Genomic DNA, 141,488 nt, shown 5'->3' on the forward strand with positions numbered 1-141,488 from the left:
GAAGAGGTCTGAGTGTTGACTGCAGAAACGAGACTGTTCCAATAGATGAACGTGGCTGGGGAGCAGGGCGGTGCAGCCAAAATGTCATTAAGAGCCCTGCCACCCAGTGGGACATGGGCTTTCGACAGGACACAGCTGGGTGAGGGGTGGGGGGGATTGGTTGTTAGAAGATAATTTCATGTTTATACTCCAACAGATCGAGACTCTGCAATGAATGTGCTACACTTGAAAACCCCTTTCTTAAAAGCAAAAGGGAAAAACAGCTTTGGAACATTTTGGGGGTAGGGAATGTATAGAGGTGGGGCATGGGAGCTTCTGTGAGTGCAGATGAAGAGGGAAGGCCATTGGCAGGGGACTGAGGGGGTCAAGGAGCAGGTCTTTGTCCTTTTGCTTTCAGGGGACAGAAAGTCCAACTCATGCTCGCTTCTGCAGAAGTGGGGCTTTATAGGGGGGATCCTGGAGCATCTCATGGAGTCCAATAGTTGAGCTGGGGGAGGGGAGGTGACATAGGTGGGCATGAGTGACAGCCAAAATCAGCCCTCTCCCAGTTCTCATTTTTTGCTTCCTGCTGTAGGTCAGCCCCATTCTTTCCTCTTGCTGTACATAGGTTTGGTCCAAAAGACAGAAAATGTGGCCACTCACAGCTTCCAAACATTGTCACATGGAGACTCTGCCTGGAGAACTGACTCTCAGTGGCCCCAAATCTAAAATCCCAGAGGATGACCTCACTGGCCAGGTCAGGACAGTGGACAGTCAGTCTGGCTGGGAGGGCAGCTCCACAGAGGAGCAGGGAAGGGCCCTCCTGGGAGAAAGAGGATTGGTGCCATCAGGCAGTCACAACTGGTGTTCCTGGTGGAAATCAGACTGACAGCATGTCCTCTGTAAGGAGGGGGTTCTGACGACCCCACCATCCCTCCACCTGCCAGGGTGCCAGGCAAGCTGCAGAGGTTCTGATGGTAGTGTGGCCTTCAGCCCTCATGAAACCCTTGGCAAGGGAAGCAACCTCAGAAATCATAATGCTGCTGCTGCTGCTAAGTCGCTTCAGTTGTGTCTGACTCTGTGTGACCCCATAGAAGGCAGCCCACCAAGCTCCGCCGTCCCTGGGATTCTCCAGGCAAGAACACTGGAGTGGGTTGCCACTTCCTTCTCCAATGTGTGAAAGTGAAAAGTGAAAGTGAAATCTCTCGGTCGTGTCCGACTCTTTGAGACCCCATGGACTGCAGCCTACCAGGCTCCTCTGTCCATGGGATTTTCCAGGCAAGAGTACTGGAGCGGGGTGCCATTGCCTTTTCTGCAGAAATCATAGTAGCTAGCATCTATTGCCTACTTACTATGTGCCAGGCCCTGGACTGTTCTCTGTATGGATTTTCAATGAATCCTTAGAGCAGCTGTATTATTTCCATCCATTGAGGTCGAGGAGGCAGAGGTTAAGTTGGAAAGGTTAGGAACCCAAGGCCCTGTGGCTAGTCGAGGCCAATCCTGGTCCTCTGCCCAGGTCTGTCTGGCTTCCAAGTCCACAAGTTTTTACCATTCAGCTCTCCTGCCTCTAAGACGTAAGGTCTGGGATGTGGCATTTCCAGAGAAAGTAGAAAAGTCTTCCAGGCCTGGGATATCGTTCTGTCGTGTAGGCCTTCAGGTATCACAACCAGGGCGTGAGAAGCTTCCTGGGCACCGGCTGTGTCACCACGAGGCCTCCAGGAGGTCGTGATGAGCATCTGAAGAGGGGACGGCTGTGAGCAGCTGCTGTGGTTGGTGGAGGGGCTGCAGAGCTGGATCCTCCATCCTGATGGTTTTAAGGACAGAATGGAGCCAGGCTCCATTCCTCCCTTCTTATTTCGTCCCTCATCTCCTTTCTCTTCCTTTCCATTTTCCCCTGCTCCTAGACTAGAGGGAGGGGAGTTTCCCCAGGCACCCAGGGCTTATTACTCAGGCTCTAGTCACTGACGCACTGGAAAAGACCCTCTTGCTGGGAAAGATTGAAGGCGGGAGGAGAAAAGGGGTGACAGAGGATGAGACGGTTGGATGGCACCACCGACTCGATGGGCATGAATTTCATTAAGCTTCTGGAATTGGTGATGGACAGGGAAGCCTGGCGTGCTCCAGTCCATGGGGTTGCAAAGAGTCTGACACGACTGATCGACTGATCGACTGAACTGAACTGAGCTAGATGTAGGCTGCAGGCATCGCTGTTGTCAGCAGAGGGCGCCAAAGCCCCTTCACACATCCAAGGCCCAGGCCTGGCCCAGGAGGGGAGAGCAGAGAGGCAGCTTGGTTCCTCTTGCCTCAGCCAGCCTGTCGTCTGTGTGCCTCTACGCAGAGTTGATAAATGTGCACATGCCTTCCTGTGCGTGTGTGTGTGCGTGTGCATGTGCACATCTGGTTCTCCCTGTGTCCAAGAGGAAGTCCAACGTCAGGGCATAGGGACAGATACTCTGTCCATAGCAAGCCACTGATTTTACAGACTTCAGTAACATCATTTTCTGGGCAGTCATTATAATTCTTGTTTCTGTTCTATCATGGGACAGGCCAAGAATGACTGCATGAAGGGAGGGGAAAGAACAGGTATCCAGCTGTCTGTTTGTACCAGGTCTTGGCTAGAAGCTTTGCACCTATTATCCTGGTTGGCCAGTCCCAACAGTCATGGCGATAAGTCAGGCGATATTAGTCTCATGATACAGATGAGGATGAGGCAGCTCAGGGAGGTTAAGTAACTTGCCTGAGGTCACACAGCTAGGAAGTGGTGAAGGTAAGATTTGAACCCGTGTCTTTCTGATTCCAAAGTCCATGTCAGTTTTGCGCCTAAAGCTGCCCTCTCAAACTTGTGGTTTCCTTACATGCAGACGTCCCCCTGGCCTCTACCGCCCCACTACCCCAGCAAAAAAAACAAAAAAAATGGGCTTGAGAGCAGTCAGTGAAATTCCAGGAGCAGCAGCTGGCTTGCGGCTGGAATGATTGAGAAATGAATGTTGATAGATAGAGTGGTGGCTTCTGGGATTCAAGGAATAAGGCGCTTTATTTAGCTGTTAGCTGATGGGGAGTGAGGAACAAGGTTGGCTTAGAGGAGAGAGAGAGAGAGAGAATGGATGGGAATGAGGTGAAGCTGCCTGGCCTGGCTCCTCGCCCTCAGAGTTGGGTCTCTGTGGCCAGCTTTGTATGGAACCATAGCTGGTGGGGGTCTCTTCATGAAGGGAAGCCGCAACTTTATCAGGGCCGGTGGGACAGAAACAGGGCTGGCCAAGGAGGATCTGCCAGGCCTTTCGAATTGTCTCCTCCACGTACGTGATATTGGTCCCTGAGCCATTCCAGCTAGGGGGTGTGGGGGTCTGTAGACTAACATCAGCGCAGCTCAGCTCCAAAGCACTGAAACACCCCCTGGATGGGTTGTGGTTAGGTCTGTCCCTTAGAGTCGTGTGACCTCAGGTGCCCCCCCGTGGGCCAGGACATCCCTCTCCTCTCTCACAAGGGGGCATCAAGGCTCTTGCTCTGGTGTGCCTTGGGTTTGGTTTCCCCAAACAGTCTGCTTCCCAGAGGAGGAGAGAGAGAAGTTCCTGCCTTCTCCTCACCTGTCTGTGGTTCTGTCCCCCTCTGCCCTCCTCCTCAACCCACTTTGTCCCCTCCTTGTGTAACCGATGGGGCTGGTCCCCACCCTTCTCCTCAAACTGCTCTGCCCCCAACTCCTTCCTCAGATTTCACTCATTCAGAGAGCAAGGACGATTTGAGTGGTAGACCTCGAAGAGGGTCTCATACCCCCACTTGAGATGCATTTCTTTCCACCCTTCTCCCCGCTTAGGTCCCCATTTGCCCACCCAGATCCTTCAAGGTGGGCAGCACAGAGGCCCACCAGGCACCAGGGCGCAGCTTCCTGAGGAGGCCATGGAGAGTTATAAATAACAATGACACCTTTCTATGTAGAAGTAGCACCATGGGGTGGGGAGGGGAGGGTGGGGCAAACTGGGAAAGGAGACGTGACATATACACTACCCCGTGTAAATTAGATAGTAGTGGGAGCTGCTACATAGCACAGGGAGCTCAGATCTGTGCTCTGCGGTGACCTAGAGGGCTGGGGGAGGGGCATGGCTGGGAGGGAGGCTCAAGAGGCAGAGGACATATGAGTGCTTACAGCTGATTCCCAGTGGCGCTAGTGGTAAGGAACTCACCTGCCAATGCAGGAGACATAAGAGACACGGGTTCGATCCCTGGGTTGGGAAGATCCCCTGGAGGAGGAAGTGGCAACCCACTCCAGTATTCTCGCCTAGAGAAGCCCGTGAACAGAGAAGCCTGGCAGGCTACGGCCCTTTGGGCTCGCAGAGTTGGACACGACGGAAGCAGCTTAGCACGCATGCATGCATAGCTGGTTCACGCTTCTGTAAAACAGAAACTATCACAACACTGTGAAGCAATTATACTCCAATAATAAAAAAAAGAAGTAGCGCCATAAAAAAGAAGTAGTCCCTTCTGGGACTCTGAGTCTGAGCAGCTGAACAAGAGAGGCCCCAAAGCCGGAGCACAGGCCACCTGCCTGTGCCTGACCCCCACCCCGGCCACACTGCAGGTGACTCCTGGCCAGTTACTTCCCTTGCTGGGCCTGGATTCGCTTGCCTGAGTTCTCTTCCCTTCAGACCACGCTGCCTTGAGGGGAGGCGCAGACCCCTGGGCCAGGCCCCAGCAAGTCCATGCAGACCCCGTGCTGCCTGCCTGACCACCCCCATGGATTTTACTCTGAGTTTCCCCTGGGGTGCTCACAGCTAGGACCTGGAGTGCGTGCTATAAATCCACCGAGTGCTCCGATTTCAGCTCACCTGGGAGCCGTAGCTTGCTGGGGACAGAGCCAGTAAGTGAAGGCACTGGTGGCTTTCTGAGGAAGAAAAGAAGCTCTGGTCTGTAGCAGTTGTCAACTTCCATGTAATAGATACTGCCCCTGCCTCCCCGCCGCCACGACCAATTTCAGGCTCCCAACATGAAACACAGAGGGCAGAATTGGGAAGAGATATGGAAATGTGTTTTTTCAAGCCAGCACCAGCCCATTTCTGCACTCCATCCAGCCAGGGGAAGGGCATGAATCCAGGGACCCTAACCTCAAGGATGTGGCTAGCTTTTGCTGGGGAGGAGCCAGCGAGCAGACCCCTAAATCTTTGTGTTCCTCCCATAGGTCGACTTAACAAGGGGGAATAAAAGCTCAAGAGTGCATTTGTGAGTGAATCTCTTTCCAAAACAATCAGACCACTTAGCAATTTAATCACCTAATAGCTGTGAAAAGAAAAGCGAAAAGCAAAGGAGAAAAGGAAAGATATAAACATCTGAATGCAGAGTTCCAAAGAATGGCAAGGAGAGATAAGAAAGTCTTCCTCAGCGATCAATGCAAGGAAATGGAGGAAAAGAACAGAATGGGAAAGACTAGAGATCTCTTCAAGAAAATTAGAGATACCAAGGCAACATTTCATGTAAAGATGGGCTCGATAAAGGACAGAAATGGTATGGATCTAACAGGAGCAGAAGATATTAAGAAAAGGTGGCAAGAATACACGGAAGAACTGTACAAAGAAGATCTTCATGACCCAGATAATCACAATGGTGTGATCACTCATCTAGAGCCAGACATCCTGGAATGTGAAGTCAAGTGGGCCTTAGAAAGCATCACTATGAACAAAGCTAGTGGAGATGATGGAATTCCAGTGGAGCTATTTCAAATCCTGAAAGATGATGCTGCGAAAGTGCTGCATTCAATATGCCAGCAAATTTGGAAAACTCAGCAGTGGCCACCGGACTGGAAAAGGTCAGTTTTCATTCCAATCCCAAAGAAAGGCAATGCAAAAGAATGCTCAAACTACCGCACAATTGCACTCATCTCACATGCTAGTAAAGTAATGCTCAAAAGTCTCCAAGCCAGGCTTCAGCAGTACATGAACTGTGAACTTCCTGATGTTCAAGCTGGTTTTAGAAAAGGCAGAGGAACCAGAGATCAAATTGCCAACATCTGCTGGATCATGGAAAAAGCAAGAGAGTTCCAGAAAACCATCTATTTCTGCTTTATTGACTATGCCAAAGCCTTTGACTATGTGGATCACAAAAAACTATGGAAAATTCTGAGAGAGATGGGAATACCAGACCACCTGACCTGCCTCTTGAGAAACCTATATGCAGGTCAGGAACCAACAGTTAGAATTGGACATGGAACAACAGACTGGTTCCAAATAGGAAAAAGGAGTACGTCAAGGCTGTATATTGTCACCCTGCTTATTTAACTTATATGCAGAGTACATCATGAGAAACGCTGGGTTGGAAGAAGCACAAGCGGGAATCAAGATTATATCAATAACCTCAGATATGCAGATGACACCACCCTTACGGCAGAAAGTGAAGAGGAATTAAAAAGCCTCTTGATGAAAGTGAAAGAGAAGAGTGAAAAAGTTGGCTTAAAGCTCAACATTCAGAAAATGAAGATCATGGCATCCAGTCCCATCACTTCATGGGAAATAGATGGGGAAACAGTGGAAACAATGTCAGACTTTATTTTTGGGGGCTCCAAAATCACTGCAGATGGTGATTGCAGCCATGAAATTAAAAGATGCTTACTCCTTGGAAGGAAAGTTATGACCAACCTAGATAGCATATTCAAAAGCAGAGACATTACTTTGCCAACAAAGGTCCGTCTAGTCAAGGCTATGGTTTTTCCAGTGGTCATGTATGGGGATGTGAGAGTTGGACTGTGAAGAAAGCCGAGCACCAAAGAATTGATGCTTTTGAACTGTGGTGTTGGAGAAGGCTCTTGAGAGTCCCTTGGACTGCAAGGAGATCCAACCAGTCCATCCTAAAGGAGATCAGTCCTGGGTGTTCATTGGAAGGACTGATGTTGAAGCTGAAACTCCAATATTTTGGCCACCTCATGCGAAGAATTGACTCATTGGAAAAGACCCTGATGCTAGGAGGGATTGAGGGCAGGAGGAAAAGGGGATGATAGAGGATGAGATGGCTGGATGGCATCACCAACTCAATGGACGTGAGTTTGGGTAAACTCCGGGAGTTGGTGATGGACACGGAGGCCTGGCGTGCTGCAATTCCTGGGGTCGCATGGAGTTGGACATGGCTGAGCGACTAAACTGAACTGAACTGAAATATTTTTTACCTAACTTAAAAATTGCTCATCCTATAAGTAATTAGACCACATGTTATTGAATTAGAGGGATTTAGTACCTAAATTGGGGGCTTCCCTGGTGGCTCAGTGGTAAAGAATCTGCCTGCAGTGCAGGAGAACTGGGTTTGATTCCTGGGTCAGGAAGATCCCCTGGAGAAGGGCATAGTAACCCACTCTAGTATTCTTGCCGAGAATTCCAGGGACAGAGGAATTCTCGGGCAAGACTGAGTGAATGAGTAAGCAGCCGCAGCAGCAGTGCCTAAACTGAAGAAGCAATCAAACATTTGCATCTTTGAATTGAGTAGTGGATTCACACTTGTCTGGGTTGGGGCAGGGGGACCTGGTTCTCTAGCAAGCTGCCCTCACTCCCCTGGAGCCCAGTATCGTGGGAGCAGGTTGCATGGTCAGCTAGGGCTGAGCCTGTGCACCCTCCTCAGCCCTCTGGTGCTACTGTCTGTGCTCATCCCTCCCCAGTTTTCACCTCTGTCCCTAGATTCTTCCATTTCTGCCCTTGACTTTCTCCATTTTGGTCTGTCCTCTCATTTCCGCCTCTGCCTCCGTTTACCTTACCCCACTCTGTCTTCATCACTTCTTTTGTGCTTTTTGTTTGTCTGTGTTTGCTTTATGCCTCAATGTCTCTTTCCTTCTCGTCTCTGCTGTCTGTTTTTCTTGGCCTCTCTCTCTTACACACACACACCTGGCCCTGACTTCTAGCCCCAGTTCCTCCTTGGTTTGGCTCCCCAGCTGCATGCTGGTCCTGTCCACATCCACCCTGGCACTCTGTGGCCTGACTGACCTCTCTCCCCCGGCTGATCTGCCTGACTCTTGAGGGAAGATCAGAGCCAGAACCTGTGCTACGAACCCCCCACCCCCACCCCCGTGCACACACACACACTCAGGATTTCATTACACCTGGTAGCCACAGATGGTTGGGGTGGGGATGGGGCCCAAGCAGTGTAGGCTTTGTGAAGAAGATTAAATCCTTGCTTGGTAGCATTTCCGATTTCCATGGTGTAGATATTCTCATCATGGCTGGTTCCAAGCTACCAATGCGATGATGATGTGTTGGGAAGAGATGCGCAAGTTGTTGGCTCTGAGCCAGTGCGAGCTGATTTCAGCATACCAGCAGGCAATGGGCCGGAAGGAGATTCCACAGGACCTGAAGGGGGGCTGCTAAGAGGGCTGACCACAGATCAGCCCACCGCAGCCTTCCCAGGGTGAGGTCTCACTGGGCTTGATGGGGCTCAGCTCTGGGCTGACACCCAACTCCATCCTGGGCACGACTTCCTTGAAGCTGGCTTCACAGTACGCTCACTTTAGGGTGGGGCAGGGAGCCCAAGGATTGACCCTCATAGTCACCAAGGAAGGCTTCCAAGATGAAATGCCTGCATTGAGCTTAAGGCAGAGGTACAAGAGTATACGGAAGGGCATTACCGGCAGAGGGCATGAGCCAGATTCTGTGTGTGTGTGTCTGTGTGTGCAAGGGGCAGGGACATAGCTGTTGTGGGCGGTATTGGTGATCACGAGCAGTTTGGTGTTGCCAGAGCATGAAGTTTGAGGCTGGAGGTGAGAAGTGGTGCAGGAGAGGCAGGCGTGGGTGGTGCGGGTCACAGAGAGCTCTGAAAGTACCCGGTCTTTCCTGGAAGGCAGTGAGGAGAGGAAGGCGAGCTCTTGTCTTAGTTTCGTTTCCAGACCTTTAGACAAGGATTTGGGTGATGTCATTTGTTTTTCAGGTGATTCCAGGAAGCAGGTGAGGGAGGGAAGTAGACAGGATAGAGATAAGTGGAGAAAGCTTGTGTTAATGAGCAGGCTACTGCTGTGGGCAATCGGGACCCCAGCCGAGTGGGGTCCCTGTGAACGTGCCCCAGAATTGTCTAACTGAGGGAGTAAAGCAGGGGTATTAATCCACCGTGACTTGTCCCTTGTTGGTGGAAGCTTTCTCTTGGGGTGTCAACGCCCTGGCATTCCAGTCTGACCCATGTGGGGGCCAAGTTCAGTCCTGGATCAGACAATGCCCTTATGAAGAGAGACAAGAGGGCCTGGGTCCCCAGGCCAGGAAGCAGCAGAGAAGCCTGTTCTGGCCAGAGCCTTTGGACGGCTGCCTCTGTATCAGGCGGCACTGGGGTTGTTAGTGACTCTGGGGTGGGCATTTCAGAGGGATAAAGGGGCAGCAGCCAGAGAGGACTGACATGTGGGGAGAATGAGAGTTGGTACAGAGAACACAGACTACTCCAAAAATCACAGATCATAGGGGAACTGTCACAAGGCCTGTGGGGCTGGGGGAAAGATGAGCTACACGTGGACAGGGGAGTTGCTCAGAGCCCAGGGGAGCAAGCACATGGCCCAGCGGGAGCAGCCACATCCACTCTACCTGCTGCCAGACCTGGGCGATGGAAGTGTGCGTGGAGCCTCCCCAGAGTCCTCCAGACTCAGACTGAGTCCTCCAAACTCAGCCTGGGCACTAGCTGACAGCTTTCACTTCCATATTTCTCCCTGGGTGTCACGGATTGGCTCAGCATGACCGGTTCTGCATTTATTGGATTGATGGGAAGGAGACTGGCCTCTCCTCTCCAGGGGGAGCAGACCCCATGTTAGGCATCAAGGGGGTGAGAAAAGGAGAAGGGCCTTCCTGTCCGCTAGTCTGGGAAAGTTATGCCTGTGCAATGACAGATACAGGCAGGGCACTGGGGCAGGTACCAATGGAAGTGTCAGGGAGCATGTAAGTCAGAGAGGAGATGGCTGTTCTGCCTGGGTTGGGGCAGCCAAGCCTTGAATGATGAAGGATATTTAGAGGTAGAGAAAAGAGGGGTCAAGCATTCCTGGACCTCAAAGACTTCCTGGCCTGTTTACCCCTTCCTGGTAACTGAGTATCACAAACCTTCAAGATTAGGGACCTGCTGCCTACAGAAGCCATCCTTTCATAGCCAGACCCCAGTCACCACCCTTTGATGGATCAGACTGCCTTTGCTGGGGATTGACACGGAGGATGTTTGGAAGGAGTTGAGGCAGGTCGCACTGGGCCTCCAGTTTAAAGGAAGAAGGCTGCTCTCTTCAGTTTCTTGGTGTTGTTGGCTGAATAGGCAGCTCCCATCCAAAGATGTGTGTGCTGTGTGGTCAGTCGCACAGTTATATCCAACTCTTTGCAACCCTATGGACTGTAGCCCACGAGGCTCCTCTGTTCATGGGTTCTCCGGGCAAGAATACTGGAGTGGGTTGCCATGCTCTCCTCCAGGGGATCTTTCCAACCCAGGGATTGAACCTGCATCTCCTGTATTGCAGGCAGATTCTTTACCCACCGAGCCACTTCGGAAGCCCCCGCCCAAAGATATCAAAATCCCAATCCCCAGAACCTGGATGTTACCTTACATGGTAGAAGGGACTTTGCAGATGTGATTAAATTAGGGTTCTTGAGATGGAGAGATTATGCTGGATTATCAAATGGACTTCAGTTGTCATCCCAAGGGTCTTTATGAAAGGGAGGTAAGAAAGTCCAAAGAGGAAGTAGGAAGTAGAGATTGGAGTGATATGAGAAAGGGGCCACCAGCCAAGGAATTCAGGCAGCCTCCAGAAGCAAGAGAAGACAAGGAATCAAATTCTTCCTTGGAGCCTCCAGGAGAAACCAGCCCTGTCTATACCTTGACTTTAGCTCAGACAGACTGAATTTGGACTTCTGGCTTTCTGAGCTGTAAAAGAATAAATGGGTGTTGTTTGAAGCCAAGTTTGTGGTGATCTGTTTCAGCAGCTAGAGGAAATGAATATGCCTGGGAGGCAGACTTAGGGATAAAGATTTGCATGTAGGGGTTTGAGTGAGGAGTGCCCCTCACCTGTAGGGGGTGAAGGAAGCAGATGTGGGCAGAGCAGGCTGCCAAAATGCTATGGAGTCACAGACAGTCACTGGCTTCAGAGCGTCCTTAAAATTCTCCCACAGGTGGTCCTCCCAACACAGCCTGTGAACAACCCTGAGGATGTCTGCCCTCCCCATCTTCTTTACTGGGTATCCTGGTACCGTGTCCTGCGGTTCCTCTGCTCTATGGGGACTGTGCTGCGTATAGGAATAACAGGGATAAGATCACATGCTGAGCATTTAAGCAGTTTCAGAAAGTACTTTTGTTTCTCTGCATTTTTCATTATTTTGGGTCATTTGCAAAGCTGTAGAAATCATTTTAAAGAGAACAGGTATGTCTTTTGTTTAATTACAATTCTAACGATTCTCTCCATTTCAGAAGAATTCTGTCTAGTTTTCTCCCCAAATGTATAGTATTCCACAACTAGTTGCAATCACAGTGAATGTACATTTTTGAATATCCTGCTTTCTTCGAGTCACATTATATTGCGTTTTTGACTAGATTTGAAGTTAGGACTCTGAAGCTCTGAAGCAGAAGGAGCAGGAGTTGTTGGGAGTCCCTCAGTGGCTGCGGAGGCAGGAGAGTTACTTCAGATGGGGGAGCCAGGCAGGAAGGCCTGTCTGCCTTGCCTCCTATAAAGTCTGTTTGATGAACTGTAGCCCCGTGTTCCCCTTTGGCACTTGTCAGCTTTCCTGGTCCTGGTTCCAGCGATAGGCAGTGATGAGCATCAAGTATGTGACAAAGAACTTCAACAAAAGCATTTGTTGGGAGGCCTGGCTTAATTTCAAAAATTCTGGCTAGGATTCTATAGAAACCTGGGGTCACTGATGTTAGTGAGGTTGGGTTTCAGGTGCACTCAGAGGTGGCTCTAGGGCCAGGTTTGGCTGAGGCCCAAGGGTCCCTTTCCTGGGCTGGAGAGGCCCTGACCTATGCTGGCCTCTCATTCAGTGGCCTGAGACCTTTCATTTAGTGTGGATGACTTAATTAGACCTGAGACTCCAGAGAGCTGCAGGCTCATGAGGCTTCCCACTTTGTCCTAAGACCTTAGGCACAGGAGAGTTCAGTGATTTTTTGGATTTTGCTGTTGGTCAGAAGGTGGAAGGGATAGAGACTGCCAGGAGCCATGGGACTGGAGAATCACCTTTAGGGACACCTCTGATGAACTGATACTGGTTTATCTGTGATATGGCCTCCTTTGGGTAGGTGTGGGGATGGTGGAAGTGGTGGAAAGAAGGTGGATGAAAAGCTAGAATAGGAGGAGAAAAGGAGAGGGCATTCTCTTCCATGAAGTGTGGCTCTGTTAGTTGCTGCAGCTTTCACTGGGGTTAAATGGAATGAGGAAAGTTCAAAGCCATGTTGCTGTGGGTCCAAATTTTTGGGAGGAAAATGCTTTCACCAAGGGAGATGGTAAAGGCTCTAGGAACTGGAAGTTGTGACTATCTCCTAGCCCTTTTGGGCTCCTCCTATCAGTGCATCAACAGGCAAAGAAAAGAGGTACTATGCTGGCTTGAGTAACTGACTGTGATCCCATGCGAGGCTAGGATTCCTGCTGTACAAAGAGGGAAGAGAAGAGTATGACTTGAGCCCAGGAGATTCGCTGGGGGCATCCCTTATACTTTTGTGATAATTATAAATGGGCAACGGCAACCATTTAAACCCAACAAACAGAAGGCAACTGAAGGCTCAGCTCCCCTCAGGGTTAGAGGTCTGGGTCACCCCAGCAGACATACAACCCAGACTAACACAAACGCTGGCCAAAGGGGAGGGCAATCTAGAATGGGCAGTAAAGGGCTCAGATGAGAAATATCAGTTAAGCCCTGGGGACAGCTGCAGCAGAGGAGCCCGTGGCTTGATTCGCCAGCCCTCCATAAGTCTTTATAGGAGACTGTGCTTGGGTACTGCATTGAAGATTTGAACTTGTACCTTCCCTCTCAGGGAAGAAGGATGGGCACCCTGTTCTCAGGTAAGATCCAGATACTGTAAGAAGGTGCAAATGGGACTTCCCTGGTGATCCAGTCGCTAAGACTCTGAGCAGCCAGTTCAAGGGGCCTGGGTTCGATCCCTGGTCAGGAAACTAGATCTCACAGGCTGCAACTAAAGATCCCACGTGCCTCAACTAAAGAGTCTGCACGCGGCAACTAAGATCCCACGTGCTGCAACTAAGACCTGACACAGCCAAAATAAATATTCAGGAAAAGAAAGTGAAGGTGGATTTGGTTGGCGCAAGAAAGGCTTCGTCAGGACCATTTTGTCTACTACCTCTGACCAGCTCAATCAGTTATACTTTCCAGCTCACACCATTCCCATGGGTATAAATCCCAGGCCACCATTACTTTTGCTAAAGACAAAAGAACGTCCATGCAAGGCACTAATTGACAAGGAGATCACTATGTCTGTGCCCAAGGAATCCCATGAAGGCTTAGATTCTTTAGCAGCATCCTGAATGGGCTGAGTGATGCGATCTGGAAATGCAAGGGTATTTAATCCCCACAGAGCAAACCTTGACCAATGGAAGAATGAACAGGTATATGTGCTTATGTATGGGTAGGTCCATATATGGTATTGAATCAGCAACAGTTAGAATACCTGGGGTTTAGAGCCAGCATATAAAAGAAATAAAGATAGTTGTTAATCCTAGCCTCTAAAATTATATTATTACCATAATTATTTGATGTTATTTCCAGTTTTCTTCTTATGCATATATCAAATACTTAACCATAATTACAAAAATTCAGATTCTACTATAGAGAGATATTTATATATATATATATATTTTAAAGAATATTTGTTTATTTCATTTCTTTGGCTGCATTAGGTGAAGGTAAAGGTGAAGTCGCTCAGTCGTATCCGACTCTTTGTGACCCCATGGACTGCAGCCCACCAGGCTCCTCTGTCCATGGGATTCTCCAGGCAAGAATACTGGAGTGGGTTGCCATTTCCTTCTCCATATTTATATTGTTTTAAAAAGTGTTCTTGCATTGCATTTTCCTACATGATTCAATCTTTTGAAATAGATTTTTAATAAATTTAAAATATTCAGTCACATAAATTTACTATTTAAACTTTGTTTCGTGGCTGGGAAGCCAGCTTTCTACTATTGAAAATGCTGAGATAAAAATCTTTATTCATAAACAATGGTGTATATCTCTGATTATTTATTAAAGATGACTTTCTGCAAAGGTTTCACTTAATTGGAGGGATTCAGCATCCCCTCAGAAGCGGGGAGTGGTATTAGCCACAGGCTTCCATGGTGTGTGTCCCTGTCTTGCCCGTTTCTCTCCTTCAGCCAGTCCCTCACCTGGTAAGAACTGGAGGCCAAGCAGGCTCTAGGCCTTCAACTTCCTGCTGGTTGGGGCAGCCGTTTGTGGCTGTGGTTCATGCAGGACTTGTGATGCTGTCCCTCCTCTTATCAGCTCCACGTATTCCTTTTGCAGAAGTCAGTGACACAAAATCATCTCTGCATCTCACATCAAAGCTGCACAGATGGTAGATCCTCTCTTATCGAGGTGGACAGTGAGGAGGGCCCAGTGTGAACCAAATGCATCTAAACCCAAGGTTCTCAACTGAGGCTGATTCCTGCGCAGCTCCTTCACAGCTGCCCTCCTCCCCACCCCGCCCCGCAGCTGCCACCATGGCGTCTCCCTTGCGGGACATTTAGCAAAGCCCAGCGACATCTTTGGTTCAGAACTTGGAGAAGAGGGAGATGTTGATGCTGGCACCTAATGGGGAGAGGCCAGCGATGCTCTAAAGACCCTGCAACTCAGCATGTTCCTAGTGACTCTGAAGAGCCCTAAAGATGGCTCAGAGTTGATGATGACAGCAGGGGAGGATCTGCTCTACTTTCTTCTTTAAGGTGGACATAGGGGTCCTGCCACTCCAGGGAACCCCTTTCTCTTCTCTCTCTCCCTATTGTTCTTCACTGTATCCTCTCTGTCTCACACGCACACACACCACACACTACCCCCCTTTCAAGACTTCTGGAATTCCTGATGCTGGGAGAAAAGAGAGGAGACACACACTCAGGTCTGGAAGACGGGTGTTCACTGAGATTTACTGGGAATTCTATGACCTGAAGGGGCCTTCCTGAGGATTAGGGACATGATGGGGTTTAAGAGGAAAACCAGAGGCAGATCCAGGGTGAATGGCACCGAGAACCTGCTGGAGTCCTGCTCTGGTTTCCCCTCAGGCTGGCCCAGGTTCCAGGTTAATTCTCTTTCAGGACCTCATCGATCCAGGGCCCGTAAGGGGAGATCCGGGTGAAGACGGCGGGGGGCTTTGCATTGGACAGTCCATAGGAGACAAATGCCCTGGGCTGCCCCAGCACACAGAAGAGGGCCCCCCGAGTCTCCCTATGGGACAGAGAAGGAAAGAGAGAGAAGGTGAGCCAGGAAACCACCCCCTCCTCCCCATGGTCCCAACTCTGAGTTGCTCAGACCCACCATCAGGCTCAGGAACACAGGCTTCTCATGAGGTGATATGTCTCTGTCTGATGGGGTATCTTCCTTTCCTTCCTTACAACCCCTGACCCTGAGCAGACCCTGGTCAGAGACGCCATGGGGCCGAGGGAGGAGGATCTGAAGAGGGACAGTCCCAGCTCCTCAGACCTGAGGTCTCACACTTTGCCACTGGCTGACACTCCTTACTCTGTCTCCTTCTAAAGGTGTCTGCACCCTGGACAGTGATTTGTGGGGAAGACTGTAGTCTGAGAATCACCTTAAAGGCAGATTTTGTGTCTGGGGATTGCCCACACACAGCTGGAGATTGTGGTCAAAAGCAGGGAAGTGGCTGCAGGCCCGGGGCTCCATGAGTCTCAGCTTCACCTCTTGCAGAGTGCTGGAGGCTGGTTCCTTCACACCTGTTCTTCCCCAGCCAGCCACCTGGCACATTCTCCCGGGATGGATGAAGGTGACAGGGGTGGAAGGGGGAGTATCCCCACGGCCAGGGTCAGATTGGCTTTCTCCTTCAACTGTGAAGGAAATGAGGGCTGTCAGTGATGGAAATGGGCTTGCGGAGGGTTGGAGGCAACCAGGGAGGGACAGGGCAGCTGCTCCACATGAGAGCCCCTTCCAGAGGCTGAGCTGAGGGGTGCTGGTGAGAGGCAGGTTGGGAAAGTGTGAGGATAATGGGACCTGAAGGAGAAGCCCTGGAGAACAGAGAGCGGGGAAGGAAGCATGGAGAACAGGGAGTGGGGAAGGAAGCCTGGAGAACAGGGAGTGGAGAAGAGGAAGAAGAATTTGCACCTTCAGTAACATGATGTTGTGGAGACCAACAGGGTCATATTTTGGGTAAGGAAACTGTTTTATGACCTCAAGCCTCTGCCATGTGTCTTCTTTCTTTTGTATGTTATGGGCTCTGAGAGTGACTGTTACAGACCTATGTGAGGGAGAAGGCCAAGGTGAAACGCTGATGGTGGGGCATCTGCTGAGATATGCCCACTCTGAGAAAGGGTGTGCAATCTCTCCCAGGGTCAGTGATCTCTTCCCACATCCCTCTTTTGAGCCAATTGTGGTATGGGAGGGGCTCAGGCTTTATTCAAGGAAGAGCTTTCTCAGGGACAGAGATAACTTCCAGGGTTTCGGGATGCCAGGGAGTGAGCAGGCCATGGCGGACCCAGGGGACGGGGTAGGTACTTCCTAATCAAGGTGCCCTAATGAGGGCCACCTCTCTGAGGCAGAGGTGTCCGAGGAAAGGGGGGAGTGGTGGGGTCTCAGGTGGACCCTGTTCTCTGTCTCCCATGGAAAGGGTGGGTTCAGGTCCCCAGGAACTAAAGGCCAGTTCTTGAAAAGGGCATGGAGGAAGTGGTCGAGAACTGGGTGGGCCCCTGAAGGGTGTCTGCACATCCTTTGTGTTGGGGTTGGGGAGGGGGAGCTGCTTTTAGAAGAGGGGCACTGGGATGAGGTCCCCTTTCCTCTGAGGGGAGCTGAGCTCACAGTGACTGAGGGTCAGGACAGTCGTTCCACTCTGAGAATGATTTCCTTAAGGCCAAGTATGGTCTCTCCCTAAAGAGACCGAGGCCTAGGAGCTCCCCCTCAGACTCCAGGAGCTGTTCCTGGTTTGTCCCCTGGCTGCTTCTCCCACTTGGAGATAAACAGGACCCACTGTCTCACCTTCCTGCACAGTGTGCAGCCGTCAGCACAAAGTCCCTTCTTATCAGGAAACCACCACAAGCCACCTGCTTCTCCCGCGAGGTGACAATTTCCAGGTAGGCCATGTAGGGGCGGGAGTGTGGCTTGCTCTCTGTGCCCCCGATGATCTCCCCTGGAACACAGAACCCCAGGGCCTGAACACAGTGGGTGCAGCGGCTGGCTGCAAGTCGGAACAGGCGTCTCTGGAATCCGCACTCGCCCGGAGTTCTGCCCTCTTCCTCTCAGGTGGCTCTGGTGTCTCCTGCCTCTGCTCCAGCCACAGCAGCCAAGCTGGCCTCGGACGCCTCGCAGTCACGCTCACCTAAGGGTTCCCCCCACTCCCATTCTGCCCTCACTCAGCCCTCCTCTGTCCCCGTGCGTGACCAGCTCTCCAGGTTCCTGTCTCCACCATCTCCATATCCCAGGTTGCTCAGAGATCGGCCAAGTTGCAAGGCCAGAAGGTGAAGGGAACACAGGACTTTCAGCTCAGTGTCACCCAATCCACACAGAAAAGACGACCCCTGGGACCCCCTGCTCTGGGCTTTCCCTCAATCAACATGGGCTCCTTGTTCCTGGGAGCGACCATGGGCTGCAGAGAGAGGGTGTGCACAGCCCAAGGGGAAACTTCACTCTGGGGTGTTGGGGAGAAAGCCTGGGGTTCTGTTTAAGGGTCAGCAATCTTCCGAGTAAATCTTGTTTTAGGGGTTGATCCTGCAGTTTCCAGAAGGAGTGGCCGGGCAACTCAGCAGGCTGGGCTCTGCAGCAGAGGAGGAGGAGCACCAGCGGGAGAGGAGGACGATGCATCTTCTCAGAGAGGCTGCCCAGGGCACGTGCTGCCTCTGTTTTCTAGTCTTGGGTTTTTCACTCCCAACATGCCGGAAGCCAGTGTGAGGAATCCTGCCCGTGACAAGGTCATGAAGAAGGAAGCTGACATATGCTAGGCGTGCTCAGACTTCAGGGGCCCCTCTGGAAATTCCTAAGCATGTACCCCAACAATTTGTGCTCTGGTTTTCCACTCTTCTGACATTCTCTGGAAAAAGTCAATTCAGGGCTTTAGTTTTCTGCATTTGAAAGAGTGTTTCAATCCAAAAACCCCTCTAATGGCTTTCTAGCCTGCCTGCAGGACTCGTACAGCTGCGTGTGTGATTGTTTGAGGCCTCCTGACCGCAGGAGGCACAGAAGCTTAAAACATCCTAGGAATGTAGGGGCTTCCGAAGAGTCAAAATCTTTAGAATAGGACTGATTAAAAGTTTCATTTGTTGAGTCAATGCTTGCTGCTAAATTTTCATATCCTTTATTTTTAGATATAGTTGGTATATAGAAAAACAAGTAGTAGACCTGGTATTAGCAACATTAGATCTTTGAGTTAAGTACCTTCTTTGTTATAACCCACTGCGCCTTTGTTCTATAGAGATGTAACTTTAGCTCTTTAAGGAGATGTAGATTAAAGAAAAACACTTCAGGGGAAACAAAATTAACATTCATTAAGGAAGAGAGCCAAAAAGTGTTAACAAGCCTGTTGGCCAGAAGATAATGTAAATCACCTGAGACCTTTTGTATACAAAAAGATATACAGAAAGAGTCTGGGTTGCGAATGCTACATAATTTTGTGTTACCCATTGATCTCCATGTTTTATCAAAAGTATAAAAGGCCTTCTGAATAATAAAGGATTGGACCAGTTTCTCGGGCTAGTCTCTTGGCCTGGTTTCTTGGGAATCTGGCTTCCCCCGTGTCTCTCTCTTCTTCTCTCTCTTTCCCTCCCTCTGCTCTTTACTTTAATTTCAGGCTGAATTTCCATGTGGGGCGTGGAGGCTCACCAGGTCTACTTACTTGCCCTGGCTGTTAAGACCCGCGCGAAAGGGAGCCTAAGGCGAGGCACCCTTAGATATTCAAGCAAGCGCCGGTGGCCCAACGTAGATGGTGCAAATTCCCTGTCTGGAATTTTATTGGTCTTCCACGTAATCCAAGCTATTCAGCCCTCTTCCTCCACTTAATCTTCCTACTACACTATTTCTTCCTAATCCAATCTTATATTAATAAACAAATAAGTTTTTCTCACGCCAACGCCGTCCACCCTTCGAATTCCCTGGATCCACTGGGGCTGGACCCCGGCACCAACAAGTGAGGACAGGGCCAGACTGGTAACCGCAGGAACTGACTGGTCACGTTCTCTTCTCTCATACTGTGCCTGCTGTCTTCCTAATCAGAATTTCCCCTAGAGATGCCCTCCGTTTGTTTGGATGAAGCTGAGGCCTGAACTTCCAAGTCTTGGCTTCAGGGATGAGGTGGTTCCTCATTGATGCGGAGGTGGAGGGCTCATGTCCTTCCCAGGCAGGGCAGCTGGTTAAGGCCCATCAGAGACAGGGGTGGGGGAGTCTTTACACTGAGAATTCAGAAGCACATGCACTTTGAAGGCCATGATGCACATTCTGCAAAAAGCCCCTGTGTACGCACTGCATGGATGTGAGTGCTGAGCACAAACTTGTACCCGTGCAGATAATCAAAAGTTTCAGGAAATAGGGCTTATCCTTATGGTGTGCAGTGCTCACCATCAGTTTCTACTTCTTGTCATTCCTTTTTATACCAATCCACAGCAGAATGCAAGCTGCGTGTCACTTAAAGATGATTACCTGAAACCTGGAAAGCATGGTATGGATCTCTCTCTTCCTGCAAACCGATCGTTCACTGGCTTAGAAGAAGGGTCCAGAAGGTGAAGCTGCAGTCAGTGTCTGTCAGCCCCTTGGGGTCCGATTCATCCTGTGGGCTACGCCCAGTTCCCCGCAGTGTCCACTGACCCCACCACTTCCTGAGGGCCAGGCTGTCAGGGTAGGCTGACTGCTCTCCCCAGGTCTCCAGTGTCCAGCTCCTTGGAAAGGCGGTCTGCCCTGTGGAGGTGTGGATGTACTATCCTTGGGATCTGGGCGTCAACAGTGGATGGGGCCTGAGCTTCAACTCAGCGTGTGTGCTGGTCTCCCAAGCAAACATCACACATAGAGCCTCTGCTCTTTATATTTCATATTTTAAAACTCTTACTCAATTATACAAATATAAAAGGAGAGTTAGGGCAAAAATCATAAACATGGTTTATTATCATTCCATGTAAGTTCTTTTATTTTTGAGAACCTGTCACATTTCTTCGTTTTTTTAAAAATTTGAAAAGTGCTTCCCTGGTGGCTCAGTGGTAAAGAATCTGCCTGCGGGAGACACGGGACTGATCTTTGATTCAAGAAGATCTCGCGTGCTGCAGAGCAAGTAAGTCCATGCGCCGCAACTATTGAGCCAGTGCTCTAGCCCAGGAGCCACGGCAGCTGAGCCCATGTACCCCAACTCCTGAAGCCCGCGCATCTAGAAACCATGCTCTGCAGCAAGAGAAGCTATCGCAATGAGAAGCTGTGCATCATGACTAGTCAGTAGGCCCCTCTTGTTGCAACTAGAAAAAACCCCCTGCAGCGACAAAGACCCAGAACAGCCCAAAACAAACAAATTAGGTGTGTACATGTGTCTGTTTTTCATATAGAGTTAGAGTTTATAATCAGATATGTTTTTCAGGGTTTCTTATGTCTACATTGATCAGTGGCAGAACTGGAAGCCCAGACCTGGATTTTCCAGGCAAGAGTACTGGAGTGGGTTGCCATTGCCTTCTTCTGTGGGCTGACCAACAATGGGAAAAATGGAGTCCCTGGGTCCCTGGTCTGGGGCCAGCAATAGCAGCTCTTTCTTGCACGGGGCTGGGCCTGTCTTCTAGGCCTCTTAGGGAACATGGTGAAACCTGCATGAGGGCCCTTCAATGGCAGGCTCCTGAGAGCTAGCTAGAGGTCTTGCTCCGTTTCCCTTGTTCAGATGTGTATGGCTGTGAGTGCAGGCATCCAACTCAGATGCTGGTGGGTATGGGATTCAGAGCACTGAGGGTCACTTGGAGGAGGAAATTTTGGAGAACTTGACCTAACTCAGATTTCTCTTTTGGAAGACCTGGAGACACCGTGCCATTTCTGAAGGAAGATGACAATTGAATTGGGTGACTCTGATGTAGTTCAGGGGCCAGACTCACCCTGACATTCTAGGGGAACTTTCTTTTGGACTCTCACAGCCCTGCTTTGTTGTGACAGTTGTGGTTGACAGAGCCATCCTGAGGACTTCCAGGGCTCAGCCCTCCCCAGCATCCTGAGTTCTCGTACTTGGGAAATTTTCCTCCTTCTCACTTGGCAGATACTTCTCTGGCCCCAGACCCATTATTGAGGGGGATGGTGAGGATGGGGCAGAAGTAGGTGTAAGGATGCAAGGTAGCAACAGCCCAAGCCTGGGACCATCTCCAGAAAGAGCCACAGGGAGTTGGCTATGGTGCATCTATGCCCTGAATTGTAGTGGCTGAGGCACAAGGTTTGTGGGAAGAGGAGAAGTGAGCGGAGGGGGAGGGAGGAGCAGGAGAGGGAGAAGGAGGAAGAGGTAGGCTGAATAATGGCACCCAGAAATACCCAGGTCCTAATCCTTTGAACCTATGAATGTTACCTTATATGGTAACAGGAACTTTGCAGATGTGATTAAGAAGAATCTTGAGATGGGGAGATTACCCATGTTATTCAGGTGGGCCCTAAATGTAATTACATGCATCCTTACAAGAGACAGGCAGAGGGAAATTCTGCTATGAGAGAAGGCCATGTGACAACCTCAGCAGAGAGAGAGAGAAAGGCAGAGAGATGCAAAGTCACTACTCTGTGGGCTTTGAAGACAGAGGAAAGGACCGTGAGCCAAGGAATGTGAGCTGTGCAACTATAGAAGTTGAAAAGTTATCAGCCTCCGGAAGGAGTGCAGCCTTGCCAACACCTCGGTTTCGGGCTAGTGAAAGTAATTTCAGACTTCTGACCTCCAGAAAGGTAAGAGGAAAAATGAGTACTGTTTTAACCCACTGTGCATGCATGCTGAGACACTTCAGGCGTGTTCAACTCTTTGCGACCCCAGAGGAGCCTACCAGACTCCTCTGTCTTTGGGATTCTCCAGGCAAGAATACTGGAGTGGGTTGCCATGCCCTCCTCCAGGGGATCTTTCCGACCCAGGGATTGAACCCACATCTCTTATGTCTCCTGCATCGGCAGGTGAGTTCTTTACCATTAGCGCCACCTGGGAAGCCTCTTTAACCCAGTAAGTTGGCAATATTTTATTACATTTTTACATTTTATTACATTAAAATAAAAAATATTTTATTACAATATTTACTATATTAAAATAATACAGTGATCAAAGGATTTCATGAGTCTGACCTGACACAGTCTGAACAACACTATAAACATTTGGAATAAGTCGGTGCCATACTTGACACCCCCCTGTAACTGGTGGGCGCCATCACATCTTCCAGAAGCAGGAAGAGAGTTCCTTTTTGCTTTATTTCAGAAATGCAGCTTAATTTCCATTCTTAGAGGAATAAACCGTAAGTTAACAAAAATAAAAACAGAAAAGGCAGAGAAGAGTTAGAGACAGGCTAGAAACAAAGAACAAGGGCCACAAATAGAAAATGGTAACAAGTATGGTAGATATTATATCAATACTTGTTTTGAATACTACTGGTTTAAATATACCAATTAAAATGCAGAGGTGCACAAACTGCTGGGCGGGGTACTCAATCTTGGGGGCTAATGATGCTAATACAGTAATCCGTATCTGTAATGCTTACTATACCTGATACTGTAACTCCTCATCTCTTATTTAATCCTCATTATTCTTATGCCCATTTTACAGATGACTGGGAAGGGCGAGCCTAAGAAAGATGAAGAAAATTGCCCAAAATACAAAGTTGGTAAGGGATCCTACCAGGATCCCAATGCAGTCTGATTCCAAGCTCTTAATTCAATCCATCTTGTTCCCAAATGCATGCTATAAATAAGGGTTCTGTAAGAAAAAGGTAATTCTTTCCCAAGCCTTGACAATGTCATTTTGCATTTAACTCAGAGATACTTGTCTTGGGCTTCCCTGGTAGCTCAGATGGTAAAGAATCTGCCTGCAATGCAAGAGACTTGGGTTCGATTGCTGGGTTGGGAAGATCCCCTGGAGGAGGTCATTGCAACCCACTCCAGCATTCTTGCCTGGAGAATTCCACAGGCAGAGGAGCCTAGTGGGCTACAGTCCATGGGGTTGCAAAGAGTTGGACATGAATGAGTGACTAAGCACACATACTTGTCTTAGGAGATCCACTTCTCTCATCCTTTTATAACATTCTTCTTATAAGCACTGAAAAAATCAACCCTTCCCAAGAGCTCTTGGTGCTTACATCCCTCCATCATGGCAGTATCAACAGACCAGCCAAATGTTCAAAATTACATCAGACATATGTGGCATGTAGGGGAAAGAGAAGGTTCTTTCTGCTTGGTTGTAAGAGATAAGGAAATGCAGGAATAAGGAGCAACTAAAAGGAAGAATCATTATCTGAGAAAACATTGATTCACATCCTGGAGGTCTACGGGAAGAGTCCTGAGTAGTGTCCCCTTAATTAATTGAAACAACAGCTTGGAGAGCATAAAAGAAACCAATGAAGGCAGGCCCTCAGACTCTGGCCATGCTGTCTCAGAGCAACGTCCTGACTCCATTTCTGGCAGCAACCATTATCCAACAAGCTTCATGGGAGCATGTTGAAAAACAAACAAACAAACAACAGTTGATGCCATAGAGCCTTCCTCCAACAAGTAAGAGAAGATCCCCATGGACAGATTTGATTCTAAGGTACGCAGTTCAGTTCAGTTCAGTCGCTCAGTCGTGTCCGATTCTTTGTGACCCTATAATCGCAGCACGCCAGGCCTCCCTGTCCATCACCATCTCCCAGAGTTCACTCAGACTCACGTCCATCGAGTCCGTGGTGCCATCCAGCCATCTCATCCTCTGTCGTCCCCTTCTCCTCCTGCTCCCAATCCCTCCCAGCATCAGAGTCTTTTTTTTTTTTTCAGAGTCTTTTCCAATGAGTCAACCCTTCGCATGAAGTGGCCAAAGTACTGGAGTTTCAGCTTTAGCATCATTCCTTCCAAAGAAATCCCAGGGTTGATCTCTTTCAGAATGGACTGGTTGGATCTCCTTGCAGTCCAAGGGACTCTCAAGAGTCTTCTCCAACACCACAGTTCAAAAGCATCAATTCTTCGGCACTCAGCCTTCTTCACAGTCCAACTCTCACATCCATACATGACCACAGGAAAAACCATAGCCTTGACTAGACGGACCTTAGTCGGCAAAGTAATGTCTCTGCTTTTGAATATACTGTTTAGGTTGGTCATAACTTTTCTTCCAAAGAGTAAGTGTCTTTTAATTTCATGGCTGCAATCACCATCTGCAGTGATTCTGGAGCCCAAAAAAATAAAGTCTGACACTGTTTCCACTGTTTCCCCATCTATTTCCCATGAAGTGATGGGACCAGATTCCATGATCTTTGTTTTCTGAATGTAGAGCTTTAAGCCAACTTTTTCGCTCTCCTCTTTCACTTTCATCAAGAGGCTTTTTAATTCCTTTTCACTTTCTGCCATAAGGGTGGTGTCATCTGCATATCTGAGGTTATTGATATTTCTCCCCGCAATCTTGATTCCAGCTTGTGTTTCTTCCAGTCCAGTGTTTCTCATGATGTACTCTGCATATAAGTTAAATAAGCAGGGTGACAATATACAGCCTTGACGTACTCCTTTTCCTATTTGGAACCAGTCTGTTGTTCCATGTCCAGTTTTAACTGTTGCTTCCTGACCTGCATACAGATTTCTCAAGAGGCAGGTTAGGTGGTCTGGTATTCCCATCTCTCTCAGAATTTTCCACAGTTTATTGTGATCCACACAGTCAAAGACTTTGGCATAGTCAATAAAGCAAAAATAGATGTTTCTCTGGAACTCTCTTGCTTTTTCCATGATCCAGCAGATGTTGGCAATTTGATCTCTGTTCCTTTGCCTTTTCTAAAACCAGCTTGAACATCAGGGAGTTCACAGTTCACATATTGCTGAAGCTTGGCTTGGAGAATTTTGAACATTACTTTACTGGCATGTGGGATGAGTACAATTGTGTGGTAGTTTGAGCATTCTTTTGCATTGCCTTTCTTTGGGATTGGAATGAAAACGGACCTTTTCCAGTCCTGTGGGCACTGCTGAGTTTTCCAAATTTGCTGGCATATTGAGTGCAGCACTTTCGCAGCATCATCTTTCAGGATTTGAAACAGCTCAACTGGAATTCCATCAACTCCACTAGCTTTGTTCGTAGTGAACAGTATGAACAGTATGAAAAAGGTACACAGAATTTTCTTTTGTTGCCCTGGCTGATGCTGATTGCTGATAGACTGATAGCATTGCAAGGTTTACTAGAGAAGCATGCCAGACTTAAAGGACTTAACCCAAACCCATGGGAAAGGGATGGTTTGAGACAGTTTCACATGACTGCTGTGGATACACAGAGAGGCTGATGAGAGGAGATGAGACAGGGTGGGGACTGACACAAAGCCAGCTCTGCTCAGGTGTGCAGTGAGCCTACCAGTGAAGTGAGAAAGTGAAACAAGAAATTCTTCTGCCATCATTCACCCCAGAGGGAGTTCTCCCATGGAGACACTGGGTTCCACCTCCTCTCAACCTTTTGCTTTGCTAGCTACTTAGTTCACCAATGCCTTCAAGCACCAGCACAGTAATACATACATACATATGTACATAACTACAGAAAGCGAGGAGAGAAAGAAAGAAAGAAAACATCCTTAGGCATAAGGGAGAGAGCCTAGGAGTCCTGTAACTAAGGACTATAGCACAACGGGGTTTCCCAGGTGGAGCTAGTGGTAAAGAACCCACCTGCCAATGCAGGTTAGATGTAAGAGACGTGGGTTCAATCCCTGGGTCAGGAAGATCATGGCAACCCACTGGAGGACGGCTTGGCAACCCACTCCAGTATTGTTGCCTGGAGAATCCCATGGACAGAGGAGCCTGGCAGGCTGCAGTCCATAAGGTTGCAAAGGAAAGGCCATGACTGGAGCAACTTAGCATGCATGCATAGCACAATGAAGGTCACAAGCAAAGGGAAACTTTCAAGTTAAGCTAAACATCAGAAAACCACAAATGGGTTCCAGCTAAAGTACAGAAGGAACAAATTATCTATGCCTTAGTCTCTTCTGTCTCATTGGACATGAAGCAGGCATAGGTGTCTGGTATTCATCTAACTGGCAAAATGAATTATATAGACAAAACCAGTGATTTCAGGAAAGGGAATATTCATTGCGTCCTGTAACTGCTAAGAAAGATTCACCATCATGGAAAACTCCAACATGAATGGAACCTTCAAGATCAAGCCTCATTGACCTTTTCCATATTTCCACTCATTAGTCCCCACTAAAGAACCCAGAGTTCATTCAAACTCTTCTCAAACATGATCACTATTGACTAATTTATTATTCTCTTAAGCAACCTATCAACAACCTGCAGAATAACTACCTCAGGGAATCCATTACAGATCCTTCAGGCAAGAAAACACTAACCTCTGAGACTGGAGAGGATGGACTGCTGTTACTGCAAAGGAGCATTAGAAGGATTCTCAAGTTCTAGATTCCAGCTTCATCAGATTCTGCCCAGATGCACTCTTCTCCTGATTTTCAGAATCCCAAACAATGCCTTACTTTACATAAGAGACCTACCAGGCTGGGAATTCAAAATGTATTGGAAGCCATCACAGGAATAGACATAGGTTTGGTTTTTAGAACTCTGAAGTCTGGGGAACATAGCAGATGTGCTTGAAAACTCAGTTATATTCTATAATAGTTATGAGTTTTGTTATTTGAATCACATTAATGCGTCTGAGTCTAAATTCAATGTTAGTCATGGGAAATAGATGGGGAAACAGTAGAAACAGTGTCAGACTTTATTTTTTGGGGCTCCAAAATCACTGCAGATGTTGACTGCAGCCATGAAATTAAAAGACGCTTACTCCTTGGAAGAAAGGTTATGACCAACCTAGATAGCATATTCAAAAGCAGAGACATTACTTTGCCAACTAAGGTCCGTCTAGTCAAGACTATGGTTTTTCCTGTGGTCATGTATGGATGTGAGAGTTGGACTGTGAAGGAGGCTGAGCGCCGAAGAATTGATGCTTTTGAACTGTGGTGCTGGAGTAGACTCTTGAGAGTCCCTTGGGCTGCAAGGAGATCCAACCAGTCCATTCTGAAGGAGATCAACCCTGGGATTTCTTTGAAAGGAATGATGCTAAAGCTGAAACTCCAGTACTTTGGCCACCTCATGCGAAGAGTTGACTCATTGGAAAAGACTCTGATGGTGGGAGGGATTGGGGGCAGGAGGAGAAGGGGACGACCAAGGATGAGATGTCTGGATGGCATCACGGACTCGATGGAAGTGAGTCTGAGTGAACTTCGGGAGATTGTGATGGACAGGGAGTCCTGGCGTGCTGTGATTCATGGGGTCGCAAAGAGTTTGACACGACTGAGCGACTGAACTGAACTGAACTGAACTGAAAGCAATGCTTAAGGTAATTCCCAAGGTTGTGATGGGAAAACAGAGGCAAACCTCAGATCCTGACATCTGTATATATTCTATTTCAATCAAATGAGCTTAATTCCTCATGTAAGATTAGGAACCCCAGCACCCCTGGAACAACCATTCTTCTACGTCTACATTCCCATTAGCAGGACTAGATTTCCCTGCCTTTGATGGTACAGCAGAAGGGCCCTTTGTATGAAATGAGGGAAGTCTAATTCTGAGGCATAAACTTTGATAGCAAGATTCATAAAATAGAAATAACTCTACCTACTTAACAGGATTGTTATAAAAGTAACAATACTTCTAAGAGAGTGACAATAATTGATATTCATGAGCTCTTTAAAGTCCTAATTCCAATCCCATTTGCTCTTATGATAATGTATGTAAAGCCCAACCGTAGAGTATGTTCTCTTCCCCTACCTAATATTCTTTGATCACTGTCTTCTGCCTATGAACCCTTGGTTAGGAGGGAGAGAGAGATGCAGATTAATGTTTTTCAAATTGCAGGGAACCATGCTTGAAGTGGGGTGTAGCTTGCAGTTTAATCTGGGGTGGAATAAGATGGGATGCAAAGGAGTGGCAGCTTAGACTGCATTGCACGTGATTAAGGATGAGTATTGTTTCCTGCAACTTTGGATTCATTTGTATGTTTGTAGGTTTGTGCCTTTGTACTCACACATACCTATGGTATATGTGTTGGGTCTTTTTGCAAATGTGTTTCCTACTGTGGTCACTGTCTTAAATGTGCATATGCTTCTGAATTCTCAGTGTAAAGGCTCTCCCCCACCCATGTCTCTGATGGGCCTTAATCAGCTGCCATGCCTGGGAAGGACATGAGCCCTCCACCTCCACACCAATGAGGGACCACACTGGAGAGCTCATCCCTGAGGCCAAAACTTGGAGGTTCAGGCCTCAGCTTCACCTCACACAAAAAAGAGGGCATCTCTAGGGGAAATTCTGATTAGAAAGATGCAGGCACAGTATGAGAGAAGAGAACATGACCAGTCACTTCCTGTGGTTACCAGCCTGGCCCCGCCCTCACTTGTTGGGAGTGAAAAACCCAAGACTAGAAAACAGAAGCAGCACGTGCCCTGGGCAGCCTCTCTGAGAAGATGCATCGTCCTCCTCTCCCGCTGGTGCTCCTCCTCCTCTGCTGCAGAGCCCAGGCTGCTGAGTTGCCCGGCCACTCCTTCTGGAAACTGCAGGATCAACCCCTAAAACAAGATTTACTTGGAAGATTGCTGACCCTTAAACAGAATCCCACGATTTCTCCCCAAAACCCCAGAGTGAAGTTTCCCCTTGGGCTGTGTACACCCTCTCTCTGCAGCCCATGGCGCTCCCAGAAACAAGGAGCCCACGTTGTTTGAGGGAAAGCCCAGAGCAGGGGCCCCAGGGGTGGTCTCCTCTGCATGGAACGTGTGACACTGAGCTGAGTCCTGTGTTCCCTTCACCTTCTGGCCTTGCAACTTGGCTGATCTCTGAGCAACCTGGGGTATGGAGATGGTGGAGACAGGAACCTGGAGAGTTGGTCATGCACGGGGACAAGGAAGGTTGAATGAGGGTGTTGGGACCTGACCTGAGCCATGAGAGGCTCAACAGGCCACACTAGGCCTAAGCCTCAGGTTCTTGTAAGCATGAATCATAATTTGGGAAGCCCCACCAAGGTCCCTGATGACACTAAGGTCCCGATAACACCAGGGTCCCCGATGACACCAAGGTCCCCCCCCCCCCCCCCCGATGATGCCAAGGTTAAGTCAATCACCACGATGACCCAAGGTTGAGTCAATCACCACACGCCAACTACACTATTGCTGAGACAAAAGACCGCCTGTATATAAGCAGCTGTGATTCAGAGCTCAGGGCTCTCGTCAAGATTCCACTGTGCTAGAGGAGACTTGGGCCCTAGCTTGAGCTAGCAATAAACCCCTATATGCTTTTGCATTGCTGTGGACGTCTTATTCTCTCAGTTTTGGGGACTCGGACACTGGGCATAACAAGGGCAGAATGGGAGTGGGGGGAAACCTTAGGTGAGCATGACTGCGAGGCGTCCGAGGCCAGCTTGGCCACTGTGCTTGGAGCAGAGACATCAGACACCAGAGCCACTTGAGAGGAAGAGGGCAGAATATGGGGCGAGTGTGGATTCCAGAGACGCCTGTTCCAACTTGAAGCCAGCCGGTGCACCCTCTGTGTTCAGGCCCTGGGGTTCTGTGTTCCAGGGGTGATCATCAGGGGCACAGAGAGCAAGCCACACTCCCGCCCCTACATGGCCTACCTGGAAATTGTCACCTCGCAGGGGAAGCAGAAGGCTTGTAGTGGTTTCCTGATAAGAAGGGACTTTGTGCTGACAGCTGCGCACTGTGCAGGAAGGTGAGACAGTGGGCCCTGTTTATCTCCAAGTGGGAGGTGAGCATCCAGAGGAGCAACCAGGAACAGCTCCTGGGGCCTGAGGGGAGCTCCTAGGGCTGGGTCTCTTTAGGGAGAGACAATATTTAGTCTTAAGGAAATCACTCTCAGAGTGGAACAGCTGTCCTGACCCTCAGTCACTGTGAGCTCAGCTCCCCTCAGAGGAGAGGGGACCTCATCCCAGTGCCCCTCTTCCAAAAGCAGCTCCCCCTCCCCAATCCCGACACAAAGGATGTGGACTCACTCTTCAGGGGCCCACCCAGTTCTCTACCACTTCCTCCATGCCCTTTTCAAGAACTGGCCTTTAGTTCCTGGGGACCTGAACCCATCCTTTCCATGGGAGACAGAGAACAGGGTCCACCTGAGATCCCACCACTCCCCCCTTCCTCGAACACCTCTGCCCTCAGAGAGGTGGCCCTCATTAGGGCACCTTGATTAGGAAGTACCTACACTGTCCCCTGGGTCCTTCAGAGCCAACTCACTCCCTGGCGTCTGGAAGACCCTGGAAATTATCTCTGTCCCTGAGAAAGCTCTTCCTTGAATAAAGCCTGAGCCCCTCCCATACCACAATTGGCTCAAAAGAGGGAGGTAGGAAGAGATCGCTGACCCTGGGAGAGACAACACGCCCTTTCTCAGAGTGGGCATATCTCAGTAGACACCCCACCATCAGCGTTTCACCTTGGCCTTCTCCCTCACATAGGTCTGTAACAGTCACCCTCGGAGCCCATAACATAAAAAAGAAAGAAGACACATGGCAGAGGCTTGAGGTCATAAAACAGTTTCCTTACCCAAAATATGACCCTGTTGGTCTCCACGACATTATGTTACTGAAGGTGCAAATTCTTCTTCCTCTTCTCCACTCCCTGTTCTCCAGGCTTCCTTACCCGTTCCCTGTTCTCCAGGCTTCCTTTCCTGCTCTCTGTTCTCCAGGCTTCCTTCCCATCTCCCTGTTCTCCAGGACTTCTCCTACAGGTCCCATTACCCTCACACTTTCCCAACCTGCCTCTCACCAGCACCCCTCAGCTCAGCCTCTGGAAGAGGCTCTCATTTGGAGCAGCTGCCCTGGCCCTCTCTGGTTGCCTCCACCTGTCCCCAAGCCCATTTTCATCGCTGACAGCCCTCATTTCCTTCACAGTTGAAGGAGAAAGCCAACCTGACCCTGGCCGTGGGGACACTCCCCCTTCCACCCCATGTCACCTTCATCCATCCCGGGAGAATGTGCCAGGTGGCTGGCTGGCTGGGGAAGAACAGGTGTGAAGGAACCAGCCTCCAGCACTCTGCAAGAGGTGAAGCTGAGACTCATGGAGCCCCGGGCCTGTAGCCACTTCCCTGCTTTTGACCACAATCTCCAGCTGTGTGTGGGCAATCCCCAGACACAAAATCTGCATTTAAGGTGATTCTCAGACTACAGTCTTCCCCACTAATCACTGTCCAGGGTGCAGACACATTTGGAAGGAGACGGAGTTAGGAGTGTCAGCCAGAGACAAAGTGTGAGACCTCAGGTCTGAGGAGCTGGGACTGTCCCTCTTCAGATCATCCTCCCTTGGCCCCGTGGGGTCTCTGACCAGGGTCTGCTCAGTGTCAAGGGGTGCCTCCCAGGGTCAGGGGGTGCCAAGAAGGAAAGAGAACAGCATCAGAGATGTATCACCTCATGAGGAGCCCGTGTTTCTGAGCCTGATGACAGGTCCGACCAACTCAGATTGGGACCACAGGGAGGAGGGGGTGGTTTCCCGGCTCACCGTTTCTCTCCCTTTCCTTCTCTTTCCACAGGGAGACTCAGGGGGCCCTCTTCTGTGTGCTGGGGTGGCCCAGGGCATTGTCTCCTATGGACTGTCCAGTGCAAAGCCCCCCGCCGTCTTCACCCGGATCTCCCCTTACCGGCCCTGGATCGATGAGGTCCTGAAAGAGAATTAACCTGGAACCTGGGCCAGCCTGAGGGGAAACCAGAGCAGGACTCCGGCAGGTTCCCTGTGCCACTCACCTTGGATCTGCCTCTGGTTTTCCTCTTAAAGTCCTGTCACGTCCCTAATCCTTAGGAAGGCTGCTTCAGTTCATAGAATTCCCAATAAATCTCAGTGAACACCCGTCTTCCAGACCTGAGTGTGTGTCTCCTCTCTCTTCTCCCAGCATCAGGCATTCCAGAAGCCTTGAAAGGGGGGAGTGTGGTGTGTGTGTATGAGAGACAGAGAGGATACAGTGAAGAACAATAGGAAGAGAGAGAAGAGAAAGGGGTTCCCTGGAGTGGCAGGAACCCTATGTCCACCTTAAAGAAGAAAGTAGAGCAGATCCTCCCCTGCCGTCATCATTAACTCTGAGCCATCTTTAGGGCTCTTCAGAATCACTAGGAACATGCTGAGTTGCAGGGTGTTTACAGCATCCCTGGCCTCTCCCGATTAGATACCAGTATCAACATTCCCTTCTCCTCCAAGTTCTGAATCAAAGATGTCTCTGAGCTTTTCTAAATGTCCCCCAAGGCATATGCCATGTTGGCGGAGGTGGGGGTGGGGTGGGGAGGGGTTAGGCAGGGCTTTGTGAAGGAGCTGGGCAGGAATCACCTTCAGCATTTGGTTCACCCTGGGCCCTCCTCACTGTCCACCTTGATAAGAGAAGATCTACCATCTGTGCATCTTTGATGTGCGATGCAGAGATCTTGTGTCACTGACTTCTGCAAATCGAGTACGTGGAGCTGATAAGAGGAGGGACAGCATCACAAGTCCTGCACGAACCACAGCCACAAACGACTGCTCCCAACTACTCTAGCCTGTATGACCTCCACAACGGCAGCACTGTGAGCAACACAGAGGGAGAGGGTCAGTCCCGTGAGGACAGGGGGGTACTAACTCTATAATCTCGCCCAGGAGTGGAAGAGCCTTGATGTGCAGGATGGAGCCTGCCCCCTGGGTTCTGTGTAATGACCTGCATTGTGGAGCACACCTGAACTGGGTAATAGGCTTGTCCTTCATGCTGAGTGTCAGCCTGAACCCCTGCTTCTGTGTCCTTGGAGACCAGCCCGGAGTCAACAGTCCTGCAATGTCTCCCTGTGAAGCAGATCAGGGACCTGGGAGAGGAGATGGAGCTGCCACCTGGGTGCAGTGAAGCACTGACAATGTCCTGCCCTGTGCTCCGATGGAGGCCCTGGAAGGCTACCATCACCCAGAGGGGTCTTACGATGGAGGGGGGGCAGGACCAGGAGTCGAGCTGGCTCAGTCTTTCCCCTTTCGTGTCCCCAGGGGGACTCTGGGGTGTGACAACGTAGCCCCCGGGAATTGTCTTCAATGGACAAAATAATGTGTCACCTCCAGGGTCCTGCACCAAAGTCTCAAGTCTCCTGCCCTGGATGAAGAAAACCATGAAAAGCTCTGACTGCAGGAACCAGACCATCTTCCCTGGGGCTGATCCAGAATCGCACTGCAGGACTGGTGTGCCCGCAGCTCAATAACTGTGTCTCAGCTGGGCTCGAAGGGCTGGTTGCTTATTTATTCACTGACTCCTATTCACAAATGCTCACTGTGTGTTTAGAAAGGCAATGATAGGATTCTGCTGTTTTCTGTTCCTCCTCTCCCCCCTCCCACCATCTCTTCCCCTGAACCCCATGCAAAGCTGTCACCCAGGTCTGCTTCCCCACACCTGTCTTCCAGGGCTGGCCCTCCTGCCAGGGCTGAAGCTGAGCACCATCAGGGGAAAACATGAACCTCTCTGGTCCTGGGGCTCAGGGTGAACTCCTTAGCTCCTTGCTCTGGGTACATGGCAGGGAGGAGTGGGTCACACCATGGGTCCCTGACACCAAGAGCACAGCCTGGGGCTGCAGCTCCAGGACAGAGACCCTCCTACTGGGGAGGGGGGCTACCTGATCTGACCTTTAACCCCCACAGCCAGGGGAGCTGGCCCAGAGCAGGGCTGGGTCTCCCGAGAATCCCCTCGTTCTCATCCAGCCCCTCATTCTCATCCAGCCTGAGTAGGAGTGTTATTACATGCAACTCTAGAACATCAGTCATTTTGGTTCTAGCCATGAAGCAAATCTCTGGTCTGCTCACTGGAGCATACTCGGCCCCTGGGGGAGGGGGCAGCAGGGAGGGAAGAGAAGGAACAGGGCAGCCTTATTTTTTCACCCTTAATGTGCTGTGCTGTGCTTAGTCACTCAGTCGCTCAGTCGTGTCCAACTCTTTGCGGACCCATAAACTGTAGCCTGCCAGGCTCCTCCGTCCACGGAATTCTCCAGGCAAGAATATTGGAGTGGGTAGCTTTCCCTTCTCCAGGGGATCTTCCCAACCCAGGGATCGAACCCAAGTCTCACCACGTTGCAGGTGGATTGTATACCAGCTGAGCTACCAGGGAAGCCCACTCTTAATACAGTAGGTAGAAATGTCACTGCACAGGCTCAAATGGTAGAAAGGCAATTAGAATCTGATTCTAAACACTCATCCACTGGATGGGCCAGAAGCAGGCTCCCTGTCATGGCTGCAAGCTCCTGCCTATGCAAACCAAACTGCAGTCAGGGAGGCCCACGAGGTCTGGACAACTGGAGAAGTGTCTTTGCTCTCAGGCCGTCACGGTGGCTGATGCTCCATAGGGTCTGAGACAACCTAGCCTTTCATCCTGGGGAAGGTCTTGGTTTGGAGAGCATGTGATTTTTGCTGGGCAATATCTCCCTGTCCTGGTCTCCCCTCGCCAGACGCTTCCATCCCTCCAGGCTCTTGACTGTGGTGCTGAGCTGCCTGGGAGCTGAGCCTGAGTTCCAGCCCTTGGCTGGTGCCGCCCTACCCCTACACACAGCACTGTGCTTCTCTGGGGGATGTGTCAACACTCTGGGATATAGTTACCCTAAACGCAGGCCCTTTCTCCTCTGGCTGTGCACAAATCACCCAGCAACACAATCTCCTAGTGACCTGGGGCACCTTTACAAAGGAAGAGCGGTGATGACACAGCTTCTGATTTGGAGCTGAAAAAATCCCAAGATTCACTAGGGACCCAGCTCCTTGATTGAAAATACACAAAAGGAAAACAAAGAAACAAAAACGTACTGTTTAAAAAATGAGTGTAGCCACATATATATTCAGCTCAAGTATAACATTTACTTTGAGGAAATGGTTCTGTGGTTTGGAAAAGTTTAAGAATATTAGTTGCAGACTTGTCCTCCTTCTAGAGATGAGGGAGACAGTCCCAGGAGGGACAGTGAGCGCCTGGAGGCCCCGCAGAGTTAGGACGGAGCCTGGGCTCAGCCAGGTCCCCTAAGAGCCAGGCCAGCAAGAGGACTTCCATGTTTTCTAACCCTGACCACTGATGACTTCCTGCCATCCCTGGACCAGACAGGAGCCTCTGCTCAGATGCCTCCCTCCACACAGAGCAAGTCCCCGGGCTCCCATGGCAGCCGTTCTCTGACAAGTACTCAGACAGCTTCCTGGTGAGCTGTTCTGTCTGCTCATGGGCACAATCAGATGAAGGTGCGTGAGCACCTAAAACATGCTGATTTCTTCAAATCTTCTGGTCTGTGGAAATGTCCTCCATCCCCCACTTTTGAGGAAACAGTCCTTAACTTCTTTAAACATCTTTGCAATGGAAATAAGAAACAAAACAAAATATAAACATCCCTGGACTTCCCTGGTGGCTCAGTGGATAAGAATCTGTCTGCTAATGCAGGGTCATGAGTTTGATCCTTGATCTGGGAAGATTCCACGTGATTCAGAACAAGTAACCTATGCAGGAAACCTACTGAGCCCGCGTGCGGTAACTACTGAAGCCTGTGTGCCTGAAGCCTATGCTCTGCAGCAAGCATAGCCACCACAGTGAGAGGCCTGCACACCTGAGTGAAGAATAGCCACTCTAGAGAACGCCCACATGGAGCAATGGAGACCCTGCACAGCCAGAAATAAATACATAAATGAATACTATTGTTAGAATATCTGTAATGACCTCCAATGAAACGCCTCTACTGACCAAGGCCTCTCCCACCACTTGTTCCCCCCAGACCCACAAGAAGATTCAGTTCTCAATATACCTGGGGAGAGAACCGCCAGGCCAGCTCTGGGGATGATGGACCTGAAAGAAAAGTCAAGCCCTTGCTAGTCTGTTTCGGGAATGTGCTTTGGAACAGGAATGGCTCTACCTTCCCTGCCCATGACCGTGCTGCTGTTGGTACCACAGTGGTCTTGCAGGGTTTATTTCCTGTCTCTGTATCCCACACAACACAACTTTTGGCCAACAAATGCTTTACTGTGAAAGAACGTTGAAGCCATGAGTTCATGTCCCATATCACCCAGAAACAGCTGGCCCGAGAATTGTGTAAGATTTAGTAATGTAGATGGTGGAAAGGCAACCACCTTTACGACTGGGATGCTGTCTTCCAGGATGTGGTATGTGCTTTAAGCCAGCAGTGAGTATAGGGTGTTGTTTCTCTCCTAGCCAGAATACATGGTTCTAGAGACAATGAAGTGACCACATGGGGTGGCTCTCATTCCTACTATTAGACCTATTAACTCCATCTCAGAAGGTTTCCTTCTGTCTCTATGACCTTGGACTCTTCTGATTTTTAGAGGCCTTAATTTGTAGGAAAGCAATCGATAGACAGATAAACTTACTATGCAAGTTAGGTGGGTGATCCTAATTGCCGAGGGAAGATGAGATTCCCTGTGTTACATCTTGGTAACTTGGTATTTCCATTCCTATTAGTGATGGTCAGTGAAAGGCTACTTTAGCCCAATAAACATAAGACCAGTAAAATCCTTGAAGAATAAAGAATCCCACTAGCTGAGATACTTGAGATAAGATTCCTCTGTATGCTTCTCAGATGATAAAATTCCTGTCCTTGTAATGACCTCCCAGTCTCCTGGTCAAGGACCCTTTCAAATTTCCTGGAGAAAGAGATGTGTGTGTGTGTGTCTGTCTGTGTGTGTGTGTGCATCCATCTGGTCTAATGTGCTATTTAAGACCATTGTTTTCTTTTTTCTTCTTTATCTGAATGATCTGTCCATTGAAGTAATTGGGGTGTTAAAGTCCCATATTTTTACTGCATTACCATCAATTTCTCCCTTTATGCTTGTTAATATTTATGTTTTTAGGTGCTCCTATGTTGGTTGTGTGTATATCTAAAATTGATATATCTTCTACTTGGATCGATCCCTTGATCGTTATGTAATGTTCTTATTTGTCTCTTGTCACAGTCTTTGTTTTACAACATTTTGTCTGATACAAGTATTGCTACCCTGGCTTTAATTTTGTTTCCATTTGCTTGGAGTACGTTTTCTATCCCCTTATTTTCAGTCTGTGAGTATCTGTAGATCTGAAGTGAGTCTCTTGTAGGCAGCATATGTATAAATCTTGTTTCTGCACCCGTTTAGGTATTGCGTGCCTTTTAATTGGCTCATTTAGTCCATTTGTATTTAAAGTAGTTGTTGACAGGTATGTACTTTTTGCCATTTTGTTCATTGTTTTTCAATTGTTTTCGTGCTTCTTTTTTTGTTTCTTCTTTTGCTCTCCTCCCTTGTGATTTGATGATTATCCTTAGTGTTACATTTGGATTCTTTTCTCTTTTTTCTTTGTGTGTATCTAGTACAGATTTTTGGTGTGTGATTACCATCAGGCTTATATATATGTATCAATATATATACATCAGCATTCTATAACTGTAATTATTTTCAATTGTTGGGCTCTTAAGTTTAACACATCCTTACGACTTTGCATTTTTATCCCTCTCATTGTTCATTTTTTTGACATTGTACTTTATGGCATTTTATTTCAAGGCTTCATTAAGTACCTATTGTGGATATAGATGATTTTACTACTTTCATCTTTTAACTTTCTTACTAGCTTTATAAGTGGTTGATAGCTACCCTGAAGGTTGTTGCTGTTCAGTCGCTCAGTCATGTCCAGCTCTGTGGCCTCATGGACTGCAGCATGCCAGGCTTCCCTGTCCTTCACTCTCTCCCGGACAAGTATACCTTCATTTTCCCTTACCAATGAGACTTTTTCTTTGATAATTTTCATACTTCTAGTGTGGTCTTTTCTTTTTTGTTTAGGGAAGACCATATAACATTTCTTATAAGGCTGTGTTTGTGTTGCTGAACTCCTAGCTTTTGCTTGTTGGAAAACTTTAGCTTTTTCCTTCAAATACAGCCTGCCCAGTGGAGTACTCTTGGTTATAAGACATTTTTTCTTTTCATCACTGAAAATATATCATGCCGCTACCTTCTGGCTTGCAAATTTTTTGTTGAAAAGTCTGCTGGTAGCTGATAGTTCCCCTATACATAACTTTTTGCTTTTCCTTTACTGATTTTAATGTTCATATTAATTTAAAATTAATATTTAATTTTTACCTTTTCAGTTACAGTGTCTCAATGTGGTCATCTTTGTGTTTATCCTGTTTGGGACTGTCTGTGTTTCCTGGACCTGGATATTTCTTTCTTTTCCTATGCTAGGGAAGTTTTCAGCTATTATGTCTTCAAATATGGTGTCTAACCCTTTTCTTCTCTCTTCTCCTTCTGGGACTCCTATACTGTGACTATCAGTATCCTTGATATTATCTCAGAGTTCTCTTAAACTGTCCTCATTAAAAACATTCTTTCTCTCTCACTCTCTGTCTCTCTTTTTTTTTCTGTTCATGTTGAGTGATTTCTGCTGCTCTCTCTTCTATTTTGCTGATCCATCCACTGTATCATCTAATCTACTATTGATCCCTTCTTGTGTATTTGAAATTTCAGTTATTGTATAACTGAACTGACTGATTCTTCAGTTCTGCTTGGTTCTTCTTCTTTTCTTTTTTTATTTTTAAAATTTTAAAATCTTTAATTCTTACATGCGTTCCCAAACATGAACCCCCCTCCCACCTCCCTCCCTATAACATCTCTCTGTGTCATCCCTATGCACCAGCCCCAAGCATGCTGTATCCTGCGTCAGACATAGACTGGCGATTCAATTCTTACATGATAGTATACATGTTAGAATGCCATTCTCCCAAATCATCCCACCCTCTCCCTCTCCCTCTGAGTCCAAAAGTCCGTTATACACATCTGTGTCTTTTTTCCTGTCTTGCATACAGGGTCGTCATTGCCATCTTCCTAAATTCCATATATATGTGTTAGTATACTGTATTGGTGTTTTTCTTTCTGGCTTACTTCACTCTGTATAATCGGCTCCAGTTTCATCCATCTCATCAGAACTGACTCAAATGAATTCTTTTCAACGGCTGAGTAATACTCCATTGTGTATATGTACCACAGCTTTCTTATCCATTCATCTGCTAATGGACATCTAGGTTGTTTCCATATCCTGGCTATTATAAACAGTGCTGCGATGAACATTGGGGTACATGTGTCTCTTTCAATTCTGGTTTCCTCGGTGTGTATGCCCAGCAGTGGGATTGCTGGGTCATAAGGTAGTTCTATTTGCAATTTTTTAAGGAATCTCCACACTGTTCTCCATAGTGGCTGTACTAGTTTGCATTCCCACCAACAGTGTAGGAGGGTTCCCTTTTCTCCACACCCTCTCCAGCATTTATTGCTTGCAGATTTTTGGATCGCAGCCATTCTGACTGGTGTGAAGTGGTACCTCATTGTGGTTTTGATTTGCATTTCTCTAATAATGAGTGATGTTGAGCATCTTTTCATGTGTTTGTTAGCCATCTGTATGTCTTCTTTGGAGAAATGTCTATTTAGTTCTTTGGCCCATTTTTTGATTGGGTCGTTTATTTTTCTGGAATTGAGCTGCATAAGTTGCTTGTATATTTTTGAGATTAGTTGTTTGTCAGTTGCTTCATTTGCTATTATTTTCTCCCATTCAGAAGGCTGTCTTTTCACCTTGCTTATATTTTCCTTAGTTGTGCAGAAGCTTTTAATTTTAATTACATCCCATTTGTTAATTTTTGCTTTTATTTCCAGAATTCTGGGAGGTGGATCATAGAGGATCCTGCTGTGATTTATGTCTGAGAGTGTTTTGCCTATGTTCTCCTCTAGGAATTTTATAGTTTCTGATCTTACATTTAGATCTTTAATCCATTTTGAGTTTATTTTTGTGTGCAGTGTTAGAAAGTGATCTTGTTTCATTCTTTTACAAGTGGTTGACCAGTTTTCCCAGCACCACTTGTTAAAGAGATTGTCTTTACTCCATTGTATATTCTTGCCTCCTTTGTCAAAGATAAAGTGTCCATAAGTATGTGGATTTATCTCTGGGCTTTCTATTTTGTTCCATTGATCTATATGTCTGTCTTTGTCCAGTACCATACTGTCTTGATGACTGTGGCTTTGTAGTAGAGCCTGAAGTCAGTCAAGTTGATTCCTCCAGTTCCATTCTTCTTTCTCAAGATTGCTTTGGCTATTCAAGGTTTTTTGTATTTCCATACAAATCTTGAAATTATTTGTTCTAGTTCTGTGAAAAATGTGGCTGGTAGCTTGATAGGGATTGCATTGAATTTGTAAATTGCTTTGGGTAGTATACTCATTTTCACTATATTGATTCTTCCGATCCATGAACATGGTATATTTCTCCATCTATTAGTGTCCTCTTTGATTTCTTTCATCAGTGTTTTATAGTTTTCTATATATAGGTCTTAGTTTCTTTAGGTAGATACATTCCTAAGTATTTTATTCTTTTCATTGCAATGGTGAATGGAATTGTTTCCTTAATTTCTTTTTCTACTTTCTCATTATTCGTGTATAGGAATGCAAGGGATTTCTGTGTATTGATTTTATATCCTGCAACTTTACTATATTCATTGATTAGCTCTAGTAATTTTCTGGTGGAGTCTTTAGGGTTTTCCATGTAGAGGATCATGTCATCTGCAAACAGTGAGAGTTTTACTTCTTCTTTTCCAATTTGGATTCCTTTTATTTCTTTTTCTGCTCTGATTGTGCTTGGTTCTTCTTTAGATTTTCTAACTCTTTGTTTTTATATAGATCAACTCTTTGTGATATATGTTGCAATAATTTTTTTCTGAGTTATTGTCTGTATTTTGGTTCTGGTTATGCTTGATTTTTGAGATACAAACTTTAAAAAACTGTATTTTACGTATCACAATTTATTTATCAATCTCTTCTTTTAATGTTTCTGTAATTAGAGTCATTGCTAGAAGACCTCTAATTTCATTAAGGGGTTCATCCACATTTTTTTATTAGTATGGTTTTATTTCATACATTTGTATCTTGTATTTTGCACTTACTCAGGTGGTTAATGTGATGTATGACTAACTTATTGCCCTAATATCATTTATTAAAAAGTACTACTTTCACTCAGTGATTTTTTGTTTTAATGTCACCTCAGTGTAAACTACATTTTCATATGTGCTTGGGAATGTTTCTGGATTTTCTATTCTTTTTCTTTAGTCTGTCTGTCTGATCATGAGTGGGCAACACACTGTTTTCAGAAAATACATCTTACGGGATGTTTTTTAATATCTAACTAGTTATTCCTTCATGCTATTTTCCAAATAAAATTTAGACATTAGCTAGAACTTCCTAACAATAGGAGAAAGAAAATTTTTTTTAATTGGAATCACATTTTTATATTAACTTTGGGAGAATCAGTGCCTTTTTGGTGTGGTTCTACCCTATCAGAGAACTGACTATCTTTCTGTTTCTAAAGTCTGTTTTTATATTTTTCAGGAATCCTTTAACATATTGCTCAAATAGTGTTTCACAATTATGGTTATGTTTTTCCCAAGCTCTTTGTGTTTTTTTGTTGCTGCTGTGACAGATTATCTTTTCAAATGTGTCTTCAAACTGGTTGTTGTTCATATATGTGAAGGCTATGGATCTCCTTTTACTTTTGAAATAATCTCAGGCTTATGGAAAAGTAGCAATTATAATACAAAACTTTAATTTTCCTGAACCATTTGAGAGTAAATTTACTGACACGGTGTTCCATCAGTCCTCAAAAACTGTAGAGGGCAATTTCTACAAACAAGGAAACGCTTATGTGACCACAATTCAACCATCAATCTGGGAAATTAACATTGATGCCACCAATACCATCTAATCTTCAGACAGTAAGAAACTGGGTCACTTGCCTTAATATGTTTAATTATTTGATTAGTCCCCACAGAGACTTATAAAACAGATCTCTTCCTCATCTTCTCCAAGTGTATCCCCTGCTCTCCCCGCCCAGGCTCTGGTGATCCACGTCAGGCAGCTGCTTCAAAGCAACGCCCGCCTCGCCCTATTTGTCCTGCTCTGACACATCCCACCAGACTGCCCTTTCTCTTGGAGTCCCTGAATCCTCCTTGAGCTCCTTTACCACCGACTGGTCAACCGTTGTGTAAGCACCCTCCTCACAGCCCTTGGATGTTCACTCCCTTCATAGTAGTAGTACTAAACATCGCTCAGTCGTGTCTGACTCTGTGACCCCGTGGACTGTAGTCTGCCAGGCTCCCCTGTCCATGGGATTCTCCAGGCAAGAATACTGGAGTGGGTTGCCATGCCCTCCTGCATTCCCTACGGAAGGCAATGTTCCTCACTTCACTTGCGTTCTGATATCTCATCCAGGTCATCCAGTGCAGGGTGTCCAAGCCCATGCAGGATGAGGACACCGCTTGCTTCACTGTGACTCTCTTGCCAGAATCAGTGTTGACCATGGGCTTTGTTTCTTTAACAAGGATGTTGTTGCTCTTTAAGAGGCTGGGATCAAGATGTTTAGAAACAACAGTTGTTTTGATTCCATGGCTTCCCCCATTTTCATGATGGGGACATGACTGCCGCTGCATATCTCCATCCCACAGGCTCTTCTTATGTGACTGCAACAAAGGAGGTCTAGGGCCCTCCTTTTATAATCTGGGTGAGGGGAGCTCTTGATTGCTTTAAGCAGTGGAATATGGTAGAATAGGTGCCATATGACACCAAAATCTAGGTAATGAAAAAACACAGCTTCTAGATGGCTCACTTTTTAGGAGATGGTCACTCTGGGGAAACCAACCACTGTGTCATGAGGGAGCCAAAGAATCCCATAAAGTGAGACAACCTGAGGGGCTCTTGTGGAGAAAAACCAATGTGCCAAGTGGATAGCCAGCACCAACCACTGGGCATGTGTGAGCATCCTTCAAGTGACTCAGCCTCTAGGCTTCGAGCAGCCCTGATACCAAGGTGAGTAGAGGGATGCCATCCCCAGTGTACCTGGACCAAAATGCAGATGGGTAAAGCTATGTTGCTGTTGTTTTAAACCACTGAGTCCTTTAGTAAGTGGAATAAGCCCTCTTCAGCATCACTTCCACACCATTATGTCTATTCCACACTGTGGATCTTGCCTTTATAGTCTGATCATGATGGTTTATCTCCTCTACATGAAGCAAGGAATCTCAAGTCCAATATTTCTCACATTCTTGATGAAGGAGGGGTCTCAATACACAACCACCCGGGTGATCTAAAATGAAGCACGCAAAGACTTTCTTTGATCTATCATCATGAGGCCCAGGTTTCTGGGATTCAGGCACCTGAGGGCTTAAGGACTGGCTGATGCAACCACCCCCCCGACCCCCACCCCACCCAATGGATGAAAACTTACCAGAGGCTTTAATTAAATTCAAATAAACAGTCCACTCTGACTACAAAAAGTGGTTTGAGGCTTTCAGATAAGGCTCACGTGACAAAGGCCAGAACATGGAAGGGGACGACTCAGGCTTAAAAGACCAGAAGGAAGCAGCAGCCGCTCAGATCTGGGCAGTCTTCCTGGAGAGATGGTCCCGTTCTTGCTCCTGGTGGCCCTTCTGTCCCCTACTGTGGAGGCAGGTGAGTGACGGTCCCACCCTCAGAGGCCCAGTCCCACCCTACATGGACAGACCTGCCCAGATGCTACACTCTTGCACGGCCTGGGCCTGGTCCATCTAAGAAAATTTCTGAACTCAGGGAAACCCTGATCCCATCTCCCCTGTTCAAACTTTGGCTCCATGAGCACAGTGGGCAGGCTGGAATCTTTCTTTCAGGGAAAATCATCGGGGGCCATGAGGCCAAGCCTCACTCTCGTCCCTACATGGCGTTTCTTCGGTTCAAGATTTCAGGCAAATCTTACATATGTGGGGGCTTCCTTGTGCGTGAGGACTTCGTGCTGACAGCAGCTCACTGCCTGGGAAGGTGAGGAGCAGTGCCCGGGCCCCCATTCCTCTGCTGAGCCCTCCCAGGGAACCCTCTTAGGAGCTGCAGACCTGTGCCACCAGGTAACACAGGAAGCTAGTCAGACATTGGGGAGAGAGGGACAGGTCAATGCCGGTCACACATGGAGAGAAGGGACTGATCAAACCTGGAACATAAGGAAGCCAAGGTTGTGGCCTGGAGCCCACAGTGCTAATGTGAGAAATTCATGTTATCCTTAGAGATACTCAAGCTCAAGCAGGACTGAACACCCTGTGTGGACTTTAGAAACTGCCACCCTGCCCAGGCTGCCAGGGAGCAGACAGTTTAGAGATGCTCAGCCCCAGAGCCCACTGCCTAGAATTTTGCCACACCCTTCCCCTGCCCTGTCCCAAGTTTTGCCCTGTCCCAAGCTGTGCTCTTTCCTCCTGGCTCCTGGACCATTTCTCCTGTGACACCCCCTCCCTTTCTGCTCTCTGTGAAGCTCAATTAATATCACTGTGGGGGCCCACAACATCATGGACCGAGAGAGGACCCAGCAGGTCATCCAAGTGAGAAGAGCCATCCCGCACCCACACTATAATGATGAAACTTTGGCCAACGACATCATGTTACTGCAGGTGGGACACGTGGCTGCACTGAGTCCGGGACACTTCCATCCAGGGTTCTGCATCCCCCGTGAACTCATTCCTGACCCTCCTCCTGTACAACACCTCCGTGGTCCCAATGCTGAGAAGAAGGCAACCCTATTACTGTCCTGTAGCCTCTGTGGGCCAACAGTATGTGAGAATGCTTTTCCTCTACATTCAGCTGACTAGGAAGGCTGAGATGACGGATGCAGTGAGCCTCATCAATCTGCCCAGGAGCTTGGAGAAGGTGAAGCCAGGGATGATGTGCAGTGTGGCTGGCTGGGGGCAACTGGGGGTAAATATGCACTCTGCAGACAAACTACAGGAGGTGGATCTTGAAGTCCAAAGTGAGGAGAAATGTATTGCTCGCTTCAAAGACTACATCCCCATCACGCAGATATGTGCTGGAGATTCAACCAAGAGGAAGAATTCTTTCTTGGTGAGATCCCCAGTGTTATCCGAGCAAAACCCTGGGCCCAGCTGAGCTGGGATGATGGGTGGCCATGGGAACAAAGCTTGCCCCTTTGTCCCCAGCCTGTCCTGTGTCCCTGGGGGGTGATCACTGCCTCACAGTCACAAATGGGTGAGGCTTCTTGCAGGAGGAGCAGCAGGATTGTCAATGCAAGGGTGGAACATCAAGACCAACAAGGCCCTGATATCAGCCAGGACCCCTAACTGAGCCCACCCACCCCAGGGTGGCAAGGAGACCAGACCTGAAGAAGGTGAGTTTGGACCTGAAGAAGGTGAGCTCAACCCTTGCTCTCTCTGCCCACAGGGTGACTCTGGGGGCCCACTTGTGTGTAATGGTGTTGCCCAGGGCATTGTGTCCTATGGAAGTGATGATGGGACAACTCCAAATGTCTACACCAGAATCTCCACCTTTCTGTCCTGGACCCAGAGAACAATGAGATGGTACAAAAACCAGGGATCAGCATGACGTGTTTTGAGATGGACCCCTCCATCTTCCCTGGGATTGGAAGCATTGGTCAACGTGTGTGAAGGAAGGTTGCCTGGAACTTAATAAACATTCATCTCTTGAAAGTAATCACTGATTGCTCCATTATTCACAAATTCATTAGGTACCTTCTCTGTCAGGGAAACATCTGTTCACATTTCTGATCTGTTAGTGGCTTCCCCCTCCAGCACATACACTGCTCCTCCCACCCCCACCTTCCATTCTCTGGAATAAAATCTTCTGCTGTACCTACAGCCAGTTCCCTCCAGTCACATGTCCCCAGTGCCAGCTCCCCCTCAGGCTGCCCGTGAGCTCCATCAGAGAAGGGAGACCCCTCCTCAGGAACACAGGACCCTCTTGTCCACGACCCTTGTGTCTCATCCATATGCCCTCCTCCTCGTCAACACCTACTTCCCTCCCCCACATCCCAGGGTCCAGGGGGCAACAGAAGAGAATCCAGATTCAGGAAGGGGACCACCTGAGAAACTCTGGGGTCGAGGGGGGCACTTGTCCACCCTAACAGAAATGGGGGAGGTTTACAAAGGTGTGGCTCACCCCATGAGTGTTCCTCCCTGCATCGGAGACAGAGGTCAGAAGCCTGAGAAAGTTTCAGAAGGCCTTCAGTATGCCTAGGGCCAGCTTGAGTTCCTGTCACAGCCCTGTCTTGGAGTCCTGGGCCCAGGGCTCTGTGCAGTCTCTGGTGTCCTGAGGGCACATCCTCCTTCAGCCCCAAGTGATCTTCAAGGAGCTCCTCCACCTTGGGCTGAGCCAGCCTCTCCCATCTCCATCATTCCCACATGTATGTATGTTTCTATAAAGGAAAGCAATAGTAACAAATATTTTTAGATGCAAGGTATCCTAATATTTCAAAGGTGTCCCATACCCAATAGCTTATTGAATAATTTTTTCTGTTCTATCTTTCAATAATCTCTGAATTTTCATGTAAGAATCTATAGAGGAAACGAATCTCATTTTTAAAACATGCAGCTTAGAGAAGGCGGGGCTAAACAGAAGTGATTTGCTGGACGTTTGCATGGTGAGTGAACTTCCACCATGGCAAAATGTATTTTGCGTGTAAAAGCAACACATATAATCATATAAAGATAGCTAAATACATAACATATAAGTAAGAAATTTAAAATTGCCTACAATTTCACCACCCGCAGATCATCATCATCAATGTTTAAACTTGTGTCCTTCTGCTCTGTTTATTCATAAGAGGCTCTTGCTACAACTCACTCGCACTTGGCTTGTTTAGAACTCCTGTGATCTTTTCCATTCCTCTTTCTTCTGTCTCATACTGGTGACAGTGTTGGAATCATCTGCACATGTTCAGGATGGCCTGGCCCAGAGACATCAGAGATGTGGTTCTCTCGTCTCTGGACAGGGAATATTAGTGGAGAGTAATTATTAGGGTGATCACCATCACTTATCTCATCACCTCACACCAGTAACCGGCATTTTTGGAGAGGAAGTCTCTTCCCCTCACAGGAGCCCTGATTTGGATGGGACAGCCCCCAACTCAGCTCAAGGAATGCTGGATACCTCAGCACAAGCCAAGCCAGTCAGGTCACTGAATGCTGAAGGACCCAGTGATGGTTGGTTGTGGTCCAATGAGTATCAAGTCCAAGACTTTTGTTCAACACTGTGGGATAGGAACATTTCTGTCACAGAATATTTACATTTGAAGAGCTGATTGTAAGCCCAACAGAAATGTGAGGCTGGAACCCTGGCAAGATAGGAAAGGAGGTTGCTGTTTGGTTCACTTTGGTGAGTTCAGGTCTATCTGCTCCCAAACCAAGTTCAGCCACTTCCTCACACTAGGCAATGAGCAGACCCCTCATCATAGTACTCACCAGCTTGTCCTCTACCCACCTATTCTAGGTCTGCCTCTGTGCCCTGTCAGCTTCACAGGGTTAGGAGCTGAATCTCTCATATCCCTGAACCTCCCCTATTGAGTAATTATTCATGATATTATCAGAATCATAAAAGTACCAAGAGTGGAGAAATGGAGATTCAATTACTGAGAGGCTCCTGAGGATCCAGCTCCTCTTGGTGTGATAGGGAAAAAATTTGGTATTCTGTTATACATGATGACACATCTCTGGGAACGCTGGCTCCCAAGTAATGAGCTTTAAGCTAAAATACCTTTGTTTAGCTCACAGGAAACAAGCCCACTGATGAAAGACTGCAAGACACAAGAAATTAACACAACCATCCTGAGGCTAGTGGAACCAGGAAATGTTTGACTTTATTCCGTTCCCTTCTAGTATAAAAGTAGCCTGAATTCTAACTCAGGTTAGGTGGTTCTTTGAAACACGAGTCCACCATCTTCTTGGTCTGCTAGCTTTCTGAATAAAGTTGCTATTCCTTGTTTCAACAACTTGTCTCATGATTTTTTGGCCTGTTGCTTAGCAACTAGTACAAGCTTGAACTAGGTAACACTGGGTGCACCACAGCCTTCACTACTTATTCCTTCTGGTGAGTCTTTGTGTGTGAGTGTGGTGACAGTGTCATTCTCTCCCAATCCAGGGCAGAGAAGGTGGTCATCTGTAGAATGCTGACACCTGGCTAGTGGGGAGTACAGCTCTGGGAGGTCGGTAGGGACACTGAGGCTCCCCTCCTTTCTTCCCCTGTGCTTTGTGTCTGGAAGGAAGAAACCCCAGCAGCTGTGAGCTGGACAGACCTTTGGGAAGATGCAGCCACTCCTGCCAGAGAAGGCAATGGCACCCCACTCCAGTACTCTTTCCTGGAAAATCCCATGGACAGAGGAGCCTGGTAGGCTGCAGTCTATGGGGTTGCTAAGAGTCGGACACGACTGAGTGACTTCACTTTGACTTTTCACTTTTATACATTGGAGAAGGAAATGGCAACCCACTCCAGTGTTCTTGCCTGGAGAATCCCAGGGACGTGGGAGCCTGGTGGACTGCTGTCTATGGGTCGCACAGAGTCGGACACGACTGAAGCAACTTAGCAGCAGCAGCAGCAGCATAGCCACTCCTGCTCCTGATGGCCTTTTTTCTGCCTCCCGGGCTGCGACCAGTGAGTGACCGCCCATTCCTGAGGGTGTAGCCCATCTCACCAAGCCTCCTGCAGTCCTGACCCTTCTGCACCCCTCTAGTTTCTGAACCAGGTCCCATCCCAACCAAGAACATGTTTGATGCCACATAGACACTCAGCAAGGAGAGGTGGCAGGCAAGCAGGGAGATTTTCACTAAGATCTTCCATGGGTCTCAGCCTGTCTCACCACCAGAGAAATGGGTTGTGCATTTGGTAGAGGATGTGAAGCTACAGAACACAAGTAAAATCCCTCACTCCAGCCACGAAAAGACAACCCAGACAAACCAACCACTGTACGGGAGTTGTCAGTGGACCCAGCTTATGAACCAGTGCCTTCCACCCCTCACTCCTGTCCAGGATAGGAGCCAGGTGTGCGATTGATCGGAAGTGGCTAGATGACAGCACCCAAAGCTCTCCAGGTGTCTTGGCTCTTTCCCAGGCCCCAAGCAGCTCATTTTTGCCCCTCCTCGCCTCTCTCTCAGGTCCTTAGCTACTCCACTGTCTGTGGCAGTGCCCTCCACCCACCCCTGTGACCTGAAGCCCCAACGACCTCAGCCAAAAGCTAATTGGAGGCCACTTGTGCAGCCAAAGAACATTTTCTGAGATCCTGCATGTGTTATGCCCTAGGACATGAGGATTTTGTAACTGTATAATTTCCTTGTGCAAACTCACATTAATTTCACAATATTCCTGGGAAAGCTTCCAGAAGCCCTGCACTCATGTCATTGAAAAGCACAAGACACAGTGTCGCTTACCCAGGGCTGTCTGTCATCTCAATTTCCCCTCAGTTGTAGCCCTGCCCTTAAGTTGCCGGCCCGTCACAGCTCCTGGGCTGTATCTCCTGTGACTCCATGCTCCTCATACCTCTACTCTGTTCTCTGTGCAGCTCAATCAGCATCACCCTGGGGGCCCACAGCATCAAGAAGCAGGAGAGTGTGCAGCAGGATCAAGTGCTTTTTCTTTCCATGTAGAAAGATGTGTCCTTAAAGACACCACAGAGACATTTATTTTCCTGAGCACCACTTATTTAGGAGGGGAAAAAACAGTTTCTCACCACTCTCTGCCATAAAACTCCATCATACACCAAGGGTTCTATATTTGTGTAGAATGTCTCAATGTGTGCAGGGTCTCTATCTTGTCATCTATGTCTCTATGGCGCTATCAGTACTTCACTATCTTCACTGCTATGACTTCATTTGCTAAGCAAGAGCTCCTATCTTATTCTCATTCTTTAAGCCTGTCTTCTCCAATGTTGGCTACTGGTTTTCCACATCTATTTAGAACCAATAAAGTTCTGGAGTGCAATGAATCTGTAGGTCACTTTTAGGAGAATGAACACCTTAAAAGTATTTTCTCTTCCAAACCTGAATGTGGAATATCTTTATGATTTATACTTAGTTATTTGACCATTTCCATGATTTTAATTTTTTTTCCAAATTTCATTTTCTAAGTATTATTGTATAGATAGAGAGATGATTAATGTTTGAGTTGATTTTGTGCCCAGAAAATTTGACAATTACTAATTATCATAATTGATCTGCAGGTTCCTGGCTTTTTTGTTGTATATTGTATCTTGAATATCCACAGTTTTATTTCCTCTTTCTGTGTCTTATACCTTTTTCTTCTATTGCCTGCTTAACTGTAGTGACTAAAATCTCTAGTATATTATTGAAGAGAAATGATGATTATGGCCTATCTGTGTGACCTTGTATTGTTTTGCTCTTGAATGAAAAACGTAGAACATTTCATCAGTAAGTATGTTGATTGGTGTGGGATTTTTGCAGGGATCATTTATCAGAATGAAGACCCTCGTTTCTGCTCCTATTTTTTAATGAAAATTTTTAAAAGAAGGATAGTGAGTTTTAGTAGATGCTTTCTCCCCATTCAGTTGAATTATCATATGGTGTTTCTTCTTTCATCTGTCAATGTGTTGTGTTACAGCAATTGTGTTTTGAATGAAAGCCACTCATCCTCAGAAAAACCCAAATTAGAAATGATCTATGTCAAGATTGCATTTGGCTATTTGAGGTTTTTTGTATTTCCAAAATACTGCTGGTAGCTTGATAGGGATTGCATGTGAATCTGTAGATTGCTTTGGGTAGTATACTCATTTTCACTATATTGATTCTTCCGATCCATGAACATGGTATATTTCTCCATCTATTAGTGTCCTCTTAGATTTCTTTCATCAGTGTTTTATAACTTTTCTATATATAAGTCTTTAGTTTCTTTAGGTAGGTATACTCCTAAGTATTTTATTCTTTTCAGTTGCAAGTGGTGAATGGAATTGTTTCCTTAATTTCTTTTTCTACTTGTCTCATTATTAGTATATAGGAATGCAAGAGATTTCTCTGTGTATTGATTTTATATCCTGCAACTTTACTATATTCATTGATTAGCTCCTAGTAATTTTCTGGTGGAGTCTTTACGCAGTTTTCTATGTAGAGGATCATGTCGTCTGTTCATCTGCAACACTGTTTATGATAGCCAGGACATGGAAACAACCATAGATGTCCATCAGCAGATGAGTGGATAAGAAAGCTGTGGTACATATACACTATGGAGATTTACTCAGGCCATTAAAAAGAATACATTTGAATCAGTTCTAATGAGGTGGATGAAACTGGAGCCTATTATACAGAGTGAAGTAAGCCAGAAAGAAAAACACCACATACAGTATACTAACACATATATATGGAATTTAGAAAGATGGTAATGATAACCCTCTATGCGAGACAGCAAAAGAGACACAGATGTATAGAATGGACTTTTAGACTCTGTGGGAAAGGTAGAGGGTGGGATGATTTGGGAGAATGGAATTCAAACATGTATACTATCAGTAAGAAATGAATCGCCGGTCTATGTTTCGATACAGGATACAGGATGCTTGGGGCTGGTGCATGGGGATGATACAGAGAGATGATATGGGGTGGGAGATGAGAGAGGGGTTCAGGATTGGGAACTCATGTACACCCGTGGCTGATTCATGTCAATGTATGGCAAAACCAATACAGTATTGTAAAGCAAAATAAAGTAAAAATAAAAATTAAAAATAAAAGAAATGATCTAATACTTTTGCTTATGGACTGATTGGATTACATCAGTACTGGAATAACATTATCCCATAAATTTCTCCTCCCATATTGTCATCACTGGGTTTGTCATCTAGGTTTTGCTAGTCTCATAAGGGAGATGTGTAGCATCTATTTGCCAGCAGAAAATGTATATCAATATTTAAATTGTTTTCAAAGACTTCCAGGGAATTCTTGTGAGCTTGCGGCTGTCCTTGATGGACTATTTTTGAAAACGGAATCAATTCATGTAATGTTTATAGGAAAATTCAAACTTCCTGCATATGATTCTTCAATTTATATTTTCTGGGGATTTGTAATTCCATGTAGAGTTTGAAAACTATTCACTTCCCTGTGACCTAGAGGTTAGATAAGATTTATGTATGTATATATACATACATATATCTCCCAGATAAAACTCTTTCTTAGTTCACCCACCCTGTGGCTATAATTTTCACTATCTCAACAGTGTCTTTAGTAATCAGAATTATCTTGATTCGTACATAACCAAGTGCTGGAGTCCAGCTCCAGCAGCCGGGGAATCAGCCTGAAGGGATGAGTGGTGTTGGCGGGGAATGATGTAGCCTCTGACTCGAGATATGGAACTACATGTTTATTTCAAGCATCACGTCTTCTTTTATACTTTTTCAAAAGCATTAATTAGGTCAGAGGCTTTACATTTTCAGCTCCCCCTCACCCAGATTTATTATCTCCTTGTTGCCCTTCAAACAGAGTTCCTGTTTCAGCAATTCTCTCAGAATTGTGTTTACTTGTGATTACACTGTAACTCATGCTTCTGTCTGAGCTGCATATCACATTCCTCAGTTTATCTCTTATCTTTCTATCCTGCTTGCCCCTGGTATCCTAAGCTCACTATCTCCTAAAAAGGCTTCTAGCTATTCTTAATTATTCCTAAACCCTAAACTCAGCAATCTTCCTTTCATAAACATCTCCCTCACAAACAGGTCTCAGATAACAATCCTTCCCATGGCCTCAAGCTGAGGCCTATGTGCTCATCCTGGGACATTCTTTGTAAAAATCCTTGAACAAATGTCAACGGTTGCTTTATGGATTATTTTCTGGGCGCAACTGCAGAAGGCTTTGTGCTTTCTCATGCTTCTCTCAAGAACAATAAGCACCTTAACATTCTTTCCAGCCAACTCAACCGAAGAGAGGAAGAAACAAGTCAGAATCACAAGAGCTAACTCCTTCATCTTTGGTCCGTGCCTGTGGAATGAGGAGAGGGGCCTGGGGTGGTGCCTACATTTTGTCAGTAATGCCTAATGTGGCTCCCGACACCCAACAAATTTTTAATGTAGATCAACTTATCCATCATTATCGACAGTCCTTTTTACATCTTGTATTAATTTGCTTTTACAAGGTAAATGTATAAAGAAATTCTCCTATATTCAAAGTTTTCATGTTTTACCTTTCAATGAGTTAGAGAAACAGTGTTAAGTGGTCAAGTTTATTTTTATTCACACATAGCCAACAGATTTTACTATATTTTCATCATTACTTACCATTTTGAATTCCTTTTCTTTTGATTTTCATTATGATTTTGCTTATGATTTAGAGTGGATCCTCGAACATGCCTCACATCACATGTAATCTGATATCCAGGCCATGGAGTGCATGGTTCTGAGCACTAGTGGTGTGGGACACCCCTTGGCTCACTGTGACTCTCCAGCCCGAATCACTATTGACCATGGGCTTTGTTTGTTTAACTAAGATGTTGTTACTTTTCAAGAGGCTTGGAATCAAGATGTTTAGAAACAACAGTTTTTTTGATCATGCCTTTCCGCATTTGCATGGTGCAGATATGACCGCCGTTGTGTATCTCCATCCCACAGGCTCTTCTTACATGACTGCAATATCTCACCTCCTGCTGGGAGGTGGGGTCTAGCGCCCTTCCTTTTTAATCTGGTGAAAACTCTTGCTCTTGATTGACCCAAGCAGTAGACATGGCAGAATGGATGTCGTATGACATCAATGCCTAGGTAATGAAAAGAACACAGCTTCTAGATGGTTCACTCTTCAGGAGATGCTCACTCTGGGGGAGCATCTGTGCACTGTGTTTGGAGCCAAAGAATCCCATGAAGTGAGACAACATAAGGGGCCCTCAGGAAAAGAAACCAATGTACCCAAAGGACACCCAGCAGCAACCACTGGGCATGTGTGAGGGAGCCTTCAAGTGATTCAGCTTCTGGGCTTCAAGCTTCCCTGACACCAGTGGGAGCAGATGGGTGCTGTTCAATTGTACCATGAGCAAATTACAGATTCATGGGTCAAGCAATTTTGGTGTTATTTTAAACCACTCAGTCCTTTGGTAACTGGAATAAGCCCTCTTCAGCATCACTTTCACACCATTCTGGCCAGCCCACACCCTTAATCTCACTCTTCCTATCTGATCATGATGGTAAGCGCTCCTCCACCAGAAGCAATAGAGTTTATCTTCAGTGTTTCCCACAGTCTCACACAAAGAGGTCCAAGACACAATCTCTGTGATGATCTAAAGAGAACCACAGAAATGAAGACATTCTTTGATCTATCATCCTGAGGCCCAGATCAAACAGTGATGTGACACTTTCTGAGAAGCCTGCTGTAATAACGGCCACAACAGAGGAGACACTCAGGGTTAAAAGATCAGACGGAAGCAACAGCTGTTCAGATCTTATCAGCCTTCCTGGAGAGATGGTCCTGTTTTTGCTCCTGGCAGCCCTTTCTCTGTTCCCCACTGGGGAGGCAGGTGAGTGATGGTCTCATCCTCAGAGGCCCAGACCCACCCCACATGGCACAGACCTGCTTAGATGTTACACTCATGCACACTCTGGCCCTGGTTCATGTAAGGAAATTTCTGAACTCAGGTCGAATTTTCTCAAAGACCACCAACCTTGGTCCCATCTCCCGTCTCCAGCCTTTGCCTCCGTGAGCACAGCAGGCAGTCTGTTATCTTTCTTTCAGGGAAAAAACATCTGGGGCATGAGGCCAAGCCACACTCCCATTCCCTATATGGCATTTGTTGAATATCAGGTTTCAGAGGACATTTTCAGCTGTGTGGGTTTCCTCGTGTGTGAGGACATTTTGCTGACAGCAGCTCATTACTCGGGAAAGTGAGGAGCAGTGCCCGGGCCCCCACCCTCTGTTGACCACTTGCAGGGGACATAGGAAGCTCTTCAAAGTGCAGGTGAGCTTTGGGGAGAGAGGGAGAAGTGAATGCCAGTAGCACATTAAAAGAAGCAACTGATCATACCTGGAATGGGAAGAAGCCAATTTGTGCCCTGGACCCTAGGGTACAAATGTGAGAAATTCACGTTTCCTTCTGTGACTGTCAAGATGCTGCATGACTGAACACCCTCGTGGACTCCAGGAAGTCCTCCCTGACTGTGCTGCTAGAAACAGACAGCTCAGAGATGCTCAGCTCCAGGGCCCATTGCCTAGAATTCTCTCCCCTCCAGTCCCACCCTGTCCCAAGCTGTGTTCTTTCCTACCAGCCTCTGGACTGTATCTCCTGAGACATCTGCTCCCCCTCTGCTCTCTGTGCAGCTTAATCAATGTCACCTGGGGGCACACAACATCACAGAACAGAGAGGAACCCTCAGGTCAGCCCCATGAGAAGAGCCATCTGCCACCCAGACTGTAATGGTAAGACTTGGGTCAACGATATCATGTTACTACAGAGGGGATGCATGGCTGCACTGGTTCTGGGACACTTTCCTTCCAGGGTTCTGCATCCCCCATGACCTCATTCCTGCCCTTCCTCCTGTATGACCCCTTCCGTGGTTCGAGCACTGAGAAGAGGGCAACCCCATGACTGTCCTGCAGTCTCTGTGGGCCATCAGTAGATGAGAGTGCCTTTCCTCTTCTTCAGCTGATTAAGGCTGATTTCACAGATGCAGTGAGCCCCATCAATCTGCCCAGAAGCTGGCAGAAGGTGAAGCCAAGTATAATATGCAATGTGCCTGGCTGGGGGCAACTCAGGGTAGACATGCCCTGTGCAGACACACTATAGGAGGTAGATCTTAAAGTCCAAAGGGAGGAGAAATGCATCACTTGCTATGCTGGAGATCTAAACAAGAGGAAGAATTCTTTCTTGGTGAGATCCTCAGTGTTGTCCATGCAAAAGCTTGGGTTGTCAGGAGCCGTGTTAAGCATTACTGACAAAATGGAGGCACGGCTCCCAACCCCCTCTCCTTTTCCCGCAGGCACAGACCTTGGATGAAGGAGTTAGCTCTTGTGATTCTGACTTGTTTCTTCCTCTCTTCGGTTGAGTTGGCTGGAAAGAATGTTAAGGTGCTTATTGTTCTTGAGAGAAGCAAGAGAAAGCACAAAGCCTTCTGCAATGGTGCCCAGAAAATAATCTATAAAGCAACCATTGACATTTGTTCAAGGATTTTTACAAAGAATGTCCCAGGATGAGCACGTAGGCCTCAGCTTGAGGCCATGGGAAGGATTGTTGTCTGAGACCTGTTTGTGAGGGAGATGTTTATGACAAAGGAAGATTGCTGAGTTTAGGGTTTAGGAATAATTAAGAATAGCTAGAAGCCTTTTTAGGAGATAGTGAGCTTAGGATACTAGCAGCAAGCAGGATAGAAAGATAAGAGATAAACTGAGGAATTTGATATGCAGTTCAGACAGAAGCATGAGTTACAGTGTAATCACAAGTAAACACAATTCTGAGAGAATCACTGAAACAGGAACTCTGTTTGAAGGGCAACAAGGAGATAATAAATCTGGGTGAAGGGGAGCGGAAAATGAAAAGCCTCTGAACTTATGTTTTTCTTTTCTTTTCTTTTCTTTTATTATTAAACTGTTTATTCTCCTGCAAGGCTGTTACTTCACTGTATAAAAATAGCACCAGCAAACACAGTATATTGCAAAATTAAGATAGTAATATTCTTCATTGGACACTATACAACTAACAAACTTTTCTCCACTGGCAGTTATTTCTAGTGGGAAGATAATTTTGACCCAAATCCAAGGATAGCTGTAAGCAAGTTACAGTGTCATATAAGGTTTAAGATAACCATGTTATCCTTGAATTACATAATTTTTGTAATTAGTTTTACCAGAGATAATTTCAGGAATTCTGAATATTATAACTGGAGCCTAGCCTAAAAATCACAGGATGCTGTGGAAAAGATGCACAGTGTTTATCTGAAGTCATTAGAAAGTTAAGTGGTATTTTCTTCAGGAAACATTGTTACAAGTAGTTTCTTTTGCAAAAAGTTGCTTTTTAAATATCTATCCACCACTAATTTAAGACAACTATGCTAGATTAAGTTGTTTCAAAGTAGTTTATTTAGGGGTTCCATTTTCACTCCTCAATAGATTTTATGTATTTCTCACATGCTTCTTCACTCATTAGTTCATCTAGTTCTGAAGGGTTACTGAATGTCATCTTGATCAGCCAACCATCTTCATAACAAGACTTGTTGACAAGTCCTGGATTTTCTGCTAGAGTTTTATTAATTTCAGTTACTTCTCCTGATAGAGGAGAATAGAGTTCACTAGCAGCTTTCACACTTTCCAAAGCACCAAACTCCTCTTGTTTGTTCAACTTTGTCCCAACCTCGGGCAGACTACAGTAAACAACATCTCCCAAAGCTTCCTGTGCAAAATTGCTGATTCCCACTGTTCCAACACCATTTTCTGTTGTTACCCATTCGTGTTTTTCTGTGAATTTCCGCACCGACAGCAGAGCAGGGCCGGTGCGCAGCGCCCGGACGGCACCCGCTCGCAGTCCCCAGGGCCGCAGCGAGCAGGGCGCGCTGGGTGCTGAGATGGTGCGCAGGCTGCCAACCGCGGCCCGCACGTTCCGCACAGCGCGCAGCGCCATGTTCGCACGGGTCTGAACTTATGTTTTTCAAAACGTATGAAGAAGACATGATGCTTGAAATAAACATGTAGTTCCATACCTTGAGTCAGAGGCTACATCATTCCCCGCCAACACCGCTCACCCCTTCAGGCTGATTCCCTGGTTGCTGGGGCTGGACTTTGGCATTGGGTCAGCTGAGCTGGGAGGATGGGGGGCAGTGGGAATGAACCCCGTGCGTGTGTCCCTGGCCTTTCCTCCTCTCTGGTCTCTGTCCTGTGTTCCTGGAGGTGAACACTGCCCCAAAGTCATATATGGGCAGAGGCTTTGTGTGGGAGGAGCAGCAGGATTGTCAATGCCTGGATGAAACCTTAAGACCAACAAAGGCCCTGATGTCAGCCCAGCCCGTAACAGAGACCAGCCTGGGCATCAGCGGGGAGAATAACTGAAAAAGGTGAGCCCAGCCCTTGCTCTCTCTGCCCACAGGGTAACTCCAGGGGCCCGCTCATGTGTAATGGTGTGGCCCAGGGCATTGTGTTCTGTGGAGAAGAGCATGGGAGGACTCCATACATCTACAGAAGAATCTCCAGCTTTCTGTCCTGGGTCCAAACAACAATAAGCCAGTACAAATGGCAGGGATCAGCCTGAGGTGCCCCTGGGATGGACCCCTCCATCTTCCCTGGAATGGGTGCACTGGGCAAAGTGGGTGAAGGAAAGCTTCCTGGAATTTAATAAACTTTCATCTCTTGAGCCGAAATCACTGATTCCTCTTTTGTTTACCTAAACACATTTGTTAGGCACCTATTCTGCCAGGCAACCATCTATTCACATCTGATCTTCCTCCTTCAGCACATACACTGCACCCCACCCCCCACCTTCCAACTCTGAAATAAAAACTCCTGCTGCACTGACAGCCAGCTCCCTCCAGTCACATGTTGTCAGTGCCAGCTCCACCTGCAGGCTACCCTTGAGCTCCATCAGAGAAGGGAGACCCCTCCTCAGGAACACACGACCCTCTTGTCAACGATCCTTGTGTCTCATCCATATGCCTCCTCCTCATCCACACCTACTCTCCTATCCCCCATCCCATTGCTCAGAGGGCAACAGAAGAGAATCCAGATTTGGAAGGAGGGTCTCCCTAGAAGCTCTGGGGTTGAGGTGGGCCCTTGTCCATCCTAACAGAAATGGAGGAGGTTTACAAAGGTGTGGCTCATTGAATGCAGTCCCTCCCTGAATCAGAACAGACAGAGGTGAGAAGTCTGAGAAAGTTTCAGGAGGGCTTCAGTATTCCCAGGCCCAGCTCAAGTTCCTGTCACAGCCCTGAGCACTAGAGCCCTGTGAAGCCTCTGGTGTCTTGACAGCACATCTTCCTTCAGCCCCAAGTGAGCTTGAGGGAGCTCTTCCATCTTGGGCTGAGCCAGCCTCTCCCCACCTCCGTTATTGCCACATAGGTGTTTATATAAATATATTTATCTCTAAAGGAAAGTCATAGCAATAAAAAGTTTTGGATTCAGGGGTATCCTAATGTTTCAAAGGTTTCTTATAACCTATAGGTTATTGACTCAATTTTTCCTCCTATTTATCAATAATCTCTGAATTTTATATCTACGGATGTATTTGGGAAAGTTGCTAATTTTTAAAACATGCAGTTTAGGGAAGACTAGGCTGAAGGGGAGTGGTTTGCTGAACATTTGCATGGTGAGCGAGTTTTGACTGTGGCAAAATCCATTTTGGATGGAAAAGCAACAGACATCATAGTTAAATACAGAGCATATAAATAAGAACATTAACAGAAGTGCAGAATTCCATCATCCTCAGATCATCCTTAATGCTTAAGCATATTTCCTTTTCCTCTTTTTCTATTGGTTCATAAGATGTTGTTCCTTCAGTTCACTTGGGATTGGGTTGTATAGAACTCCTCATGCCGTCCTTTCCATTCCTCTTTCTTCTGTCCTCATACTGGTGAGAGGGTTGGGGTGATCTGCACATGTTTGGGACGGCCTGGCCCAGGCTTATCTGAGGCATGGTTCTCTGGACACCGGACAGAGAATACTTTGTGGGGAGTAATTATTAGGATGAGCAGCATCCGTATCTCTTTCACTGCTCACCAGTCACCAGCATGTTTGGAGAGGAAGCCCCCCTTCCCACTCATGAGCACTCTGATTTGGGTGGAAGAGCCCCCATCTCAGCTTGAGGGACACTCAGTGCCAATGGTCCCAAGGACGGTTTGTTTTGGCCCAGTGAGTATCAAGTCCAGGACTTTTGTTCAGAACTGTGGGATAAGAAAAGCTCCCTATGTTGTGAAATATTTGCATTTACAGAGGCGATTCTAAACACTCCAAAAATGTGAGTCTAGAATGGTAACAAGATAGGCAATGGGATTGCTGCTTGGGGCACGTGGGTGTGTCCAGGGTACCTGCTTATAAGCCAAGTCCAGTCTCTGCCTTCCCACGTGGCACCAAGCAGACCCCCTTGTCTTGGTCCTCACCATCTTTCTCTCTACCCGCAGATTCTAAGTCTACCTCTGCCTACTGTCAGCTTCTCAAGGGCAGGAACTATGTCTCTCATATCCCTGGACCTTGCTATTGAGTAATTATTCATGATCTCATCAGAATCATTAAAGAACCAACAGTGGGGAAATGGAGATGTTCTTGATTCAGTCACTGAGGTGCTCCTGGAGTCCAGCCCCTCCACTGCTATATTATGGAATAATCCTTGTAGTCTGTTAGATTAGTTACTAACGGGGTGTTGACTAGAAATTTAAATTATACATGATGGCACATCTGTGGAATCCTGCCTCCCAAGTAATGAGTATTCAGCTAAAATGCCTTTGTTTATGATACAGGAAACATCCTGGCCAGGCCCACCAATGAAAGACTGCAGGATAGAAGAAACTGACACAGCCTCTCAGGAGGCTGACTGGAACCAAGGAATGTTTGATGCCACTCCCTCCTCTTTTATCGTAGTAAAAAAGAAGCCTGGGAGGGGGGTTCATGTTTGGGAACGCATGTAAGAATTAAAGATTTTAAAATTAAAAAAAAAAAAAAAAAGAAGAAGCCTGAATTCTAACTTAAGCAAGATGGTTCCTTGGGACACAAGTCCACCACCTTCTTGGTCTGCTGGCTTTCCAGATAAAGTCACTATTCCTTCCCCAAACAACTCATCTCTGTGTTTATTGACTTACTGTACAGCAATGAGCTTGGACTTGATAACACTGACTGTGCCACAGCCTTCACTTTGTTGTTGTTCTTGCTCTGTGTCTCTGCAGTGGGAGTGCAAGTGTGGTGACTGTTGTTCTCACCTATCCCACAGCAGAGAACATGGACACACGTGGCATGCTGACACCTGGCGGGGGGGTGCGCAGCTCTGGGAGGTCTGTGGGGGCACTGATCCTCCCCTCCTTCCTTCCTCTATGCTTTGTGTCTGGAAGGAAGAAACCCAGCGGCTGTGACGTGGACAGAACTTCTGGAAGATGCAGCCACTCCTACTCCTGATGGCCTTTCTTTTGCTTCCTGGGCTGGAACATGTGAGAGACTGTCCCCATTCCTGAGGGCAGAACACATCTCACTAAACCTCCTGCAGTCCTGACCCTCTGCTCAGCTCCAATTTCTGAACCAGCTCCTACCCCTAGCAAGACTACAAGTTTGGTGCCACGTAGACACTCAGCAAGGAGGGATGGTGGACTGGAAGAAAGATTTTCACTAAGATCTTTCATGGGTCTCAGACTCTCTCTCACCACCAGGAAAGTGGGTTGTGCATTTGGTGGAGGATGTGAAGCTACAAAACACAAGTTAGCAAAATCCCTCAGTCCAGCCAGGATAGGACAACTCAGACAAACCATCCACAGTACGGGAGTTTTGGTGACCCAGCTTAAGAACCAGAGAAAACTTCTCAGTGCTTCTCACCCTTCACTCCTGCTAGGAGAGAAGTCCAGGGTGTGATTGATCAGAAGCGGCTAGGTGAGATTACCCAAAGCTCTCTAGGTGCCTTGACTCTTCCCCAGACCCCAAGAAGTCCATTTTCTGCCCCACCTCCCCGCCTCTCAGGCGGTCAGCTGCCCCAGGGTCTTTAGCAGTGCCCAGCCCCATTCCTGTAGTCTTGAATCCCATCAATACTATCCCTATCAATCTTGGCCAAAAGCTAGCCATTCACTCGTACAGCCAAAAAAAAAGAAAAATCAGATCCTGGGATGCATTAGGCTCAAGGACATGAGGATTTTACAAAATCCACCTCTATAAGCTCCTAGTGCAAGCTCACATTAATTTCACAATATTCCTGAGAAAGCTCCCAGAAGCCCTGCACTCATGTCATTGAGAAGCCCAAGACACAGTGTCACTCCCCCAGGGCTGTCTGTCACCTCAATTTCCCCTCAGCTGTAGCCCTGCCCTGAAGTCGCCAGCCTGTCACAGCTCCTGGGCTGTATCTCCTGTGACTCCACGCTCCTCATACCTCTACTCTGTTCTCTGTGCAGCTCAATCAGCATCACCCTGGGGGCCCAGAGCATCAAGAAGCAGGAGAGGGTGCAGCAGGGTCAAGTGCTTTTTCTTTCCAAGTAGAATGACGTGCCTTATAAGACACCAGAGTGCCATTTATTGTCCTAGCACCACTTATTGAGGAGGGGAAAAAAGTAGTCTTTTCCTCATTCTCTGACATGGAACCTCCGTCATAAACCATGTTTGATATATGTATCGTTCCTTAATCACTAAGTCATGTCTGACTTTTGAGACCCCATGGGCTGTAGCCCACTGGGCTCCTCTATGGGATTTCCCAGGCAAGAATACTGTAGTGGGTGCCATTTCCTTCTCCATGGGATCTTCCCAACCCAGGGACTGAACCTGGGTCTTCTGCATTATTTGGTGGATTCCTTACTGTTGAGGCACCTGGGTAGCCCTTGATGTGTGTGTATCATTGTCCCAACATGTGTGGGGTCTCTTTTCCTTGTCCATTAGTCCATATCCCTGTGCTCCATCAGTGCCTCACCATCCTCAATACTATGACCTCATTTGCTAAAGCAAGACCTGCCATCTTGTTCTCATTCTTTAGGACGACTTGGCTATTTTTGGTCATGGGTTTTTCCACATTTATTTTCCATGTCTATTTAGAACCAAGTAAGTTCTATGAAATACCTCTTGGGTGCAGTGAATCTATAGACCACTTTTTGGAGAAATGACATTTAAAAAATATTTTCTCTTCCAAACATGAACATGGAATATCTTTCTGTTTAAATCTTCTAAGTGTCTCTTAATAAAGTTTTATAATTTTCACCATATCTTTTCTTTAGGTTTATATTTACTTATCTGACAATTTTCATGCTTTAAAACTTTTTCTCAAATTTCAGTTTCTGACAGTACTATTGTGTATATAGAATATGACTAAGATTTAAATTAATTCTGTGCCTGGAAAATTTGTCAAACTCTCTTATTAATCATAGTAATTGATCGGCAGATTCTTGGGTTTTCTCAATGTATACTATATCTCAAATATTCAGTTTTATTTCCTCTTTTCCTGTCCATATTTCTATAAATAGAAGCTTTCCTTCTATTTCCTGCTTAACTGTACTGGCTAAAATCTCTAGTATAATGTTGGAGAGAAATGATGTTTATGGCTATCTGTGTGAACTTGTTTTGCCCTCAAATGGAAGAACATTCAACACTTCATCATTAAGTATAATGATTGGTATGGGATTTTTGCAGAGAACTTTTATTAGAATAAAGAGTCTCTTTATTGTTCTTATTTTGCTAAGAATCTTTTAAAATAATTAATGATGAATTTTAGCACATGCCTTTTCCCCCTTCAGTTGAATTATCATATGGTGTTTCTTCTTTCATCAATCAACATGTTGTTATAGCAATTGTGTGTGTGTGTGTGTGTGTTTGAAGACTTCATCTACAATTTTATTAATCATACACACACCAGAATGATAATCAAGAAACAGCAACAGGTGTGGGAAGGGAGGAAACATATACAGTAATTGTGTATTGAATGAAAAGCAACTCATCCTCAGTTCAGTCAGTCAGTTCAGTCGCTCAGTTGTGTCCGACTCTTTGCAACCCCTGGATCACGGCACCCGAGGCCTCCCTGTTCATCACCAGTTCCCGGAGTTCAATTAAACTCATGTCCATCGATTTGGTGATGCCATCCAGCCATCTCATCCTCTGCCGTCCCCTTTTCCTCCTGCCCCCAATCCCTCCCAGCATCAGTCTTTTCCAATGAGTTAGCTCTTCGCATGAGGTGGCCTAAGTATTGGAGTTTCAGCTTTAGCATCAGTCCTTCCAATGAACACCCAGGACTCATCTCCTTTAGGATGGACTGGTTGGATCTCCTTGCAGTCCAAGGGGCTCTCAAGAGTCTTCTCCAACACCACAGTTCAAAAGCATCAGTTCTTTGGCTCTCAGCTTTCTTTACAGTCCAACTCTCGCATCCATATATGACCACTGGAAAAACCATAGCCTGGACTAGGCCAACCTTTGTTGGCAAAGTAATGTCTCTGCTTTTGAATATAGTATCTAGGTTGGTCATAATTTTTCTTCCAAGGAGTAAGCGTCTTTTAATTGCATGGCTGCAATCACTCATCCTCAGAAAAACCCAAATTTGAAATGATCTAATATTTTTGCTTATTGATCAATTTGACTTACATCAATACTGGAATAACATTAGCCCATAATGTTCCTCTCCTATATTGTCATCACTGGGTTTGGCATCTAGGTTTTGCTAGTCTCATAAAGGAGATGTTTAGCATCTCCTTGCCAGCAGAAATTGCTTATCATCCTTGGAACTTTTTTTCACAGATTTCCAGTGAATCCCTGTGAGCCTGGGGCTGTCCTTGATGGACTATTTTTGAAAACTGAAACAAATTATTTAACATTTATGGGAAAATTCAAACTTCTTGAGTATGTTTCATTAAGTTACTAAGGATTTGTCAGTTTCATGTGTTGCTGTTCAGTCGATCAGCCGTGTCTGACTCGTAATCCTATGGAATGCCACCCACCAGACTCCTCTGTCTATGGAATTTTCCATACAAGAACACTGGAGTGGTTTGTCATTTCTTTCTCCAGGGGATCTTCTTTACCCAGGGATTGAACCCATGTCTCTCTCTTTTTTATTCGAACCTATGTCTTTTGTGTCTCCTGCATTGGAAAGCAGATACTTTACCATTTATTTACAAAATTACTGGCTTCCCAGTGACCTAGAAGTTAATATATATATATATATATCTCCCAGATAAAAATTCTTTCTTAGTTCTCCCACCATGTGGCTGTACTTTTCACTATCTCAATAGTGTCTTTGGTAATCAGAATTTTTGATTCTGATGTGCACCCCCAAAATTTTTAATGTAGATCAACTCATCCATTATTTTTGATGGTTCAGTTCAGTTCAGTTCAGTCGCTCAGTTGTGTCCGACTCTTTGTGAGTTAGTGCTTCTTATATCTGTATAAAATTGCTTTTACAGTGATGCGTGTATAAAGAAATTCTCCTATATTCAAAGGTTTAATTTTTTACCTTGCAATTAATTAACTTGAGGCATAGTCTTGAATGGTCAAGTTTCATCTTTATTCTGTATACCTAAAAAATTTTACTATAAATTAATTTCATCATTATTAATCATTTTGATATTCTTTGTTTTCATTATGATTTTGCTCACGGTTTCCAGTTGACCCTTGAACAGCATAGGAGATAAGGGGCACTGATGCTTCACCTGGTAGAAAATCCAGGTATAACTAACCTATAGTTGGCCCTCATGTTCTGTGGTTTTGGAACCAATCATGGATAGCTCAGTAGTCTATTATGTACTATTGAAAAAAATCAGTGTATAAGTAGACCTGTTCAGTTCAAACCCCTGTTGTTCAAGGAACCACTGTATTTAGCAGTCTATTCCCTTACTTTTTAAGATATAAGGATTTCCTGCTCATATTCCTGTTATGAAATTCTAGTTTAAACTCATTGTGGCATATTAAATATGATATATCATTTAAATCCTTTAAACACTTTTGAGACCTAATCTATGGCTTAATCTATGGTCAACATCTGTATGTACTTTTCAAGTGTGTAATCTGCTTTTGTTGGGTAAGATGTTCACTATGTATTTATTTTTTCATTAGCTATTCATAACTTCTATATCATTGAAGTGAAATGAAAGTGACAGTTGCTCAGTCATGTCTGACTCTTTGTGACACCATGGACTATACAGTCCATGGAATTCTCCAGGCCAGAATACTGAAGTGGATAGCCTTTCCCTCCTCAAGGGGCTCCCAACCCAGAGATTCAACCCAGCTCTCCCTCATTGCAAGCAGATCTTTTCCAGCTGAACTGCAAGGGAAGCCCATTACTAATCTATATCATTACTAATCAAATTATAGGATAAGTTTTAAAATCTTCGCAAATGATATGAAGATGTTTCTTCCTGGGGAGCATCCACTCACTGCTGCTGTTGAAAATTCAGCCTTTGACCTGCCATTCATTTGAAAGTGTTTAATCTGTTTATCTTAATCTGCTGCTGCTGCTGCTAAGTCACTTCAGCTGTGTCCAACTCTGTGCGACCCCATAGATGGCAGCCCACCAGGCTCCCCTATCTCTGGGATTCTCTAGGCAAGAATAATGGAGTGGGTTGCCATTTCCTTCTCCAATGCATGAAAGTGAAAAGTGAAAGTGAAGTTGCTCGGTCATGTCCGACTCTTTGCGACCCCATGGACTGCAGCCTACCAGGCTCCTCTGTCCATGGGATTTTCCAGGCAAGAGTACTGGAGAGGGGTGCCATTGCCTTCTCCCTATCTTAATCTGCTGCTGCTGCGGTGTCACTTCCGTCATGCCCGACTCTGTGCGACCCCATAGATGGCAGCCCACCAGGCTCCTCCGTCCCTGGAATTCTCCAGCAAGAACACTGGAATGGCCATTTCCTTCTCCAATGCATGAAAGCGAAAAGTGAAAGTGAAGTCGTTCAGTCCTGTCGGACTCTTCACGACCCCATGGACTGCAGCCTACCAGGCTCCTCCGTCCATGGCATTTTCCAGGCAAGAGTACTGGAGTGGGGTGCCATTTTCTTCTCCGTATCTTAATCTACTTGCCCTTAAATTTTTTGCCAATTCTTTATAATATTGATTTCTAAGTATCAATTTCTTTTTTTGTATTCTGGTTAAGATTTATTTATCTTTTTCTAACCTCTAACTGCATTTTTGTCAGCTTAAAAAATAATCTCAGCTAATATGTCATTATATATTACTTTTTTCCCTTTGCTTTCTTGATTTTCTCCTAATTCAACATATGTTCAACCTCCTAATTCTATTTTCTATATTTTAATCTTTATGCCTGTCTGTGCTCCATTCTGGACAATTCTTTCTGAGCTCTTTCAGGTTAGTTATTCTCTTCCCCATCTTTGTCTAATATGTCATTAACTTTATTCACTGTGACTTTGACTTTGTCTTTTTCATATTTTTTGCTTTTAGAAGTTGTATTTAGCTCTTTTTCAGATGTTGTGTAATTTTTTAAGATTGATATTCATTGGAGTGTGTTTAAAGCTAGCTTTTATTTCAGCCAATTGTTTTGCAATCTGTATTTTATTTTGCTAATAACATTATCCCAATAATTAAAGTTTTTTTCTCTATTATTCTCTATTGTTTCTTAGTCATGGTATCCTGTATTTGTTTGCTTGTTCATCTTTTCATATTTGACTATATACTTATTACATTTGAAAAACAATATATAGGTGTAATTCAAACACTGAAATTAAGTGAATTTCCTCTACATTTGTATTTGATTTTGCCAGGTACTTTGGGAAACAGTCTGTAACCACATTAATGGAAGGAAGCTCAAGGTAGTAGAGGCTGTGAAAATCTAGATAATGCCATCTTTCATGCTATTACATGCAAGGAATAGCCCATTAACTCTTTTTTTGTTACTTTGAGTGTGTAGACTTTTAATTCCCAGCTTATCATGGTGGGGGTCCTGATTAGACTGCTTGTGAGGGTCTCGGTCTTTAATTCTACACCCCTCACATTATATGCTCATTAACACAGAAGTTTGAAAAACAAAAACAGAAGTTCAAATTTTGTGGGTTCAGAAAATTTACACAGAATGATAATAATTATCTAACTGGACGCTTGTTATTCCTTCAGTTGTGGCCTGAGTCACATCTGCATTGGCAGTTCTTCAAGGCTTTTCAGGTTTTTAGACATTTTAAACAGGTTTGTTTTAGTAGTTTTTGAAGGAAAGATTGGCATAAAACGCTAGTCACTGTGAATGAAATCCCCTATGTACATCTTCATTCAGATGCTTATATATATTTGACTCCCATTTGTCTTTCCTTTTTTAAAAAAATTACGTTAAAGTTTCTAAAATAAAATGAGGTGCTGAAAAAATGTAAGTAACAATGATTTTCAATTACCCAAATGCTAAGGCACTAATAAAGCTGTTATTCTAATTTTTACTTTTTCCCTCCTGTTTTCTGCATATTACTTTTTAGATGCATAAAGAAATTTCAAGAGGTTGCAAGCATAAACCAAGCATTAGAGAAAGGATTAAGTTCTTTGCAGCTTTGAGAATAAGTGATAACCTACAGGTATTTATATATGCAGAGAAGAACTTTAACTTTCATAAGATTTTCAAGTGGTCTTAAAACAACCCACAAAAGGTTGAGAATTGTATTAGAATTCAATTCTGACATTTTTGCAAAACTTAACCATTCTGTAGTGCTTTCTGAGGCAACACAGTCTCCCAAGTATTTTAAGGGTGTCTGGCAGCCCCTGTTACTCTACAGAACTCTCCCATCCTTTTCTCTCAGTGATGAATGTCCATGTCTTCGTGTGTCGCAGGGAGCATAGCAGTGAGCTGCCTCCTTCTTAGGCACCAGCACCTGTGGAGCAGAGATGGGTTTAGGTTGGTGGGTCTATCATGGATGAATAGGATCTGAGGTGTTTCTCCACAGGGTCTGATGGCTGTCAACAAAATCAAGTCACTGGGCTTTTTCTGCAGGCAGAGAAGCTTCTGGGACACTAAAACATTCACCTCAGTAGGAAGCAGAAAAACAGAAGCCGTCCCCAGTGTCGTGATGCACTGAGAGTTTGTTGGGGGCTCAAGTGACCTGAGAGGGAAATGGTCAGTGCAGGCCTCATTCTTCCCTTTCCTTTCCCTGGCAGCGCCCTCCACCCGCCCAGAAACAGAGCTACTCAGAGTGCCTGACAACTTCTAGAAAGATGTGGGAGCAGCCAGGGCCTGGGTGGGGCTCAGGACCAGGGGGCGAAGACATGCAGGTTCCATTCCCTGAGGGAGAAGGAGGAAGCAGACAGGTCCCAGCCTTGATGCTTGTGAGGACATTATTGAATTTGGTGGGTTTGGGGTTCTGGCACACCCAGCCCCCACCTGGTGCCCTGGGTTCCCATTTCTGTGGCCGGCACTGACTCAGCAGCTGTGTGGGCTATTGCACTGAAGGCTTCGGTTACTGCCTTCCCCCAGGTCCCTGGCAGTTGGTGGGCAAGCCTCTTGGGAAGCTCTGGGTGATGAAACTTATCACGGCAGCAGGAGAATGGGACTGTGAATTCTCGAGCCCCCACCTCCCACCTTCACCTTTCCTTCCTCTCCCAGGGGCTCAAAATCTGGCAGGAGGAAGTAGGGGCAGCAACTGACTGGGCATCCTCGCCTGGAAGATGCGGCCGCTCCTGCTCCTCATGGCCTTTCTCCTGTCCCGAAAGGCTCAGGCAGGTAAGTGACCATTCCCACCCTCAGGGGCCCAACTCTACCCAATAGACTCTGAAGGAAGACTGCCCAGATACTTGCTAGCCCTGTATCACTGGGCAGCTTGCATGAGTCCACAGTTTCCAGCTTCAGATTCTGAGGGCAGGAATTATATCATGCCTACCTGGAGAGTCATCATGAGAGTTAAGTGATGTAGTGTACATAAAGCTGTCAGAACCACCCTGGTTATATCACCTGCTATATAAATGTGCTCTCTGAACTCAGTTGCAGCCCCTGTGTCAGAGCCTAGGGGATCAAGATACAGCAACAGTGGGCCTATCAGCCCATCTCTAGATCCTTAAATTCATGAGCCAGACTTCTTAGGGATCTGGAAAGTTCCCCGAGGAATAAAGTGCCACTGAACTTCAGGGAGAGGCGGCACCAAAGGGCTCTGGGTGCGCCATCCCCACAGTAGAGAAACCCTCCTGTGAGGGAGGCCACAGCTGGCTCCACCTTCCGGGCAGGTGGGAGGGTGCTGAGGCTGGATGGAGAGCCAGCGGCACTTTCTGCAGGATCCTGGCACCTCCCCCAGTTCTGTGCCCTGCAGACCCCATTCTCACCAACCTCCAGCTCACCCTGCCCCTGCTCATCTCTCCTGCTCCCCAACTTCCAGTCTTTCTGGAGCCACCAAGCTGATGTCCACACACCTGCCAGTACAGAGATAATCCTAGTGCCTCCTTCCAGGGCAGATCATCGGGGGCCGAGAGGCCAGGCCCCATTCCCGCCCCTACATGGCATTTCTTCAGATCCAAACTCCAGTAGGTCGGAAAGCTTGTGGGGGGTTCCTGGTGCGTGAAGACTTCGTGATGACAGCAGCTCACTGCTTGGGAAGGTGAGGACTTAAGGGACTTCTGGGCACCAGCAAAGCAGGTCCAGAAGAGTTCATGAGAGAAGTCACTGAAAGCAGGGTTCTAGATTGAATGGGTGAAAAAAAAAAAAAGACCATGTAGAGCCTGGGGGACAAGTAGCAGGCCAGCGTGAATGGGGGAGGACCTGATCAAAAAGAATAAGACGAGGTGATGAAATGTATGCACTGGGGCTCAAATTATGACTTCAAGGTATCTTTGCAACCTCTTGTTGTGGAGGCAAAATTCAAAATCACTATGTCCTCCACCACCTCCAGCTCAAGGCTGGGGTGACCTAGGGCACAAAGTTCGGTCCCAGAGCCCTCCTGTCTCTCAGTTCCCTTGGTTGAGGTCTGGCAACCCTGGGTAGTCACTTGACTTGTATTGTGGACCACAGTTCCTATGGTTCAAACCTTACCTCTAGGCTCTTTCCTTTGCAGCCAAATAAATGTCATCCTGGGGGCTCATAACATCAGGACTTTGGAAAGCACCCAGCAGCACATCCCTGTGCTCAGATCCATCCCCCACCCCGGACACACTCAGCAGAACAAGAGGAATGACATCATGTTACTGCAGGTACCCACCCTCTGGTTCTTCAGCTGGGCAGCTTGTTCCCAGCCTGGGGGGCTTCCTGTGTCCTGGAATCAGGGAGGCGGGGAAGCTGGGCATACTCCCAGGGCAGTGGGGGGCACGGGGTGAGCATAGAATAGACAGTCCCTGAGTGCCTGCACACTTCTTGTCAGCTGGCGAACAGAGTCCAGCGTAATCGATTTGTGAGGCCGGTGCCTCTGCCTCAGACTCGAAACAGGCTGAGACCTGGGACCCAGTGCACCGTGGCCGGCTGGGGCCTGACTGGCCTGAACACGAGAACAGACACGCTCCAGTGTGTGCAGCTGAGGGTGCAGAGGGATAGGGTGTGCAGCAGACGCTTCATGTTATACAATGGCCGGACACAGATTTGTGTGGGGGACCCGAGACAGAGGAAGTCTGCCTTTCAGGTAAGATCACGGCATCTGCCAACACTGACGGGGGACCCTGGGCAGACTGGGCAGTGGGACGGACCACGTTCCCATGGCTACAGTCCGGGGCCTAGATCAGAGGGATGTGAGGGGGCGCTTTTCCCCATCCATCCAGTCTCTGGGGCACTAGGAGAAGTACCAGACACACAGAATGTTTACGTGCAGTGTTTTCCTGGGGCCGGTGAGGTACCGTGACCTGGGCTGGGCTGGAGAAGTAACCACAGTCAGGGCTGAAGCCCAGCGATGGGAAAATTCAGAAGCTTTTCTTCTGCACCCCACCACCCTCCCATCTCACACACAGCCAGCCCTGGAAAGAGCTCCCCTCAACCCCCGTCTTCTCTGAGGGTTGGGAGAGGGCAACAGGGGTGGGGAGGCCTGGAAAATAGTGTCCCTTCCCTCCTCTGCCTGTAGGGGGACTCCGGTGGCCCCCTCGTGTGTAGCAACGTGGCCCAGGGCATTGTCTCCTATGGAGACAGGGTGGGGACCCCTCCAGCAGTCTTCACCAGAATTTCCAGCTTCCTGCCCTGGATAAGGAGAACAATGAGACGCTTCCAAGAGTGGACACCAGAGTGACATCCCACGAGACTGACTCTCCTTCTCTGGGGCAGAGCCCAGCTCCAGGGCAGTTCCCAGAGCCTTAATAAACATCCTCGTCTAGAGTGGCAATAACTGATTTCTAATGTGTTCATTAAACATTATTTGTGCACAACAAAGTGTGCCAGGAGTGAGGGTGAGCTTTGTCGAGGAAGATGGGGTCTCTTTCCCAGGACAAGTGAATCCCTATTCCCACTGTCCTGGGGTCAGCAGGAGCTTCTTCCCTCCTCCAAGCCATCCATTTCTCTGTGTTCCCTCTACCCACAGCTGGGAGAGGGATGGAGGGACCTACCTCTTCCCAGCATAAGTTTCCTTGCTCTCCACCCTACCAGAGATGCCCCCTTAGGTACCTGAGAACCACATGCCATTGGCCTGGGTAGGACATAAAAAACAAAGGAACAATTGAAATTCCATACGAGGCTCAATTTAAGAATAAATGTGGCAGTGTAAATCACTGGAAAATAATGAATTTTTAATAGATTGCAATGAAACAAATATCTATTCCCCAAATATCATTTGGGGAAAAAAGGTAAAATCAGGTCTGCATCTCATCATAAACCTAAATAACACTCAAATGGGATCAAAGATCTAAATGAAAATATCAACCATAGGAAAAATAGAAGAAAAAAAAATTGCTTTCTTAAAAATATCTAACAAGCACCCATATCAAAGCTGTGCTATTCACAATGGCCAAGAGATGGGAGCAACCCAAGTGTCAACGGACAGTCTTTCTCTGAAACCCTTTTCCACACCAACCCACTGTGCTATGGACCAATGTTCTCATTTTCCATGTGATGAGGGTCTCCTTCTGGGTTTTTACTCCACAATTATACAAAACTCTACATAATATGTTGGCTGGGGAAACAGTGGAAACAGTGTCAGACTTTATTTTTTTGGGCTCCAAAATCTCTGCAGATGGTGACTGCAGCCATGAAATTAAAAGATGCTTACTCCTTGGAAGAAAAGTTATGACCAACCTAGATAGCATATTCAAAAGCAGAGACATTACTTTGCCGGCTAAGGTCCGTCTAGTCAAGGCTATGGTTTTTCCAGTAGTCGGGTATGGATGTGAGAGTTGGACTGTGAAGAAGGCTGAGCACCAAAGAATTGATGCTTTTGAACTGTGGTGTTGGAGAAGACTCTTGAGAGTCCCTTGGACTGCAAGGAGATCCAACCAGTCCATCCTAAAGGAGATCAGCCCTGGGATTTCTTTGGAAGGAATGATGCTAAAGCTGAAACTCCAGTACTTTGGCCACCTGATGCGGAGAGTTGACTCATTGGAAAAGACTCTGATGCTGGGAGGGATTGGGGGCAGGAGGAGAAGGGGATGACAGAGGATGAAATGGCTGGATGGCATCACTGACTCGATGGACGTGAGTCTGAGTGAATTCTGAGAGTTGGTGATGGACAGGGAGGCCTGGCGTGCTGTGATTAATGGGGTTGCAAAGAGTTGGACATGACTGAGCGACTGAACTGAACTGAATACATCAATATTATATTCAAATAATAGATTTCTGAAGTCACATAGTTTAAAATCATGTTTTAACACTTTAGGGTAACTATAAAGAATCCGCTGGAGGTTATTCTATATTCATCAAAATGTTAACTGGGTTTCCCTGATGCTCTAGTGGTTAAGAGTCTGCCTGCCAATGCAGGGAACAATGGTTCGATCCTTGGTCTGGGAAGATCCCACATGGCGTAGAGCAACTAAGTCTGTGCACCTCAGCTGCTGAAGCCGACATACTTAGAATCCATGCTCTACAAGAGAAGCCACCACAATGAGATGCCTGTGCACTGCAACAAAGAGTAGCCCCCACTCGCCACAACTAGAGAAAGCCCGCTCATGACAACAGAGAGCCAGTGCAGCCAAAAATAAACAAATAAATCTTTAAAAAATGTTAATTACTCCTTACCATGTGACATTTCCCACCTTATTTTTGCACTTTCCATAATCTTGAGTAATCACTGAACACACATCAAATCCAGCTGATATATACAAAAATGCTTCGGTAAATTCGATCATCTTTTTATAGATATATCTTGCCAGAAGGTCATTTGCCTAATATTCAGTGTGAGTCATTCATCAACAAAGTTTTAATCAGTGATACATCTTTGAAAGTAATCAGTCATTTTTTCCCTTTATTTGCTACCACCCACCCATAGGAATTATGTCTTGCTTGTATGTTCTAGAGGAAAACAATCTCATTATTAAATATTTGCATTGCCAGGTGGAAAGAATACTTGACGGCGGAAGTGGGAGGAAAGAGCGGTGGAAGAACCCCTATACGCCCTTCCTAAACTCTGTGACATTTATTTTGAGCCCCAGAGCACCACCCAAGTCAAGATTCAGTTCCCAGGAAACTTCTAGTGCAGACTCATCTCCCTACCTAAGGATCTTCCAGCTATTGAGCCCTTTCAAGGCAGCTGCCTGCCTTTAGCAGCCCTGCAGGAAAGGTTTCTACAGACCTCACCATGCTCACCTCCAGAGGACAGTTCTCTTCTTGACCATCCCAAAAGTCAAGTCCACTACCTCTCACAGCTTAGCACCCTCCTCCATTAAGTAAATCTCAGCAGCAGAGGTTTGGCAGGGGTCCAAAGTTTACTTAAGGAAAATATTCCTTGTTGTGTTCTCCACAGGCACTGGACTCTGATCTCCCAAGTACTAGCCAGCCCTCTCTCAATCAGAAGGTATTGTTCTTCTATTTTCTCCTGGTCCCGCTGGCCACAGGACCATTCAGCCTGCTGCTCTCAGATCTATCTGGATCCCGTGGCTTGGTCTAGGTCATCCCATCTTTTTCTCTGAAATGAAGTCTGTCTCCCTGGGGCTTTCTAGTCATCCATACGTCTCAGTGATATATGTCAGTGTTTGATATAAGTCAGTGTTTGACTAACTTGAGTTTAGTTGGAATCTCTGTGTTACTGTGACTTATCAAGTTATTTAAACCCTGTGAGAGTTCCTTTTTCATCTCTGGATTAAGGGATCCCCAAAGAATTCTGAGGATAAAATGACACAGTATGTTACAAATTCCTTCCAAAGTACCTGGTGTGTAAAAAGATTTCAATAAATATTAAGCATCACTTCTCTCTTTTTTTTTTTTTATTTCTTATGTCCCAGCTCTGGAGCCACAGGAAGAACTTCACCTCAGGCAGCCTGGCAGTCCTTAATCTAGGGGAGCTGTCCTGTCTAGCGCCCTGTCAGTGTAACTCTCTTCTCCTGAAAAAAATAACACCTCCAGCTCGTCATCTATTCTCCTAAAGATATTCTGGAGTCCATTAACCTCTGAGGATCCTCTCTTGTGGAAATTCTTCTCCAACTCCAAGACTGGTACCTCCTAGACCAAGTCAAAAATTGAGTTTTCTCAGACCTCAGGATCAGGACTAGGGATGTGGTTTCTGGAAGCAATTCCACAAATATTTCCACTGCGTCCCCCATTCTTCTCAATACGTGCTGCTGCTGCTAAGTCACTTCAGTCGTGTCTGACTCTGTGCAATCCCATAGATGGCAGCCCACCAGGCTCCTCCATCTCTGGGATTCTCCAGGCAAGAATACTGGAGTGGGTTGCCATTTCCTTCTCCAATGCATGAAAGTGAAAAGTGAAAGTGAAGTCGCTCAGTAGTGTCCAACTCCTAGTGACCCCATGGACTGCAGCCTACCAGGCTCTTCTGTCCATGGGATTTGCCAGGCAGGAGTGCTGGAGTGGGCTGCCATTGCCTTCTCCATCTCAATACGTGAGGTTTGTAGAAAGACAAGAGAAGGGATGCCCAGGTGGGAGCAGTCACTTTGAACTGGGGCTATTTGCTTGAAAACAAGAACAGATGCCCTCATCAGGCTTCGGATATCTTTTAGCTGTCCCAGATGAGCGAGGATATTTGCTTCTCACCTCTTTCTTTAGCTTACAAAATGGCCCAGAGTTTGGAGAGCGAGGCCTCTCTAGCCTACCTGTACACACGCAGGGAAAGACAGGAGGAACCTTGGCTTCAACCTGGCTGTCAGGGGCAGGATGGCGTCAGGCAGGCTTGTTTGTGATGGCTTGTTCCCTCCCCAGCTCGCTTTTCCTCCCTTTTCTCTTACAGTCTGTTGGCCCAGGTTTTGCCTGCTACCTATTAAGGTGTAAGTGATAAACGAGGTACAAGCCTGACAACGTGATCATGCTCAAGGCTCTTGCATTTATCTAAGAATCTCTTGCAAATTCATGAGATACAAAGTAGAATGGTGATCCCCAGGGGCTGGGGGGAAGGGGTAATGGCGGATTACTACTTAATGGGTTAAGAGTTTCAGTTTGGGAAGGTGAGAATTCTTTTAAGATGGATAATAGTGGAGGTTGCACGATGATGTTCATGTACTTAATGCCACTGAACTGCACACTTGAAACTGGTTAATAGGTGAACTTTCTATTATGTATATTTTACTACAATTTAAAAAGTAATTTAAAGAAATAATTTCTTGCAACTCTTCTTAAAAAGTTCTAATAGTAGAAGACGTTATTTGGAGAAAGTGGGCAGCTACCACTTCTGCACACAGATAGCATTGTTGGAGTTTTCCCTTAAGAGAACTCTGGTTTCTAGATCAAGGAGAAGAGGCCGCGTGTCTGAATAATGTCATAGACCCAGAAGTAGCTCCACCCCAGCATTTTTCATGTGTGAGCATAACACAGAAGGAGAAACTGTAGGAGAGAATGAGCCAGAGGTGCTATCTGAAGAGAGGGCTGGGCTGGAAATAGAATGATGAGATCTAGGATAGAAAGAAAGGAGGAGTGGGGGAAATCTCGCCCATTCTTCTATGATGTTGATACTCTCTCCTACTTGTAGTTCACTGAGTTTCTCGGTTTTGAACGTTGATACTTCACAGTTTTTCATCAATATTGTGAAATTTCCAACCATTATTCAAAAATTTTTAACTTTTTCTTTTCTACTGGAGTATGCATGCATGGGCACACTTAGTTGTGTCTCTTTTGCAACCCCATGGACCCAGCTTGCCAGGCTCCTCTGTCCATTTTTAAGGCAAGAATACTGGAATGGGTTGCATTTCCTCCTCCAGGGGATATTCCTAACCCAGGGATCGAACCTGCATCTCCTTCATTGGCAGGCAAGGACTCTTTACCACTGAGCCACCAGGGAAACCCTATATTGAGGTATAGCCAATTAATAATGTGATTTTTTCAGGTGCACAGCTGAGTGACTCAGCCATACCTATACATGTATCCATTCTCTCTCAAACTCCCTCTTTAATTTTTTTTTTTTTTTCTGCTCCTTTCTCTGTCTCTTCTCCTTCTGGGACTCCCTACTTGTAAGTTGCATGAGGTGTTCTACACATCTGATAGCCTATTCATTTTCTTTCTTTCTTTTTTTTTTTTTTTACTTCTGTTCACTGAAAAGTCCTAAAGCAATTCCAGATTTGTTAGTGAGAGACTTCACAGGGGAAGCCAGCTACTCTCCTGGAATAATAGCCAAGCTCGACACAGGTGCCTTCTGCCCTTGGTCCAAGCAGCAGAGCTAGATGTGGGTCAGGTGAGACAGGAGGAGGCGGGGAGAAGGAGAACAGAGAGACAATTGCTGATCAACATTATGTGGATCCACGGGGAGCCCTGGAGAAGGGAGGCTTGAGCCACATGCAGGGTACAAGTGTAGTCCAAGGTGGAGTCCAAATAGCTCAGAGGAAAGCTGTCTGTCAGAAAAATGTGATAGCGCTGCCAAATGCACAGGAAACCAGCTACAGAAATTGTGAAAACGCTCATGGTTCTATGTGACAAGATGCATTAAAATGATAAACACCTGCTTTGGCCTAAAATTATAGTTTATCCTCTTTGATTTTCTATACTTCCCCAAACACCATAAATAATATTTTATAGGTACATTAAAGCCCAATGTGTTTAATAAATTACTACAACATTGCTGAGCATACTTGTGGTTTGCAAACTGGTGGTGGGGAGGAGCGGTAAACCATCAGAGCTAAGAAGCTATGTATCCCCTTTAACAGCCATGTCTGGGGCAGAGAGTGAAAATGAGAAGATATATGTTCCTCCTTGCGGGTAAGGCCTGAGCCAATACATGCAAAGTATCTTAAACATTATGTCCAGTTTGAGATAAGAGTCCAGAAGTCTTCTCATATCTATATTAAATTATAAAAGAACAAATAAAAGTAATTTAAACTGTTTGACTGCATGTATTCTAAGTAGAATCATAGCTTGGAACTTGCCCTTAAGGCTGACAACGCTTAAATACCCATGTGCAGAGAATGGCATGAGCAAATATGCCTGGTTCCTCACCAGGAGCAAGGAGCCTCGGTGGGCAGAATCTTTGCCCACATCATGGTCTTTCCTGGAACCCACATTACCTGGGCCAGGAGGGACAGGAGTGACCCAGAAAAGTTAGAATGAATGACAAAACTTTGTTTATCCTCTTGCTGTTACTACCTGCATGCTTCCCAACTACTTTAATATTGGGATCTTTGAAATCTTTGAAATATCAACAAGTTGAGAACAATACTGGCTTTAGAAGGGCTACCTGGGACTGGACCATAAAATAAATTCAGGTGCATTTGTCTGTCAAACCCATCTTCTCAGACTCTTCTATCCTCTCACTACCTTATCTTCCTGGCACTCTCACTGACACCCCACCTCCACTTCATCTGCAGTCACTGGTCCTCACCCCCATCCCCAGCAGTTTGCAGTTACCTAAAACTACCAAGAAGCTGATGGACAGCTAGGCTCTTTCCTAATGTGTTCTAGGAAAGACTTTTGCTTGGTAATTTTGCATTTATAAAGATAACAACAATAAACATCTTCAGCTATCCAAAAAAAGTGAAGTTCTACAGAGTATAATTGGATAGTTGTATGCTTTTTGATACCTAATGACAAATTCAAGGCATGGTGGGGTCAGATTTATGGTCTTGGAGGATCAAAATTAGAGGAAGGGGACACCATTTCTGATTAATGCCACCAGCACCCCCCCTCCTTTCTCTCTTCAGAAAGTCCATCCAGGACTTTCTCTAGATGAATTTGGTTGTGCTGTCAAGGGCCTAAGAATGCAGCTCCTTCAACACCCTTACCACACAGACTTTTCTGATGAAAGCTCATGTCTTGAGAATCAATAGAACCAGGAGTAAATTGGTGGTGCCTGAGCCTGCCCTTTCAAACTCAGGATTGAAAACACCTGGAAGGAGAACTTGCACGCTGCTTCAGACCTGCTTAGCTTTTCAGAGAAGATGCCGTTGCTCTTGTTCTTACTGGCTGAATCCCTGGGGCTAAAGGAGGTTAATGACTGTGCCTGTCTTCAGTGAAAGTCATGCAGTCATGTCCAACTCTTTGCAACCCCATGGATTATACAGCCCATGGAATTCTCCAAGCCAGAATACTGGAGTAGGTAGCTTTTCCCTTCTAAAGGGGACCTTCCCAACCCAGGGATCGAACCCAGGTCTCCTGAATTGTAGGCAGATTCTTTACCAGCCTAGCCACAAGGGAAGGCCCTCTGTCCTCAGAGGCCTGGCTTATTCCAGCAGCACCACTTCCCCAGTGCCGGCAACACTATCACTATGATGTTCCTCAACTTAGTCCATTCCCAGAAATTTGCTAGATTCCAGATCTGCCGCTGGACATGCAGATTACAGAAAACTACTCCCATGGAGACCTGGTTGGTCTTCTCCCTTTCATAGGTCACACCCTGGCATGTGGAAAGTTATTTACAATTAGGGTGGCACAGGATCCTGGTGGGGAGGGAAAGCTGAGAATGCGTGTTGTAACTTCCCATTCTCCAAAGCTAAGGGTGAGTTGCTTTGTCCCAGGAGCTATCGTCTAGAATAAGAATGAAGGAGCCATCTCACAGTTTCCTAGATGTCACCCTCTCGTTGACCCCGCTCCCCTGAGCCACTCTGCTCCACCAGAGCAGGTATCTAGAACCCAGGCGAGCCTCACAGTGTCAACTCACCACTGATTCCATGGCCCTCATGGGGGCTGGCTTCCACCCAGGCCCCCTCCTCCCATTTCCCCGCCTCACTCTGGTTTCTAATCCTTGCACATGTTCCTCTTTGGCTTGAAAGTTAAATTGCTTAAAAAGATAAATATGTGCTGAAATTCAGATCACATTAGGACCCAAAGCAGTTTTGGAGACTGTTCATTCACATATCCAACAACATTTGTGGGACATTTATAATGTGCCTGGCTCATGATGGGGGAGAAAGAAGCCAAGGTATTCTACTCCACGAGCTCAAAAGTTTTGAGTTTTTGAAACCAGCCTCATCTGGAAGTAAGCAGGACACAGGGAGTCTGAGAAGCTCAGGGACAAAGAAAGAGCCAGAGTAGGTCAGAGAGAGTAGCCTCCAGGTGGTTTATCTTGAAGACAGATCCCCACCCCCTCACATGTATTTGAAGTGCTCCAGAACAAGGGCTGAACCTCTCCTCTCTATGGGGAGATAAGAACTAACCAGGGAAACAGGTCACATTGTAAGCCTGCTGTGCTGCGCAGGGGAGCCTGGGCCCCCCATCTCATTGAGCTGGGTCCCTAAAGACCATTGAGGACTATCATCCTCTGAACATCTCATGGTTTTAGGCCACCTGGCAGTTCCTGTCCTGTTTCCTATGGAGATGGAACTCCAGGAAAATTTTCTCTTTCAGGGGAGATCAAATGGGGCAGAAAGGTCAGATGGTGCTCCCCACCGTACATGGTACCTGTAGATTTTTATGACAGCAAACAAGGCTGGAGCAGATGTTGGGGGTTCCTGGCATGAGAAAACTTCACGTTAACTGTGGCTCGCTGGGACAGAAGGTAAGGAGCACAAAAGAGTCTTGTCTTTCTGGGAACCCCTAGTACCATCCTAGGCCTTGTAACTCAGGAAAGCCCCAGAGCATGCAGAGCTGATGCTAATGAATGCAACCACCTGATTCTCTTGGGCCAGGGCAAACCAAGTGTGGGGTACTGGGGGGAAGTGTTTGGAGAGAGGCTTCTTAAATTTCTGGATGTGAAAATGCTTTCGTAATTTTTTGCACAACAAAACAGTGAATCATAATGTAGCCTGTGAAAATTATACTTCTGGAAATTCAGTGGAAACTTGAAAAAGCAACCTTGTCTTAAAATTGAAGTATAGTTGATTTACAATGTTGTGTTAATTCCTTTCATACAGCAAAATGACTCAGTGACACATACATATATAATTCTTTTTTAGAACATTCTTTTCCATTATGATTAACTATGAATATAGTTATCTGCACTACACAGCAGGACCTTATTGTTTATCCATTCTATACATAAGAGCTTACATCTGCAAACTCCAAGCTTCCCCCCACCCCCTCCCCAGGGGCAACCATAAGTCTCTTCTCTATGTCCATGAGTCTGTTTCTATTTTGAATATAGGTTCATTTGTGCCGTATTTTCGATTTCACGTTAAGTGATTTCATGTGGTATTTGTCTTTTACTTTCTGACTTCACTTAGTATGATCATCTCCAGTTGCATGTATGTTGTTGCAATGGCGCTATTTCATTATTTTTTATGGCTGAATGGTACTCCACTGTATATGTGCACCACGTCTTCTCTATGTATTCATCTGTTAATGGACATTTAGGTTGCTTCCATGTCTTAGCTGTTGTGAATAGCGCTGCTATGAACATAGTTTGCATATATTTTTTTGGATTAGAGTTTTGTCTGTATATGTGTCCAGGAGTGGATTGCTGGTGATAAAGCAGTTTCGATAGGTATCAGTCTAGTGAAGTTTGTAGTTGTTCTGGGGGTCATGCCACCTAAAATCTTGAAATGATTCATGATGTATTGGGCAGATTTTGTATACTGAGAGTTTTTCTTTTTTCTTTTTCTTGTTAACATTTCCACAAGAAATGAGCTATTGGGACTGGTCCTGGGCTGCCGTCTTATCTCCAACTCGAGGTTGGTGGATGAGTTGGAGAAAGGTGGCTTGCTCCTGGGGTCCCCACTTTTCCTAGACAAACTCAGACAACCATGATCAAGGTCACCAGCCCTCACTTCTGTGATGCTGCTAATTCTGATGTATCACCAGTGTCTGGCTTCTCCTGACTCTGATGCTCTGCCCCAGGGCACAGGCACCAGGTTTCTATGGACCGGAAGTCTGCCTGAGCTATCAGGTCAGGAGTGAAGTTCCTGGTGGGGTTTCCATCCTAGAGCTTGTCATGGTTTTGTGACTTTCCAGACAAGTCAGTAGGTCTTCCAAAGCACAGAGGTTGAAAGCAGAGAAAGAGAGCGAGAGGAACAGTGTTCTTTTGCACTAGTTTTTGGTGTGCCAAATGTTTTCTTGCCGAAGCTCTGCTGCTGAGGTTTGCTTAAGAAGGAAGTGTGCTGAGCTGTGAGGAGTGGTGGAACTGGCTTCTGAAATGGTCATGAAGGGAATTGTCCTATGGACATGGGCATGGTGAGGGCTGTAGAAATCGTTCCAGCAGGGCGGCTGGAGGCAGACAGCTGCTCTGAAGAGCTGACTGGCAGGGAGAGGCTTGGAGGAGAGATGGGTCTGTCCTGGGAGTTTCCTGGGCATTCCTGACCTGGGTGGTGCTCTGGTTGTTGTTGTTTACTTGCTCAGTTGTGTCCAGCTCTTTGTGACCCCATGGACTGTAGCACGCCACGCTTCCCTGTCCTTCACCACCTCCTGGAGCTTGCTCAAACTCATGTCCATTGAGTTGGTGATGCCATCCAACCTTCTCATCCTCTTTTGTTCCCTTCTCCCCAAGCCTTCTATCTTTCCCAGCATCAGGGTGTTTTCCAATGAGTCAACTCTTGCATCAGATGGCCAAAGTATTAGAGCTTCAGCTCTGGGGCTCAAAGTAAATGTCACAGAGAGGAAGGGCTTCACGAGGGCTCTTCTACTGCTCTCTCCTCTCCTCCTGCCCCTCACCATCAAGTATTCTTTCCATCTGGCAATGCAGACATTTAATAATGAGACTGTTATCCCTGAGAACATATAAGTAGGAGATAATTCCTCTGGGTAGGTGATATCAAATTTAGAGGAATTGACTGAATGTTGTCAAAGATGTATTGTTAACATTTTGTGGAAAATGGCATACACTGAACTTTAGGCAAATGAATTTTTGACAAGAAGTACCCATAAACATGGGTATCAAGATTGCCGGGGGGAAATATCAATAACCTCAGATATGCAGATGACACACCCTTATGGCAGAAAGTGAAGAGGAACTAAAGAGCCTCTTGATGAAAGTGAAAGAGGAGAGTGAAAAAGTTGGCTTAAAGATCAACATTCAGAAAATGAAGATCATGGCATCTGGTCCCATCACTTCATGGAAAATAGATGGGGAAACAGTGTCAGACTTTTTTTTTTTTTTGCTCCAAAATCACTGCAGATGGTGATTGCAGCCATGAAATTAAAAGACGGTTACTCCTTGGAAGGAGAGTTATGACCAACCTAGATAGCATATTCAAAAGCAGAGACATTACTTTGCCAACAAAGGTCGGCCTAGTCAAGGCTATGGTTTTTCCTGTGGTCATGTATGGATGTGAGGGTTGGACTGTGAAGAAAGCTGAGTGCCAAAGAAATGATGCTTTTGAACTGTGGTGTTGGAGAAGACTCTTGAGAGTCCCTTGGACTGCAAGGAGATCCAACCAGTCCATCCTAAAGGAGAGCAGTCCTGGGTGTTCATTGGAAGGACTGATGCTAAAGCTAAAACTCCAATACTTTGGCCACCTCATGCGAAGTGTTGACTCATTGGAAAGGACTCTGATGCTGGGAGGGATTGGGGGCAGGAGGAAAAGGGGACGACAGAGGATGAGATGGCTGGATGGCATCACCGACTTGATGGAGAGGAGTTTGAGTAAACTCCGGGAGTTGGTGATGGACAGGGAGGCCTGGCGTGCTGTGATTCATGTGGTTGCAAAGAGTCGGACACAACTGGGTGACTGAACTGACCTGAACCCATAAACATAATGGACAAGTTTGCCAGGCATATCTGTGTAGAGCCAGCTGGATTTGATATGTGCCTATGGATCATTCCATTTCAGGTTATGGAAACTGCAAGAATTCAGGTGGGAAATGTAACACTGCAAGGAGTAGTTAACATTTTGATGGATGCAGAGCCTCCGAGCTGATTCTCTACAGTTACCTTAAGGTGCTAACAGCTTGGGTTTAAATTATGTCACTTCAGAAATCCTTTATTTCAATATAATATTGATGTATTAGTCATGGGCTAATCTTCAGGGTGAAAGGCATTTTATTTTAGTCAACATATTGTGTGGAGGTTTGTTTAATTTTAGAGTAACAAACCCAGAAGGAGATTCTCATCACAGTGAAAATGAGAATACCGGTCTAGAGCACAGTGAGGGTAGGTGTGGGAAAGGGTTTAGGAGAAAGACTCTGGCTGTCCATAGACACGGGGGTTGCTCCCATCTCTTGGCCATCGTGTAAAGCGCAACTTTGATATGGGTGTTTGTTAGATATTTTAAAGAGAGTAAATCTTCTTTTTCCTTTCTTCTAGTACTTGCATGGCTTGATTTCTAAACATTTGGATCTTTGATCCCATTTGAGTCTTATCTTGGATTATGATAGGAAGTATGGACCCAACTGTATCTTTTTTTATCCAGTGATTCTGTTTTGTTTCAATGACACCTATTAAAAGTTTGTTTCCCAGTGGTTTGAGAATTTTTCACCATATATCAAATTGGGCCTCATTTAGAATTTCAGTTGTCCCTTTGGTTTGCCTGTCCAACTCATCCTTCTCACACCAATGGTACGTGGTTTTGGGGTACACTTTAATACCTAGTGTGGAGTCCTTTTTAATACTCTAGTGGGTAGAGAATAGAAAGCTGTACTCTGGGGAGAGGTAGGCCCCTCCATGCCTCCCCAGGCTGTGGGTAGAGGGGACACGGAAGAATGGGCGGCTTGGAGGAGGGAAGAAGCTCCTGCTGACGCCAGGATGGTAGGAATAGGGATTCACTTTTCCTTGGAAAGAGACCCCATCTTCCTCGACAAAGCTCACCCTCACTCCTGGCACACTTTGTTGTGCACAAATAATGTTTAATGAACACATTAGAAATCAGTTATTGCCACTCTAGACGAGGATGTTTATTAAGGCTCTGGGAACTGCCCTGGAGCTGGGCTCTGCCCCAGAGCTGGGCTCTGCCCCAGAGAAGGAGAGTCAGTCTCGTGGGATGTCACTCTGGTGTCCACTCTTGGAAGCGTCTCATTGTTCTCCTTATCCAGGGCAGGAAGCTGGAAATTCTGGTGAAGACTGCTGGAGGGGTCCCCACCCTGTCTCCGTAGGAGACAATGCCCTGGGCCACGTTGCTACACACGAGGGGGCCACCGGAGTCCCCCTACAGGCAGAGGAGAGAAAGGACACTGTTTTCCAGGACTCCCCACCCCTGTTGCCCTCTCCCAACCCTCAGAGAAGACGGGGCTTGAGGGGAGTTTTTTCCAGGGCTGGCTGTGTGTGAGATGGGAGGGTGGTGGGGTGCAGAAGAAAAGCTTCTGAATTTTCCCATGCTGGGCTTCAGCCGTGACTGTGGTTACTTCTCCAGCCCAACCCAGCTCAAGATATCTCACCGGCCCCAGGAAAATACTGCACATGAACATCCTGCGTGTCTGGTACTTCTCCTATTCCCTCAGACACCAGATGGATGGGGAAAAGCCCCCCACCCCCCCCGCCATGTCACTTTGGTGTGGACCCCAGGCTGCAGCCACGGAGATGGAATCTGTCCCCTCTGCCCATTGTGCCCAGGGCCTCCTGTCTTGGGCACTGTCAGCAGACCCTACATTGTCTTACCAGGAAAGTGGACTTCCTCTCTCTTGGGTCCCCTACACAGATCTGCTTTTGGCCAGTGTAGAAATCGAAGCGACTGTGACACTCTCCATCCCTCTGAATTGTCAGCTGCACCTCCTGGAGTGTGATTGCTCTCCTGTTCTGTCCGGTGAGGCCCCAGCCGGCCACGGTGCACTGGGTCCCAGGGCTCAGCATTTCCTCTGTCTGAGGCAGAGCTACCAGCCTCACGGCTTCATTCTGTCTGACTCTGTATGCCAGCTGGCAGGAAGTGTGCAGGCACTCAGGGACTGTATGCTTACCCCATGCCCACCACCACCCTGGGAGTCAGCCCTGATTCCCCCTCCATGGTCCCAGGACACATGAAGCCCCCCAAGCTGGGGGAGAGCCACCCAGTTGAAGAACCAGAGGGCCAGTACCTGCAGTAACATGATGTCATTCCGGTTGTTCCGCTGATCGTATCTGGGGTGGGGGATGGGTCTGAGAACAGGGATGCGCTGCTGCGTCCACTCAGAAGCGGTGACGCTGTGGATCCCTAAGATGACATTTATTTGGCTGCAAAGGAAAGGGAGCCTAGAGGTAGTTTTGAGCTGTAGGAACTGCGGTCCCCAATACAGGTCAAGTGACTGCCCAGGGTTAGCGAGACCTCAGCCAAGGGAACCAAGAGACAGGAGGACTCTGGGGCTGAACTCTGTGCCTTAGGCCTCCCCTTGAGATGGGGGAGACCACTCAGCCTTGAGATGGGGGGTGGGGGGAAATTCAATGACCTTAAATTTTGCCTCCCCTACAAGAAGTTGAAAAAGAGTTTGAGTTCACAATTTGAGCCCCATGGTGAGCCTTCCATCTCCCCCTCTTATTCTTTCTGACCAGACCCTCCTTTCTATCCATTCACACAGGCCTTCTCCTGGTCTCTTGGTCACCTATTCATTGCTAGAATTTTGCCTTCGATGGCTCCTCTCATGAACTCTTCTGGACCTGCTTTGCAGGTGCCTAGAGGCTCTTTAATTTCTCACCTTCCCAAGCAGCGAGCTGCTGTCATCACGAAGTCTTCTCGCACCAGGAACCCCCCACATATGGTCAGACCCGCTGGTGTCAGGGTCTGAATATATGCCATGTAGGGGCGGGAATGGGGCCTGGCCTCTCGGCCCCCGATGATCTGCCCTGGAAGGAGGCACTAGGATTATCTCTGTACTGGCAGGTGTGTGGACATCAGCTTGGTGGCTCCAGAAAGACTGGAAGTTGGGGAGCAGGAGAGATGAGCAGGGGCAGGGTGAGCTGGTGGTTGGTGAGAATGGGGTCTGCAGGGCACAGAACTGGGGGAGGTGCCAGGATCCTGCAGAAAGTGCCGCTGGCTCTCCATCCAGCCTCAGCACCCTCCCACCTGCCCGGAAGGTGGGGCCGCTGTGGCCTCCCTCACAGGAGGGTTTCTCTACTGTGGGGATGGTGTACCCAGAGCCCTTTGGTGTCACCTCTCCCTGAAGTTCTGTGGCACTTTCTTCCTCAGGGAACTTTCCAGATCCCTGTGAGTCCAGCTTATGAATTTAAAGATCTAGAGATGGGCTGATAGGCCCACTATCGCTGTATCTTGATACCCTAGGCTAACAGAGGGGCTGCAACTGAGTTCAGAGAGCACATTTATATAGCAGGTGATATAATCAGGGTGGTTCTGAGAGCTTTATGTACACTACATCACTTAACTCTCATGGCGACTCTCCGGGTAGGCCTGATATAACTCTTGCCCTCAGAATCTGAAGCTGGAAACTGGACTCATGCAAGCTGCCCAGTGATACAGGGCTAGCAAGTATCTGGGCGGTCTTCCTTCAGAGTCTATTGGGTAGAGTTGGGCCCCTGAGGGTGGGAATGGTCACTTACCTGCCCGAGCCCTTGGGGACAGGAGAAAGGCCATGAGGAGCAGGAGCGGCCGCATCTTCCAGGCGAGGATGCCCAGTCAGTTGTTGCCCCTACTTCCTCCTGCCAGATTTTGAGCCCCTGGGAGAGGAAGGAAAGGTGAAGGTGGGAGGTGGGGGCTCGAGAATTCACAGTCCCATTCTCCTGTTGCCGTGATAAGTTTCATCACCCAGAGCTTCCCAAGAGGCTTGCCCACCAACTGCCAGGGACCTGGGGGAAGGCAGTAACCGAAGCCTTCAGTGCAATAGCCCACACAGCTGCTGAGTCAGTGCCGGCCACAGAAATGGGAACCCAGGGCACCAGGTGGGGGCTGGGTGTGCCAGAACCCCAAACCCACCAAATTCAATAATGTCCTCACAAGCATCAAGGCTGGGACCTGTCTGCTTCCTCCTTCTCCCTCAGGGAATGGAACCTGCATGTCTTCGCCCCCTGGTCCTGAGCCCCACCCAGGCCCTGGCTGCTCCCACACCTTTCTAGAAGTTGTCAGGCACACTGAGTGGCTCTGTTTCTGGGCGGGTGGAGGGCGCTGCCAGGGAAAGGAAAGGGAAGAATGAGGCCTGCACTGACCGTTTCCCTCTCAGGTCACTTGAGCCCCCAACAAACTCTCAGTGCATCACGACACTGGGGACGGCTTCTGTTTTTCTGCTTCCTACTGAGGTGAATGCTTTTGTGTCCCAGCAGCTTCTCTGCCTGCAGAAAAAGCCCAGTGACTTGATTTTGTTGACAGCCATCAGATCCTATTTATCCGTGATAGACCCATCAACCTAAACCCATCTCTGCTCTGTGTCTGCTAGCTCCTAAGAAGGAGGCAGCTCACTGCTGTGCTACCTGTGACACATGAAGAAGTAAGCATTCATCACTGAGAGCAAAGGATGGGAGAGTTCTGTAGAGTAACACAGGGGGCTGCTGCTGCTAAGTTGCTTCAGTCGTGTCCAACTCTGTGCGACCCCATAGACAGCAGCCCACCAGGCTCTGCCGTCCTTGGGATTATCCAGGCAAGAACACTGGAGTGGGTTGCCATTTCCTTCTCCACAGGAGGCTGCTAGACACTCTTAAAAATACTTGGGAGACTCTGTGTTGGCACAGAAAGCCCTACAATACAGTAAATGTTTGCAAAAATGTCAGAATTGAAAACCAATACAGTTCTCAACCTGTTATGGATTGTGATAAGCCCACTTGAAAAATCTTATGAAAGTTAAGGATCCTCTCCCCATATACAAATATACACAGCTTGGCGCTTTTTCTCAAAGGTGCGAAGAACGTAATTCCTTCCCTATTACAATGTAAGTGATTGCAACCTCATGAAATTTCCTTATGCATCTCAAAAAGATATAGGCAGAAAACAGGAAAAAAAGCAAAATAGTATAACCACTTTACTTAGTGCCTTTGGGTAATTTTAATTTATTGTTATGTAAGCTTTTAAACTTCATTTTGTCTTTAAAATGTTACTCTAATTTAAACTAAGGGGATTCCCACCAACAGTGCAGGAGGGTTCCCTTTTCTCCACACCCTCTCCAGCATTTATTGCTTGCAGATTTTTGGATCACAGACATTCTGACTGGTGTGAAGTGGTACCTCATTGTGGTTTTGATTTGCATTTCTCTAATAATGAGTGATGTTGAGCATCTTTTCATGTGTTTGTTAGCCATTCGTATGTCTTCTTTGGAGAAATGTCTATTTAGTTCTTTGGCCCATTTTTTGATTGGGTCATTTATTTTTCTGGAATTGAGCTGCATAAGTTGCTTGTATATTTTTGAGATAAGTTGTTTGTCAGTTGCTTCATTTGCTATTATTTTCTCCCATTCAGAAGGCTGTCTTTTCACCTTGCTTATATTTTCCTTTGTTGTGCAGAAGCTTTTAATTCTAATTAGATCCCATTTGTTTATTTTTGCTTTTATTTCCAGAATTCTGGGAGGTGGATCATAGAGGATCCTGCTGTGATTTATGTCGGAGAGTGTTTTGCCTATGTTCTCCTCTAGGAGTTTTATAGTTTCTGGTCTTACATTTAGATCTTTAATCCATTTTGATTTTATTTTTGTGTGTGGTGTTAGAAAGTGATCTAAGTTTCATTCTTTTACAAGTGGTTGACCGACGGAGAGGGAGAGGGTGGGATGATTTGGGAGAATGGCATTCTAACATGTATACTATCATGTAAGAATTGAATCGCCAGTCTATGTCTGACGCAGGATACAGCATGCTTGGGGCTGGTGCATGGGGATGACCCAGAGAGATGTTATGGGGAGAGTGGTGGGAGGGGGGTTCATGTTTGGGAACGCATGTAAGAATTAAAGATTTTAAAATTTAAAAAATAAAAAACTAAAAAAAAAAAATAAAAAAAAATTTAAAAAAAAGTAGCTTGAGAAGCACTAACTTAGGAAAAAAAAATAAACTAAGGGGAAAGCATAAAGAACAGAGAGTCCATGTGCAAAAAGGGAAGTAAAATATATGCTCCTAATGATCTGGGTAGAGAGATGTTTAGGGTATTTCATTAGCAGTGACTAGGATTTCATGCCAATCTTCCCACCAAAACCAACCCCAGACACGCTTGTTTAAAATGTATGGAAACCTTAAAAGCCTTGAAGAACTCCCAATGCAAGAGTTATTATTAGGTTAAAACAGAAGGAATAATGGGAATCAAGACAGGTAGCTCTATTTCTCTGAGAGAATTTGCTAAATCCACAGAATTTGAGCTTCTGTTTGAAGAGCACCTAAAATGATGGTGTAGAAATCAAAGATCATGAGGTCTAGTCTAGACAGACAAGTCTAGTCAAACCCTCCCCACAATAAGCTGTGAACTTAAAAGTCTACATGCTCAAATTAACAAAAAAGAGGTATTGAGTTAGTAACTGCAAATAATTTCTTGAAAGTTTATAATTACCTGGACTATTTAATGGACTTTCAAGCCTTGAATTTCTGTTATTGTACTTATGGATTGTGTTCCAAAGTACCTGGCAGAATCCATGGCAAATCTAGAAGAAATTAACTTATCTTCAAAATTCGAATTACACCTAAAAAGTTATTTTTCAAGTATAGTGACAAGCATATAGCCAAATACAAACAGCTCAGCAAACACATAAGGATACAAGACATCATGACTAAGAAATAGTAAATAACAAAAGAGGAAAAAACCCTTTAGTTTTTAAGATAATACTATCAGTATCATAAAATATAGATGTCTCCTTTTACAGCTATTAGCATTTCCCTCATATATTGAGGTCCTCCTATGTTGGGTGGATATATATTTACAATTGTTATATTTTCTTCTTAGATTGATCTCTTGATCATTATGCAGTGTCCTTCTTTGTCTCTTGTAACAGTCTTTATTTTAAAGTTATTTTGTTTGATATGAGTATTGCTACTCCACCTTTCTTTTGATCTCCATTTGCATGAAACACCTTTTTCTATCCCCTCACTTTCAGTCTTTATGTGTGCCTATATCTGATGTGGGTCTTCTGCAGCCAGCGTATATATGGGCGTTATTTTCATATCCATTCAGCAAGTCTGCGTCTTTGTTGGAGCATTTAAAGCTTTTATAGTTAAGGTAATTATTGATATGTATGTTATTGCCATCTTGTTAATTGTTTTGGATTTGTTTTGGTAGATCTTTTTCCTTCCCTCCCTCTTTGGCTCTCTCTTCCTGTGATTTGATGATTGTGTTTAGTATCATGTTTGGATTTGTGTGTGGATTTGTGTGTGTGTGTGGGTATCTACTGTAGGTTTGGTTCCCATGAGGTTTTGATGTACAATATTGTTTTAAGTTGCTGATCTCTTAAATTTCAAATGCATTTCCAATTTCCTGCATTTGTGTACTCTCCTCTTTTCATTATTGCTGGTTTGGATATCATATTTGTGTGTGGATGATTTCCTGTCTTTGCTGTATGTTTGTCTTAACCGGTGAGCTTTCCCATTCATAATTCTCTTGTTTCTAGTTGTGGCCTTTTATTCCACCGAGAGAAGTTCCTTTAGCATTTGTTGTAAAGAGGGTTTGGTGGCATTGGATTCTCGAAGCTTTTCCTTGTCTGTAAAGCATTTGATTTCTCCATCAAATCTGAATGAGAGCCTTGCTGAGTAGAGTATCCTTGGTTACAGGTTTCCCCCTTTCATCACTTTAAATATACTGCGCCACTCCCTTCTGGCCTGCAGAGTTTCTACTGAAAAGTCAGCTGATCATGGTATGGGGTTTCTTTGTGTGTTATTTGTTGCTTTTCATATTTTCTCTTTGTCTTTAATTGTTGTCAATTTGATCAATAGGTGTCTCTCTGTTCCTCCTTTGGCTTATCTTGCATGGAACTCTGTGCTTCCTGTAGTTGAGTGAGTGTTTCCCTTCCCATATTAGGGAATTTTTCAGCTCTTACCTCTTCAAATATTTTCTTAGGTCCTTCTCTCTCTCTCTCCTCTTCATAATGTGAAGTTTGGTCTCTTAGGCTGTCCTCATTTCTTTTCATCCTTCTTTCTTTCTTCTGTTCTGCAACAGTGATTTCCACCAATCTGTCTTTCAGTTCATGTATTCACTCTCCTGCCTCGTTTATTCTATTGATTTCTTCTAGTGTGTTTTCCATTTCAGTCACTGTATTGTATTGTTCAATAATTATATTGCACTGTATTGTTCATCTCTGTTCTTTAAATCTTCTAGATCTTTATTAAACGTTTCTTGTATCCTCTCAGTCTGTGCCTCCATTCATTTTCTGAGATTGTGGATCATCTTTACCATCGTTGCCTTGAATTCTCTTCAAGGTTGATTGCCTATATTTACTTTGCTTAGTTGTTCTTCTGGGGTTTTATCTTGCTCCTTCATCTGGAGCATATTTTCCTGCCATCTCATTTTGTCTAACTTTCTATGTCCATGGTCTCTGTTCCTCAGGTTGCAGAATTGTAATTTTTCTTGTTTCTGGTGTCTGTCCCCTGGTGGTTGAACTTGGTTCAGGGGCTTGTGTAGGCTTCCTGGTGGGAAGGACTAGTACTTGCTACTGGTGGGTGGGGCTGTGTTTTGCCCTGCTGGTTGGCAGGGCCATGTCAAGGGATGTGTTTATAGGCAGTTGTTGGCTCAGGATGACTTTAGGCAACATGTTTGCTGATGAGTGGGACTTTTTCCGATTATTTTCCAGTTTGTTTGTTGCCCACCTTGTGGGTATGGGGTTATTTGATTTTATTGTGAAACAGACATTCTAGCACTGGAGCCTGCAGGCTGTTGAGTAAGGCCAGGTCTTCGTGCCCACATGGCAACCTCCAGAAGATCTCACACTGATGAGTATTCCCTGGGGTGTCTGCCACCAGTGTGCTTGCCCTCACAGTGAGCCACACCTTCCTAGGATAGGATATCCCACCTTCCTAGTAGACCCCCCAGGCCCCCCAGGTAGGTCTGGCCCGGGCTCTTATGGAGTCATTGCTTTGCTCTGTGTCCCAGTGCACATGAAGCTTTGAATATGCACCCTGAGAGTGGAGTCTCCATTTTCCCCAGTCCTGTGGAGCTCCTGCATTCAAGTCCTGCTGGCCTTCAAAAGAAAATGCTCTCAGGGCTCTTTCCCCCAGTGCCAGATCTCCAGGCTGGGAAGCCTGATGTGGGGCTAGGGAGTCTCACTCTTGTGAGAGAATTTCTGAGAAATAATTATTTTCCAGGCTGTTGGTTGCTCACATGGTGGTATGGGGTTTGATTTTATTGCGAAAGAGCCCCTCTTGACATCTCATTGTAGCTTCTTTGTCTTTGTGTGCAGAATATCTTTTCTAGTATGTCAAAGTCTTTTTTCATAAATGGTTGTTCAGCAGTTAGTTGTGATTTTAGTGTTTTCATTAGCAGAGGTATGCTCAAGTCCTTCTACTCCACCATCTCATTTTTCATTCTGTACAAGTTTTTTTTTCAGTTGTAAATGCTACCATACTACATTATCCATGGTTGATTATATAAGTGAATGTGAAACCGCATAATGGGAGGGCCAACTATAAGTTTTACTTAGATATTCCACTGGGTGGAGGGTCAATGCCCTTAACCCCTGCACTGTTCAAAGAGCCACTGTAAATAAACAGTCAAAATTTTAGAAGAATAGAGACAAAAACTGAGTTTAAAATAATTAATAATGGCAAAAATAATTTATAGTAAAATTTATTGAGTATGAATAAATATAAAACTTGGTTATTTAAAATAAAGGAAACACTTTTAAAAGAATTTCTTTATAAACTTAACAAACGAAAATTTTTTAAGATATAAAAAGTCCTAACCAATAATAATTACAAAGTAAAAATGGATAAATGATCTACATAAAAATTTATTGGGTACATATGAATAGAGGTGGGGCTCCCCTGATAGCTCAGCTGGTTAACAATCTACCTGTATTCCTGGGTCAGGAAGATCCCCTGGAGAAAGGGATAGGCTACCCAATCCAGTATTCTTGGGCTTCCCTGGTGGCTCAGATGGTAAAGAATCCTCCTGCAATGTGGGAGACTTCGGTTCAATCCCTGGGTTAGGAAGATCCCCTGGAGAAGGGCATGGCAACCCACTCCAGTATTCTTGCCTGGGGAATCCCTATGGACAGAGGAGTCTGGCAGGCTACAGTCTATGGGGTCACAAAGAGTTGGGCACGAGTGAGTGACTAAGCACAGCATGAATAAAAGTGAAATTCTGATTATCCAAAATATGATTAAGACAGTGAAAAGTAAAGCCACAGGGTGGGAGAAGATACTTGCATTAACTGAGAAAGGGTTTGTATGTGGGAGGTAGGTGTGTGTGTGTGTGTGTGTGTGTGTGTGTGTGTATGTCATGTCTATGTTATCTTAAATGTCATTGGGAAGCCAATGATTTTAAAAATCTACATGAAATTGACAAATCATTTTCCTCTAAACATTAAATAAATTGATTCTGTTTTCAAAAACATTCTATTAAGGACATCCCCATGCTCATAAAGCTTCACTGAACATCTCAACAAAATATTCAAAGAACACTACACGATATCTTCTGGAGAGGAGATGCTACCTGTCTCCTTTATGAGACTAGCAAAGCCTCAAAGCCAAACCCAATAAAGAGAATATGGGAAAGGAATATTACAAGCTAATATCACTTGAATATTAAGGTATGTCGAATAATTCAACAAGGAAAAGTAATATATCAGGATGAATTTGGGTTTATCCTAGGAGTGAGTGACTTTTTATTCAAGCCCAATTGCTGTAAAACAACACATTGATTGATAAAAGGAGAAATGCCATTTGATTATTCAGTTGAAATAAACAAGCATTTGCTGAAGTTCATTAATTAAAATTCTAGCAAAGTATAAATAAAAAATAATGTTTTAACCTGATAAAATGTCTCTATAAAAACCTCCAGCAATCATTATACTAATGTTGAAACACACAGTGTTTTTGCTTGAGAGCAAAACAATATAAGGACATGTGGATAGCCATAATCACCATTTCTCTTTAGTATTATACTAGAGATTTTACACAGTGCATGTAACCAGGAAATAGAAGTGCAAGGCATAAGGTCATGAAAAGCAGAAATAAAACTGAATATTTGAAATGCTATTATGTATGTAGAAAATGCCCAAGAACTTGCAGCTTAACTATTACAGTTAATAAGGCAGTTTGACAAATTTGCTGGGCCATAAAACCAACTTAAACATTAATTATATTTTGATATATACTATAATACTGTTGGAAATTTTGAGGAAGTTAACATTTAAATCATGAAAATTATCAAATAACTAAATATAAATCTAAAAGAAGTTGTGCAAGACCTCTTTGGTGAATATATGTATAAAATTATAAGAAGAGACACTTAATAGGACCTAAGCATAGGGATATTCCACAGTGGTGTTTGAAAGAGAAAAAAAAATTTTTTTTAAGTCAATTCTCCAGAAAGTGTTCTATACAATTCGTTGCACCTGAGAGGTATTTCATAGAACTTAATTGATTCTAAACAGATATGGAGAAACCAATGGCCAACATTAGCCAAGACAGTCTTGAAGAATGAGAATAAGATGGGAGGTCTTATTCTAGCAAATGAAGTCACAGTAATGAAGGTAGTGTGGTACTGATAGGGGCATAGACACATAGACTAATGGACAAGAAATAGAGATTCCACACACATTTAGACACTGATACACACATATTGGGAGAAGGAAATGGCACCCCACTCCAGTACTCTTGCCTGGAAAATCCCATGGGCGGAGGAGCCTGGTAGGCTGCAGTCCATAGGGTTGCTAAGAGTCGGACACGACTGGGTGACTTCACTTTCACTTTTGACTTCCATGCATTGGAGAAGGAAATGGCAACCCACTCCAGTGTTCTTGCCTGGAGAATCCCAGGGACTTGGGGGGGGGGGAGCCTGTTGGGCTGCCGTCTATGGGATTGCACAGAGTTGGACATGACTGAAGCGACTTAGCAGCAGCACACACACATTGAATGCTTGGTTTATAATGGAGGATTTATGGCAGAGAGTGGGGAAAGGATTTTTTTTCTTTTTACTGCTCACTAAGTGGTTCTAGGACAATAAATGCCTCCATGATGTCCTATAAGAACACATATTTCACACCATGTCCAATAATCTGTCCTATGTGGATTATGGATTCAATTGTGAATATGTATTTGGAAATGTAATAATAACTTTATGATAGGTGAATATTTTCAATGCTGTATACAGAAGTATTAATCATTAATAAATGGAATGATGACTTAGACATCAAAGTAGAGAGAAACAAAAGACAGAGTTTAGGGATTAGAGAGACCATTTGGGTAAAGAGGGGATATATGATGGTAGAGAGAGGTATGTATGCTTTTATTTTGTATTTTAATGAAATGTGACTGAACTGGACTGAAAGTGATATTTGAACAAATAGGATGGTGATATGTTTCACAATATCCATAGTTAGTTACATCTACTTCGGGCTGTTTTATTACATTTCCGTCAGTTACAATGTATTTTTCTTCTCTGGGATGTTGGGACACTAGCAGGGTGTTTCCCATCTCCTTCCTGGCTCCAAACGCCACCAACAGTCCAAGTCTTCTGGGCAGGCAGTTGTCAGGTGGTGCTGGGTCACTTCCCCTTCCCTCTTTTTGCTGCTACTTTGGTCAGAAACCAACATAGTTAGTCTTGACTTTGTAGGAGACCAGTGTATTCCTGAAGCATTCTGGAAATCCTCAGGGCTGCCTTAAAATCACTCTTGGAAAGATGTTTTGGAAGCTCCTTGGGGATACTTTTACTGATCAGCTTGTGTTACCCCCATGACTGTCTTCCCACCACATGTGAAATGAAAGACAAATGAAATAGAAACACAACACTCCAAAAGCTATGAGATGTGGCAAAAGCAACTCTAAGAGGGGATTTTGGTGCAGCACAGGCTTTCCTCCAGAGACAAGAGACATCTCGAATAAGTAAAGCTACTTATCGTCAAAAGGCATTTGTAAAAGAAGAGCAAAGTCCAAAGTCAGGAGAAGGAAGGAAGTAATAAAGACCGGAGAGGAAATAAAGCAAATAATGGAAATAAAATCAATATAACCAAAAGCTGACTTTTTTGAAGGGACAATTAATAAACTTTCAGCCAGACTCACGAAGAAGAAAAGAGAGAGGACCCAAGTAAACAAAATAAGAAATGAAAGAGGAGAAATAACAACTGACATCATGGAGATACAAAAAATCATAAGCAAATACTACAGACAGCTATATGCCAGCAAATTGGTCAATCTAGAAGAAACAGAAATTTCTAGAAAGATACAACTTGCCAAGACTGAATCAAGAAGAGATGGATAATTGGAACTGACTGATTACTAGTAGTAACATCAAATTTCTAAATAAAAGCACTCCTAGCAATCAAAAGTCCAACACCAGACAATGTCACGAGAGTATTATACCAAACATATAAGAGTTAATACCTATCCTTCTCAAACTATTCCAAAAGTTTAAAGAGGAAGATACACTCTCAAATTCACTGCATGAGGGCATTATTGAAAGTGAGGTGAAAGTGTTAGTTGCTCAGTCATGTCCAACTCTTTGTGACCCCATAGACTGTAGCTCGCCAGGCTCCTTTGTCCATGGGATTTTCCAGGCAAGAGAGCTGGGGAATACTGGAGTTGGTTGCCATTCCCTTTTCCAGAGGATCTTCCATACCCAGGATCGAACCTGGGTCTGCTGCATTGAAGTCAGATTCTTTACTGTATGAGCCACAAGGGAAGCCTGAGAGCACCATTACTGTATTACCAAAACCAGACAAAGGTGCTACCAAAAAAAAAAAAAAAAATTATAGGCCAGTAGCTTTGATGAAGGAGAAGGCAATGGCGACCCCAGTACTCTTGCCTGGAAAATCCCATGGGCAGAGGAGCCTGGTAGGCTGCAGTCCATGGGGTTGCTAAGAGTCAGACACGACTGAGTGACTTCACTTTCACTCTTCACTTTCATGCTTTGGAGAAGGACATGGCAACCCACTCCAGTGTTCTTGCCTGGAGAATCCCAGGGACGAAGGAGCCTGGTGGGCTGCCGTCTATGGGGTCACAGAGAGTTGGACACAACTGAAGCGACTTAGCAGCAGCTTTGATGAATATAGATTTGAAAATCCTTAACAAAATATTAACAAGCCATATCCAACAACATATAAGAAGGATCATATAATGTGATCAAGTTGTTTTATTCCAGGGACAGAAGGACAATTCATCATTCACAAACCAATGGATGTGATACACCGTGTTATCAAAGTAGATAAAAATCACATGATCATCTCAATAGATGAGGAAGAATCACTTGACAAAATTCAACATCCACTGATTAAAAACTCTTAGCAAAGCGGGCATACAGGGAAATATCTCAACACAATAAAGGTCATTTATGACAAACTCAGTTGAGAATGTCCATTTCTATTTCACATAGTATTAGAAGTATCAGCCACAGCATAAGACAAGGGGAAAAAAAAGCATGTAAATTGGAAGTGAAGAAGTAAAACTGCAGATGACAAGATACTTCATATGGAAACCCTAAAGTCTCCATCCCTAAACTATTAGAATTAATAAACGAATTTGGCATAGTTGCATGATACAAGATTAATACACAGAAATCTGTTGCTTTTCTACACACCAGCAATTAACCATCATAAAGAGAAAATAAAACAATCCTATTTAAAATAGGAAGCAATTTAAATCTATTTAGAATAGATGCAATTCTATTGCATCAAAAAGAATAAAATTAAGGAATAAACTTATCCAAGGAAGTAAAGAAAACTATAAAACATTGATGAAGGAAATTGGAGATGATAAAAAGAAATGGAAAAATATCTGGTGTCCTTAGAGCAGAAGAATTAATATTGTTAAAATAACCTTACTACCCAAAGCAATCTACAGACTTAATGCAATCCTTATCAAAACACTCATAAGATTTTCCACAGCACCAGAAAAAATAACCTTAAAATTTACATGGAACCACAAAAGACCCCAAATTGCCAAGGCAATCTTGAGGAAAAAATAGCAGAGTTTGGAGTTACATCCTCCCTGACTTCAGAATGCTTTACAAAACTACAGTAATCCAAATAGCACGGTGTTGCATGCTTAGTCACTCAGTCGTGTCTGATTCTTCGTGACTCTATGGATGGTGGGCCACCAGGCTGCTCTGTCCATGGGATTTCCCAGGCAAGAATACTGGAGTGGGTTGCCATTTCCTCCTCCAGGGAATCTTCCCGACCCAGGGATCGAACCCAGGTCTCCTGCATCTCTTGAATTGGCAGGTGGGTTCTTTACCACTGCACCACCTGGGAAGCATGCTGCTGCTGCTGCTGCTAAGTCGCTTCAGTCGTGTCCGACTCTCTGTGACCCCATAGACGGCAGCCAATGAGGCTCCCCTGTCCCTGGGATTCTCCAGGCAAGAACACTGGAGTGGGTTGCCATTTCCTTCTCCAATGCGTGAAAGTGAAGTTGCTCAGTCGTGTCCGACTCTTAGCGACTCCATGGACTGCAGCCTACCAGACTCCTCTGTCCATGGGATTTTCCAGGCAAGAGAGCTGGAGTGGGGTGCCATTGCCTTCTCTGGGGAAGCATGCTACTGGCATAAAAACAGACATATATATCAATGAAACAGGACATAGAGCCCACACAACTATGGTCCGTTAATCTATGACAAGAGAGGCAAGACTCTATAATGGAGAAAGACAAACCTTTTCAACAAGTATTTCTGGGAAAACTAGACAGCTCCATGTAAAAAGGCGAGATGAGATACTTCCTCACATCATATGTAGAAATAAACCCCAAATGGTTTGCAGATCCAAATGTAAGAACTGAAACCATAAAACTCATAGAAGAGAACATAGGCAGAACACTGCCTATTGTAACGATATTTTTTTGGATTTATCTTCTAAAGCAAAAGAAATATAAGCAAAAATAAACAAATGGGACCTAATTAAACATGAAAACTTCTGCATAGCAAACAAAACAAACTAAACAAAAGAAAAGGCAACCTATGAAATGGGAAAAAATATTTGCCAATGATATAATTGACATGAGATTAATATCCAAAATATACCAAAAACTCATATAGAATAAACAACTAACCAAATCAAGAAATGGGCAGAAAACCTGAATAGACATTTTTTTCCCCCTAAAGACAACATACAAATGAATAGTTATCACATGAAAAGATATTCAACACGCAAATCAAAACAGCAATCAATTCAGTTCAGTTCAGTCGCTCAATTGTGTCCCACTCTTTGCGACCCCATGAATCACAGCACGCCAAGCCTCCCTGTCCATCACCAACTCCCGGAGTTCACTCAAACTCACCTCCATTGAGTCAGTGATGCCATCCAACCATCTCATCCTCTGTTATCCCCTTCTCCTCCTGTCCCCAATCCCTCCCAGCATCAGAGTCTTTTCCAGTGAGTCAACTCTTCACATCAGGTGGCCAGAGTATTGGAGTTTCAACTTCAGCATCATTCCTTCCAAAGAACATCCAGGACTGATCTTCAGAATGGACTGGTTGGATCTCCTTGCAGTCCAAGGGACTCTCAAGAGTCTTCTCCAACACCACAGTTCAAAAGCAACGAATTATTACAGAAATGAAAATTAAAACAGCAATAACATCACCTTAAACCTGCAAAAATGGCTATCATAGAAAAGTACACAAATAACAAATGTTGGAGAGGACATGGAGAAAAGGGAACCCTCTTACACTGTAAGTGGGGTGTAAGCTGGTACAGCCACTATGGAAAGCAATATGAGAGTTCCTCAAAAAGATAAAAACAGAACTTCCATATGATCCAACAATTCTAATCTTGGGTATATATCCAGAAAAAACAAAACACTAATTGAAAAGGGACATGTACCCCTGCATAACTTACAATAGCCAATATTTGGAAGAACTCCAAGTGCTGATTAACAAATGAATGGATAAAGAAAATGTGGTATACCTATACAATGGAATATTACTTGGCCATAAAAAGAATGAAATTCCACCATTTGCAGCAAGGTGGATGAATCTAGAGAATATTAAGATTAGTGAAATAATTTAGAAGAAAAATTCTATATATCACTTATATGAGGAATCTAAAAGATATTACAAGTGCATGTATATGCAATGTTGAAACAGACTCACAGATATGAAAACCAAACTAGTGGTTACTGAAGGAGAGAGGGAAGGGGAGAGGCATTTAGGGGTATATGACGAAGAGCCACAAACCGCTATGTACAAAATAGATATGCAACAAGGATATATTGTACAGCACAGGAAATTATAGCCATTATCTTATAATAACTTTAAATGGAGTATAATCTGCAAAATACTGAATCATTATGCTATACACCCAAAACAAATAATGTAAATCAACTGTACTTCAATATAAAGACATAAAAATCTAAAAGCAAAAACAAATAAATGAAAATTCATCTATTTAAATCTGATTTTTCTATAAAAATAAGCAGAAAAAAATTGAGGGCCATGATCCTTCTAAACAGCACACAGTATTAAGTGCTGTGGTAGAGAAGATCTGGCAGTTCAGCAGAACCAGATTGTATGTCCCTGTGATCTGGGGAACATAGTGAACTGTACTGTCCATCCCCCTTGAGCACACGCGTGCCTCTGCCATGGTCACAGTAAACGGGAGGTGAATGAAATGCCCTGAGCCCCGTGCCGAGCTGAAGCAACTCCCACGCTTGACCATCCAGCTTCTTCCCCTCCCGGGATCTGGCACAGATGAACATGGGGAACTTGAAAGCATCTTTAGGGGACCGAGTCTGGATCCCTTAGCTTTGGGCTGACCATGTAATTTATTGCCCAGACCAGGACACTTGAGAGTGAAAGTGGGCACTGCTCACCAGGAATATGCACTTGGGACTGTCCCTGAGCAAGAGAGAGAATTCTATTGTGCCAGCCATGAAATGCTAACATTAATCTGTTGGAATAGTCAGTTATCTTAACTAACACATCTGCCAGCTTACTTAGCCCTGCCTTTTTCTAACATGGAATTTTTTAAAATACAGTTATTTTATGAATGATACATTTTAAAATAGTGAATAAGTTAAAAGCAGAAAGAAGAAAAATGTCAGCCTTAATTGCACCATTTAACTGACTACTGTTCACACATCTATTCCCATCCAGGTTTTTTACATGTTTATTTTTTATAGATGTGTTTACAATACATTCAGTTTTGAATCCTATAGTTCATTCAACAAACATTTCCCTCATTTTATTAAAGAAATTGTTAGTGAAGATCATTTTAGAATCTCATTCATATTTTTAAAAAGACACTTAAATTATCTAAGGACTTCCCTGGTGGCCCAGAGGTTAAAGCGTCTGTCTACAATGTGGGAGAACTAGGTTCGATCCCTGGGTTGGGAAGATCCCCTGGAGAAGGAAATGGCAATCCACTCCAGTACTATTGCCTGGAAAATCCCATGGACCGAGGAGCCTGGTAGGCTACAGTCCATGGGGTCACCAAGAGTTAGACACGACTGAGCAACTTCACTTCACTTATCTAAGTCATGCATAACTGTTGCAGAAAAATTAGGTGAATGGTTGTGTAGGAAGGAAAAAAGCCTAAATGGAAAATGTCTGTATAAGCAAAAATTGACTGTAGTATGTACAGCTTTTAATCTGCTTTTGACTTAAATCTAGTAACCATTCTTTCATGTGGCAATTGTAATTCTGTATCATGACTTTAAAATTTCCACTGTGTTCAAAGCGATGAAAAAATTTAAAAAGCAAATCCCCATTTAATTCTGGGTTAATTAGTATTTCTTAAGATTTGACTTGTGTAACTTTTGGGGGCATTACCTTCTGTACTTTTCCTGGTATAGTTGATGACTACATCAGATTCTTCTTTTCTGTTCTTTTTCTTTAAGGATATTTGTGTACAAGGTGTTAACCTGCATTTTCTCAGTGTCTATTCTAATCTCACTAGTATCGTTTGTGTCGATCTTTTCCAATCATAGTAGTAAAGATTATTAATATTTCAATTTACATTAATTAGTGAGCTTTCACTTCCCCCAAATGTCTATTCAGTTTTTACAAATGAATTTCCTATTAATATTCCTAGCCTAGTTTACTTTCCTTTGTTTTCTCTACCTAGTTTTTTTTCTTTTGTTTTCTTAGCCTGGTTTTCTAGAGTAGTGGATAAAGCAGATAATAATGACTGCATAATATATAATGCAAGCGTGCCGTATTTTACCATCTTCCTATTTTGGACATTAATACTGATTCTAATTTGAGGTCTATTATTAAATAATGGTGTGATGAACATTTAGGTGAGTAACTCCCCTATACACACACACATTTTAGATCTTATGTAGGTTAAAGTTCTAGAAATAAAAATCACTAGATCGAAGAAAGAAATAATGGAAAAATATTTGGAAATCATTTTCAGGAAATATATAGCCTCAAGCAGTTCCGTGATCATGATGCTATAGCATCGTAAGGTAATAGTTTTTCTTCCTAATATATCTCATACTATGTTAAATGATTCCGTCAGGTGTAAGGGGGAAGACTAACTCAGCAGGCACTGTCTCTTGAGGGCACACATCCTTGCCTGGGGTGGTGGATGTCCTTGACCACTCTGACTTACTCCCTGGGCTTCTGTGGAGCTCTTCAGGACTGGCTTTCTGGGCTCTCTACATTCCTTTTGTGTGAAGACATCTCCTAAGAGTGTCATCATCTACTGCGGGGACCCAAAGTTGTCCCCTGGCTTATGCACACCTTACCTCTTTCTTGTTCACCTTCACGCATACGGTCAGCTCTTTGCTCACCTGTGCCCTTGCTGGTACTGTGAGCTCCAGGATTAGACATGGCAGATGGATGTAGGGATGCTCTTGTGTGAAAACTAAGTGTTCATTTGTTTGTCACCTTAGTTTTCAATATGCTGGATTTTACTTTTCATATTCATGTGATTTATTATTCTTTTTAGTGAAGTTCTTTCTGTTTGTTTCTTTTTGTTGTTGTGAAGTTTCTTCTCCTCTCAATGTTGATCTCACTTGATTCACTGTTTGCCCAGTTACCATGAATTTAATGTGTTCTATCATCCTCAATTCACTGGTGGTGCTGTTTAAAGGATTCAAGACATCTGGGTCACAATGAACTGTCTTACCAATTAAATGTGGCATCTCGTAGATTTGCAAACTGAGGTTCATGCTTCCACATGTAAGATAACAAAAGAGGCTCTTCCCTCCAGGAAGTCTCTTCCAGGAGTCTCTTCCCTCCCTCCCCTCCAGACATGGACTCCATGGAGCACAGACAAGAAACCCCAGGACCTGTAGGTCTCCAAGCTCCTCCAATTTCACATTGCCCTTCTGGAATCAAACAAGATTATGCATGTGAAACTCTAAGGTACAATCCAGCTAAAATACAGAGAAAGTAATTATTTTCAAGACAAGATTTCCTCCAGATAGACAAGATTTCTTCCAGATTCCAAATACAGGTCTATCTGTGCCAAACTGAACTTCCTTGTGGAAGGAGAGGAACCACGGAAATTTAAAGGAAATTTCTCACCACTAAAAGTTTCCTGATGGCAGAGACAGAGCTTGTTATGTTCTGGTGCAAAGAGAAAGATCAATATTTGATCTACTGATGGATGGCAATATCATACTTTCCCACCCAGCAGCCCTGGATCCCTGTGGCTCACAAGGCTGCCATAGCCCGGTTGCCAGCAGGGGGAGTCAGAGGCCCAATGCCAGGCCAGGCTGAAAGGGCTGAGGCCTCTCAGTACCTCTACAGGCCTTGGTGGTGGTTGAGCCCCTGGGGATGTTGGGCTGGACCCAAGGCCTGAGGTGGCCCTTCCCAGGTGGGAGGTGGGTCCTGGCTCCTCTGATAAGCAGAAAGTACTGGATGGGAGGTTAGGTGTGGCAGGGACAGTGGCTCAAAACCAGGTGAGCTGGAAGGGAAAGGAGCTGGTGGCTAGGGCACCCAGGTGGAAAACAGGGGCTGGTGTGGGACAGTACACAGGGAGCAAGGTTGACTGAGTCCCGTGTTGGGCCTGGGGCAGGGTGTGGAGATGGGACCTGAGTGAAGCTGAGGACCATCATGGGAACATGTCTGCCTCCTAAGCTCCAGACAGTTCCAGTATGGGAGCAGCCTGCCCTCATAGGAGAGAGAGAGGCTCTGGAGACAGGAATCTGAGTGCCCATGGCATGGCCCCCTGACCTGCTAGGTCCCTAGAGTTATTCTCCGTCCTCTGACCTGTTCTTTGCTAAATTGTTGAGGGGTTGGTGACAGTGTTTGGCTTAGAGAGGTAAGAAATTTCTAACACCCAGAGAGGACCATTTTGGGGAGAATTTGTCCTTTTTAAGGAATTGCCCTTTAGATTCATCCCTGGCGGAAGGCTAAGCACCAAAGAGATTTTCTTGCTTTGGCTAAGCACCAGATCATTTTCTCAATGATTTCTCATTGAGGAATCAATGAGATTCTATACAGACAGCATGGGATTTAGGGAGGAGTGAGGCCTAGGGTGGCTTAGTGGTAAAGAATTTGCCTGCCAAGCAGGAGATGCAAGAGACGCGGATTCGATCCCTGGGTCGGGAAGATCCCCTGGAGAAGGAAATGGCAACCCACTCCAGTGTTTGTGCCTGGTAAATCCCATGGACAGAGGAGCCTGGCAGGCCACAGTCCATGGGGTCGCAAAGAGTGGGACACGACTTAGCGACTTAGCAGAAGCAGAGGGCTAGGAAGGAAGGAGGAAGTAAAACCCAGAACTGACAGCAGAGGGCGCCCTGGAGCCTCGTGGTTATGCATTGAGGTGGTTCCACGAATAAATAGGAATTCAGTCACCATTGCTTTAGAGATCCCATTTATTATGGCCCTGTGATCCCACTGCCAATCCCTATGGGATTCTTGTTGCTGCCCCAGGACAGTGGTCAGTGCAGAGAAAGGTCAGTCTCAAGCTGCTGTTAGAGCTGCTTCATTGTTCTCTTTATCCAGGGCAGGAAGTGTGAGACCTGGGTGAAGATTCCTGGAGGTTTCCCATTCGCCTTTCCATAGGAGAAAATACCATGGACCACTTTTTTACACACGAGGGGTCCACCGGAGTCACCCTGTGGGCAGAGAGATAAGGGCTGAGCAGGCCTCCTTGCTCTGTCTTCTCTGCTGCCGGGGCTGGGTGGTCTCAGCCAGGGGCTGTGGGGAAGACCCAGGCCCAGGGAGGCCTGGTCACATCCTGGTCCTGGGGCTCCAGCCTGACTCTGACTGTTCTTAGCAGCTGGACTCAAGTCTACCTTTCTGTGAAATTTTCTCCTGGAAACTCTGGTGATAAGAAAGCTGTGGGATGACTGATGCTTCCTGACCAACTCAGGAAAAAAAAAGGCAAAACGTTGGATTCAAGGAGCAGGCTGTCAAAGCTCTTAGCTGAGGATGAAGATACGGCCTCTGCCCTACCCATACCTCCCAGGTCTGTGTGCTTAGATGCAGGAAAACTGACCTTGAAGCCGGTCTTCACTTTCTTTGGGTCCCCAACACAAATCTGGGTGGCCCGGCTGTAGTGACTGGGGTAGAGGGATTCACACACCCGATCCTCCTGCACTGTCAGCTCTGCCTCCTGCAGGGTGGTGGCTGGAGTGCCCGGGGCCACCTGCCCCCAGCCGGCCAGACTGCACACCTGTCCTGGCTTCACCCGGGCCTTGGCCTTGGGCAGACTAAGGGGCTTCACAGCTGACGTCTGCTTGGCCTTTCTCTCCAGCTGATGGGAAGAGACGAGAGTCTGGCTCAGCCGGTGGTCGTCTGGCCTGGATGCCATGATGAGGCTGCATGGACCCCATCTCTCACCTCCCCTGAGACTGGTCAGGTGGCCAGGATGGGAAGGAAGAAAGAGGCAGGAGATCCTGGGAGATCTGTGATGTGATCCCAGGAGGGCAGGGCCAGTGGGGAGTTTTCCTTGCCTGCAGTAACATGATGTTGTTGGAGAAGTTCTCAGGATTATAGTCTGGGTGGCGGATGGCCCTCTTCACCCTGATGGCGTGCTGGGTCCTCTCCTGCTGTTTGATGTTGTGGGCCCCCAGGGTGACGTTGATTGAGCTGCATGGAGAGCAGAGCAGGGGTGTAGGGATCATGGGGTCACCGGAGATACAGCCCAGGAGCTGTGACAGGCAGCTGACTCCAGGGCAGGGCAGCAGCTGAGGGGGAATTGAGGTGACAGACGGTCCTGGGTTGAGTGACGGCCCTGTGCGTCTCAGGGACGTGAGGGCATGGCTCCCGGGAGCTTTCTCAGCAATATTGTGAAGTGACTCTGAGTCTGGGTTTTGGCTCTCACTGCACACTCTCATCCTTCTCTGATGCTTTATTTGGCCATTGTGGATCGACCCTTCTCACACCTGCCTCTTGTTCTCACCTCCAACCCACTGACTTCAAAACTTTACTTGTCCTGTTTCTCAGCTTTTCATCACCCTAGTCCTGCTCATAAGATGGCTTATTTGATGAGCTCTTGTGGTCCTGATTTCCAGGATCCTGGGGTGAGGGAGGGGTACCCCTGGGCTCAGCTCCTGGGGAGAGGACAGGTCCCTGTCCAGGCCTCAGGTAGGGTAGGCTGGCTACTGCCCCTCACCTTCCTCTGCAGTGAGCAGCCGTCAGAACAAAGTCCTTTTGTATGAGAACACCGCCACACTTCACCCAAACCTTCTCCTTCAGAAACTGAACCAAAGCCATGTAGGGGCGGGAGTGCGGCTTGGCCTCATGGCCCCCAATGATCTCCTCTGAAAGAAAAGGCTGAAAGATGGGGAGATGGGGGAGGCTATGGTTAGAAGGGAGATTCGGGAAGGTGGCAGTCAAGGTGGGTCAACAGTGCCCAACAGACACTAGGGGAGAGTCCCCCAGGTTCTCACTGCAATGGGATAACATTTTCTGAACCCCAAACCTCAGTATTAATCTCGCCATCCTGATTCACACGCACATATGGAGGGCCCCGAGACTGCTTTGCAGAGGGTGGAGCCCAGAAGATCATGGATGGGACCCCTGATGAGCCCTCACTCTCATGGAGTCTCCTGGACCCCTCTGAGCCTCTGCTAATGTCCAGATGGTACCATTTTCCACCTATGGGTTTATGGAGTTGGATTTTCTAAAATCCTCATGTTCTAGGGCATAATGCATCCCAGGATCTCAGTAAATATCTGTTGACTGGACACGTGAATGGCCTCCAATTAGCTTTTGGCTGGGGTTTGGTGGGGATAGTACTGTTTGGATTTAAGACCAAAGGGATAGGGGAGGACACTGCCCAAGACAGTGGGGGGCAGAAAATGAACAGCTTGGGGCCTGGGGAAGAGTAACGACACCCAGAGAGCTTTGGGTGCTGCCATCTAGCCATTTCTGACCAGTCACACCCTGGGCTCCTCTCCTGGGCAGGAGTGAAGGGTGGGGAAACTGACAAGTTTCTCTGGTTCTTAATCTGGGTCCACTGACAACTCCCTTGCTGTGAATGGTTTGTCTGAGGTGCCCTTTCCTGGCTGGATGGAAGAAGTTTCTGACTAGTGTGTTGTAGCTTCACATCCTCCACCAAATGCACAGCCCGCTTTCTCGGTGCTGAGAGAGGCTAAGAGCTACAGAAGCTTTCAGTGAAGGCTTGCTTCCTACCATCCATCCTTGCTGAATGTCTATGCAGCATAGAACTTGTAGTCTCAGTTGGGATGGGACCTGGTTCAGAAATTGGAGCTGAGCAGAAGGGCCAGGACTGCAGAGGTTTAGTGAGATTGGCTACCCTGTAGGGAATGGGGACGGTCACTCACGTGTCCCAGCCCGGGAGGCAGAAGAAAGGCCATCAGGAGCAGGGGTAGCTGCATCTTCCAGAAGATTTGCCCAGGTCAGAGCTGCTGGGGCTTCTTCCTTCCAGACACAAAGCACAGGGGAAGGAAGCAGGGGAGGCTCAGTGCCCCCACAGACCTCCCAGAGCTGCAGAGCTGTGCTTCCCCCAGCCGGGTGTGAGCATGCCACGTGGGCCCATGTTCTCTGCTGTGGGATAGGTGAGAACGGCTGTCACCACACATGCCCTCCCACTGCAGAGTCACAGAGCAAGAAGAACAGCAAGAAAGTGGAGGCTGTGTTGCAGCCAGGGGAGGAGCTGGATCCCCAGAGGCGCTCAGTGACTCAATCACGAGGGTCTCCATTTCTCCCCTCTTGGGTCTTCTTTGATTCTGGGGAAAGCATGAAGAACTACCCAATAGGTGAGGGTCAGGGATACAGGGACATGGCTCCTGTACTTGGGAAGCTCAGGGGCTGGAGGAGACCTAGAATCTGTGAGCAGAGGACACGTGCGTGAGGACCACGGTGCGGGGCTCTGCTTGGGGCCAAGGGTGAGGCAGAGACCACACTTGCTCGAGGAGCAGTGAGACCTGGGCTCACCCAGTGGCCCAAACAGCAGCCCCATTTCCTGTCTTGCAGGGTTCCAGCCTCACATTTTTGGAGCATTTAGAATCTCTTGTTTAAATATAAATATTCTGTAACAAAGAGAGCCTTTCTTATCTGAAAGTTTTGAACGAAAGTCCTGGACTTCATATTCACTGAAACAGAACAAACCATCACTGGGTCCTTCGGCAATGAGGGACAGGATTGGGTTGTGCTGAGGTATTCAGTGCCCCTCAAGCTCACCTGGGGGCTGTCCCACCCGAATCAGGGTGTTTGTGAGTCAGGAGGGGCTTCCTCTCCAGCAATGCTGGTGACTGGTGAGTGGGGAAGGGGAAACAGATGCCCATCATCTCATCCTTACTCCCCACTAAGTATTCTCTGTCCAGAGTCCAGAGAGCCACGTCTCAGATGTCTCTGGGCCTGGCCATCCTAACCATGTGCAGATGACCCAACACTCTCCCCAGTATGAGGACAGAAGAGAGAGGAATGGAAAGGACGGCATGAGGAGCTCTAAACAACCCAACCCCAAGGGAGTTGAAGCAAGAGCATCTTATGAATAAATAGGAAAACGGTGGAAGGAAATGTGCCTCCGCATTACTGACGGTGATCTGGGGGTGGAGGGACTGCGCTGCGTTTATTTTCTTATCCATATGTGCTGTATTTAGTTGTCTTTCTGTGATGAATGGGCAGAGGAGCCTGGAGGGCGACAGTCATAGGGTCACAAAGAATCTGACACGCCTGCAGTAACTTCGCACCCTTGCACGCACCATGTTGAGCATGTTCCATTTATGAGGAATATATTTTGATGAATATGTGTTACTTTCTGCCAGAACACATTTTGCAATAGTTGAAGCTCACTCTCCATTCAAATGTTCAGCAAACCACTCCTCTTAACCCCTCTCTAAGCTGCATGTCTTAAAACTGAGGTTGCTCTTCTGAACCTTGCATCAAAACTTCAGCAATTGAAAAAAAAATGCAGGAAGAAATGTACCCAATAACTATAGGCTATAGATACTCTCTGAAACTTTAGGATACCTTGAAACCAATGATTTTCTTTAGAGTGAGTTTCCTTTGGAGATAAATATATTCATACATAAACACAAGTGGGAATGATGAAGGTGGGGAGTGGTTGGCTCAGCCCAAGGTGGAAGAGCTCCCTCACGGTCCCTTGGGGCTGAAGGAGGATATGCCCTCAGGACACCAGAGGCTGCACAGGGCCCTGTGCCCAGGACTCCCAGACAGGGCTGTGACAGGCACTCAAGCTGGGCCTAGGAATACTGAAGGCCTCCTGAAGCTTTCTCAGGCTTCTGAGCTCTGCCTGCTCTGATGCAGGGAGGGAACACTGCATGGGGTGAGCTACACCTTTGTAAACCTCCCCCAATTCTGTTAGGGTGGACAAGTGCCCCCCACCTCAACCCTCAGCCTCACGTGGCCCTCCTTCCAAATCTGGATTCTCTTGTTTTACCCCAGGGCACTGGGATGGTGGGGAGGGGAGTAGGTGTGGACGAGGAAGAAGGCGTATGGATGAGACACAAGAGTTGTCAAGAAGGGGGTTGTGTATTCCTGAGAGGGGTCTCCCTTCTCTGATGGAGCTCATGGGCAGCCTGGAGGGGGAGCTGGCACTGGGGACGTGTGACTGGAGGGAGCTGGCTGTCAGTGCAGCAGTGAACAGATGTTTCCCTGACATAGTAGGTACCTAACGAATATGCAAATAAAGGAGGAATCAGTGATTTCTGCTCAAGAGATGAAAGTTTATTAAGTTCCAGACAGCCCTCCTCCACCCACTTTGACCAAGGCTTCCAATCCCAGGGAAAATGGAGGGGACTATACCAGGGGCACCTCAGTCTGATCCCTGCCATTTGTCCTCTGTCATTGTTGTCTGGATCCAGGACAGAAAGCTGGAGATTCTGGTGTAGACATGTGGAGTCGTACCATCCGTTTTTCCAAAGGACACAATGCCCTGGGCCACACCATTACACACGAGCGGGCCCCCGGAGTCACCCTGTGGGCAGAGAGAGCAAGGGCTGGGCTCACCTTCTTCAGGTCTGGTCTCCCTGCCACCCTAGGATGGGTGGTCTCTGTTAGATGCCCTGGTTGATAAAAGGGTCTCGTTGGTCCTGAGGTTTCAATCTGGCCCTGACAATCCGCCTCCTCCCACAGGAAACCTCTGCCCATATGTGACTTTGAGGCAATATCCATCCCCCAGGGACCTCAGACAGACACCAGATCGGAGGACAGGCTGGGGACACAGGAAAGAGCTTGCTCCCGTTGCCCCAATCCAGAGAGCAAGGCTTTGCATGGATGACACTGGGGAGCTCACCTTAAAGGAACTCTTGCTCTCTCTCAGGTCCCCTGCACATATCTGGGTGGTGGTGCTGTAATATGGGTGGCGAGAGGTTCATTTCTCTGCCCTTTGGACTTCAAGCTCTACCTCTTGTAGTTTATTTGGGCGGGGTATATCCACACCAAGACATCCCCAGCCAGCCACACTGCATAGCATCCCTGGATTGAATGTATCGCAGTCCCTGGGCAGACTGATGGGGCTCACAGCAGTGGTCATATTCGCCTTCCTCATCAGCTGAAAGCAGAAGAAAGGCATTGTTACCTACTGATGGCCCACAGAGATTGCAGGACAGTCGAGGGGTTGCCTTCTTCACAACCCTGAGACAGAAGGCAACCCCACGACTGTCCTGCAGTCTCCAGACCTGCAGGGTCTAGAATGAGGTCATGGGGGATGCAGAACCCCAGGAAGGAAGTGTCCAGAGTCAGTGCAGCCACGTGTCCCACCTGCAGTAACATGATGTCGTTGGCCCCAGTCTCATCATTATACTCAGGGTGGGGGATGGCTTTTCTCACTTGGATGACCTGCTGGGTCCTCTCTCGGTCCATGATGTTATGTGCCCCTAGGGTGACGTTTATTGACCTGCAAAGACTGCAGAGAGGGAAAGGGAGTCACAGGAGACACAGGCCAGGAACCTGAAGGAATGCTTGGGACAGGGCAGGACTTAGGGAGGGGAGAATTCTAGGGGATGGGCCTTGGAGCTGAGCATCTCTGTGCTGTCTGCTTCCATGCAGCCTGGGCAGGGTAGTAGTTCCTGGAGTCCACGGAAGGTGTTCAATCCTGCACAAGTTTGACTGTGTCTAGGAAAATGTCAATTTTTCACACATGCACTCTGGGCTCCAGGGTGCAACACTGGCTTCCTTCAATATTATGTTAGATCAGACCCTCTCTCCATGCATCAGTGGCATTGACCTGTCCTTCTCTGGCCAAAGCTCACCTGTCCTCCGAAGAACTTCTTTCCTTACCTGGTGGCCTAGGTCTGCAGCCCCTGAGAAGATTGTTCCCTGGGAGGAGTCAACAGAGGGATGGGGACCTGGGTACTGCTCCTCACCTTCCCTGGCAGCAAGCTGCGGTTAGTACAAAGTCCTCACACATGAGGAAATCCCTAGAGATCAAAGTTTTATCTGCAGTCTGTATTTGAAGATACATCATATAGGGACTGGAGTGAGGCTTGGCCTCATGGCCCCCGATAATCTTCGCTGAAAGAAAGACACCAGCCTACCCACTGTGCTCATGCAGCCAAGGGTAGAGAGGGGAGATGGGTCCATATTTGCTTGTCTTTGACCTGAGTTAGAAAAGTTCCTGAAGATGGGCCAGAACGAGGCTGTGTATGAGTGTAGCATCTGAGCAGGTCTGTGTATGTGGGGAGGGACTGGGCCTCTGAGGGTGGGACTGTTACTCACCTGCCTCCCCAGTGGGGGACAGAAGAAGGGCCAGCAGGAGCAGGACCAGGAGCAGGACCATTTCTGCAGGAAAGCTGCCCAGCTCTGAGCAGCTGCTACTTCCGTCTTTTAACCAGTGTCTCCTCCCATGTTGTGGCTTTTATCACTGGAGATTTCTCTGAAGCCTCACACTTCTGTCTGATCAGGTCCTGGGGTCTGAGTGGAGAGTGTACTTAGTGGTCACCACAGAAGCACCCATAAGATCTTGGCTTAGTGCCATCACTCAGCAGAAAGCAAGAAAATCACTACAAGTAGAAGTAGTGAGACGTTGCATCAACAAATACCAGATCTTTGAGCCCCATCATTCTGGGTCCCATGATGAGAGATTCATGACTTAGAATGTCTTCATTTCCGTGGTTCTCTTTGATCACAAGGGTGATTGTGTGTTGAGGCCTCTTTTTATGAGAAATTTGGAGGTAAGATCTCTCACTTCTGGTGGAGGAGACAAAACCCGCAGGGTCAAACAGGATGGTGAGAACCATGGTGTGAAAAATAAGTGAGTGGTTTTTTTTTTTTTCTTTTTTTTTCAAAACAGCAGTATTGTTTCACCCATGAATCTGCATTTTGGTCAGGATACAGTGCGGATAGCACTCCTCTGCTCCTCCTGGTATCAGGGAGGTTTGAAGCCTTGATGCTGAATTACTGATGTCTTGCTCACTCATGCCCAGTGGATGGTGCTGGCTGTTCACTGGGCATGTTGGTTTCTCTCCATCAGGCACCTCAAGTCACCTCTGTCTCTGGGATTGTCAGTCTCCCTCACACATGACATGTTGTTGGCTTTCTCCCGAATAAGCATCTGCTAAGAAACAAGCCAGGCACAAGCTGGGCTCTTCTGGTTACCTCACTTTTGATGTCCTATGGCATCGATTCTACCATGTCCCTCTGTTTGAGGCAATCAAGAGCTCCCAGCAGATTAAACAGGAAGGGCCCGAGATTTCATCTCCCAGCAGGAGTGTTGCAGTCAAGGAAGAAGAGCCTGTGGGATGGGAGTTCCCCGTGAAGTGAGAATGGGTGCCAGGGAGGCTAAGCAGAATTCCCCCACCACTACCCAGAGAATGGCATTCTGATGTCCCAGTACAATTTGCTAACCAAATTATCCTGGTCATGTCCCAATAAAGGAAAACGTGGAGAGAGTCATGGAACTGAAAACATCATGGGGCCTAAACACCTTGATCTCAAGTCTCTTCTAAAGCAATGAAACCTTGGATTAAGAAACAAAGCCCACTGTCAATACGGATTCTGGCAGGGGAGCCACAGTTAACCAGGGTGTGGTGTCCAAGCCAAGCCCATGTGGGGTGAGCATGTGTTCACCCCTGGCCTCTCTCCTGTGTGGACACACTTCTCACCCTGCACCCTGCATTGGGCATCCCGGATCAGGTAACAATACACGTGAAGTGGAGATTCAATGCCCACGTGGGATAAGGAGGGTGTTCACACAGGTTTGCATGGTTTCTGAGCAAGGGTGTTTAGGGGCCTTCTTGGGGGTGGGGGCAACCATGTGGGATTTATCAGAGCAGGACAAATAGGGTGAGGTGGGCATTGGTGGTAGGGGGCTCCCTAATGTGCATCACCAGATTCTGGGGCGTGGGAATCAGGGGATGCCCTTGGGGATGATGGGTGAGAGATGGGTTATATACATCTCTGCAGATGCTGATCAGATAAGTCAACTTATTAAGGCTACTGAGCTAGGTTTTTCATTGAGGATTAGATGATGATTGTGGCATCAGTGTTAACTTCCTGGGTCTGAAGGTTGGATGGTGGCTACATATGTCCTTGTTTGTAGGAATTACATTCTATAGTATTTGAGAAGCAATAGAATGCTGTTTCAGTAACTGATACTAGCAAACGGTTCTGGAGAGGAAAACTTTTTGAATCGTGATTGCAATTTACCTATGAGCTTGAGATTGTTTCCAATTTAAAAGGAAATCTGTACCTTTCACATATAGAATAATAACCTGTTTTCAGATATAATTTACAAGAAAATCTGTTACAGTAGTACCAAATATAGGTATGAGGCTGAGGAAAAACTTAAGCAGAACTGTGGAAAACCTATTCATGCAAAATGTTAACCTGCTTCTGAAAAACACAAGAAAAGTCTTTAGACACAGCAAGATATTCTTACTTCTCGAATACACAGAATGAAAGTGCAAGTGAGATCGCTCAGTCGTGTCCGACTCTTTGCCGCCCCGTGGACTGTAGCCCACCAGGCTCCTCCGTTCATGGGATTCTTCAGGTAAGAATACTGGAGTGGGTTACCATTTCCTCCTCCAGAGGGTCTTCCCAACCCAGGGATTGAACCCGGGTCTCCCGCATTGTAGGCAGACGCTTTACCATGTGAGCCACCACTTTCCCTACCCACCAGGAAAGTAGAGTACAATAGATCTACACCAAAATGTACTGATTCTCCCAAGTTAATATATGAATATGGTTATACAAATAATGTATATAATGGGATTTTTAAAAGAAACCTATTGAATTTTTTCTCCTAGTGGTCCACAAGTTCTAGACAATTTCTAACATTTATGTGGAAAATAAACATGAAAGAATCACGAGGGAAATTTTGTCCAAATGAAAAATGTATAATAAGGAAGAAGGTTAGTCTATCAGACTAAAAGCTATGAAAGGTCTTTCTGGAACTCAGTGTGATTTATTCTCTGTTCTTTTGCCCTGCTTTTCTACTCTATTTTGTTATGTCTCATTTTGGCTTCTTTATTGGCTCTCCACTATACATCTATATATTATTTCAGTTGTTACACTGAAGGATATGCCTTCAGCTTCCCCTGTGGGTCAGATGGTAAAAAATCTGCCTGTAATGCTGGAGGTCTGGGTTTGACCCCTGGCTTGGGAAGATCCCCTGGAGAAGGGAACGGCTACCCACTCCAGTATTCTTGCCTGGGAAATCCCATGGATGGAGGAGCCTGGCAGCTATAGTCTACGAGGCTGCAAAGAATCAGACAGGGCTGAGCAACTAATACTTTCACTTTTATTTTCACTCATATGAGAACCTCGTAATGGTATATTTCACTTGTCTTCCTTCTCACCCTTTGCGTTATCTTTGTCATACATTTCTCCACTATATGCCTTAAATACTATTTTGCCTTAAATAGTCAATAATCGATGTAAGAAACTGATATAAATTCTTTTCCATTTAGTCACTTTTTAAAAATTAAAGTATAGTAACTCACAGTGTTAGTTTCTGGTGTACAATGTAGTATCCCATATTTTTATAGTTTTTACTCCATATAAAGTTATCATATAGTATTGACTACATTCCCAGTGCTGTCCATTATATCCATGCATCTTAGTTATTTGACACCTACTGGTTTGTACCTCTTAATCCCCTTCGACTATCTTGTCTCTGTCACCACCCACTCCCCTCTGGTAACCACTAATTTGTTCTCTGTGTCTATGAGTCTGTTTCTATTTTGTTAAATTGGTTCAACTGTTTTATAGTTTAGATTCCACATATAAGTGAAAATGTGTAGTAGTTTTCCTTCTCTGTCTGAGTTCAGTAAACTTAATACTTTCCAGGTCCATGCATGTTGCTGCAAATGGAGAAGTTTCGCTGTTTCACGGCTGAGTATACACTGTTGTGTGTATATATATGCTACCCCATCTCCCTCCATTCCTCTGTTAATGGTGCCGAGCTTGATTTCATAGCTTGGCTTTTGTAAATAATGCTTCTTTGAACATTGGGGTGCATATATTAATGACTTATTGAATTAGTGCTTTTCTTTACTTTGGATATATACCCAGGTGTGGAATTGCTGAATCCTATGGTAATTCTATTTTTAAGTGCTTGAGGAAATTTGGTACTGTTTTCTTTGGAGGCTGGACTAATTTATATTCCTAACAACAGTATACTGGCTTTGTCTTTTCAACGCATCCTGTTAACACTTATCATTTGTTGTCTTTCTGAGAGTAGTTATTCTAAGATGTGTGTGGTAATATTGTGATTTTGATATGCATGTATTAGGTTGGTGCAAAAGGAATCCCAGTTTTTGCATTTTGCTGTTTGATATTGGAATACATTCTTAAATATGGTTATGTCATATGTCATTTTAATGCACATTTCTTGATTTATGTTTTTTTGCTAATGACTTGTTACTTGCTATTTATTTATTTTTATTTCAGACTAGGGAAATGATGATACACAAAAAGCACCTTGATCGGTTTTCTTATTCCGGTTCAAAATGGATCGTAAAGCAGCAAAGACAACTTGCAATATGAACCACGCATTTGGCCCAGGACTGCTAATGAACGTACAGTGCAGTAGTGGTTCAAGAAGTTTGCAAAGGTGATGAGAGCCTTGAAGATGAGGGGCGCAGTGGACGGCCATTGGAAGTTGACAAGTACCAAGTGAGAGCATCATCAAAGCTGATCCTCTTACAACTGCACGAGAAGCTGCCGAAGAACTCAATGTCAACCATTCTTTGGTTGTTCAGCATTTGGAACAAATTGGAAAGGTAAAGAAGCTCGATGAGTGGGTGCCTCATGAGCTGATCGCAAATCAAAAAAATCATCATTTTGAAGTGTCATCTTCTCTTATTCTACGCAACAACAACGAACCATTTCTAGATAGGATTGTGACCTGTGATGAAACGTGGGTTTTATATGACACTGGCGACCACCAGCTCAGTGGTAGAACCGAGAAGAAGCTCTAGAGCACGTCCCAAAGCCAAACGTGCACCGAAAAAGGGGTCAAAGTCACTGCTCTGTTGTCTGCTGCCCATCTAACCCGCTGTAGCTTTCTGAATCCAAGTGAAACCGTTATGTCTGAGAAGCATGCTCAGCAAATAGATGAGCTGCACCAAAAACTGATGCCTACAGCCAGCAGTGGTCAACAGAATGTGCTCAGTTGGTCTCCATAACAATGCCTGATCACACATCGTACAACCGACTCTTCAAAAGTTGAATGAATAGGGCTACAAAGTTTGGCCTCATCCAGTATTTTCACCTGACCTCTTGCTAACTGACTACCATTTCTTCAAGCATCTCGACAACTTTTTTCAGGGAAAGCACTTCCACAACCAGCAGGAGGTAGAAAATACTTTCTGAGAGTTGGTCAAATCCAGAATCATGGATTTTTACTTTACAGAAATAAATAAACTTGCGTCTTGTGGCAAAAATGTGTTGATAGTAATGGTTACTATTCTGATTAATAAGGAAGTGTTTGAGCCTAGTTATAATCATTTAAAATTCAGTTTGAAGTTGCAATTATTTTTTTGCCAACCTAATACCTCATAATTAGTGATGTTGAACATCTTTCCAAAGAATAGTAAGGAGAGATAAGAAAGCCTTCCTCAGTGATCAATGCAAAGAAATAGAGGAAAACAATAGAATGGGAAAGACTAGAGATCTCTTCCAGAAAATTAGAGATAGCAAGGGAATATTTCATGCAAAGATGTGCTCAATAAAGGACAGAAATGGTAGGGATCTAACAGAAGCAGAACAAATTAAGAACAGGTAGCAAGAATACACAGAAGAACTGTACATGAAGATCTTCACGAGCCAGATAATCCCCATGGTGTGATTACTCACCTAGAGCCAGACATCCTGGAATGTGAAGTCAAGTGGGCCTTAGGAAGCATCACTACGAACAAAGCTAGTGGAGGTGATGGAATTCCAGTTGAGCTATTTCAAATCCTGAAAGATGACGGTGTGAAAGTGCTGCATGCCGGAGTCCAGCTCCAGCAGCCAGGGAATCAGCCTGAAGGGTGAGCGGTGTCGGCGGGGAATGATGTAGCCTCTGACTGGAGGTACGGGATTACATGTTTATTTTAAGCATCAGGTCTTCTTTTATACTTTGACAAAAGCATTAGGTCAGAGGTTTGACCTTTTCAGTTCCCCCTGACCCAGATTTATTATCTCATTGTTGCCCTTCAAACAGAGTTCCTGCTCCAGCGATTCTCTCGGAGTCCTGTTTACTTGTGGTTACATTGTAATTCATGCTTATGTCACGTTCCTCAGATTATTTCGTATCTTTCTAAATCCTGCTTTGCCCTAATATCCTAAGCTCACTATCTCCTAAAAAGGCTTCTAGTTATTCTTACCTATTCCTAAACCTTAAACTCAGCAAACTTCCTTTGCCATAAACATTGCCTCACAAACAGGTCTCAGATAACAATCCTTCCGATGGCCTCAAGCAGCGGCCTACATGCTCATCCTGTAACATCCTGTAAAGATCCTTGAACAAATGTCAATGGTTACTGTATAGATTATTTTCTGGGCACAGCTGCAGAAGGCTCTGTGCTTCCTCTTGCTTCTCTCAAGAACAATAAGCACCTTAACATTTTTTCCAGCCAACTCAACTGAAGAAAGGAAAGAACAAGTCAGAATCACAAGGCCTAACTCCTTCATCCCGGGTCCGTGCCTGTGGGAAAAGGAGAGGGGGTTGGGGGCTGTGCCCCCATTTTGTCAGTAATGCCTTACGTGGCTCCCGACAGCTGCACTCAATATGCCAGCAAATTTGGAAAACTCAGCAGTGGCCACAGGACTGGAAAAGGTCAGTTTTCATTCCAATCCCAAAGAAAGGCAATGCCAAAGAATGCTCAAACTACCACACAATTGCACTCATCTCATATGCTAGTAAAGTCATGCTCAAATTCTCCAAGCCAGGCTTAAGCAATACGTGACCCATGAAATTCCAGATGTTCAAGCTCGTTTTAGAAAAGGCAGAGGAACCAGAGATCAAATTGCCATCATCCACCAGATCATGGAAAAAACAAGAGAGTTCCAGAAAAACATCTATTTCTGCTTTATTGACTATGCCAAAGCCTTTGACTGTGTGGATCACAACAAACTGAAAATTCTTCAAGAGATGGGAATACCAGACCACCTGACCTGCCTCTTGAGAAACCTTATATGCAGGTCAGGAAGCAACAGTTAGAACTGGTCATAGAACAACAGACTGGTTCCAAATAGGAAAAGGAACATGTTAAGGCTGCTTATTGTCACCCTGCTTATTTCACTTATATGCTGAGAACATGATGAGAAATGATGTACTGGGCTGGAGGAAGCACACTCCCTGGGCTCCTCTCCTGAGCAGGAGTGAGGGGTGGCAGATGATGAGAAATTTCATGTGTTCTTAATCTGGGTCCAATGACAACTCCTGTGCTGTGGGTGGTTTATCTGAGTTGTCCTTTCCTGGCTGGAGAGAGGAATTTTGCTTACTTGTGTTTTGTAGCTTCACATCCTCCAACAAATGCACAACCCACTTTCCTGGTGGTGAGAATGACTGCAATCCATGAAAGCTCTTCGTGAAAACCTTCCTGTCTGCCTGCCACCCCTCCTTGCTGAGTGTCTAGGCAGCATCAGACTTGTAGTCTTGCTTGGGGAGGGAGCTGGTTCAGAAATTGGAGCTGAGAAGAAGGGTCAGGACTGCGGGAGGTTTAGTGAGATGAGTTCCACCCTCAGGAATGGGGACGGTCACTCACATGTCCCACCTGGGAGGCAGAAGAAAAGCCATCAGTGGCAGGAGTGGCTGCATCTTCCAGAAGGTCTGCCCAGTCAGGGCTGCTGGGGTTTCTTCCTTCCAGACACAAAGCACAGGGAAAGGAAGCAGGGGAGGCTCAGTGCCCCCCACCGAACTCCCAGAGCTGTGCTCCCCGCAGGCGGGTGGGAGCATGCCACGTGTGCCCATGTTCTCTGCTGTGGGATAGGTGAGAACGACACTGTCACCACACTTGTGCTCCCACTGCACAAAGCAAGAAGAACAACAAGAAAGTGGAGGCTGTGTTGCAGCCAGGGGAGGAGCTGTGTCCCCAGAGGCCCTCAGTGACTGAATCACAAGGGTCTGCATTTCTCCCCTCTCGGGTCTTCTTTGATTCTGGGGAAAGCATGAAGAATTATGCAGTAGGTGAGGGTCAGGGATACAGTGACATGGCCCCTGTGCTTGAGAGGGCCAGGGGCTGGAGGAGACCTAGAATCTGCGGGCAGAGGACACGTGCATGAGGACCACGGTGCGGGGCTCTGCTCGGGGCCAAGGGTGAGGGAGAGACCGCACTTGCTCTAGGAGCAGCGAGACCTGGACTCACCCACATGGCCCAAACAGCAACCCCATTTCCTGTCTTGCCAAGGTTCCAGCCTCACATTTTTGGCAAGTTTAGAATTACCTCTTTAAATGTAACTATTCAGCAACAAAGGGATTTTTTCTTATCCTACAGTTTAGAGTGAAAGTCCTGGACTTGATATTCATTTGAAACAGAACAAACCATCACTGGGTCCTTCAGCAATGACGACATGATTGGGTTGTGCTGAGGTATCCAGCACCCCTCAAGCTCACCTAGGGGGCTGTCCCACTAGAGTCAGGGTATTTGTGAGTCAGAGGGGCTTCCTTTCCAGAAATGCTGGTGACTGGTGAGTGGTGAAGGGAAAACAGATACCGGCCACCTAATACTTACTCCCTACTAAGTATTCTCTGTCCAGAGTCCAGAGAGCCATATATCTGATGTCTCTGGGCCAGGCCATCCTAAACATGTGCAGATGACCCCAACACTCTCACCACTATGAGGACAGAAGAAAGAGGAATGGAAGGGATGGCTTGAGGAGCTCTAAACAGCCCAATCCCAGGGAGTTGAAGCAAGAGCATCTTATGAATAAATAGAAAAGTAGTGGAAGGAAATATGCTTAAGCATTAATGATGGTGATCCAAGATTGTGAAATTTTTGGTATTTTTTATTTTCTAAGATATATATGTTCTGTTTTAGTTGTCTTTCTGTGATGAATATGTTCCATTTATGAGGAATATGTTTTGATGAATATGCGTTACTTTCTACCCAAAAGACATTTTGTGACGGTTGGCGCTCACTCTCCATTCTAATGTTCAGCAAACCACTTCCTCTCAGTGCTCTCTAAGGCGCATGTTTTAAAAGTGAAGTTGGTTTTCTCAATATGTACCTATAGGAAAACCTCAGGATCGATGAAAAATAGAAGAAAAAATATACCCGATAACCTATGGCTATAGATACCTTCGAAACTTTAGGATTCAGTGAAACCAATAATTGCTTCACAGAGACTTTCCTTTGGGGAAAAATATATTTACACACTCACACACACACACACAGATGTGCGAGCAATGGAGGTGGGAGCAGCTATCTCAGCCCAAGCTGGAAGAGCTCCCTCTAGGTCTCTTGGGGCTGAAGGAGGATATGCCCTCAGGAAACCAGAGGCTGCACAGGGCCCTGGGCCCAGTGTGACAGGCACTCAAGCGAGGCTTAGGAATACTGAAGGCCTCCTGAAACTTTCTCAGGCTTCTGAGCTCTGCATACTCTGAGGCAGGGAGGGAACACTGCATGGGGTGAGCTACACCTTTGTAAATCTCCCTCATTTCTGTTAGGGTGGACAAGTGCCCCCCTGCCTCAACCCCCTACCTTGCATTCCTATGCACTAATAAAGATGTCCTTTTTATCATGGGGACAGGAATGCAAAAGTAGAAAGTCAAGAGATACTTGGAGTAACAAGTAAGTTTGACCTTGGAGTACAAAATGAAACAAGGCAAAAGCTAACAGAATTTTGTCAAGAGAACACAGTGGTCCTAGCAAGCATCCTCTTCCAACAACATCAGAGATGACTCTACACCTGGATATCACTCTATGGTCAATGCTGAAATCAGATTGATTATATTCTTTGTAGCTGAAAATGGAGAAGCTCTATACAGTCAGCAAAAACAAGACCACGAGCTGACTGTGGCTCAAATCATGAACTCCATATTGCAAAATTTAGGCTTAAGTTGAAGAAAGTAGGGAAAACATGTAGGTCATTCAGGTATGACCTACATCAAATCTCTTAAGATTTTACAGTGGAAGTGGCAAGTAGACTCAATGGATTAGATTTGATAGATAGAATGCCTAAAGAACTATGGATGGAGGTTCATAACATTGTATAGGAAGTGGTGATCAAAACCAATTCCAAGAAGAAGAAAGACAAAAAAGGCAAAATGGTTGTCTGAAGAGGCCTTACAAACAGCTGAGGAAAGAAGAGAAGCAAAAGGCAAAGGAGAAAAGGAAAGATACATCCATCTGAATGCAGAGTTCCAAAGAATAGCAAGGAGAGATAAAGCCTTCCAAAGTGATCAATGCAAAGAAATAGAGGAAAACAACAGAATGGGAAGACTACAGATCTCTTCAAGAAAATTAGAGATACCAAGGGAACATTTCATGCAAAGATGGGAACAATAAAGAACAGAAAGGGCCTAACAGAAGCAGAGGATATTAAGAAGAAGTGGCAGGAATACACAGAAAAACATAACAACAAAGACCTTAATGACCCAGAAAACCATGATGGTTTGATCACTCATCTAGAGACAGACATCTTGGAGTACAAAGACAAGTGGGCCTTCAGTTCAATTCAGTTCAGTTGCTCAGTCGTGTCCAACTCTTTGCAACCCCATGGACTGCAGCACGTCAGGCCTTCCTGTCCATCACCAACTCCTGGAGTTTACTCAAACTTATGTATATTGAGTTGGTGATGCCATCCAACCATCTCATCCTCTGTTAACCCCTTCCCCTCCTGCCTTCAATCTTTCCCAGCATCAAGGGCTTTTCCAACGAGTCAATTCTTCACATCAGGTGGCCAAAGTATCGGAGTTTCAGCTTCAACATCAGTCCTTCCAATGAATATTCAGGACTGATTTCCTTTCGGATGGACTGCTTGGATCTCCTTTCAGTCCAAGGAACTCTCCTGAGTCTTTTCCAGCACCACAGTTCAAAAGCATCAGTTCTTTGGCACTCAGCTTTCTTTATAGTCCAACTCTCACATCCATACATGACTGCTGGAAAAACCATAGTTTTGACTAGTGAGACCTTTGTTGGCAAAGTAATGTCTCTGTTTTTTTAATAAGCTGTCTAGGTCGGTCATAACTTTTCTTCCAAGGAGCAAGCGTCTTTTAATTTCATGGCTACAATCACCATCTGCAGTGATTTTGGACCCCCCCCCCCCGCCCCCGCAAAAAAAAAAGTCTGTCACTGTTTCCATTGCTAAGTTTTCCCATTCTTAAGTGGGACGCATCACAATGAACAAAGCTAGTGGAGGTGATAGAATTCCAGTTGAGCTCTTTCAAATCCTAAAAGATGATGCTGTGAAAGTGCTGCACTCATATGTCAGCAAATTTGGAAAACTCACCAGTGGCCACAGGACTGGAAAAGATCAGTTTTCATTCCAATCCCAAAGAAAGGCAAGGCCAAAGAATGTTGCAACTGCCACACAATTGCACTCATCTCACACACTAGCATACTCACACACTAGCCCCAGGATGTGTCTTGGTGTCTAGAGGGTGAGGCGGTCCCCAGGTCCCAGATCTTCAGCAAACAAACTTCTCCCCAGATCCAAGCAAAGTGGACTGTCCTTCTCACCTTAAAGGAAGCTTTCTTTGTCTTTAGGTCCCCCGTACATAGCTGGGTGGCATTGGTCTAATAGTAGTGTAGGTGGGACTCACACATTTGATCCTCCTGCGTGGTCAGCTTTACCTCCTGCAGTGAGTTAGGGCAGGTGCCTATGGAGTCCTTCCCCCCCAGCCGGCCCCACTGCACATCTGTCCCGGCTTCGTGCAGGCCATGGCTGTGGGCAGGCGGAGCTGCCTCACAGCTGCAGTCTGTTTGGCCTTTCTCTCCAGCTATGGGAAGAGGCAAGAGTCTGGCTCAGCCAGTGGTCCCCAAGCATGGACAGGGCAGTGACGTTGATGTGTCGGCCCTCTCTCCTGAGCCACAGGGACTGGTCAGGCAGCCAGGATAGGAGGGAGGAAAGGGCAGGAGATCCTGGGAGGGCAATGATCTGAACCCAGGAGGGCAGGGCCAGTGGGGAGTTTTCCTTGCCTGCAGTAACATGATGTTGTTGGAGAAGTTCTCAGGATTATAGTCTGGGTGGCGGATGGCCCTCCTCACCCAGAAGGGCTGCTGGGTCCTCTCCTGCTGTTTGATGTGTGGGCCCCAGGGTGATGATGATTGAGCTGCACGGAGAGCAGAGCATGTGTGTGGGGATCATGGGGTCACTGGAGATGCACCCCAGGAGCTGTGACAGGCAGCTGACTCCAGGGCAGGGCAGCAGCTGAGGGGGAATTGAGGTGACAGACGGTCCTGGGCTGTGACTCTGGGCCCTGTGCTTCTCAGGGACGTGAGGGCAGGGCTCCCGGGAGCTTTCTCAGCAATATTGTGAAGTGACTCTGAGTTTGGGTTTTGGCTCTCACTGCACACTCTCATCCTTCTCTGATGCTTTATTTGGCCATTGTGGATCGACCCTTCTCAACCCTGCCTCTTGTTTTCACCTCCGACCCACTGACCTCAAAACTTTACTTGTCCTGTTTCTCAGCTTTTCATCACCCTAGTCCTGCTCGTAAGATGGCTTATTTGATGAGCTCTTGTGGTCCTGATTTCCAGGATCCTGGGGTGAGGGAGGGGTACCCCTGGGCTCAGCTCCTGGGGAGAGGACGGGTCCCTGTCCAGACCTCAGGTAGGGTAGGCTGGTTACTGCCCCTTACCTTCCTCTGCAGTGAGCAGCCATCAGAACAAAGTCCTTTTGTATGAGAACACCACCACACCTCTTCCTACTCATCTCACCCAGAAACTGAACCAAAACCATGTAGGGGCGGGAGTGGGGCTTGGCCTCATGGCCCCCAGTGATCTCCTCTGAAAGAAAAGGCTGAAAGAGGGGGAGATGGGGGAGGCTATGGTTAGAAGGGAGATTCGGGAAGGTGGCAGTCAAGGTGGGTCGACAGTGCACAACAGACACTAGGGGAGAGTCCTCCGGGTTTTCACTGCAGTGGGATAACCTTTTCTGAACCCCAAACCTCAGTATTATTCTCCACATCCTGATTGACACACATATGGAGGGGCCCAAGACTGCCTTCCAGAGGGTGGAGCCCAGAAGATCATGGATGGGACCCCCTGATGAGCCCTCATTCTCATGGAGTCTCCTGGACCCCTCTGAGCCTCTGCTAATGTCCTGATGGTGCCATTTGCTAATAATCCACCTATAAGTTTATGGAGTTGGATTTTCTAAAATCCTCATGTACTAGAGCATAATGGATCCCAGGATCTCAGTAAACATCTGTTGACAGGTGAATGGCCTCCAATTAGCTTTTGGCTGAGGTTTGGTGGGGATAGTACTGGTGGGATTTAAGACCACAGGGATAGGGGAGGACACTGCCCAAAACAGTGGGGCAGAAAATGAGCAGCTTGGGGCCTGGGGAAGAGTAACAACACCCAGAGAGCTTTGGGTGCTGCCATCTAGCCATTTCTGACCAGTCACACCCTGGGCTCCTCTCCTGGGCAGGAGTGAAGGGCGGGGAAACTGACAAGTTTCTCTGGTTCTTAAGCTAGGTCCGCTGACAACTCCCTTGCTGTGAATGGTTTGTCTGAGGTGTCCTTTCCTGGCTGGAGGGAGGAAGTTTCTTACTTGTGTGTTATAGCTTCACATCCTCCACCAAATGCACAGCCCACTTTCCCGATTTTGAGAGAGAGGCTAACAGCTACCTAAGCTTTTAGTGAAGGCTTGCTTCCTACCATCCATCCTTGCTGAATGTCTATGCAGCATCGAACTTGTAGTCTCAGTTTGGACGGAGGCTGGTTCAGAATTTGGAGCTGAGCAGAAGGGCCAGGACTGCGGAGGTTTAGTGAGATGGGCTACCCTGTCGGGAATGGGGACGGTCACTCACGTGTCCCAGCCCGGGAGGCAGAAGAAAGGCCATCAGGAGCAGGGGTAGCTGCATCCTCCGGAAGATTTGCCCAGGTCAGAGCTGCTGGGGCTTCTTCCTTCCAGAGACAAAGCACAGGGGAAGGAAGCAGGGAGGCTCAGTGCCCCCACAGACCCCCCAGAGCTGTGCTTCCCCCAGCCGGGTGTGAGCATGCCACATGGGCCCATGTTCTCTGCTGTGGGATAGGTGAGAACGGCAGTCACCTCACTTGCCCTCCCACTGCAGAGTCACAGAGCAAGAAGAACAGCAAGAAAGTGGAGGCTGTGTTGCAGCCAGGGGAGGAGCTGGATCCCCAGAGGCCCTCAGTGACTGAATCATGAGGGTCTGCATTTCTCCCCTCTTGGGTCTTCTTTGATTCTGGGGAAAGCATGAAGAACTACCCAATAGGCGAGAGTCAGGGGTACAGCGACATGGCTCCTGTACTTGGGAAGCTCAGGGGCTGGAGGAGACCTAGAATCTGTGGGCAGAGGACACGTGCGTGAGGACCATGGCGCGGGGCTCTGCTTGGGGCCAAGGTTGAGGCAGAGACCGCACTTGCTCTAGGAGCAGCGAGACCTGGACTCACCCATGTGGCCCAAACTGCAGCCCCATTGCCTATCTTGCCAGTGTTCCAGCCTCACATTTTTGGAGGATATAGAATTTAGAACTCTCTCTTGGTCCCTTGGCGCTGAAGGAGGATGTGCCCTCAGGACACCAGAGGCTGCACAGGGTCCTGGGCCCAGGACTCCAAGACAGGGCTGTGACAGGCACTCAAGCTGGGCCTAGGAATACTGAAGGCCTCCTGAAACTTTCTCAGGCTTCTGAGCTCTGCCTGCTCTGATGCAGGGAGGGAACACTGCATGGGGTGAGCTACACCTTTGTAAACCTCCCCCAGTTCTGTTAGGGTGGACAAGTGCCCCTCTGCCTCAACCCTCAACTTCATGTGGCCCTCCTTCCAAATCTGGATTCTCTTGTTTTACCCCAGGGCACTGGGATGGTGGGGAGGGGAGTAGGTGTGGACGAGGAAGAAGGCGTATGGATGAGACACAAGGGTTGTCAAGAAGGGGGTTGTGTATTCCTGAGAGGGGTCTCCCTTCTCTGATGGAGCTCATGGGCAGCCTGGAGGGGGAGCTGGCACTGGGGATGTGTGACTGGAGGGAGCTGGCTGTCAGTGCAGCAGTGAACAGATGTTTCCCTGACATAGTAGGTACCTAACGAATATGTGAATAAAGGAGGAATCAGTGATTTCTGCTCAAGAGATGAAAGTTTATTAAGTTCCAGACAGCCCTCCTCCACCCACTTTGACCAAGGCTTCCAATCCCAGGGAAAATGGAGGGGACTATACCAGGGGCACCTCAGTCTGATCCCTGCCATTTGTCCTCTGTCATTGTTGTCTGGATCCAGGACAGAAAGCTGGAGATTCTGGTGTAGACATGTGGAGTCGTACCATCCGTTTTTCCAAAGGACACAATGCCCTGGGCCACACCATTACACACGAGCGGGCCCCCGGAGTCACCCTGTGGGCAGAGAGAGCAAGGGCTGGGCTCACCTTCTTCAGGTCTGGTCTCCCTGCCACCCTAGGATGGGTGGTCTCTGTTAGATGCCCTGGCTGATAAAAGGGTCTCGGTACTGAGGTTTCAATCTGGCCCTGACAATCCGCCTCCTCCCACAGAAAACCTCTGCCCATATGTGACTTTGAGGCAATATCCATCCCCCAGGGACCTCAGACAGACACCAGATTGGAGGACAGGCTGGGGACACAGGACAGAACTCGCTCCCACTGCCCCAGATCCAGAGAGCAAGGCTTTGCATGGATGACACTGGGGAGCTCACCTTAAAGAAACTCTTGCTCTCTTTCGGGTCCCCTGCACATATCTGGGTGGTGGTGCTGTAATATGGGTAACGATAACTGCATTCCTCGGCTCTTTGGACCTCAAGCTCTACCTCCTGTAGTTTATCTGGGCGGGGCATATTCACGCCAAGATGACCCCAGCCAGCCACACTGCATAGCATCCCTGGATTCACCGTATCCCAGTCCCTGGGCAGACTGATGGGGCTCACAGCAGTGGTCACATTGGCCTTCCTCATCAGCTGAAAGTAGAGGAAAGGCATTGTTACCTACTGATGGCCCACAGAGACTGCAGGACAGTCATGGGGTTGCCTTCTTCACAGCCCTGGTATAGATGGCAACCCCATGACTCTCCTGCAGTCTCCAGACCTGCAGGGTCTAGAATGAGGTATGGGGGATGCAGAACCCCAGGAAGGAAGTGTCCAGAGTCAGTGCAGCCACGTGTCCCACCTGCAGTAACATGATGTCATTGGCCAAAGTCTTATCATTATAGCGTGGGTGCGGGATGGCTCTTCTCACTGGGATGACCTGCTGGGTCCTCTCTCGGTCCATGATGTTATGTGCCCCTAGGGTGACGTTTATTGAGCTGCACAGACTGCAGAGAAGGAAAACGAGTCACAGGAGACACAGGCCAGGATCCTGAAGGAATGCTTGGGATAGGGCAGGACTTAGGGAGGGGAGAATTCTAGGGGATGGGCCTTGGAGCTGAGCATCTCTGTGCTGTCTGCTTCCATGCAGCCTGGGCAGGGTAGTAGTTCCTGGAGTCCACGGAAGGTGTTCAATCCTGCACAAGTTTGACTGTGTCTAGGAAAATGTCAATTTTTCACACGTGCACTCTGGGCTCCAGGGTGCAACACTGGCTTCCTTCAATATTATGTTAGATCAGACCCTCTCTCCATGCATCAGTAGCATTGACCTGTCCCTCTCTGGCCAAAGCTCACCTGTCCTCCGAAGAACTTCTTACCTTACCTGGTGGCCTAGGTCTGCAGCCCCTGAGAAGATTGTTCCCTGGGAGGGGTCAACAGAGGGATAGGGACATGGGCACTGCTCCTCACCTTCCTTGGCAGTGAGCTGCCGTTAGGGCGAAGTCCTCACGCACGAGGAAACCCCCACAGATGAAAATTTTATCTGCAGTCTGTATTTGAAGATACGCCATGTAGGGACTGGAGTGAGGCTTGGCCTCATGGCCCCCGATAATCTTCGCTGAAAGAAAGACACCAGCCTACCCACTGTGCTCATGCAGCCAAGGGTAGAGAGGGGAGATGGGTCCATATTTGCTTGTCTTTGACCTGAGTTAAAAAAATTTCCTGACGATAGGCCAGAACGAGGCTGTGTATGAGTGTAGCATCTGAGCAGGTCTGTGTATGTGGGGAGGGACTGGGCCTCTGAGGGTGGGACCGTTACTCACCTGCCTCCCCAGTGGGGGACAGAAGTGCCAGCAGGAGCAGGACCAGGAGCAGGACCATCTCTGCAGGAAAGCTCCCCAGCTCTGAGCAGCTGCTACTTCCGTCTGGTCTTTTAACCAGTGTCTCCTCCCATGTTGTGGCTGTTATCACTGAAGATTTCTCTGAAGCCTCACACTTCTGTCTGATCAGGTCCTGGGGTCTGAGTGGAGAGTGTACTTAGTGATCACTGCAGAAGCACTCATAAGCTCTTGGCTTAGTGCCATCACTCAGCAGAAAGCAAGAAAATCACTACAAGTAGAAGTAGTGAGACGTTGTATCAGCAAATACCAGATCTTTGAGCCCCATCATTCTGGGTCCCATGATGAGAGATTCATGACATAGAATGTCTTCATTTCAGTGGTTCTTTTTGATCACAAGGGTGATTGTGTATTGAGGCCTCTTTGTATGAGAAATTTGGAGATAAGATCTCTCACTTCTGGTGGAGGAGACAAAACCCTCATGGTCAAATAGGCTGGTGAGAACCATGGTGTGATATATGTAGGATGGTGTGTGAGAGTGATGCTGAAGAGAGATTATTCCAGTTATTAAAGAAGTGAGTGTTGTTTTTTTTAAACAGCAACATTGTTTTACCTATGAATCTGCATTTTGGTCAGGATACAGTGTGGATAGCACTCCTCTGCTCCTCCTGGTATCAGGGAGGTTTGAAGTCTTGATGCTGAATTACTGATGTCTTGCTCACTCATGCCCAGTGGATGGTGCTGGCTGTTCACTGGGCATGTTGGTTTCTCTCCATCAGGCACCTCAAGTCACCTCTGTCTCTGGGATTGTCAGTCTCCCTCGCACATGACATGTTGTTGGCTTTCTCCCGAATAAGCATCTGCTAAGAAACAAGCCAGGCACAAGCTGGGCTCTTCTGGTTACCTTACTTTTGATGTCCTATGGCATCGATTCTACCATGTCCCTCTGTTTGAGGCAATCAAGAGCTCCCAGCAGATTAAACAGGAAGGGCCCGAGATTTCATCTCCCAGCAGGAGTGTTGCAGTCAAGGAAGAAGAGCCTGTGGGATGGGAGTTCCCCGTGAAGTGAGAATGGGTGCCAGGGAGGCTAAGCAGAATTCCCCCACCACTACCCAGAGAATGGCATTCTGATGTCCCAGTACAATTTGCTAACCAAATTATCCTGGTCATGTCCCAATAAAGGAAAAGGTGGAGAGAGTCATGGAACTGAAAACATCATGGGGCCTAAACACCTTGATCTCAAGTCTCTTCTAAAGCAATGAAACCTTGGATTAAGAAACAAAGCCCACTGTCAATACGGATTCTGGCAGGGGAGCCACAGTTAACCAGGGCGTGGTGTCCAAGCCAAGCTCACGTGGGGTGAGCATGTGTCCACACCTGGCCTCTCTCCTGTGTGGACACACTTCTCACCCTGCACCCTGCATTGGGCATCCTGGATCAGGTAACAGAATACACGTGAAGTGGAGATTCACTGCCCATGTGGGATAAGGAGGGTGTTCACACAAGGGATGGGTGGTTTCTGAGCAAGGGTGTTTAAGGGCCTTCTTGGGGGTGGGGGTGATCAGGTGGGATTTATCAGAGCAGGACAAATAGTTTGAGCTGGACATTGTTGGGGGGGACCCTAATCTGCGTCACCAGATCCTGGGGCATGGGAATCAGGGGATGCTCTTGGGGATGATGGGTGAGAGATGGGTTATATACATCTCTGCAGATGCTGATCAGATAAGTCAACTTATTAAGGCTACTGAGCTAGTTTTTTCATTGAATATTAGATGATGATTGTGGCAGCAGTGTTAACTTCCTGGGCCTGAAAGTTGGATGGTGGCTGCGTATGTCCTTATTTGTACGAATTACATTCTATAGTATTTGAGAAGCAATAGAGTGCCATTTCAGTAACTGATACTAGCAAACGGTTCTGGAGAGGAAAACTTTTTGCATCGTGATTGCAACATGCCTATGAGCTTGAGATTGTTTCCAATTTAAAAGGAAATCTGTACCTTTCACATATAGAATAATAACCTGTTTTCAGATATAATTTACAAGAAATCTGTTACAGTAAGTACCAAATATAGGTATGAGGCTGAGGAAAAACTTAAGCAGAATTGTGAAAAATCTATTCATGCAAAATGTTAACCTGCTTCTGAAAAACACAAGAAAAGTCTTTAGACACAGCAAGATATTCTTACTTCTCGAATACAAAGAGTGAAAGTGCAAGTGAAGTCGCTCAGTCGTGTCCGACTCTGCCGGGAGCCAGCGTAAGGAATCCCACCCGTGACAAGGTCATGCCGCAGAGATCTGAAGGGCAAAGCGAGTCAGATCTCAGGTTTTCCCCCTGGTGTTTCCTGAGCATGTGCCCAAAAAACCAAGGTCTGCCGGCCTTTGTACTCTGCTTTTCCACTCTTCTGACACTCTCTGGAAAAAGTCAACTCAGAGCTTTAGTCTTCTGCATTTGAAAGGGTGTTTCAATCCCAAAACCCCTCTGATGGCTTTCTAGCCTGCCTGCAGGACTCCTACAGCTGCGCATGTGATTGTTTGCGGCCTGCCGACTGCGGGAGGCACAGGAAGCTTAAAACATCCTAGGAATGTAGGGGCTTCCGGAGGAGTCAAACTCATTAGAATAGGACTGATTAAAGGTTTCATTTGTTGAGCCAATACTTGCTGCCAAATTTTCATATCTTTTATTTGTAGAGATAGTTGGTATATAGAAAAACAGTTAGTAGACCCGGTATTAGTAACATTAGATCTTTGAGTTAAGTACTTTCTTTGTTATAACCCACTGTACCTTTATTCTACAGGAATGTAACTTTATTTAGTACTTTGAGGGTGATGCAGAGTAAAGAAAAAACACTTCTAGGGAAAAGAAGCTTTCTGGTTGATAGACAATTATCCAGGAAAAGAGCCATAAAAATGTTAACAGGCCTCCTGGCCAGAAGATAATGTAAACCACCTGAGAACTTTTGAATACGGGAGGGTATGCAAAAAGAAAGCCTGGCCTCAATGAGGGTCAAAACTGCTGCCCCTGCATAACTCTGCATATTGCATTATTTCTTTATGTACAATGGGGGTATATAAGCTGATTTTGAAAAATAAAGTTTTTGGAGTCTTGCATCGATGGTGGGTTTCCCCATGTCATTCTTTGCTCCTCTTTTTCGGCTGAATTCCCATCTGGAGCGGGGAGGCTCACCACGTTCACTTACTTGCCCTGGCTGCTAAGATCCACGTGAAAGGGAGCCTAAGGCGGGGCACCCTTCGATATTCAAGTGGGCGCCAGTGGCCTAATGTAGATTGTGCAAACCTCTTGTCTCAAGGTTTTATTGGTTTTCTCCATAAACCAAGTTATTCAGCCTCTTTTTCTCCACCTAAATTTCTTACTATACTATTTCTTCCTAATCTAATCTTTTATTTTCTAAATATATAAGTTTTCCTCGCTCTGCCTCCCCTTCGAATCACCCTGGATCCAGCGGGGATGGACCCCGGCACGACTCTTTGCGGCCCCGTGAACTGTAGCCTACCAGTCTCCTCCATTCATGGGATTTTCCAGGCGAGAATACTGGAGTGTGTTGCCATTTCCTTCTCCAGGGGATCTTCCCAACCCAGGGATCGAACCCGGGTCTCCCGCATTGTAGGCAGACGCTTTACTGTGTGAGCCACCAGGAAAGTCAAACACAATAGATCTACACCAAAAATGTACTGATTCTCCCAAGTTAATATATGAATATGGTTATACAAATAATATATATAATGGGACTGTTAAAAGAAACCTATTGAATTTTTTCTCCTAGTGGTCCACAAGTTCTAGACAATTTCTAACATTTATGTGGAAAATAAACATGAAAGAATCACTAGGGAAATTTTGTCCAAATGAAAAATGTATAATAAGGGAGAAGGTTAGCCTATCAGACTAAAAGCTATGAAAGGTCTTTCTGGAACTCAGTGTGATTTATCCTCTATTCTTTTGCCCTGCTTTTCTGCTCTATTTTGTTATGTCTCATTTTGGCTTCTTTATTGGCTCTCCACTATACATCTATATATTATTTTAGTTGTTACACTGAAGGATACGCCTTCAGCTTCCCCTGTGGGTCAGATGGTAAAAAATCTGCCTGTAATGCTGGAGGTCTGGGTTTGACCCCTGGCTTGGGAAGATCCCCTGGAGAAGGGAACGGCTACCCACTCCAGTATTCTTGCCTGGGAAATCCCATGGATGGAGGAGCCTGGCAGCTATAGTCTCAGTTCAGTTCAGTTCAGTCGCTCAGTCATATCCAACTCTTTGCGACCCCATGAATCACAGCACACCAGGTCTCCCTGCCCCTCACCAACTCCCAGAGTTCACTCAGACTCACGTCCATCGAGTCAGTGATGCCATCCAGCCATCTCATCCTCTGTCATCCCCTTCTCCTCCTGCCCCCAATCCCTCCCAGCATCAGAGTATTTTGCAATGAGTCAACTCTTCCCATGAGGTGGCCAAAGTACTGGAGCTTCAGCATCATTCCTTTCAAAGAAATCCTAGGGCTGATCTCCTTCAGAATGGACTGGTTGGATCTCCTTGCAGTCCAAGGGACTCTCAAGAGTCTTCTCCAACACCACAGTTCAAAATAATCAATTCTTCGGTACTCAGCCTTCACAGTCCAACTCTCACATCCATATATGACCACAGGAAAAACCATAGCCTTGACTAGACTGATCTTAGTTGGCAAAGTAATGTCTCTGTTTTTGAATATGCTATCTACGTTAGTCATAACTTTTCTTCCAAGGAGTAAGCATCTTTTAATTTCATGGCTGCAATCACCATCTGCAGTGATTTTGGAGCCCCCCCAAAATGAAGTCTACCACTGTTTCCACTGTTTCCCCATCTATTGGGACCGGATGCCATGATCTTCGTTTTCTGAATGTTGAGCTTTAAGCCAACTTTTTCACTCTCCTCCTTCACTTTCATCAAGAGGCTTTTTAGTTCCTCTTCACTTTCTGCCTTATGGGTGGTGTCATCTGCATATCTGAGGTGATTGATATTTCTCCTGGCAATCTTGATTCCAGCTTGTGCTTCTTCCAGCCCAGGGTTTCTCATGATGTACTCTGCATAGAAGTTAAATAAGCAGGGTGACAATATACAGCCTTGACGTACTCCTTTTCCTATTTGGAACCAGTCTGTTGTTCCATGTCCAGTTCTAACTGTTGCTTCCTGACCTGCATATAGGTTTCTCAAGAGGCAGGCCAGGTGGTCTATGAGGCTGCAAAGAATCAGACAGGGCTGAGCAACTAATACTTTCACTTTTTTTTCCCACTCATATGTGAACCTCATAATGGTATATTTCACTTGTCTTCCTTCTCACCCTTTGAGTTATCTTTGTCATACATTTCTCCACTATATGCCTTAAATACTATTTTGCCTTAAATAGTCAATAATTGATGTAAGAAACTGATATAAATTCTTTTCCATTTAGTCACTTTTAAAAAATTAAAGTATAGTCATTCACAGTATTAGTTTCTGGTGTACAATGTAGTATCCCATATTTTTATAGTTTTTACTCCATATAAAGTTATCATATAGTATTGACTACATTCCCAGTGCTGTCCATTATATCCATGCATCTTAGTTATTTGACACCTACTGGTTTGTACCTCTTAATCCCCTTCGACTATCTTGTCTCTGTCACCACCCACTCCCCTCTGGTAACCACTAATTTGTTCTCTGTGTCTATGAGTCTGTTTCTGTTTTGTTAAATTGGTTCAACTGTTTTATAGTTTAGATTCCACATATAAGTGAAAATGTGTAGTAGCTATCCTTCTCTGTCTGAGTTCAGTAAACTTAATACTTTCCAGGTCCATGCATGTTGCTGCAAATGGAGAAGTTTCGCTGTTTCACGGCTGAGTATACACTGTTGTGTGTATATATATGCTACCCCATCTCCCTCCATTCCTCTGTTAATGGTGCCGAGCTTGATTTCATAGCTTGGCTTTTGTAAATAATGCTTCTTTGAACATTGGGGTGCATATATTAATGACTTATTGAATTAGTGCTTTTCTTTACTTTGGATATATACCCAGGTGTGGAATTGCTGAATCCTATGGTAATTCTATTTTTAAGTGCTTGAGGAAATTTGGTACTGTTTTCTTTGGAGGCTGGACTAATTTATATTCCTAACAACAGTATACTGGCTTTGTCTTTTCAACGCATCCTGTTAACACTTATCATTTGTTGTCTTTTTGAGAGTAGTTATTCTAAGATGTGTGTGGTAATATTGCGATTTTGATGTGCATGTATTAGGTTGGTGCAAAAGGAATCCCAGTTTTTGCATTTTGCTGTTTGATATTGGAATACATTCTTAAATATGGTTATGTCATATGTCATTTTAATGCACATTTCTTGCTTTATGTTTTTTTGCTAATGACTTGTTACTTGCTATTTACTTATTTTTATTTCAGACTAGAAAAATGATGCTACACAAAAAGCACCTTGATCGGTTTTCTTATTCCGGTTCAAAATGGATCGTAAAGCAGCAAAGACAACTTGCAATATGAACCACGCATTTGGCCCAGGACTGCTAATGAACGTACAGTGCAGTAGTGGCTCAAGAAGCTTTGCAAAGGAGATGAGAGCCTTGAAGATGAGGGGCGCAGTGGACGGCCATTGGAAGTTGACAAGTACCAAGTGAGAGCATCATCAAAGCTGATCCTCTTACAACTGCACGAGAAGCTGCCGAAGAACTCAGTGTCAACCATTCTTTGGTTGTTCAGCATTTGGAGCAAATCAGAAAGGTAAAGAAGCTCGATGAGTGGGTGCCTCATGAGCTGATCGCAAATCAAAAAAATCATCATTTTGAAGTGTCATCTTCTCTTAGTCTATGCAACAACAACGAACCATTTCTAGATAGGATTGTGACCTGTGATGAAACGTGGGTTTTATATGACACTGGCGACCACCAGCTCAGTGGTGGAGCTGAGAAGAAGCTCTAGAGCACGTCCCAAAGCCAAACGTGTACCGAAAAAGGGGTCGTGCTCACTGTTTGGTAGTCTGCTGCCCATCTAACCCACTATAGCTTTCTGAATCCAAGTGAAACCGTTATGTCTGAGAAGTATGCTCAGCATATAGATGAGCTGCACCAAAAATTGATGCCTACAGCCAGCAGTGGTCAACAGAATGTGCTCAGTTGGTCTCCATGACAATGCCTGATCACACATCGTACAACCGACTCTTCAAAAGTTGAATGACTAGGGCTACAAAGTTCAGTCTCATCCAGTATTTTCACCTGACCTCTTGCTAACTGACTACCATTTCTTCAAGCATCTCGACAACTTTTTTCAGGGAAAGCACTTCCACAACCAGCAGGAGGTAGAAAATACTTTCTGAGAGTTGGTCAAATCCAGAATCATGGATTTTTACTTTACAGAAATAAATAAACTTATTTCTTGGTGGCAAAAATGTATTGATAGTAATGGTTCCTATTATGATTAATAAAGAAGTGTTTGAGCCTAGTTATAATGATTTAAAATTCAATTTGAAATTGCAGTTATTTTTTTCGCCAACCTAATACCTCATAATTAGTGATGTTGAACATCTTTCCAAAGAATAGTAAGGAGAGATAAGAAAGCCTTCCTCAGTGATCAGTGCAAAGAAATAGAGGAAAACAATAGAATGGGAAAGACTAGAGATCTCTTCCAGAAAATTAGAGATAGCAAGGGAACATTTCATGCAAAGATGTGCTCAATAAAGGACAGAAATGGTAGGGATCTAACAGAAGCAGAAGATATTAAGAAGAGGTGGCAAGAATACACAGAAGAACTGTTCAGAAAAGATCTTCATGAGCCAGATAATCACCATAGTGTGATCACTCACCTTAGAGCCAGATCCTGGAATGTGAAGTCAAGTGGGCCTTAGGAATCATCACTATGAACAAAGCTAGTGAAGGTGATGGAATTCCAGTGGAGTTCTTTCAAATCCTGAAAGATGATGCTGTGAAAGTGCTGCACTCAATATGCCAGCAAATTTGGAAAATTCGGCAGTGGCCACAGGACTGGAAAAGGTCAGTTCTATTCCAATCCCAAAGAAAGGCAATGCAAAGAATGCTCAAACTACCACACAATTGCACTCATCTCACACACTAGTAAAGTAATGCTCAAAATTCTCCAAGCCAGGCTTCAGCAATACGTGAACCGTGAACTTCCAGATGTTCAAGCTGGTTTTAGAAAAGGCAGAGGAACCAGAGATCAAATTGCCAACATCCGCTGGATTATGGAAAATGCAAGAGAGTTCCAGAAACACATCTATTTCTGCTTTATTGACTATGCCAAAGCCTTTGACTGTGTGGATCACAATCAACTGCGAAAAATTCTTCAAGAGATGGGAATACCAGACCACCTGACCTGCCTCTTGAGAAACCTATATGCAGGTCAGGAAGCAACAGTTAGAACTGGACATGGAACAACAGACTGGTTCCAAATAGGAAAAGGAGTATGTCAAGGCTGTATATTGTCACCCTGCTTATTTAACTTCTATGCAGAGTACATCATGAGAAATGCTGGGCTGGAAGAAGCACAGGCTGGAATCAAGATTGCCAGGAGAAATATCAATCACCTCAGATATGCAGATGACACCACTCTTATGGCAGAAAGTGAAGAGGAACTAAAAAGCCCCTTGATGAAACTGAAGGAGGAGAGTGAAAAAGTTGGCTTAAAGCTCAACATTCAGAAAACGAAGATCATGGCATCTGGTCCCATCACTTCATGGGAAATAGATGGGGAAACAGTGGAAACAGTGTCAGTCTTTATTTTTTTCGGCTCCAAAATCACTGCAGATGGTGACTGCAGCCATGAAATTAAAAGATGCTTACTCCTTGGAAGAAAAATTATGACCAACCTAGATAGCATATTCAAAAGCAGAGACATCACTTTGATGACTAAGGCCATCTAGTCAAGGCTATGGTTTTTCCTGTGGTCATATATGAATGTGAGAGTTGGACTGTGAAGAAAGCTGAGCGCTGAAGAATTGATGCTTTTGAACTGTAGCATTGGAGAAGACTCTTGAGAGTCCCTGGGACTGCAAGGAAATCCAACCTGTCAATTCTGAAGGAGATCAGCCCTGGGATATCCTTGGAAGGAATGATGCTAAAGCTGAAACTCCAGTACTTTGGCCACCTCATGCGAAGAGTTGACTCACTGGAAAAGACTCTGATGCTGGGAGGGATTGGGGGCAGGAGGCGAAGGGGACGACAGAGGAAGAGATGGCTGGATGGCATCACTGACTCGATGGAAGTGAGTCTGAGTGACCTCTGGGAGTTGGTGAGGGACAGGGAGGCCTGGCATGCTGCGATTCATGGGGTCGCAAAGAGTTGGAAATGATTGAGCCACTGAACTGAACTGAAGTGATCATCCTCAAGTCACTGGTGGTGCTTTTTAAAGAATTCAAGACATCGGGGTCACAACGAACTGTCTTTCAGATTAAATATGGCATCTCGTTGGTTTGCAAACTGAGGATCATGCTTCCACATGTAAGATAACAAAAGAGGCGGGTCCAGGGGTCTCTTCCCTCCCTCCCTTCCAGACGTGGACTCCATGGAGCACAGACTACAAACCCCAGGACCTGTGGGTCTCCAAGCCTCTTCCAATTTCACATTGCCCTTCTGGAATCAAACAAGATTATGCATTGAAACTCTAATGTACCATCCAACTAAAATACAGAGAAAGTAATTATTTTCAAGACAAGATTTCTTCCAGATAGACAAGATTTCTTCCAGATTCCAAATACAGGTCTATCTGTGCCAGTGTGAACTTCCCTGTGGAAAGGGAGGCACCACGGAAATTTAAAGGAACTTTCTCACCGCTAAGACCATGCAGGTCTCCTGCACGGCTGAGACGGTAAAGCGTCTGTCTGCTTGTAAGGTGCAAACCCAGGTTTGATCCCTGGGTCGGGAAGATCTCTTGGAGAAGGAAATGGCAAACCACTCCAATATTCTTGCCTGGAAAATCAATGGATGGAGGAGCCTGGAAGGCTGTACTGTCCATGGGGTTGCAAAGGGTCGGACACGACTGAGCTACTTCACTTCACTTCTCACCACTAAACTTTTCCTGATGGCAGAGACAGAGCTTGTTATGTTCTGGCACAAAGAGAAAGATCAGTATTTGATCTACTGATGGATGGCAATATCATACTTTCCCACCCAGCAGCCCTGGATCCCTGTGGCTCACAAGGCTGCCATAGCCCGGTTGCCAGCAGGGGGAGTCAGAGGCCCAATGCCAGGCCAGGCTGAAAGGGCTGAGGCCTCTCAGTACCTCTACAGGCCTTGGTGGTGGTTGAGCCCCTGGGGATGTTGGGCTGGACCCAGGGCCTGAGGTGGCCCTTCCCAGGTGGGAGGTGGGTCCTGGCTCCTCTGATAAGCAGAAGGTACTGGATGGGAGGTTAGGTATGGCAGGGACAGTGGCTGAAAACCAGGTGAGCTGGAAGGGAAAGGAGCTGGTGGCTAGGGCACTCAGGTGGAAAACGGGCTGCTGTGGGACGGTACACAGGGAGCAAGGTTGACTGAGTCCCGTGTTGGGCCTGGGGCAGGGTGTGGAGATGGGACCTGAGTGAAGCTGAGGACCATCATGGGAACATGTCTGCCTCCTAAGCTCCAGACAGTTCCAGTATGGGAGCAGCCTGCCCTCACAGGAGAGAGAGAGGCTCTGGAGACAGGAATCTGAGTGCCCATGGCATGGCCCCCTGACCTGCTAGGTCCCTAGAGTTATTCTCCGTCCTCTGACCTGTTCTTTGCTAAATTGTTGAGGGGTTGGTGACAGTGTTTGGCTTAGAGAGGTAAGAAATTTCTAACACCCAGAGAGGACCATTTTGGGGAGAATTTGTCCTTTTTAAGGAATTGCCCTTTAGATTCATCCCTGGCGGAAGGCTAAGCACCAAAGAGATTTTCTTGCTTTGGCTAAGCACCAGATCATTTTCTCAATGATTTCTCATTGAGGAATCAATGAGATTCTATACAGACAGCATGGGATTTAGGGAGGAGTGAGGCCTAGGGTGGCTTAGTGGTAAAGAATTTGCCTGCCAAGCAGGAGACGCAAGAGACACGGATTCGATCCCTGGGTCGGGAAGATCCCCTGGAGAAGGAAATGGCAACCCACTCCAGTGTTTGTGCCTGGTAAATCCCATGGACAGAGGAGCCTGGCAGGCCACAGTCCATGGGGTTGCAAAGAGTGGGACACGACTTAGCGACTTAGCAGAAGCAGAGGGCTAGGGAGGAAGGAGGAAGTAAAACCCAGAACTGACAGCAGAGGGCGCCCTGGAGCCTCGTGGTTATGCATTGAGGTGGTTCCATGAATAAATAGGAATTCAGTCACCATTGCTTTAGAGATCCCATTTATTATGGCCCTGTGATCCCACTGCCAATCCCTATGGGATTCTTGTTGCTGCCCCAGGACAGTGGTCAGTGCAGAGAAAGGTCAGTCTCAAGCTTCTGTTAGAGCTGCTTCATTGTTCTCTTTATCCAGGGCAGGAAGTGTGAGACCTGGGTGAAGATTCCTGGAGGTTTCCCATTCGCCTTTCCATAGGAGAAAATACCATGGACCACTTTTTTACACACGAGGGGTCCACCGGAGTCACCCTGTGGGCAGAGAGATAAGGGCTGAGCAGGCCTCCTTGCTCTGTCTTCTCTGCAGCCGGG

General features: G+C 46.1%; 6 protein-coding genes and 6 pseudogenes across 9 annotated transcripts; 4 read left to right on the plus strand and 8 right to left on the minus strand.

Moving 5' to 3' along the window:
* On the minus strand, positions 14,805 to 16,229 carry LOC108638485 (annotated as a pseudogene).
* LOC102171280 (mast cell protease 2-like) lies at positions 29,345 to 32,019 on the plus strand. The gene is made up of 4 exons (XM_018065922.1): positions 29,345 to 29,354; positions 29,795 to 29,945; positions 30,682 to 30,814; positions 31,752 to 32,019. The coding sequence occupies exons 1-4, from the start codon at positions 29,345 to 29,347 to the stop codon at positions 31,893 to 31,895; spliced, it is 438 nt and encodes a 145-aa protein (XP_017921411.1). The 3' UTR covers positions 31,896 to 32,019.
* LOC102190602 (mast cell protease 3-like) lies at positions 43,617 to 45,697 on the plus strand. The gene is made up of 5 exons (XM_013977270.2): positions 43,617 to 43,684; positions 43,879 to 44,026; positions 44,508 to 44,643; positions 44,834 to 45,091; positions 45,428 to 45,697. Exons 1-5 carry the CDS (start codon positions 43,633 to 43,635, stop codon positions 45,587 to 45,589), a joined length of 756 nt encoding a protein of 251 aa, XP_013832724.2. The 5' UTR covers positions 43,617 to 43,632; the 3' UTR covers positions 45,590 to 45,697.
* Positions 54,433 to 58,201, plus strand: LOC108638477 (annotated as a pseudogene).
* On the minus strand, positions 56,540 to 57,616 carry LOC108638459 (annotated as a pseudogene). The gene has a single exon (XR_001919821.1). The product of XR_001919821.1 is annotated as a glycine cleavage system H protein, mitochondrial pseudogene (transcript).
* LOC102175113 (cathepsin G-like) lies at positions 61,026 to 71,725 on the plus strand. 2 transcript variants are annotated; one of them, XM_018065944.1, is made up of 5 exons: positions 69,190 to 69,244; positions 69,962 to 70,109; positions 70,563 to 70,698; positions 70,866 to 71,120; positions 71,553 to 71,725. In XM_018065944.1, exons 1-5 carry the CDS (start codon positions 69,190 to 69,192, stop codon positions 71,712 to 71,714), a joined length of 756 nt encoding a protein of 251 aa, XP_017921433.1. In that variant the 3' UTR covers positions 71,715 to 71,725. The 2 variants fall into 2 exon arrangements, with proteins under 2 accessions (XP_017921434.1, XP_017921433.1); XM_018065945.1 differs by lacking the exons at positions 69,190 to 69,244; positions 70,866 to 71,120 and adding an exon at positions 61,026 to 61,079 and having other exon boundaries at positions 69,967 to 70,109.
* On the minus strand, positions 84,756 to 87,381 carry LOC102174648 (cathepsin G). Of its 2 annotated transcripts, XM_005701565.3 has the most exons (5): positions 87,327 to 87,381; positions 86,468 to 86,615; positions 85,874 to 86,009; positions 85,461 to 85,715; positions 84,756 to 85,011 (listed from the first exon to the last, which is right to left on the minus strand). In XM_005701565.3, exons 1-5 carry the CDS (start codon positions 87,379 to 87,381, stop codon positions 84,850 to 84,852), a joined length of 756 nt encoding a protein of 251 aa, XP_005701622.2. In that variant the 3' UTR covers positions 84,756 to 84,849. The 2 variants fall into 2 exon arrangements, with proteins under 2 accessions (XP_005701622.2, XP_017921432.1); XM_018065943.1 differs by lacking the exon at positions 85,461 to 85,715.
* On the minus strand, positions 105,575 to 108,730 carry LOC102173834 (granzyme H). The gene is made up of 5 exons (XM_018066527.1): positions 108,510 to 108,730; positions 107,336 to 107,496; positions 106,674 to 106,809; positions 106,217 to 106,474; positions 105,575 to 105,833 (listed from the first exon to the last, which is right to left on the minus strand). The coding sequence occupies exons 1-5, from the start codon at positions 108,561 to 108,563 to the stop codon at positions 105,690 to 105,692; spliced, it is 753 nt and encodes a 250-aa protein (XP_017922016.1). The 5' UTR covers positions 108,564 to 108,730; the 3' UTR covers positions 105,575 to 105,689.
* On the minus strand, positions 110,856 to 120,950 carry LOC108633344 (annotated as a pseudogene).
* LOC108633315 lies at positions 124,162 to 126,631 on the minus strand (annotated as a pseudogene).
* On the minus strand, positions 127,820 to 129,926 carry LOC102168343 (mast cell protease 1A-like). The gene is made up of 5 exons (XM_018066528.1): positions 129,832 to 129,926; positions 129,479 to 129,626; positions 128,874 to 129,018; positions 128,408 to 128,665; positions 127,820 to 128,091 (listed from the first exon to the last, which is right to left on the minus strand). The coding sequence occupies exons 1-5, from the start codon at positions 129,887 to 129,889 to the stop codon at positions 127,930 to 127,932; spliced, it is 771 nt and encodes a 256-aa protein (XP_017922017.1). The 5' UTR covers positions 129,890 to 129,926; the 3' UTR covers positions 127,820 to 127,929.
* Positions 141,170 to 141,488, minus strand: part of LOC108633175 — a 3,021-nt pseudogene continuing 2,702 nt past the window's right edge.

This window comes from Capra hircus, chromosome 21 (genome assembly GCF_001704415.2).
Source record: "Capra hircus breed San Clemente chromosome 21, ASM170441v1, whole genome shotgun sequence".
NCBI classification, from domain to species: Eukaryota; Metazoa; Chordata; class Mammalia; order Artiodactyla; family Bovidae; genus Capra; species Capra hircus.

Bases quoted from the DNA above. Each gene is read 5' to 3' on its own strand.
- LOC102171280 (XM_018065922.1), top strand. The intron at 29,946-30,681 runs GTGAGACAGTGG...TCCCTCACATAG, and splicing joins GCTGCGCACTGTGCAGGAAG to GTCTGTAACAGTCACCCTCG. The intron at 30,815-31,751 runs GTGCAAATTCTT...CTCTTTCCACAG, and splicing joins ACGACATTATGTTACTGAAG to GGAGACTCAGGGGGCCCTCT.
- LOC102190602 (XM_013977270.2), top strand. From the start codon at position 43,633: ATGGTCCCGTTCTTGCTCCTGGTGGCCCTTCTGTCCCCTACTGTGGAG. The intron at 43,685-43,878 runs GTGAGTGACGGT...TCTTTCTTTCAG, and splicing joins GTCCCCTACTGTGGAGGCAG to GGAAAATCATCGGGGGCCAT. The intron at 44,644-44,833 runs GTGGGACACGTG...CTCTACATTCAG, and splicing joins ACGACATCATGTTACTGCAG to CTGACTAGGAAGGCTGAGAT.
- LOC102175113 (XM_018065944.1), top strand. From the start codon at position 69,190: ATGCGGCCGCTCCTGCTCCTCATGGCCTTTCTCCTGTCCCGAAAGGCT. The intron at 69,245-69,961 runs GTAAGTGACCAT...GCCTCCTTCCAG, and splicing joins GTCCCGAAAGGCTCAGGCAG to GGCAGATCATCGGGGGCCGA. The intron at 70,110-70,562 runs GTGAGGACTTAA...TTTCCTTTGCAG, and splicing joins GCAGCTCACTGCTTGGGAAG to CCAAATAAATGTCATCCTGG.
- LOC102174648 (XM_005701565.3), bottom strand. From the start codon at position 87,381: ATGCGGCCGCTCCTGCTCCTCATGGCCTTTCTCCTGTCCCCAAGGGCT. The intron at 85,716-85,873 runs GTACTGGCCCTC...ACTTCCTGCCAG, and splicing joins ATGACATCATGTTACTGCAG to CTGGCATACAGAGTCAGACA. The intron at 85,012-85,460 runs GTAAGACAATGT...CTCTGCCTGTAG, and splicing joins AGAGGAAGTCCACTTTCCTG to GGGGACTCCGGTGGCCCCCT.
- LOC102173834 (XM_018066527.1), bottom strand. From the start codon at position 108,563: ATGCAGCTACCCCTGCTCCTGATGGCCTTTCTTCTGCCTCCCGGGCTG. The intron at 106,810-107,335 runs GTGAGGGGCAGT...CTCTCCATGCAG, and splicing joins GCTGCTCACTGCAGAGGAAG to CTCAATCAACGTCACCCTGG. The intron at 106,475-106,673 runs GCAAGGAAAACT...TCTTCCCATCAG, and splicing joins ACAACATCATGTTACTGCAG to CTGGAGAGAAAGGCCAAGCA.
- LOC102168343 (XM_018066528.1), bottom strand. From the start codon at position 129,889: ATGGTCCTGCTCCTGGTCCTGCTCCTGCTGGCACTTCTGTCCCCCACT. The intron at 128,666-128,873 runs GTGGGACACGTG...CTCTACTTTCAG, and splicing joins ATGACATCATGTTACTGCAG to CTGATGAGGAAGGCCAATGT. The intron at 128,092-128,407 runs GTGAGCTCCCCA...CTCTGCCCACAG, and splicing joins AGAGCAAGAGTTTCTTTAAG to GGTGACTCCGGGGGCCCGCT.